At 48.6% G+C, this 123,872-nt stretch overlaps 4 protein-coding genes across 7 annotated transcripts in view; 2 read left to right on the plus strand and 2 right to left on the minus strand.

Moving 5' to 3' along the window:
* The window catches only part of IL6R (interleukin 6 receptor), a 25,503-nt gene extending 5,524 nt beyond the window's left edge, over positions 1-19,979 (plus strand). Inside the window, exons 2-10 of the mRNA XM_083477205.1 lie at positions 5,060-5,311; positions 7,732-7,855; positions 9,558-9,733; positions 12,313-12,473; positions 13,290-13,437; positions 15,444-15,487; positions 16,397-16,469; positions 17,013-17,109; positions 18,206-19,979. Of these exons, the coding sequence (XP_083333331.1) occupies positions 5,060-5,311; positions 7,732-7,855; positions 9,558-9,733; positions 12,313-12,473; positions 13,290-13,437; positions 15,444-15,487; positions 16,397-16,469; positions 17,013-17,109; positions 18,206-18,425 (1,295 nt within the window). The 3' untranslated portion in view covers positions 18,426-19,979. The remainder of the gene's footprint in view (positions 1-5,059; positions 5,312-7,731; positions 7,856-9,557; positions 9,734-12,312; positions 12,474-13,289; positions 13,438-15,443; positions 15,488-16,396; positions 16,470-17,012; positions 17,110-18,205) is intronic.
* Positions 19,980-49,821: 29,842 nt separating this feature from the next.
* On the minus strand, positions 49,822-68,268 carry SHE (Src homology 2 domain containing E; the record flags this gene model as incomplete). Its single annotated transcript, XM_083477223.1, has 6 exons — positions 49,822-50,316; positions 53,544-53,663; positions 56,527-56,707; positions 57,455-57,751; positions 65,944-66,070; positions 67,780-68,268. The coding sequence occupies 6 exons, from the start codon at positions 68,266-68,268 to the stop codon at positions 50,124-50,126; spliced, it is 1,407 nt and encodes a 468-aa protein (XP_083333349.1). The 3' UTR covers positions 49,822-50,123.
* On the plus strand, positions 61,591-95,953 carry TDRD10 (tudor domain containing 10; the record flags this gene model as incomplete). 4 transcript variants are annotated; one of them, XM_083477210.1, is made up of 14 exons in its annotated part: positions 61,591-61,638; positions 62,163-62,258; positions 74,620-74,648; positions 75,430-75,506; positions 80,973-81,034; positions 83,670-83,740; positions 84,611-84,761; positions 86,829-86,871; positions 88,977-89,055; positions 90,511-90,658; positions 91,426-91,571; positions 92,221-92,375; positions 92,797-92,867; positions 95,648-95,953. In XM_083477210.1, 14 exons carry the CDS (start codon positions 61,606-61,608, stop codon positions 95,681-95,683), a joined length of 1,197 nt encoding a protein of 398 aa, XP_083333336.1. In that variant the 3' UTR covers positions 95,684-95,953. The 4 variants fall into 4 exon arrangements, with proteins under 4 accessions (XP_083333336.1, XP_083333335.1, XP_083333337.1 ...); XM_083477209.1 differs by lacking the exons at positions 61,591-61,638; positions 62,163-62,258 and adding an exon at positions 69,167-69,571; XM_083477211.1 differs by lacking the exons at positions 61,591-61,638; positions 62,163-62,258 and adding an exon at positions 73,350-73,529.
* A 957-nt stretch (positions 95,954-96,910) lies between these two features.
* UBE2Q1 (ubiquitin conjugating enzyme E2 Q1) lies at positions 96,911-111,241 on the minus strand. The gene is made up of 13 exons (XM_083477234.1): positions 110,864-111,241; positions 108,973-109,077; positions 108,737-108,841; positions 106,585-106,635; positions 105,337-105,477; positions 104,892-104,976; positions 103,569-103,629; positions 101,269-101,359; positions 101,090-101,148; positions 100,320-100,368; positions 99,958-100,053; positions 98,846-98,912; positions 96,911-97,505 (listed from the first exon to the last, which is right to left on the minus strand). The coding sequence occupies exons 1-13, from the start codon at positions 111,224-111,226 to the stop codon at positions 97,474-97,476; spliced, it is 1,305 nt and encodes a 434-aa protein (XP_083333360.1). The 5' UTR covers positions 111,227-111,241; the 3' UTR covers positions 96,911-97,473.
* Positions 111,242-123,872: the final 12,631 nt, after the last annotated feature.

The raw sequence follows: 123,872 nt of genomic DNA on the forward strand, positions 1-123,872 counted from the left end.
GGGTTATTGTATTTTCAATCTTTGTTGGAAGCTGCCCAGAGTGGCTGGGGAGACCCAGCCAGATGGGCGGGGTACAAATTATTATTATTGTTGTTGTTGTTGTTGTTGTTGTTGTTGTTATTCCAGGCCGCTCTTTCTCTCACACAACTGCCTTTAGTGATTCAGTCACATATGGCAACAACAACAACAACATGAGACAATATTTCAGGTATCCTTGTTCCAAGCTTCATAGGGCTTTATCCGCCAAGACTGGCACCTACTGTAGAACTTACTTTGATAGCTGATTGGCAGCTGCTGCAATTCTTCCAGCGATAGTCTGTTGTTTGTTAATGGGCTGGGAAGTGTAGCTCTTTGCAGAGTAAACTTTGATGTTGTTTAGTCGTTTAGTCGTGTCCGACTCTTCGTGACCCCATGGACCAGAAAACGCCAGGCACTCCTGTCTTCCACTGCCTCCCGCAGTTTGGTCAAACTCATGCTGGTAGCTTCGAGAACACTGTCCCACCATCTCGTCCTCTCTCGTCCCCTTCTCCTTGTGCCCTCCATCTTTCTCAGCATCAGGGTCTTTTCCAGGGAGTCTTCTCTTCTCACGAGGTGGCCAAAGTCTTGGCGCCTCAGCTTCAGGATCTGTCCTTCCAGTGAGCACTCAGGGCTGATTTCCTTCCGACTGGAGAGGTTTGATCTTCTTGCAGTCCATGGGACTCTCAAGAGTCTCCTCCAGCACCAGAATTCAAAAGCATCAATTCTTCGGCAGTCAGCCTTCTTTATGGTCCAGCTCTCACTTCCCTACAGCACTACTGGGAAAACCATAGCTTTAGCTATACGGAGTACATGCAGAGTTAACTACATTTCCCAAAATCCCTTTGGGGAAGCTATGTGCGTGAAATATGCTTGGACTGTATGCTGTGGATGAGGGCCTCTGATGTAACCTGGGTACCACTCATGCTAAGTGGTGGATTTCGCCACTGGAGGGGCTCCATAGAGCAAGGTGTGGGGAGGTGCTTTCCCCCTGCACAGCGTGTCCTTTCCTGTTGCTAGGATACCACTCCTGGAAAGGTGAAGGTAGCTTTTGTCAATATTTACTGGGTGGGCAAAGCAATGCGGAGGTGACTGTGCCCCCCCTCCCCCCCCGACACACAAACAGGTTACCAACCAGCCAGAATGAATTAATCTGCCTGGCTTGTTTATGTAAACTGTGTGGGAAAGTGGGGTTTGCAACAAAATGTTGCAGCATATCCTCCTAGGAGACCTTCTGCTTTAGGACGCCAGCTGGCTGCTAGCCTTGCCCCTTTCTCCAGCTTAGAAATAGGAAGAAGAGCTTGCAGGATCAGGCCAGCAGCCCATCTGAGGCCCCTGTCCTGTTCTCACGGTGGCCAGCCTGATGTCTACAGATGTAAACAGGAAATGAGCGCAACAACACTTTCCCTACTCGTTTTTTTTTTCCTAATATAATTTTTTATTAGTTTTTTAACATACCATTTTCAACAGTAATTAAACATACTTTTACATCTTATTTGATTTTTTGACTTCCATCAGTCCTGTCTGAAAATTTTCCAATCTAATCTCTTAGTATGCATTTCTTATTTTCCCTATTACATTTCAAACTCGTAACCAATTATCTCTATCTTTTTCTACTTTGTAACACTTCGTATATTCCTCCTTACCAAACTTCTTGTAGTCCTACTAGCGTAATTTGTTGATTACAGTTGCTCTTCAAGTAATTCATATACTTCCAATCTTCTGTAAATCTCTGGTCCGGCAGGTTTTGAATCCTTCCTCTCATTTTAGCTAATTCTGCATAGTCCATTAATTTCGTCTGCCATTCTTCTTTTGTCGGAATTTCTTCCTGCTTCCATTTCTGGGCTAACAATATTCTTGCCGCTATTGTTGCATATAAGAACAATTTAACATCTTGCCTATTAACATCTTGCCTATTAATATTAATATCAATATCATATTGCCTATTAATATCCTATTGCCTATTAATATCTTGCCTATTAATATCCTGGCCTATAGCACTTTTAACGCTGTACTGTTTTTAACACTTGATTGGGAGCCACCCAGAGTGGCTGGGGAAACTCAGCCAGATGGGCAGGGTATAAATAATAAATTATTATTATATTATTATTTCCCCACTCATGATTCCAAGGAGCTGAGGTTCAGAGCCCTGATGGGTTGGACTTAATAAAGGCCCAATCAGTCCAGCATCTTTCTCTCACAGCGGCCAACCGGATGCCTCAATAGGAAACCTTCAAACAGGACCTGAGCACACTGGCAACTCTCCATCAGTGGCTCTTGTGGCAGAGAGTTCCATAGTTCATCCGGCTTAGCGGATTAGCTGTTAAGCGGCTTAGCGGCTTGGGAAAAAGGGGGGGAGGGGAAAAAACCCCGCAGGAACTCGCAAGACATTGTCGTCTTGCAAAGCAAGCCCATAGGAAATTCGTTTTGCGAAGCACCTCCAAAACGGAAAACCCTTTTGTCTAGCGGGTTTTCCGTCTTGCGAGGCATTCGTCTTGCGGGGCACCACTGTATCTATCTATCTAATCTATCTATCTATCTTAATGTGTTGAAGTCAGCCTGGATAGCTCAGTTGGTTACAGTGTGGTGCTGATAACACCAAGGTTGCAGGTTCATAGAATCCTAGAGTCTTAGAGTTGGGACCCCAAGGGTCATCCAGTCTAACCCCCTGCAATGCAAGAATCTCAGCTAAAGCGTCCATGACTACTGCTATGCGCTCCCACGTGGGGCTACGTTTGAAGGTGACCTGGAAACTGCAATTAATTCACAATGCGGCACCTAGACTGGTGACTGGGACTGGCCGCCAGGACCACGTAACACCGGTCCTGAGAGATCTGCATTGGCTCCCAGTACATTTCCGAGCACAATTCAAAGTGTTGGTGCTGACCTTGAAAGCCCTAAACGGCCTTGGTCCAGTATACCTGAAGGAGTGTCTCCACCCCCATCATTCAGCCCGGACACTGAGATCCAGCGCTGAGGGCCTTCTGGCTGTTCCCTTGCTGTGAGAAGTGAGGTTACAGGGAACCAGACACAGGGCCTTCTCGGGAGTGGCCCCCCTGTGGAACACCCTCCCTTCAGATGTGAAGGAAATAAGCAGCTATCCTATCTTTAAAAGACATCTGAAGGCAGCCCTGTTCAGGGAAGTTTTTAATATTTAATGCTGTACATTTGATTGGGAGCTGCCCAGAGTGGCTGGGGAAACTCAGCCAGATGGGTGGGACATAAATAATAAATGATTATATTATTATTATTATGACAAGGAAGGAGAGTCCACCACCTCTTGTGGGAACCTGTTCCACTGCCGAAAAGCTCTTGCTGTCAGAAAGTTTTTCCAAATGTTTAGTCGGAATCTCCTTTCTTGAAACTTGAAGCCAAGGGTTTGAGTCCTACCCTCCAGAGCAGGAGAAAACAAGCATGCTCCCTCCTCCATGGGACAGCCCTTGAGATATTTGAAGATGGCTATCATATCTCCTCTCAGCCTCCTCTTTTCCAGGCTAAACATGCCCAGCTCCTTCAAGCGCTCCTCATAAGGCTTAGTTTCCAAACCCTTGATCATCTTGGTTGCCCTCCTTTGTGCACCTTGCAGCTTGTCAACATCCATCTTAAATTGTGGTGCCCAGAATTGGACACAGGACTCCAGGTGTGGTCTGACCAAGGCAGAATAGAGTGGTACTATGAGTCCCATGGACTGCAAGAAGATCAAACCTCTCCATTCTGATGGAAATCAGCCCTGAGTGCTCACTGGAAGGACAGATCCTGAAGCTGAGGCTCCAGTACTTTGGCCACCTCATGAGAAGAGAAGACTCCCTGGAAAAGACCCTGATGTTGGGAAAGATGGAGGGCACAAGGAGAAGGGGACGACAGAGGATGAGATGGTGGGACAGTGTTCTCAAAGCTACCAGCATGAGTCTGACCAAGCTGCGGGAGGCAGTGGAAGACAGGAGTGCCTGGCGTGCTCTGGTCCAGGGGGTCACGAAGAGTCGGACACGACTAAACCACTAAACAACAACAACATGACTTCCCTTGATCTGGACACTTGACTTCTGTTGATGCAGCCTAGAATAGCATTAGCCTTTTTGGGGGCGGCTGTTGACTCATGCTAAGCTTGTGGCCCACCAAGAACCCAAGATCCTGTTCACATTTACGGCTAGTAATCCAGGTGTTCCCCCATCCTATATTTGTGCACATGGTTCTTCCTGCTGAAGTGCAGAATCTGAACATTTGTCCCTATTGAAATTCATTTTGCTAGCTTGCGCCCGGTTCTCCATCCCTGCGTGTGACAGCTGCATATTCATGAACTAGACCATCTTCAGGGTCCCTTCTAGCCCTACGACTCTATGATTTCTGTATACAGTGGATGCTTGGGTTGAGAACGTGATTCGTGTGGGATGCATGTTCGCAACCCGCAGCCTTCGCAACCCACAGCAGTGCGTCTGCGCACGCGCGGCTTGCGATTCGGCACTTCTGCACATGCGCAAAGTGCGATTTCGTGCTTCTGCACATGCGCGGCTGCCGAAACCCGGAGGTAACCTGTTCCAGTACAGTGGTGCCTCGCAAGACGAAAAGAATCCGTTCTGTGATTCTCTTCGTCTAGCGGTTTTTTCGTCTTGCGAAGCAAGCCCATTGACGGATTAGCGGATTAGCGCTATTAACGGCTTTTAGCGGCTTATCAGCTTATCGGATCAGCTGATAAGTGGCTTAGCGGCTTAGAAAAAGGGGGGAGGGGAAAAACCCCGCAGGAACTCGCAAGGCATTTTCGTCTTGCGAAGCAAGCCCATAGGAAATTCGTTTGGCGAAGCACCTCCAAAACAGAAAACCCTTTCGTCTAGCAGGTTTTCCGTCTTGCGAGGCATTCGTCTTGCGGGGCACCACTGTACTTCCAGGTTTCGGCGGCCCGTAACCCGAAAACACGCAACCTGAAGCGTCTGTAACGCGAGGTATTACTCTATTCGGTTCAGCTCAGGGAAGAGAGGATAAACGACTCTGGGGAAATAACCTGACGACCATTTTTTCCCTCTTCTTTCCTCATTATTTCCACCCCCAGCTGTGTCTCCCAATACAATTCTGGTTCAGCCAGGGATGAACGTCACCCTGCCCTGCCTGGAGGGGGAGCTAGAGAACATCACTCAGGTGCACTGGATGTTCAATGGAAGGAACCTGAGCGCATCCACCGGCAGGCAGGTGATCCCCGGACCCAGCCTCTTCCTGCCGTCGGTGTATTTCAGTGACTCCGGCCGCTACGCTTGCTACACCGACAGCCGCCGACTCCTTAGCTCCCTGCGCCTGATGGTAGAAGGTGAGGGAGACACTTTTACCGCCCTCCCTCTTCCTTGGAATGGATTTCCCAGGGCCTGAGCCAGGACAGGGGGGTCTCAGGCCCAATGTGGCCCACCAAACCTCTCCACCTGGCCCTCGGGATTCCTCGTGACCACGCCCCCTCTCTCCAGAGCACGCCCCCTCCTCCGTCCCCCCCATTGCACCCTCCTCGGGCAACGGTATAATCACTTGTTATTCGTGTTCTGTTCGCCTGGGAAGGATGGGAGATGCTTCCTGGTGTGGCTCGGATGTTTTAGGGGATATATGATTTGTTAACTAATAATAATGATAATGATAATAATAAATAGTGCAACATAACAAAGAGAAATAAAATAAGAACCAGACATTTAAACCGTAAAATGCCACAGCCTGGAAAGAGAATTACAGAGATACAGCATAGCTCCAAAGGGATAAGAAAGTGTGTGTGTGTGTGTGTGTGTGTGTGTGTGTGTGTGTGTGTGTAATTTACAGATAAATTGCAAACAGAAAGAAACATTGGCAGGATTATTGTATTAACCTGCAGTTTCATAAGAGTGGATCATTTAATTCAAAGTAGGTAATTAAACGAGCAAATTAAATGAATTTGGATATGCAGAAGATATTTTAAAAATAAATTTAAGGAACTGCAGAAAGAAGGGGAAGGAAGTCAAACACTGTAATGTTAAAATTATTGTAAAATTAATGAAATGTATAAATTTGAAAAGTATAAATAAAAGCTTTTTTTTTTTTAAAAAAAAAAAGCATGGACTCTTCCAAAGATTCCATTTCCATATAATAATTATATATTATATTATATATAAACAAATAAGAAAATATGTATTGTGCTTTTATATTTGTTGGAAGCTGTCCAGAGTGGCTGGGGCAACCCAGTTGGATGGGCAGGGTAATAATAATAATAATAATAATAATAATAATAATAATAATAATAATAATAATAATTTTTAAAGTGTTCTCTACCTGTGAGTTTCATCATTATAGAGAATAAAGCTTCTATATAGACAAATTGGGACCCCAGCTGCAGAAGCTGAGGCTGCTGAACACACTCTTGGGCTGGGGTATTATAGAATCATAACATTGCAGAATCGAAAGGGACCCTGAGGGTCATCTAGACCCACCCCGTGCGGCTAAAGCATCCCTGATGGGTGGCCATCCAACCTCTGCTTAAAAAAATCTCTGATGAAGGAGAATCTGCAGCCGTTTTTGACCGTTCTCCCCCCCCCCCCTTTTATTGATACACTTTATTCCATGTCTTTATCTTGGATCTTACTGTAATTCATGTGCAAATTGTTGGGCTGCACACTTTTTGATGGTTGGTTTGTTCTTAATAATAATAATAATAATAATAATAATAATTTATTATTTATACCCCGCCCATCTGGCTGGGTTTCCCCAGCCACTCTGGGCGGCTTCCAAAAGAATATTAAAATACTGTGATACATCAAACATTAAAAGCTTCCCTAAACAGGGCTGCCTTCAGATGTCTTCTAAAAGTCTGGTAGTTGTTGTTCTCTTTGACATCTGGTGGGAGGGCGTTCCACAGGGAGGGCGCCACTACCGAGAAGGCCCTCTGCCTGGTTCCCTGTAACTTGGCTTCTCGCAGTGAGGGAACCGCCAGAAGGCCCTCGGTGCTGGACCTCAGTGTCCGGGTAGAACGATGGGGTGGAGACGCTCCTTCAGGTATACAGGACCGAGGCCGTTTAGGGCTTTAAAGGTCAGCACCAACACTTTGAATTGTGCTCGGAAACGTACTGGGAGCCAATGTAGGTCTTTCAAGACCGGTGTTATATGTTCTCGGCGGCCGCTCCCAGTCACCAGTCTGGCTGCTGCATTCTGGATTAGTTGTAGTTTCCGGGTCACCTTCAAAGGTAGCCCCACGTAGAGCGCATTGCAGTAGTCCAAGCGGGAGATAACCAGAGCATGCACCACTCTGTCAAGGCAGTCCGCAGGAAGATACACAGCTGCCCTGGACACGGATTTAACCTGTGCCTCCATGGACAGCTGTGAGTCCAAAATGACTCCCAGGCTGCACACCTGGTCCTTCAGGGGCACAGTTACCCCATTCAGGACCAGGGAATCCTCCACACCTGCCCGCTTCCTGTCCCCCAGAAACAGTACTTCTGTCTTGTCAGGATTCAATCTCAATCTTTAGGAATGCTTTTGTAATTTTGTAAAAATAAAAAATAAATCCCATAGAGTAAGCAGCCTTGCGCATGGTTTTAGCTTTGAGAAGGTGGCGCATGCAAGTGAAATGAGGAATGAAACAAGCCAGACCTTTGCATATACAGAGGGAATCCGGTGAACTTTCTTAAACTGAACTAACTAGCCAGCACTGGAGTTCCTGAGCATATGCGGAAGGCTGCCTATCCTGCCCCCATGTAACAGTCTCTTCCCCCTTTTCAGAACCGCCAGAGGCGCCAAACTTCACTTGCTTCCGAAAGAGCTTAGCCAAGGACATTTTCTGCGAGTGGAAGACGGCTCGTGGGATGTCCACCCACACCAAAGCCAGGATGTGGGTGCAGAAAAAGTGAGTGGAGGCTGGGGAAACATTTAAACCTTGGGAGCGGATCTGATATGAGGGATGTCGGGGTTGTTGGGTTAGCAATGGGCAACCCTGTCATTCCCATCCCGATCGTGAGTTCGCTTTTCTATATTTCCACATCGGTTTGCGCTGATAAAGTAAATCCTGATGGGAATTTTTCGGCATTCCAATGCTCATTTACCCTACTAGATATCAGCAGAGAGACTGTGTGATGTTAACATATGAGAGTGCTGGAGGTGAAATAGTTAAACAGGTTACCCAATCAGAACCCAGGGGGGTGGAGTCAGAGGGACTATAAAACCAGCTCAGGGAGGCGTTTGTTGGGAGTTGGGTGGTCGGTTGGAGTGGGAGTGAATTGGGATAGAGTCTGTGGGGAGGTTGAGTTAGTGTAGCGAAATAAGCTGAGTCAGGAACAGTTAGGGGCTAGGAAGACAAGCAAATATCTGAGAGGTGGTTTAGTGAGTGAGAGCAGGTAGCGGAAGTTATAGGTCTGGATAGGCACCCCATGATTGTAATGGACCGATAACCGTTTATGAAACCACACGCTTGTTAAACTGCAATAAATAAACAGAAGTTTATGTTCCATTTTAACCCTGACTGGACTCAGTATTGTCCCAGGTAGGGCCTGGGTGGTGGTAGCGATAAATAAAGTGGTGGCACAGGGATCAATAGACGGTGAAACGTCCGGGGACCCTGTGTGATCGCCACAGACTGCCTCATCTATCACCTAGAACAGTGTTTCCCAAACTTGGGCCTCCAGCTGTTTTTGAACTACAATTCCCATCATCCCTGACCACTGGTCTTGCTAGCTAGGGATGATGGGAGTTGTAGTCCAAAAACAGCTGGAGGCCCAAGGTTGGGAAACACTGACCTAGAAGATAGAATCACAGAATTTGTTAAAAGAAAAAACTGCTCCTTTTTCCTTATGGGGTATCCAAGAGCCCGTATAGAGTCTTTAAGTGGGTTCCCTCTCGGTAGGAGAAAATAACAGAGGCTGACCAGAGTATACTGAGAAGCAAAGCGGCTAGTAAGCCTGATCTTTATTCAACTGTTGCAACAGGGTCCCCACTCACCAAACTCAGGAGGGAGGAGAACCCTGAACAATGGTGCACAAGCTCTTATACAGACTTGTGAAATTGCCCACCCTGTAGCTGAAGACCACCCCCCCCAAAAAATCATACATACCGTATTTTGCGCCCCATAGGATGCTCCGGCCCATAGGACGCACCTAGTTTTTTGGGGGGGAAATAAAGAAAAAAAAATTTATTTCCCCCCCAGGTGCGGGGCTGGAAGAACCAGGTCGGGGAACAGTGGGAAGGTACGCTCTGCCTCCCCGCTGTCCCCCGAGCTTGTGGGGCTGGCGATGGGGAGAAGTGCGCTGATCCCGGGACTGCAGGCAGCTCTGCGCCGCCATCCGGAGCGGGGCGGGACTTCGCGCCCCGCTCCCGGTGGCCGCGCAGAGCTGCGCTGATCCCGGGATCAGCACACTTCTCCCCATCGCCAGCCCCACAAGCTCGGGGGACAGCGGGGAGGCAGAGCGCTGATCCCGGGTACATTTGCTCAGTTTTGGAATCAAAATGGCTTCAGGTCAGTCTTCCTGTGCTGATCTATGTACGTGCGGTTATGAAGATTGCCATATATCTAAGACCTCAAAATTCCTATCACACTTTCCCCCCGTGTCCCCTAGTTTCGTCGGGGTGAACGGCGTCGAGCAGCCCTGCCGCTATTACACCAAGTCCCGGAAGTTCTCTTGCCGCATCGAAGGAATCGCTGACGACGTGCACATCCTGAAGGTGTCCATCTGCATCTTCAACCTGGCGGGAGCCCTGAGCAGCCACAGTTTCATCAGCACCGAAAATCTGTGTGAGTAGCAGCACCTTTACTCTGAATGGGGGCTGGTATGCCATGTGCCAGGGCGCATGTTGTGCTGGAGCTGGAGCGAATCTGCCTGCCCCCGACTCTCCTCCCTGCACATTTTTGATGCTTGCAAATTCTCCCAAATATTCCTAGACGCATGAGACTCTTGATCTCAGTGCTGTGCTTTTGAGCCCCACATGGGGCAAAAATTGGTGCTTTCCACCAATTCCATAATTCTATAAAGTGTAGAATTAGGACTGGGGGAGCATCAGTCTGCGGCCCCCCAGATCTCTCCATTTGGCCCTCGGGATCCTTCCCGAGCCCCTGGTCATTCCCCTCATGTGCCATGAATGGTTTGACACGGCTGGGAAGCGACCGTGAACTCTTATCACCTTCCTTCCCAGGATGGTCGACAGAGAGAGGTTTTTCTCACTCTCTCATAACATCTGAATTGGTGAGCATCTAATGAAGCTGAGGGACGCGGGTGGCGCTGTGGGTTAAACCACAGAGCCTAGGGCTTGCCGATCAGAAGGTCAGCGGTTCGAATCTCTGCGACGGGGTGATCTCCCGTTGCTCGGTCCCTGCTCCTGCCAACCTAGCAGTTCAAAAGCACATCCAAGTGCAAGTAGATAAATAGGTACCGCTCCGGCGGGAAGGTAAACGGCGTTTCCGTGTGCTGCTCTGGTTCTCCAGAAGCGGCTTAGTCATGCTGGCCACATGACCCGGAAGATGTACGCTGGCTCCCTCGGCCAATAAAGCGAGATGAGCGCCACAACCCCAGAGTCGGCCACGACTGGACCTAATGGTCAGGGGTCCCTTTACCTTTTTAATGAAGCTGAAGGTCAGGAGATTTGGGAAAGGTAAAAGAGAGTCCTTCTTCACGCAGTGCATAGTTACACTGCGGAACTCCCAGCTGCAGGGGACGATAGCCACCAACCCAGATGGTTTTAAAAGAGGATGAGACAAAGTCATGCAGGAGGCAGCTGTCTTGCGCATGAGTGTGTGTAGAGTCTAGCCTATGGGACAGAAGTAAAATTTACATATCGCTCCTCCCATTTTGCTTCTAGCCCTGTGCATCACAGGCATGCGGCCCTTGGAAGCTTGCCAGGAGGGACTGTGGCCCTCAGAATTCAAAGAAACCATTGCTTAAAATGCTTGCTGAAAGATCCCTTCGGGTTGTATGTTTTGTTTTTATTTTAAACGAGAAGTTTATTTAAACAACAAGACGCTTTACTTGTAGGGAAAACTATCCAAGATCCAATTTTTGTTTAGAGTAATTTACCCCTACTTAAAGACAGATTGCTCTGCATGTAACAGCTACGTACAAAAAAGTTATAAAATCATCCTTGGTTGTGCAGCGATAAAAGAAAACCATTAAAATGATCGAATCAAATAAGGTATGCAAGGTTTTTGTTTTTCTACAATGAGAGCAAAATAACTTACTGGACTATAAAGATAAAAGTTAGAGGAGCATGCCATGGAGGAATGGGGCATTTTCACAGACCAGTTTGTTTTTACCACCCCATCTCCATATGATGTTGATCAAAATATACCATTGGCCATTTAGTTTAAAAAATATATGCCTGTCTGCGCACATACACCAGCTATGTTATGTACAATAGAAGGAAAATGGTCAAAGGCCTGGAAACGATGCCTTATGAGGAACGGCTAAGGGAGCTGGGCATGTTTAGCCTGGAGAAGAGGAGGTTAAGGGGTGATATGATAGCCATGTTCAAATATATAAAAGGATGTCACATAGAGGAGGGAGAAAGGTTGTTTTCTGCTGCTCCAGAGAAGCGGACACGGAGCAATGGATCCAAACTACAAGAAAGAAGATTCCACCTAAACATTAGGAAGAACTTCCTTCCTGACAGTAAGAGCTGTTTGACAGTGGAATTTGCTGCCAAGTAGTGTGGTGGAGTCTCCTACTTTGGAGGTCTTTAAGCAGAGGCTTGACAGCCATATGTCAGGAGCGCTCTGATGGTGTTTCCTGCTTGGCAGTGGGTTGGACTCGATGGCCCTTGTGGTCTCTTCCAACTCCATGATTCTATGAATAGGAAAAGAAATCAAAGAGAGAAAGCTATACTGCAGTAGTCAAGATGTGAATGAACCAAGTCTCGTTTTTCTAATTATGAATGTGTTGCCTGTGGGAAAGGGAGTTTGGTACTCTGGTCCAGCATGAATCCAGCACAAATGCTCCATTATTGCATCAATGACATGTTGCAGAAAACAGTCGAGAAAGTGAGTGTGTGTGTGAGAGAGAGAGACTTTCCTTTCTCCTTTTTTAAACCTGATTATCATCATCAATCTTTATTAGGGTCCAGAGACCCAACAAATCATTACAAAGCAATATACAATTCATACAGCCTACCTCCAGGTTAAACAAGCATTTTGTTCAGAATATAGGGATTATTTGTTCTTGCAACCACCGATAAAAACTTTGCTACTGCTAATGTTCTAGCATTTGTCCGGTCTTCCAATAGGAACCTGACATAGTGAGCCTCTGATTTTCCTGGGAAAGGTACCAGCAAGGGTAGTATCAGTTTTTTTAAACCTTTCTGGCTGATCTCCCCCCCCCCCCACAGTGAAGCCAGACCCCCCAGTCGACGTGGAGGTGAGAAACGTGGAGCTGCACCCCCGCAAACTGTTTGTGACCTGGCGCAAACCCCCCTCTTGGGGTTCCTCCTTCTTCCGCCTGCAGTTCGAGATCCGCTACCGGGTGGAAGCCTCAACAGCGTACAACAAGGTCTGCCCTTACTTTTGATTTTGGGGTGAGGAGAGGGCAGGCATTCTCTGAATCGGTACAAGTTGCAGTGCTCGATTTCGGAACGCGGAAATAATGGGGGTCCCCACCTTATTTCCTGTGTGCCTCTTGGCTGCTTCTTTCATTAGACCAGAGGCGGGGAAACCTGTGGTCCGCTGGGCGTTGTTGGGACTACATTTCCCATCATCCCCAGCCAGCATGGCCAATGATCAGGATGATTGGATTTGTAGTCCAGCGACATCTGGAGGGTCGCAGGCTCCCCATCCCTGTCCTGGACACATATCCCAACCAATCAGGGACCACGTATTTAATGCACTTTAATGGAGCGGCGCTGGGGAGCCTGTGGTCCTTCAGATGTTGTCAGACTACAACTCCCATCAGCCCCAGCCAACCAGGCCACTGGTTAGAGATGATGGGAGTTGTGGCATCTGGAAGGCCACAGGCTCTCCACTAGGCTATGCTGATTTGCAGTGGCAAACCCCCGGGGTTTGAAGAACCATCCCCAGCTCTCCCTCGAGAGCCTGTTGCATGCAGCACACCTGCTGTACAACTGAGCTCTGGTCCTTCCCCTACATATCAAGTTTCCAGTCCTCATGGTACCATATTGAAGATCTGGCTTTCGCAGACTCTGGGTCCGCCTAGCTCAGCATTGCCTACACGGACTGGCAGCAGCTCTCCGGGGTTTTAGGAAACACGTCTCTCCCAGACTCACCTGGCGGTGCTGCCGCAGATTAAACCTGGCACTTTTTGCATGCCAGGCCACTGAGCTGTGCCCCTTTCCCTTTCTCTCGGCTACAGATTCACCTTCAGGACGAATACACTGCCTACACCATCTCTGACGTGATGCCAGGTGCCCGCCATATCATCCAGGTGCGGGCCCGGGAAGAATTCAACCAAGGGATCTGGAGCGAATGGAGCCGGGAGAGCTTTGGAGTGCCCTGGACAGGTTGGCCCTCCTGTGCCCCTTTCCGTTGCCCCTCCTGTGCCCTTCCTTATATGGAATGTTGTGGCTAGTAGGAGAGGATATACAGTCATACCTCATGTTACGTTTGCTTCAGGTTGCGCATTTTCAGGTTGTGTCCCGCAGCGACCCAGAAGTACCAGAAAGGATTACTTCTGGGATTCACCGCTCGCACATGCGCAGACGCGCAAAACGACGTCACACGCATGTGCAGAAGCGGCAAATCGCCACCCGCACGTGCACAGGCGCAGGTTGCATTCTTTTCAGGTTACGAACGGGCCTCCGGAACAGATCCCATTCGCAACCAGAGATACCACTGTATTGACTAAGTATTGTTCTTCCTCACTCACGCTAGTGAGCTGGTAGCAGAGTATATTCCCCTGTATATTGCAGGAAGCTAGTTGGTAGATTCGTTTGAATCTCTTGACTTAAGCAATCCAGTCTGGCTTGTCCAGAATCCAGACTGGATTTGTTCCTGGTAAATCCCCTTTGTTCCCTCTTAAAAAAAATAAAGACGCGACAGTCTTCTATTAAGAAAACAGGAAGTTTACTTACATTCAGTTCACAGTATGATCGTGAAGGCAGGCTTTAGCTTGTAGTTGCAGAAGAGAGTGTGGGTTCATCCCGATACGATACAATATCTTTATTGTCATCGTCCCATACAGAACAATGAAATTGAAAAATCTACATAAGACATTTAAAAACCCCTAAAAACTCTGAAACCCCATTTTAAAATACAATATACTATAGAGACTCCTTATACTGTGCTTAGAACCAGAATTGCATTTGGGTAGAAACTGTTTCTCAGGCGGTTACTCCTGGTCTTTATAACCCTGTGCCTTCTTCCAGAAGGCAGAAGCTGAAAGAGATATTTCCGGGGTGCGTACTATCCTGCGCTATCTCTGCCGCTTTCTTATGGCACCTGACAGCATAGATTTGATCCAAGGTGGGAAGAGTGCACCCAATTATTCTCTCTGCAGTCTTTACAACCCTGGACAGCATTGTTTTTCCCCTGACCGTGCAGCTCCCAAACCACACACACAGACCATAAGTTAATACACTCTCCACAGTACAATGGTAAAATGCCATCAACCATATGGGACTGAGCCCATGTGCTGCTGGCTAAGAGCTAGCAGACAGCAAAAACATCAAGACGGAACGAGGCGAAAAGGCGAAAGGAGAAGGGAAGATGGCTGCATGACTAGGCCTTTATAGGGTCTCCCAGGATCACGCCCATCTACCTGGTCACACGCAGGGGGAGGATGCTCCAAACAGGTGTGGCAGGAAGTCCTCCTGGCTGCAGTAACATCACCCTGTGTGTCCACTCTGGGCAAACAGGAAATATTGTACTTGACTGCTTTCTGTGATGTTACATCCCACAAGGGTCGCCATTTTGCAACCTGCCAAGGAGCAGAACGAGGGGTTAGCTAGGTCAGGACTGGCTCGGCTGTAGTCTGTAGGGCTCCTAACAGTCCTCTAATTCAGCCGCAGAACATCAGCTTTGCATGCCAAAGCTCCAAAGAGCCACTGCGGGTCAGTGTAGGCAAAACTAGGCTAGAAGAAACAATGGTCTAATGGAAGTTGGAGTCTGTTTGGAGGGCCACGGGCTCCCCTTCCCTGCTTTACGCCTCTGTTAAGTGCATTTAACATGTGATCCCTGATTGTTTGGGACATGCGTCTAATACGTATCAGTTGTGTGGAAGCTGGCTGTAGTTCCTGAGGAGTTGAGGGAAATGTATTTTGGGCCTGCAAGGTGGTACTCTTGTAAAATATATATATATAGGGTGAGCAGAACACATACACAAGCCTGAGTCACTGATGCCTAGGCTCTGAGGAGATAGACTTGTGGGTCTAGCTTCAAGATAGATTTTTGTCCCTGCAGCCGAACAAAGCAGCTCTCTCTCTCTCTCTCTCTCTCTTTCTCTCTCTCCGTGCCTCGCCCCCAGATCTATTTTTTATTCAATCCCTTCTTTTTCTCCTTGGCATTTCAGAAACCAAGGACGGCGACTCAGAAACCACGCTGGTCCCCTCAGAGGTAAATAATTCCCACGAGAAGCAGGGCCTTTTGGGTGGTGGCTCCAGAGCGCTGGAACGCCCTCCCTGCAAGCGGTCCATATATACCCCACTCCAGTCTCTGATGTAGTTTCAAAAACAAGCAAAGAGTTCCTGCGCTTCCACTGTCTGTTGGGGGCGGTTCGTAAGATCCTAACATTGGAGGGAGGGGACTTCTAGATCACTTACCATCAATGTGTTTTCCCTAAAATTCAACCCAAATCTACCCACCTGTCACTGAAGTTCAGGTGTGGCCCTCCAGATGTGGGTGGACCAGGAGCTCTCACCAACCCCAGTCAGTGGGGTCAGGGTTGGGGGGAGAATGGATAATCTGTTCATTTTGGTTTCTCAATTTTCCAAAGTTAGGCCCTGTAGCAGTACCACACCACTTGAAGCAGTTATGGCTTCCACCCAAAGAATTCTGGGAGCTGTAGTTCATTAGGGGTGCAGAGAGTTGTTAGGAAACCCCCACACTATTCCCCTCCTAGGGCTACAATTTATTTTATTTATTCTTTTATTTTAAATGGAGAGATACGGCTATTCAGAGTTGGCTGCACTCAGCCTGTTATGTACTGAGTTGAATAGGATCCAAAAGGCAGCAGTCTGATTGGTCCTAGAACAATAGGATTCAGAATGCAGCAGTCTGATTGGTCCACAGGAGCCACCCAATCCCGCTCCAGGTGGAAGTAAATCCACAACCTGATTGGCCTACAGGTGAATCCCGGAATTAGCCAATCACGTGGGGCCCATTGTGTAAATAATGTATATAAAGCAGACATTCTGGGAGAACTTCCATTCTTCCTCACCTCTATGAGCTGAATAAAGAGCATGAAATCCACTCTCGACTCTGAGTATATTTCACAGCCCTTTTCTTTTTTGCTCTCTCTTGCAGGTTGATCCTTTTGCCACCACCGTTAAGCCCAAGTACACTTCTGAGCATCCTGTTGTCATGAGCAAGCCGACAGGTAAGTGTGCCTCCTCTCGTGGCCTCGCTTGTACAAAGGTGGCTTTTTATACATGCCAAGGGCTGCAAAAAATACGGGGACATCACCCGGGCGAAAGGCTGGGGGTGACGGGAGCAAGGATCTTTGGCAGGTAGTCTTCCCTAGTGGTGATGGCAGGCGATAGCCGTGCTCCCTATTTGTGGGTGACCTTGGGCCAGACACTGTCTCTCAGCTTAGCCTAACTCACAGGGTTGTTGTGAGGATTAAAGGAAGAGGGGGAGAGTTATGTACGCCCCCTTGAACTCCTTGGAGAAAAAGGTGGGGCACAAATGCAAATTCGATTCCATTTTGATTTCCCACAATGCCCCACGGCAGGCTCTTTTGGACTGAGGGCCGAATTCCCTGCTGGGCAACCTGGCCAAGGGCCAGATGGAGAGCCGCATTTGGACCCTGGACTTGAGGGTCCCTGCCTTTGCCCCAGAGAGGTGCAAAGCTGGAGGCATTGTGGGAAATGAAGAGGGTGGCCTGACCTAACTGTGTTCCCTGATTGTTTGTCCCTTCTAGTGGAAAATGCTGCCTCTACGCCTCTGTACTTGTTCCTCATCATGGCTGTAAGTGTGACTGGAATTGTTGGCATCTTGGTCGTTGGAGTCATTCTCCGGTGAGGAAGACCACCTAATTTTCGGGAGTTGGGGGGAGGGATGTTGATTACTGGGAGCGGTGAATCCACGAAACCTTGGTCTTGGAAGATGTTTAGTAGGGCCAGTTCTGGGGTGATTTCTAATACCTGCTTAGTTATTTTACATATTTCTCGTATGGCTGTTTGTCCAGAATAGTTGGATTTTGGGGCATTCCCACCACATGTGGAGGTATGTGCCTGTGGAGGTGCACCCTCTCCAGCATTTTGGTGAGGTTCCTGGGTGTATTAGCGCTAGTTTCCTTGGTGTTAGGTACCACCTGTAGGTGAGTTTCAGAGTGAGTTATTTCCTTTTCATTGATATGGATTTTAAAGGGGGGGGTGTTAGACCACATTTTGGTCCACCGAGTGGGGTTAATCTCATAGTTTATGTGAGCCTGGTCTTGGTCGGGGAGGGCGGGGTATAAATAAATTATTATTATTATTATTATTATTATTATTTTATTTATTACTTCTCCCCCCAAAAAACCACCAATGTCCTTTCTGTTGGGGATAATTGAGACTGAAATTCCCAGGTGTCAAAAACAGTTGTTTATGTCTGCCACTACTGCGGCCCGTGTTTTCTTAGCCCCCAAATGGAAAACGAGCGAGGTCCCAACCAAAGAAGAATGGCAACTTAAACTGAAGGAATATGCGCAGCTTGCGGACTTAACATATAGAATAAGAGAACAAGAAGAACATAGTTTAAAGAAGATTGGAAAACGTTTATTGAATATATGGGGGGGGGGGAATTGTGTAGACTTGAAAACGTTGGCAGCATTAAGATAAATTTAACAGTGTAAATGAGTTTTGATGGATGCCATAATCAATGGAATACTGAATGGTTTAGTTTATGTAAAAGATGCCGGGATTTATGATATGCAGAAATGAACCATGGAAAGAGAAGAAGGGAAGTCATTGAGAGTGTATAGATGCATTTAAATGTATAAGTCTTAAGGGTCTTAAATGTATAAGTCTTAAGGGTGTATGAATGCATTTAAAGCCATCCAGGCCTCCCATGGATGTGATGGTAGAAATGTGATCTCAAAGCAGGCCATTTTTTTTTTTTTGGTTGTTCCAGGTATGGGAAAAAATGGGGGACGTCACCTTGCGGAGAAGAGAAACCCAGGACCGCCCCACCACACTCCCTGACCCTCATGGCTCCCGAGCCTCCTCTGAGTTCCTCTCCTCTCCTCTCCCCTCCCGCCTCGCCCTTCAGCGAAAGCTCTGTCGACACCCCGAGCATCCCGGAGAACAGTCCCTACGATGTTTCAAACGCGGACTATTTCCTGATGCCGTAGTAGCCGACAGACGTTGGATTTAGGGAGGTTATTGGGTGCCGCAGCGTCCCCAGATGTGGGCACCGTACGTACCTGAAGGATGTGGAGCGTCAGGAACACAGCCAAGGAACCTGGGACATCGTTGAGAGTCCCTTGGGTCATACCAACATCAGGTAGCACTGACGTCAACACCCACGCTGCTGAGATCTAGGGAAGGTGTCTGCTCTTCTGTCTGGAGTCAGGCCGCTCCGAAGATGCTCCACGTTCAGGATTTTGTTCGCCGCTCAAGCTCATCAGGAAGAGCTCAAGTGTCCTTGAAGCCAAAGATGGTGGTTGCAGATATGCCAAGTCCCTGCTTGGGTTCTATGATGGGGATGCGCACAGCCGCAAGGTTTCTTCCGGCCCACTGCCGGAGAAAACGGTTGGAGGCACCGACAACAAATTGTCCCTACATTTTGGAAGTTCTTTCCAGGAAGCGTCTTTCCTCCTGGATTCATTAAGTCAGGGAGGTAACTGTCTGTCGTCGTCGGAGCTGTCAGCCCCGAAGCGGCAGATGATGGAGGAAGTGGTTTTGGGTACCACTTTGAGCAATCGTTGGCCCTTTTCTACATGCCAAGGAAGGGCATCCGGGCCAGATTCCAGGGCTGGCCCAGGATGTTTTGTGACCTGGTTCAAAGGCGAGCCAGACTGTTGCTCCATCTGGCTCAGTATTGTCTACACTGACTGGCAGCAGCTCTCCAGGGTTTCAGACAGGGAGTCTCTCCAAGCCTAGGGAAGCAAAGGACTGGGCCAGGGGGCTTTTGTACGCAAAGCTGATCCATGGGACAAGGTGCCGTTTCGTGGCCTTCCCTGATTTCACGCAAAGGAACTGATCTGTCTGGCAACTCTTTCCTGGTTGAAGGGGGCAGAAGACAGGTAGTCCTCTGGGGATTTGGTGCTGCTTCCTGCCCACCAGGAAACTCACCCCCAAGGCAGCCACCTAACCCTACCTAATGGCTGGGCCGGTGCAGTCAGAATCCTATGATGTATTGGAAAGAGCGGGTGCAAAACTGCCTTTTAGCTGAGCCAGACTGTCGGTCCCAGAGTTGTCCTTCTCACCGCCCTACCATGGGAAAGGTTTCGGACTGAACAACAGGAGCTTCCCCAAGGCCGAGTCCAGCATCCTGTTCTGTCAAAGGCCAGCCAACTGTGCCAATGGGAAGCCCGAAAAAGGACCTGGGCACAACAGCAAACTTCCTCCATCACAGAAAGCATGTGTGCGGTCCCTGAGTCGTGGGTGCAGCGCACAAGGCTGTGTCACTGGTCCTGCACAGGAAAAAACATGGCCCCAATCTGGCTGGGGGCAACAGAGATTTGGCCTTTCGAAATCGAGGGGCTTTGTTACCCACAGTCCCTGCCGTGCATCAAAAGAGGGAAGGGAGGACTCTTTCCGCAGTGTAAACAAGTCTCCAACTCATTGCCTCCAACGGGGAACTTTGCTGCTCTGGGATGTTACAAAACCCAGCGTTACTCTGTCTTTTTTTTTCTTTTCCTGCCGCAGAACAACAGAACTGATATTTACTTTTTTCTTCTAAAGTTCACAGCGCCAGACTATTTTTTTGCTATTAGCTGCTTTCTCTGCTTGCTTGGGTGAAAGGTGTCCCTGTGTCTCAGATGCCGCCCACGTAGGAGACGGTGATGAATCTAGGGGTTATGGGGAGGCAAAACGCCGGAGGTGATTCTGGCCAAGGAAGGCTCTGCCAAAGAGCCGTTAAGATTCATTCATGTTCATTTCCCCAACATCCTGCCCCCCAGGCAGATTTTTTCGGCCTGAGGAGAGAGGGAATGGTTTGCAAAACAGCAATCTTACCCCCTTCCCGCCCAGGGGAAAAAGAAAAGCTATCCAGGTAGCCCCACAAGTTTAAATTTGTTGCATTTCTCCTCTGTGAGTGTATGCTGCCTGGACACATTTTCCTTATATATTTCCGCAAACGAAAGGGACTAGCAACTTTGGGTTTTTTGCTTAAATTAAAGCTGCCAATTCGGGAGAGGGCCTAATGGAGCTTAAGTGGTTGTTTTGAGTATGCCTGGCATAACTTCTTCTTTCGCTTCTCTTTTTGGTGTACCCTGGGCAGATGGCATAGTGGCTGCCTAACTCTCCCACCCCACCCTGAAATTATGTTTTGCAATAAGGAGCAACCCCTCCCTTTCTTTTTCTGCCTGCTCCCTGCAAACAGTGCCTTGCTTGTTTTCCGAACCTGAACCTTCCCTGGGCGAACAGCCCGGAAATCACTGCTTTTTATGCAATCGGCGTGACGTTCAGGTACCAGCTCAGCAAAGCGTCTGGTCCGATGCCACCAAGGTAAACAGATTTCTCATAACCCTGTGCCTAGCAAAAAACTTCAAAGGCCAGTGAGTGCCAGCCCTAGGAAACTGCTGCCCTCAGCAAGTTCGATGCTACTCATTTTGGACTCTCTCTGAATCAAGGTTTTCTTTCCACATAAATGCACTACATGCGTTGAATCAGCAGGGGAAAGCTAGGACGATGGCACGGCTGCCAGTTTGTTCCTGTCTTAACCACTCCTGTGCTTAGCTTGTGTACATTTGTGTAGACACATGGCAGTATTGTGCCACTTGAGCTTCAGGGTCTTTGGACCCCACACTTGTTTACAAATTCTCTCTACTGCTGGTGCATGAGGAGCTGTATCCAATATATGAAAATAGCAAGCTCCTTCTCTTAAGTGTGGGTCTGTAAATAGGCACTCAGAAGTGCAAAGCATTAGCAAGCTTGCAGGAGCCCCAGGGTTTGTAGAAATCTGAAAATTATTTGGGGGGACTGACCCCAAGGGGGTGAAATCCCCAAATACAACAAGGGTGTTCTCACGCTACACTGACTGATAAGCGCCCTTTCTGGGCTCCACAAAGGGCTTGGTATATTCAATAGGCATGGCATGCTAACTGTTGAGAGGGTCAGGTGGAGGGGGGGGGGAAACAAGGCGAAGGAACGTAATGGAGTATTTGTAAAAGGGCATGGCCGGCACACACTGAACATGAGCCCACTCCACCTTGCAACATTGCTTTTGCATGGCCCTGCCATTTGCATCATCTGCCAATTTAGGCATCTGCTGATGTTAAGTTTTAATCCGAAAAAGCTTGTGCCACCATAAAACTGTTTATACTTTTAAAGGGCTGCAAAAGTCTCCATTTTGAAGGTTAATTTTATTCCCGTCTGCTGCTTTGGTAGCCCCTCAGGCCGCAAAGACATTTATAAATGTGTTAAATGGATTCCATGAATAAAATTAACAGGCTAGCATAACAGCCTCCAAGGGGAAAATGAAAGGAAAGACATTTTTTTAAGGCTTAGCTTATTGATTTTCAGAATGAGTGACTTTTTGAGACACTCCAGGAATATTTGAGCTGCACCCTTGCCGTTGCATGTTGATTTCTTGATGCCCCGCTCCCTGCACAGAAGTGGTACGGTCACCCTTCTAAATCAGGACTCTGCCAATTCATCCTGCCAACGCAGGAAGAGAGCGAGGCCGCAGTGCAGAAGGAAAGGGGTGTTTGGTGACGATAACGCTTGCAGTCTAGGAGCGTTTCCGGGTAGTCTAAGAAACCAAAAACACTCTGCAGTTTTGAAACCGGCGGTGAAAATCAGGGCCATTTTGAAATTGGTGGCTAAAATCAGGATCCATTTCAATGGCTCAGTCGGCCATCAAACTGGTGTCCAGAATTCTATCCAAACATGGGGGATTGCTTCTTGATTTCGGGAACCGTTGTGCCAAATGCGGTTATGATATCTTGGGTGGTGTCTCATGAAGAAGCCACGTTCCAAAATTATATAGGTAAAGGTAAAGGGACCCCTGACCATTAGGTCCAGTTGTGGCCAACTCTGGGGTTGTGGCGCTCATCTCGCTTTACTGGCCAGCGTACAGCTTTACCCGGCGTACAGCTTCCGGGTCATGTGTCCAGCATGACTAAGCCGCTTCTGGCAAACCAGAGCAGCACACGGAAATGCCGTTTACCTTCCCGCCGGAGTGGTACCTATTTATCTACTTGCACTTTGACATGCTTTCGAACTGCTAGCGGACTAATAATTGCATCCCCTGGTAAAATATGGCCTTTTCAAAATGTGTGCGTTGTTTGGGGCCCAGCTTTCCTTTTGTCTCTCTCTTCCTGGGGTAGCCTGGCTGTGCTGGCCCGTGAGAAAGAAAGAAAGAGGAAGAAAAAAGTTGAGCAATCTTGAGGGAAGAGGGGGGCCTGCAGCAGGTTCGCAGCACAGGAGAAGGAGGGCTGGTGGTGAAACCCCCGGTCCAGGCAGCTGCTTCCCTCCATCTTCCAGTTCTCCTTTTCGGTCCCTCCTCACCGATACACAGCTCCAGAGGAAGTTCGTGCCCCGCTAAGGGACAGAGGAAGTGAAATCCCACGGGGCGTTTGAATGCCCCCTTTTCTGCTCTCGGGGCCAACTGCCTTGTCTCCTCATGTTACACCTGCCCCATGAATTTGCAGACCCTCCAAGTGTCCCTATTTTCCAGGGATGTCCCTGATTTGGAGAAGCCATCCCAGTTTCTGACTTGATCCCAGAATGTCCTGCTTTTCCTTAGGACAGGGGTCTGCAACCTTTAAGACAAAAAGAGCCACTTGGACCCGTTTCCGAAGGAAAAAAAAACCGGGAGCCGCAAAACTCGTCATTATAAAAATAACGTTTTTGTCACTTTTTTATTATTTCTTTGTTTGACCCCTCAGAATTACTCCTCCTCATAGAAATAAACGTTAAATTAACAAGTTACCTTTTTGTGTGTGTGTGTTCTTCATTTCCCTTCAAAACAGTGACCAGCGTACATGCCCCCTTTCAATGCAGTGACCAGCGTACATGCCCCTTACAATGTAGCGGGCGGGCGGGAAGGTGACGTCGGGACAGTGCGTGACTAACGCACGCACCGCCCCCATGCGACGTCACAGCCAGTACAGCGCCCGCCACAGTGGGGAGTGTCAGGGCGCACAATGTGCCTCCTCCCCTCGCTAGTATCCGCCCCGGAGCCACGGCAAAGGTGTAAAAGAGCCACATGCGGCTCCGGAGCCGCGGGTTGCAGACCCCTGCCTTAGGACGTCCATATTTCCTTTGGAGAAATGTTGGAGGATAGGGCGTTATCTGACCCCCGAGCCATCTAAAGGCAATCCTGTATAGGGAAGTTTTTAAAAATGTTTAATGTTTTATTATGTTTTTATAGACAGTGGTAAGGGACGCGGGTGGCGCTGTGGGTTAAACCACAGAGCCTAGGACTTGCCGATCAGAAGGTGGGCGGTTCGAATCCCCACAATGGGGTGAGCTCCTGTTGCTCGGTCCCTGTTCCTGCCCACCTAGCAGTTTGAAAGCACGTCAAAGTGCAAGTAGATAAATAGGTACCGCTCTGGCGGGAAAGTAAACGGCGTTTCCGTGTGCTGCTCTGGTTCGCAAGAAGCGGCTTAGTCATGCTGGCCACATGACCCAGAAGCTGTACGCCGGCTCCCTTGTCCTATAGAGTGAGATGCGCGCAGCAACCCCAGAGTCGGCCATGACTGACCTAATGGTCAGGGGTCCCTTTACCTTTATAGACAGTGGTACCACTGGTTGCAAATGGGATCTGTTCCTGAGCAGAACGCAACCCGTGTCTGTGCATGCGCGGGTCGTGATTCGCCGCTTCTGCGCATGTGCGTGACATCATTTTGAGCGTCTGCGCATGCACGAGTGGCGAAACCCGGAAGTAGCCTGTTCCATTAGTTCCAGGTCACCGTGGGACGCAACCTGAAAAGATTTAACCTGAAGCAAACTTAACAAGAGGTATGAGTTTACAGTGGTGCTTCGGTTTTCGAATGTAATCCATTCCAGAAGACGGTTCAACTTCCGAAACATTTGGAAACCGAGGGGCAAAGGGCGGCCTGCAAATTCAATACATAAAATTGAACTCAGCGGAAGACGTGTGGCTTCTGAGGCGCGTTCGAAAACGGAAGCATTTACTTCCAGGTTTTTGGTGTTCGAGTTCCGAAACGTTCGTCAACAGAGACGTTCGAAAATCAAGGTACTACTGTATGTAGGAAGCCTGTGCAGAGTGGCTGGGGCGACCCAGTAAACAGTAAAATTATCATTATGGAATGGGGCGTCCCTATTTTCATCAGAGAAATGTTGCAGGGCATGCATTTGAAGCACACTTATGCCACTCTCAACAGCCATAGTTGCTTCCCCCGCAATAATCCCCCAAACTGTAGTTTCCGAAGGGTGCTGAGAACTATAGCACCACGAGGGGCTTTAATATATATTTTTCAGAAGTCATGTGCTTTAAATGTCCATCAGATGTGCTTTTAATGTATGGCATTGATAAACAGGGTTAGGGACTGAGCTTTAAAAATCACTTGGCACATGGAGGAGAGGCGTTTATACAAGTTACAATGCAGATTGGTAGGCAGGAAACCCGTTTTATTGTTTGCTTTTCTCTCCTCTTTTTCTGTATTTTTGCCTTATTTTGGAAAAGTAAGTGCTTTGGACACGACACAAAAGCACACAAACCTGTTTTAAGTTATTGGTGATAGTGCAAATCAAAACCTATCTACCTAGTCCAATGTAAGATTGCATCATTATGTATTGCTAAAACATATTACTTGTATCATACCCACCGAAGACCCAGTTTTTTTATATAAAAAAAGAATATGTATTTTGTCTAAAGCTTAAAAGTTTTGCAAATGTTTTATGACTGATTTTGTAATAGAAAACCAATAAAAATTGAATTGACCTGTGTTTTCATCTGTTTCTAGCGTATGGTTGGTTTAATTTTTTTTTATGTTCTAAATCAGTGTTTCCCAACCTTTTTTGGGCAAAGGCACACTTGTTTCATGAAAAAAATCTCGAGGCACACCACCATTACAGCCCCGTGACGTCAGCGCACAGCGTCACGCCGGGAGGGACGCACGAAAGTGTAAGTTTCAATTTTTCCCCCTCCCCCTTGCCTTCCTTCTGTGCCAACCGCCAAAAAGCCAAGAATCGCGGGACCGCCGGCAGAGGGGGGGGAGGGCGAGCGGAGGCAGCGGCGAGCCCCGTTCCTCCCCATCCGCCCCATTCCATGCAAGGAGCGCGAACAGGTGTGAGAAGGGGGTCAAACCTGCGGGTCGGCGCCGGGGAACCTCCAAGCTTTGGGGGGGGGGAGGAGGCAGCAAAGTGAGGCAGGAAGGAGAGCGCGGCTTGGCTGGGTGAGCTTTGGCAGGGGCAGGGAATGAGAGCCGCGAGGCGGGCGCTGCAGACGGAGGCGCTGCCCGCCGAGCTCGCAGGCAGCCAGGCAGGCAGACGGCGAGAGCCCCGCGCTGGGCGGCCTCTCCTCGCCGCCCGACTCGCCCGCCTACCTCCAGGCAACATCTCACGGCACACCAGGCAACATCTCGCGGCACACTAGTGTGCCGCGGAACAGTGGTTGAAAAACACTGTTCTAAATAGCTGCTTGCATTGATAATTGTTCTATTCTTTTTGTAAACCGCTTTGAGGTTTGTTTTCCCCCTGTGAGAACAGGATGATGGACTTGATAAACCTTTGGCCTGATCCAGCAACCTCTTCTTGTATTATTATGATCCATAAGCATGAGCACCGGCTTCATAGCTGTCAAGCGTCCCTTATTTGGAGGGACAGTCCCTTATCCCAGCGCCGTGTCCCGCTACTGTCCCTTATTGATGGATGTTCCTTAAATTTCCTGGGTTTCAAAGGAAGCAGCTCCTCTCCCTCCCTCCCTGCCGGCCAGGGAGGAGGGAGGCTCCAACTGTGTTGCTTGGCTGCCCGGCCCGTCCCCCTCTGGCCTCCTCTCACCAGCCTCAGCCCCTGGGAGCCCCTCCCCGCTGGGACTGGCGGGAGCCTCGGGCCCTTCCGCCGCCGCCATCCTCCTCCTGAGCGTCTCTGCCTGGGGTCTCCCCTCTGCCCGTCACCGCCACTCCCACTAGGCCGTACTGCGGCTGTGCCGCCAAAGGACCCGAACGAGATGGGCAGCCTGGCATGGTCTATGAATTGATGAGGAGCCTTGAGAGGAGAGTGAGGGCAACCACAGAGAAAGCAGTTCGGAGAGAGGAGGAAGAGGAGGAGGCGCGGGCAGGTCTTCCAAGGGCTACAAGGGAAGGACCGCAAGCACTTCTCCCATAGATTTGTGTGTTTTTTTGAAATGATATTTATTGAAATTTTACAGACAATAAAAGGTTTCAAAATTAAAAATAAGAAATAAAAAAGAATAGCAATAATAAAAGAAAAAGAGATACAAAAATACAAAGACAAAATACATAAAAAGTAAAAAAGTTAAAAAGAAATCAATATTTTCATATCTTATATTTCATTTACTTGTTTCCTGACCTCCTCACACCCCCCTTTTTGTATTCCAGTTCACATGGTTAATTCAGCAAATCCTTACCCTCTATCATTTATCTTTACTCAATATCTTAACCTATTATAACTACATATTTTCAACCATTGTCAATCCGTATTTACATATTCTTATTAATCTTTTTACCAATACCGCTTATTTTCAACCCAACATCCCTTTAACATTCATTAATTTTACAGTATTTCTGCAAGTAGTCTTTAACTTTCTTCCAGTCTTCTTCCACTCCCATAGATTTGCAGTGGTAGGCTAGCATAGATGGTCTGATCTGTGGGTTTACTTCAGGCACTAATTCCCCCCCCCCTTCCTCCCGCCCCACCTGATGGAACTGAGAGCTGCAGATGGAGCACGAGAGAAAAGATACAGAACTGCAGCAGCATCTTCGTAGCTTGGACTTCATTTTGCGCGAAAAGCGGTTGCTGCTAGTAGTTATTTAATTGCAGTGTTTCATCAGCTAGTGTCTTGAGCAGCAACCTCTGGAAACGAAGGGCTAAAAACCGGCGCTGCTCTCCAAAATTATCTGGTCCCTTTTAACTGGTTGACTAAAATCCCTTATTTTGGCTGCTGGTCCCTTATTTTCAAATCTGTAAGTTGACAGCTATGACCGGCTTGCGCCCGCGATTAAACAGACTGACGTCACGTGATGTCGCCACCAGATATGGAAGGGCCTCAGACCCCGGCTTTGCGGGGGCCAGAGTGCCTCCTCCCCCATGAGCTGGTACATAAGATTATTTTGGTACATAAGATTGTTTTCTTTTCTTTTTTGTTAAATATTTTTTATTAATTTTCAATCACAAAAATCCAATATGCACCATATTATCTTAACACCAAATAGCAGTACCAATTGAAATACAAATCAATTACATAGCCAATTACAGTGGTGCCTTTGGATTAGAAACCCATTTTTTTATTATTACAAACAATTTTTTTTTTGGAGGCCCCATTGGCAAAAGCACGCCTTGGGTTACAACCTGTTTTGGTTTACAAACGGACCTCCAGAAAGGATTATGGTTGCAAACCAAGGGACCCTGACCATTAGGTCCAGTTGTGGCCGACTCTGGGGTTGCCGCGCTCATCTCACTTTATTGGCCGAGGGAGCCGGCGTACAGCTTCCGGGTCATGTGGCCGGCAGGACTAAGCTGCTTCTGGCGAACCAGAGCAGCGCACGGAAACGCCATTTACCTTCCCGCCAGAGTGGTACCTATTTATCTACTTGCACTTTGACGTGCTTTCGAACTGCTTGGTTGACAGGAGCAGGGACTGAGCAACGGGCGCTCACCCCATCACGGGGATTCGAACCGCCGACCTTCTGATCGGCAAGTGCTAGGCTCTGTGGTTTAACCCACAGCGCCACCTGCATCCCACGGTACCACTGTATAAATTTTGTGTGGCTTCCCACGTGCTGTACTTCAGGGTCCGATTCCCTTTAATTCTGCCTCCAGACCGTTGCTGAAACCAAATACAATCCATTCTTGATAAAATCCCTTATACCACAGCTACAAAAATTAACTTCAGTTCGCATTAACACATATCATAATCTGTAAATTCATGGTACTTTGGCTGTGCCCCCTTCCTTTGAGGTTTTTTTCATACAATCAAGGCGTGTGGGTGCATACTTTTAAGATGTATTAGAAAGAAAGAAAGAAAGAAAGAAAGAAAGAAAGAAAGAAAGAAAGAAAGAAAGAAAGAAAGAAAGAAAGAAAGAAAGAAAGAAAGAAAGAAAGAAAGAAAGAAAATAGTTTGACAAACAACACCCAAGGCAGGTTTGCACCTCTAAAATCTCATATTCTCCCTGGGTTTTCGTCCAGGTGCAACTTCCTGGCAAAAAGACATAGGGGATACCTCGCTGAAATCTGGTACCACCTGGCTGTGGTTTTCCTGTGACAGAATCACCCTCTGAGGCAGGGGAAGTCCCAGAGCCCTGGTTCTCAACCTGACTGACTCAACTTTCGAGTTGAGCGAGATAAGCAGGGACTTTTTTTCTGCCTCTCTGCGAAGCTACACGGCCGGCCATCTATTAATAGGTGGAACTACCCGAAGCGCCATCTCAGGTGCGTAAATTCTTCCTACTGATTTCGACGCTGGCCCACTCTTCTGCAAGCGAGGGAGCGGAAATGTCAAACCGCGGAACCCGCCACCAAAAGCGGAATGGAAAAGCAGCAGTGGAGAATGAAATAGGTGGGAAAAAAACAATCTCTGCAGGAGAGGAAACCAGAGGCGATGTTGATATCGGTACCAAACCTGCCTTGATGACGGTTGGTCCAAAATCTGAAGAGGGCCTCGCTGGCTGATCTGCGTCTGGAGCGGCCTCCCCGGTTTGCTTGCATAATTCAAAACTCACACGGCGGAAGGTTAAGTCATGTCCGCAGCAGACATTCAAAGCTTGTGGCCTCCCGCAAAGAATTGGGGAGCTGCTTTATACTGAGTCAGACCTACTGGTATTTCTGCACACTGACTGGCAGAGGCTCTCCAGAGTTTCAGACAGAGGGTCTCTTGCAGCCCCTACCTGGGGACTTTACATGCATAGGTAAAAGGGTGGCGCTGTGGGTTAAACCACAGAGCCTGGGGCTTGCCGATCAGAAGGTCAGTGGTTCGAATCCCCGCGACGGGGTGAGCTCCCGTTGCTCGGTCCCAGCTCCTGCCAACCTAGCAGTTCGAAAGCATGAACTGCAAGTAGATAAATAGGTACCGCTCCGGCGGGAAGGTAAAAGGTGTTTCCATGCGCTGCTCTGGTTTACCAGAAGCGGCTTAGTCATGCTGGCCACATGACCCGGAAACTGTACACCGGCTCCCTTGGCCAATAAAGTGAGATGAGTGCCGCAACCCCAGAGTCGTCCGCAACTGGACCTAATGGTCAGGGGTCCCTTTACCTTTATGCCCTTGTAATTCCCAGCAGCTGGCATTCAGTAGCATTGCCACCTCTGACTGTAGCCTTTGGTAACCTGATCTTTCACGCATTTGTCTAAACCTACTGTACATAAGAAGAGAGCCCGGCCGATTCAAGCCAATGGCCTGTCTAATCCAACATCCTCTTCTCACAGTGGCTCAGTGGGAAACCCGAAAGGTAGCGCATGAGACTCTTATTGTCAGGGTCATGGGTTCAAATCCCACACTGGGCAGAAAGATTCCTGCCTTGCCAGGGGTTGGACTAGATGACCCTCATGGTCCCTTCCAACTCTGTGATTCTGTGAGCTGAGCACAACAGCAACACTTGTCCAGAGGAGGGCAACCAGAATGGTCAAAGGCCTGGAAACGATGCCTTATGAGGAACGGCTAAGGGAGCTGGGCATGTTTAGCCTGGAGAAGAGGAGGTTCAGGGGTGATATGATAGCCATGTTCAAATATATAAAAGGATGTCACATAGAGGAGGGAGAAAGGTTGTTTTCTGCTGCTCCAGAGAAGCGGACACGGAGCAATGGATCCAAACTACAAGAAAGAAGATTCCACCTAAACATTAGGAAGAACTTCCTGACAGTAAGAGCTGTTTGACAGTGGAATTTGCTGCCAAGGAGTGTGGTGGAGTCTCCTACTTTGGAGGTCTTTAAGCAGAGGCTTGACAACCATATGTCAGGAGTGCTCTGATGGTGTTTCCTGCTTGGCAGGGGGTTGGACTCGATGGCCCTTGTGGTCTCTCCCAACTCTAAAAAAAAACCAACAAAAAAAAAACTTGCAGTTCCCTGTAACTAGTATTCTGCCTCTGATAGGGGAGGGAGAACTAGCCATGATGACCCGTAGCCATTGTGGACAGCCTTTTTTACGATACAATACAATACGATACGATAATCTTTATTATCATTGTCCCATACAGAACAACGAAATTGAAAAAAATCTACTTCAGACATTCAAAAACCAACAAGCCTGCTATCCCAGTTATCCCAGCCTGGTTAGCCCCCTAAAAACTCTGATACCCCATAATTAAATACAATATACTCCCATAGAGACTACCTTAAATGTAAAGGAACCCCTGACCATTAGGGCCAGTCGTGGCCAACTCTGGGGTTGCGGTGCTCATCTCGCTTTATTGGCCGAGGGTCATGTGGCCAGCATGACTAAGCCGCTTCTGGCGAACCAGAGCAGCGCACGGAAACGCCGTTTACCTTCCCGCTGGAGCGGTACCTATTTATCTACTTGCACTTTGGTGTGCTTTCGAACTGCTAGGTGGGCAGGAGCAGGGACCGAGCAACGGGAGCTCACCCCGTCGCAGAGATTCGAACCGCCGACCTTCTGATCGGCAAGTCCTAAGCTCTGTGGTTTAAGCACCTGCGTCCCATCCCAGCCTGGTTAGCCCCCTAAAAACTCTGATACCCCATAATTAAATACAATATACTCCCATAGAGACTACCTTACACTGCGTTTAAAACCAAAATCACATTTGGATAGAAACTGTTTCTCCAGGAAAGAAGGGCGAGAGGCACGAGCGGTATGCTTTGGGGGCATGCCGTGGTCGAATCGTTCCCACCCTCAGACCGTTGCAGCAATTTTTTGATTTACTTTTTTTAAAAGAGGGTTTGTTCCGTTGCCTGTTCCGTTCCGAAACCAGCCTTTGAAAATGTGCACTCATCCTTCCTATCTCGGGCCCCATGCGTCCGCCAACTTCTCCTAAACCAGGCCGTGTGTTGCAATAGGGCTGCTTCCCCAAAAGCACATTGGGAAGAGAGAACTGGATCTCTGTTTTTTTTTTTTATGTTTCTTAAAGACACATGCAAAACCGGGGCAAGGGAGGTGGAGGCGCCGGGCTGGTGGTTCCGTGCACAAATGTTGCTTTGACGAAGAAGAAGAAGAAGAAGAAGAAGAAGAAGAAGAAGAAGAAGAAGACGACACATTCAAGCATTTGTGAACCAACGAAGGGGAAACAAACACATGCAAATTTCGGAGACTTGAGTGGAACCAAAAAAAGACAGAAGCCGATCTGCCCACAGCGTTTGCAGGCGGAAGTCTGTGTTGATGGAGTGAGGCTAGTAAGGTCTCTGGCTCTGGGGGTGCAATAATTTTTGTTTTGTTTTGTTTTTGGAGACCATTCTTGGTGCAAGTTTAGATTTCCATGCTCAGAACTTGAAATATACTCGGAGTCGAGTGTGGATTTCATGCTCTTCATTCAGCTCATAGTAGTGAGGAATGAAGTTTCCCCAAAATATCTGCTTTATATACATTATTTACACAATGGGCTGCACGTGACTGGCTAATTCTGGGATTCTCCTGTAGGCCAATCAGGTTGCGGATTCACTTCCACTTGGAGCTGGATTGGGTGGCTCGTGCGGACCAATGATACTGCTGCATTGTTCTAGGACCAATCAGACTGCTGCATTCTGGACCCTATTGTTCTAGGACCAATCAGACTGCTGCCTTTTGGATCCTATTCAACTAAGGACATAACAGAACTGTAAAAGAAATCAGACTGAATGGACATATATCCTGGAGCTTTGCAGCCCTTTTATATAGATATATTTTAAAGAAATAATCATGCCAAGAATTGAACCTGGGACTTCCAGCAAGTGCCTTACCACTGAGCTCTAGCCCTACACTTTGAAATAAGATCCTAGTCCTCATGGTTCTCTGAATACACACAACAGAACACAAGAAGCTGCCTTGTATCCCAAGTTGAACCATCAGTCCATCTGGTTCAATGTCAGCAGCCTGGGCCCATGTACTCCAACATCCCGTTCTCACAGTGGCCAACCAGCTGCAGGCAGGACCCGAGTGCGGTTTCCGGCGACTGGTATTCGGAAGAATCACTGCCTCTGAATGTGCAGAGCACAGCCATTGTGGCTGGCAGCCATCCCTAGCTGCCTCCTCACAATGAACTTACCTAATTTTCTTTTATAACCACCCAAGTTCATGGCCATCCCTGTCTCCTGTGGGAAGGAGTTCCACAGTTTAACTCTGCACTGTGTGAAGAAGTCATTTCTCTCACCTGTCCTGAAATAATGTTTAGTGCAGCCGGTCCCCAGCTTTCTGGTGTCATGGAGCACATTTGGAAAACAGGAGGCTGTTGTGGACACCGAAATAGAGACATTTCACAGGATAAAACAGGCAAAGTACCTACAATTCTCAGAGTGGTTTAACAAACAGCCCCTCTTCTTCCCAGGGAACTCTGGGAATTGTAGTTCCAGGAGGGGAAATGGAGGTCTCCTAACAACTCCCAGCACCCTTAACACACTACAGCTCCCAGAATTCTCTGGGAGAAGTCATGGCGACTTAAACTGGGATCGTAGCACTTTAAATGCATGGTACAGATGGAGGTCTTGGATAACATTAAAGCTCACTCAGGTCTTGAGTTGAGAAGGCCCTATCTGCACTGCATGTTAAAGAAGCTCACATATTCCCACTTTAAACAGCCACGGCTTCCCTCCAATAATCCTGGGAACTGTAGCTTGTCTCCTAACCATTCTCAGCACCCTCAACTGCAGTTCCCACGATTCTCCAGGGGAAACCAGACAGGTTAAAGTAGCATGATGCTGCTTTAAATGAATAATGCAGAAAATGCAAATGATGTCCCCTAGTGGTAAACATCCAAGTTCTTTTAAAAAGAACTTTTTTCCAAGTTCTTTTAAAAAGAACTTTTACCTTGCCGACAAAGGTCCGTATAGTTCAAGCTATGGTTTTCCCAGTAGTGATGTATGGAAGTGAGAGCTGGACCATAAAGAAGGCTGATCGCCGAAGAATGGATGCTTTCGAATTCTGGTGCTGGAGGAGACTCTGGAGAGTCCCATGGACTGCAAGAAGATCAAACCTCTCCATTCTGAAGGAAATCAGCCCTGAGTGCTCACTGGAAGGACAGATCCTGAAGCTGAAACTCCAATACTTTGGCCACCTCATGAGAAGACTCCCTGGAAAAGACACTGATGTTGGGAAAGATGGAGGGCACAAGGACAAGGGGACGACGGAGGACGAGATGGTGGGACAGTGTTTGAGTTTGACCAAAATGCGGGAGGCAGTGGAAGACAGGAGTGCCTGGCGTGCTCTGGTCCAGGGGGTCACAAAGAGTCGGACACGACTAAACAATAACAACAAAAGGCAGAAGAAAATTGTGACGTGGCTGAAAGCTTGCCTTGAGAGGGCCTAAGGAGGAGGGGAAGGATGGCAGGATGCCCAGAATGTGATTTTGAATTCCTTGGACTATTAATCAAATGAAATGAAATGGGATTTGGTTTTAAAACAAGGGGCCTTGCCCATCATTCCCCAGTGTCCTTTTGCTTTCTTCGGCTGAAAGGAATGAGCAAGTTTATCCCTCAGTGCAGAAGTGGAAAAGCTTTTTGGCATCGAGGGCCACTTTCCCTTCTGGGCAACTTTCCGGGGGCCACATGTGTGTAAATGTTACCCTTGTGTCAGTTTTGCATTTTCTGGCACAGAAAGTATTGATTTAAAGTGTAGGTATCTGTAATGAGTATGGGTTGCTCGTGCGTAAGTTGCCGCCTCTCCTGGCTATGTTGCCTGGTAAAACCTTTCTGTCTGGACAGCCCTTCACTTCGTGGTTGCCTCAGTCGCTAGCAGAATCCATCAGTGGGCGTTTCTTAAACCTTTTCCAACATAAAAGTTGTTTGACGCCAAGTCTCCTCCTACTCTCCCTGCGCGGAAGTCTTCTGCGCAGGGAGGGCGTGGGTAGCGGAGGACCCGTGCTCTCCCCACTGGTGTCCGGTGAAGAGTCCTGGAGCCCTCCCGCCGATTCCCCCATCTGCCCCCCTTTATCCCTGGTGTTGCGCTGATTTGCTTCCCCATCTGCTGAGCTGCCTCTCTCCCTGCTGGGTCCTTCTCCAGCATCATTGGAGAGCCTTCCCTCTGCCTCTAGCTCCGATGTCAGTTCCCTGACAGTATCTTTCCTATTCTAACCAATTCAAGAGGCTTCTCAAAGCTTCTCCGTGTGATATAAGCTGGTGCAAGTTTCTAGCTAACCAGCAAGCTTCTGTTCCGCCTAGAAGCAGGCAGGAGGTTCCTGATGTTTGGGTTATTCCTTCAGAGAAGCTGAGCCACTGGTTTAAAATGGTTCTGTTAACTCTTTTCACTCAAGGTTATTCTGGCTATAATAATGAGGCCAGAAGGAACCTGATTCTAGATTCAGGTAGGTAGCCGTGTTGGTCTGACACAGTCAAAATAAATAAAAAAAATGTCCAGTAGCATCTTAAGGTAAAGGGACCCCTGACCATTAGGTCCAGTCGCGGACGACTCTGGGGTTGCAGCGCTCATCTCACTTTATTGGCCGTGGGAGCCGGCGTACAGCTTCCAGGTCATGTGGCCAGCATGACTAAGCCGCTTCTTGCGAACCAGAGCAGTGCACGGAAATGCCGTTTACCTTCCCGCCGGAGCGGTACCTATTTATCTACTTGCACTGGTGTGCTTTTGAACTGCTAGGTTGGCAGGAGCAGGGACCGAGCAACGGGAGCTCACCCCATCGTGGGGATTCGAACCGCTGACCTTCTGATCAGCAAGCCCTAGGCTCTGTGGTTTAACCCACAGCGCCACCTGTGAAAACTTATACCCAGAACAAACTTAGTTGGTCTCTAAGGTGCTACTGGACAATTTTTTAATTTAGAAGGAGCCTGAGTTTCACTTTCTGTCTCTCTTTCCTTCTGGTGTGGTGTTCTGTATATAGTATGCTTAGTGTTAAGGTTTTAGTCTTATTGTAAGTTAAGTCTGCTGTGATATAGAAAAATAGGAGTGGTTGGCTTTTGCTGCCCAACTCCTCAAGGGACTGAGTTCCCTAAGTCCATGATCGGTCAGAGATGGATGGATGGAGGCAGGAGGCAGTGGAAAGCAAGGCAGATCTTTATTTTTCTGCTGCAACAGAGTTCCCTCTCCTCCTGGCAGAACCAAGAAGAAACATCTCTTTTAAGGGTTTGCTTTTGGGCCTGGAGAAGGAGGACATCCCCTCTACAAAGGATAATTGTGCAATTATCAACATTTATTCTATATTTGAGACTTTAGAATTCCTATAATAGCTGCAACTGGGTTTCTTATATACTGTGCCAATCCTGACGATGTATGGATTTGTGACCGTTAAGCTCATTTGCCTTCAGCAGTAAACTCTGCTGGATGAAGTTAATTGCCTCTGAGTTATTACTGGAAATCCTGTAACGTGTTTTTAAGTTTTTGCTCTGCTAGCAATACATTGGGGTCTGCTCTGGATCAATGGGGAGCAGAATCAATGACAGTAAGCTAGACCTTAGTCATCCTAGAAGTCCACCATACTTTTCTTCTCTCTTTGAGGGGGCCAAGAAAGGTGTTCTGATTTCAAGGTTGCTTCTCCTTTCAATCCTGGTTTGCATAAAAGAGCCTTGCGTTTCAGAGGGGGGAAATGACACTGGGTGCCTCCCCTGCTAGCAAGAGGAGCCACAGGCAAGTGGAGGCTGGTGGGACTTCGTTGACATTGGTGCCAACCTGCCCTTTCTTGCAATGCTGATGGGTCTTGAATCTGTTCTGCCCGGACACTGAGGTCCAGCTCCAAGGGCCTTCTGGAGGTTCCCTCACTGCCAGAAGCAAAGCTACAGGATAAATACTTAGTTCTTGAGCCAGGTAACAGGCTCACCCTCTTCATACACAGACATACCCTTAAGACAGGATTTGTGAAGAAAAAGAAAAGAAAATGGGGAGGCTTTTCCATTTTCCTTTGACTTTGCAGAGAAAACATTTGGTCAGTTTGGGAGCCAAAATGGCTTCACGGCTGTTTTCCTGTGCTGCTTCAGACATGTGGTTTATATATTTATATACATGCTTGCTTGGTACATTTATGAACGTTTATTATATATGTTGTTTAGTCGTTTAGTCGTGTCCGACTCTTCGTGACCCCCTGGACCAGAGCACGCCAGGCACTCCTGTCTTCCACTGCCTCCAGCAGTTTGGTCAAACTCATGCTGGTAGCTTCGAGAACACTGTCCAACCATCTCATCCTCCGTCGTCCCCTTCTCCTTGTGCCCTCCATCTTTCCCAACATCAGGGTCTTTTCCAGGGAGTCTTCTCTTCTCATGAGGTGGCCAAAGTCTTGGAGCCTCAGCTTCAGGATCTGTATAAAACCTTTTTTTTTTTTTTAATTTCAGAAGCAAGAGGCACGGTCAGAATTCAAGGGCACGTTCCAGGCAGGCAAAAAACATGAGGAGGGAGTGAATCAGAGAGGCCATAGAGGGTATGAACTGGGGAGTGGGGGGGTGGCCTGTGGAGAATCCCTTGAGTAAGACAGAGAGACCTCAAACATACTTGGCCCCAGGGTCTGAGGTTCCCCATTTTTGATGTAAACAGGAAGCTGCCTCAGAATGAGTCAGGCCACTGGTCATCCAGAGCAGTATTGTTTGTTTTGACTGACAACCCCGGAGGCTGGTACATTGGGGCAACGGAGGCACTGCCCCAGCTGCCTCAGCCGCCTGCCTCCCTGCCTTCTTGTTTACAACCAGTCCAAGCCCCGCCGGCCAGCTTCTTCTGCATCAATATCAAGAGGATGGGAAGAAAGCTAGTCTAAGCTGACTCCACCCATCATCGGCTGTGCTCCACTTGCCCTTGCCTCTGGCGCCACCTGCTGTTGAGCTCCCTGCCTTCTGCCCTACCAGTCTCTTTCACCCCCCCTTATTAATAGTCTTACAATGTTGTTGTTGTTGTTTAGTCGTGTCCGACTCTTCGTGATCCCATGGACCAGAGCACGCCAGGCACTTCTGTCTTCAGTCTTACAATACATTACATAAATATATGATACATCTCATAAAGTAAATTGAAGTTTCAATCATATACACACAAAAAAGAAAAACATATACTTTATCTTTTCTTACCTATATATTCTTACCTTGGTGCAGATTTGACGTTTTCATCCCCCAAAAAGTTTTTGATTTGAGTTTCTACTGAAATGAGGCTGCATTTTAATGTTGTATTTTAATCTTGTTTTTAAGTTGTATTTTAATCAATTGTTTTTATACCTGGTGTTAGCCACCCTGAGCCCGGTCTTGGCTGGGAAGGGCGGGGTATAAATAAAATTTGTTGTTGTTGTTGTTGTTGTTGTTGTTGTATAAACCTTGAACTTCTGCTGTATTTATGTTACCTTTTATGTGATTATTAGCAAAAATTCTTATCAAAAATTATTAACAAAAAATATCCGAAGGACTTTGGACTTCCTGTCAATTCCCGTTGTATAATTTTATTTTGATAGTGAATGTACTGACCATTAGTACTCTATTCTTTATATATTCTCTAATACATTCTTACAACAATTTGTACCGCTGATCTTATTTCTCATATGTTTCTTTATCCAAGGTCAATCAAGTGTTGCCATAGACGATAAACCAGTGGCATATTTTTGCACATATCTCTTATATTTGTCCCATATTGTCCCCCCAAATTCTTGTCTTGAATTTCCATTGCGCCATTTCCACATATTTTTGTACCTTATTCTGCCACCCCATTCAAGTTGGAACATTTCCCACTTTCCAATTTTTTGCTACTAGTGTTTGGGCCGCCGCCATCATGGTGTATAAAAATATTTCTGTCAGGGGTTCAGGAGCAGAGGCGAGGGCAAGGGAGGAAACAGAGAGCGAGGGGGAGGAGTCTGAAGAAAAGATGAGTGACGACGACGACCCGAGATCTCCGAGCCTGTCCAGTGAATCAGAAGATTCACAGAAAGGAGCGCCAGTGGCCAGAGCAAGGGGGGAGCTTAGGGGGACACCCCAGGAAGAAGGGTCCAGAGAGGGTTCAGAGGGCAGCAGTTGGAAATCGGGGCCAGCGTCACCAACAGAGCGCAGTAGGGAGGAAAGGCGCCAGGTATCGAGCTCTGGCAGCTCGCAGCAGGGGGGAGGGCATGAGTCAGGAGTGGCCACACCTCCATCGGAGAGCGAAGAAACGGTCAAGCGGAAAGTGGAAGGTTGGGCGCGCGCGCCAAGTTCAAATGCACCGGAAGGCGGCGCAGTGAGCAGCCCGGAAAGGGAGCCAGGTCCTAAAGCCTGACGCAAGGAGACAGGAGGGTCCGGGGGGTCAGCGTCAGAAGAGTCCAGGAAGGAAGAGACCACGGGGGGCAGAGGGACCCAGAGGAGAACGGTCAGGCGGAAAAGGTGGAGTAAGGCTAGGGTATTAAGTTGGTGTACAAGGGGCGGAGACTCAGACGGAGCTTCGCCGGTCTAGCTTATAAGACGTAGAGCTGCACGCAGCAGCTTGGAAATGGAAACTGTAACTCAATAAAGACTTTTATAAAGTGAACGCTGGCTAGCGTGATCCTCTGTGAGCTAGGATCTGAGAGCAGCTCTGACAGTAAGCTCCGTCTCCACGTTGTGGGCACCTAAAGCCTCGCGGAGAGGAGAGAAGGTTGGTGCCTACTAGCGAGCTCACGAACGGCAGACAAGATGACGGCTGAACAGCAGATAGCGGATCTCAGAGAAGCAGTGTCACAACTGAATGCCGAGATACTTGCATCCAGGAAGAGAGAGGAGGAAACAGCTGCCGCCTACAGAGATCTCCAGGTCAGGTTGGAAATGCTTACGAAGCAAGGGCAACTGACACCCAGACCAGAGGGGATTGGGTTGGGGAGACGAAGAGGCGGTCTAGTCTCTCACTTCGATGGGAATTTACAACAGTACCCCAACTTTAGAGCAGATATAAAGTGTGCACTGCAACTGCTGGACAAGGACTTTAGAGATGAGCAAGAGAAGGTGGGGTTTATCATGTCCCATTTGCATGAAGATGCTAAAGCATGGCTGCGCAATTTGTGGAGAGATAAGGATCCAGCGCTCCAGAATGTGGATGCCTTTATTAAAGCGATGGATGGGTGCTTTTTATCAAGCATAGACGTGGATCTTGCCCGGAAGGAGGTACATGGACTGAAGCAAGGGAGGGCCAGTGTAAGACAGTATCATGCCCGCTTTTTTGCATTGGTCAGTGCCCTGGAATGGGACAGAGATTCGGCTCCAGTCAGAGACCTGTTTTGGGAAGGCTTGAACGGAGCGGTTAAAGACGAAATTGCGAGGGGGGAGAGACCCCGGAGCACGCAGGAGATCGTTCAGAGGGCGCTGGCGGTTGGGGTGCGTCTGGAAGAACGTCCATGGAGCAGGGACGAAGGGCGTGGAGGGCGCGAACCTGCCAGAGGCTACTCCTTCGTTCCCAGAGAAGCAGCGCGTGCGCAATCCACACCTCCGCCAGGAGGAGGAGCGGAACCTATGGAGATTGGAGGTGCAAGGGCTCAGTCAACAAACAGAGCCCCAGCACCGGGAGCAGCGAAAGTGAAGCCTCCTAGAGGGAACCGGAAGTGTTACATCTGCGAAGATCCCCAGCACATGGCGAAAGAGTGTCCCCAGAGGCTCCACAAGCACACTGCAGCCTCAGCAATGGTAACTGCAGCAACTCAGCAAGGGGAACCACAGCAGGGAAACGACGGAGTCTGGCTGGAGAGGGAGGCACTGGGGCCCAGCCAGACGTGTCAGTGAAGCAGTCCCCAGAGATTTTGCAGCCCACAGACCCCCTCCCACCCAAACCAGTGGTGAGGCTCACCGCATCGCTCCAGCTACCCAATGGACTCACCATGGACGTGCCAATCACCATTGACTCAGGAAGCAATGCGGACTTTATAGGGCATACTTTGTCGACCGGCACGCTATACAGCTGCTGCCTGCCACACTGCCCCTGCAGGTCGTCACGGTGGATGGCAGGGAGCTGCTAGGGGGGCAAGTGGTGAAGCAAACGCCACCAATGGTGATGCGACTTGGGAATCACAGGGAAGTTATTAGCTTCAATGTCACTCAACTTTCAGACACGCCTATTGTATTGGGCATGAGTTGGCTGGACAAGCACAGCCCGACGCTGGCTTGGTACCAGAGGCAGCTGACCTTCGGCTCTTCCTATTGTGCTGAACACTGCATCCTGCCCCGGCAGGAAGGGGAGGAAGAGGAGTCACAGCTGCAGCTAGGGACGCTGCAAGCAGTTCCCCACAAGTACGCAGAATTTTTGGAGGTTTTCTGCGAGAAGGAGGCGGACAAGCTACCCCCCCACAGACCATACGACTGCAAGATTGACCTCCTGCCAGGGGCGGCGTTGCCAAAAGGGAAGCTGTATTCCATGTCTGAGGACGAACTACAGGAACTCAAAGAGTTCATAGATCACAATTTGGAGCGCGGTTTCATCCGAGAGTCCAAGGCAGTGGGGGGCAGTCCTGTATTCTTTGTCAAGAAGAAAGACACGCCCCAAAAAAGGCTCGTAGTGGACTATCGGACCTTGAACGCTGTGACCAAGCCATCGGACTTCCCCATGCCCAGGATCGACGACCTCCTCGCGACGGTGCGCAAAGGACGCGTCTTCACCAAGTTGGACCTGCGAGGGGCATACAACCTCATTCGCATGTGGGAAGGCGATGAGTGGAAGACAGCCATGTTCACGCCCCTGGGCACCTACGAATACAGAGTTATGCCTTTTGGATTGCAAAATGGCTCCCACTGTTTTCAAGCTTTCATGCATCACGTGTTGGCGGGGCTCCTCTACAAGAAGTGTGTCTGTTTCCTGGATGACATACTCATCTTTTCTGAATCGCAGCAGGATCACGACAGAGACGTCAAGGAAGTGCTGAGCAGACTGCAGCAGCATAGGCTCTACGCCAAGCTGGAAAAATGCCAGTTCGACATGTCGGAGGTGGACTTCCTGGGCTACAGGTTGTCCGACAAGGAGCTCACCATGGACAACGCCACGGTTCGCGCGGTTTTGGATTGGAAAAGTCCGCGCAGCCGGAAGGAGGTCCAGCGGTTTGTCGGCTTTGCGAACTTCTATCGCAAGTTTATCAAGGGGTTTGCGATGCAGACGGCGGCCATCACAGACACGCTCAGCTCCAAGAAAAAGAAGTTCATCTGGACGGAGCAGGCGGAGCAGTCCTTTCAGGCGCTCAAGCGTCTCTTCGCGTCGGAGGAGCAGTTACTACACGTCAACCCCAGCAGACCGATGAGGGTGGAGACGGACGCTTCGGACAGAGCCGTGGGAGCAGTTTTGTTGCAGCAAGACCCGCAGGGGGCTTGGAGACCGGGAGCGTTCTACTCCAGGAAGCTCACCAAGTCAGAACAGAACTACACCATCTGGGACAGGGAGTTGTTGGCCATTCATGCAGCCTTCAAGGCGTGGAGGCACTTCCTCATCGGAGCCAAGCACACAGTGCAGGTCCGCACGGACCACAAGAATCTGGAGCACTGGCGCACGGCGCAGTTCCTGAACCAGAGGCAGATACGTTGGGCAGAGTTCTTTGCAGACTTCGACTTCCGTATAGAGTATGTCCCGGGGGACACCAACATCATGGCGGACGCCCTCTCCCGTAAACCGCAATACCTCGAGGAGGCGACGCCAGCGGCGGCCATGCACATCTTCGCACCGACAGCGTGGGCGTGCGCTTCGGCGACTGTTGACTTGGAGGCGGTACGACGTGCGTTGCAGGACGACTCCTTCGCGCGAGCCAAGATGGCAGAGGCGCACAGAGGCACGGCGGCGACCGGCGAGTTCCAGGTTCGCGATGGATTACTCCTCCGTAAAGGGGCCATCTACGTGCCGGGGGACGATCTTCGCGCCAAGGTACTGCAGCAGTTGCACGACGCGCCCACTGCCGGGCACTTTGGCACAGAGAAGACGATAGAATTAGTTGCCAGAGACTTCTGGTGGCCCAGGATGAGAGGGGAAGTCGCGGACTACGTGGCGAGGTGCGACACCTGCCAGAGGGCCAAACCAGTACACAGGCCGCCGGCGGGTCTGCTGGAACCGCTGCAAACCCCGTTCGAACCTTGGGAAAGAGTGGCCCTGGACTTTGTCACGGATCTGCCCAGCTCGAGGGGCAAGACGGCAGTGCTAGTGGTGGTGGACTTGTTCTCCAAGATGGCGCATTTCATTCCGTGTGCGAAGGTGGCCACGGCGGAACAAACCGCCAAACTGTTCATAGACCACGTGTTCAAGGTTCACGGTCTGCCGCGGTCTATACTGTCTGACCGGGGGCGGCAGTTCATCTCAAACTTCTGGCAGAAGCTGATGGGCTTCCTGAACGTCAAGATCAACCTGGCTTCGGCTAGACACCCGCAGACCAACGGGCAAGCGGAGCGGGTCAATGCCATCATGCAGCAGTACCTGAGATGTTATGCGAATCAACAGCCTGCGACGTGGGTGGATTACCTGCCTCTCGCCGAGTTCGCCTACAACAACACGAAGCACGTGTCAACGGGGGTGACGCCGTTCTTCGCCAACAACGGAAGGCACCCCAGAACCTTCCCGGGACTGGAAAGAATGGGGGAGGGGGAGCCGCAGACAGCGGACGCGTTCGCGTCGGAGTTGCAGGAGGTCCACGATCAGCTTCGGCGGCACCTGGAGCTGGCTAAACACGCATACAAGGTGCAAGCGGACAAACACAGGAGGGTTGGCGAAGAGATCCATGTGGGAGACTGGGTCTGGTTGGCAGCCCACGCAGTGCCGGCCAGCTCGTTAGCGAAGAAGAAACTAGGGCATAAACAACTAGGACCCTACCAAGTCGAAGAGCAGGTCAACCCGGTGGCCTTCAGGCTGACGCTTCCAGAGGGTTCCAGGATGCATCCGGTGTTCCACAGATCGGTGCTCACTCCCTACAAGACACCTCACAGATTTCAGGAACCAGGAACAGCACCGAGTCCGCTCCGAGAGGGAACGCAGCAAGGGGGAGTGCCACAGGAGGAGCCCATCAACGAGGTCACAGAGATTTTGGACTCTAGATGGGGAGAGGAGGGAGTTGAATACCTTCTCGCCAAGGAGGGCACCCCGGCCAGCGCCAACAGCTGGGTGCCGGGCTACGCTTTGGAGGAACCTCTGCTCAAAGACGAGTTTCATGCCCTCTTCCCACACAGACCCATGCCAGCGGACTTTTTCGACGATTGGCTTTTCACACCGACGCTTTCAGCCAGCACGTTCCACGGGTTTGACTTGGACGAGGAACCGACACTGGACACACGTTCCCCGGAGGGGTCACCCTCGGGATCTGCCTCAGAACCCTCGTATTGGTGGGATGATCGACCAGAGGAGCAGTGGCGCAGGAAGTGGCTGGAGGTTCCAGGTCGAGCGACGGACCCGGGAACGACTGAGGCGGAGACGGACATGGACATGTACGGGGAGGATTTTGGGTTCGAGCACGGAGGCACAGAGATGGAAGCGGAGGTGACCGTTGTCAACGAGCGCAAGGAGGATGAACCGGAAGTCTTCAGTTGGCGGCCCGCCAAGGGGAGCGAACTGTATCCGGCATTCGTCCCCATGACACTGCAGCACCCAGCTCCCGCACCAGAAGGAGGGGAGGGGGGAACGGGGGGCTTCGAGGGGGGGATGGATGTCAGGGGTTCAGGAGCAGAGGCGAGGGCAAGGGAGGAAACAGAGAGCGAGGGGGAGGAGTCCGAAGAAAAGATGAGTGACGACGACGACCCGAGATCTCCGAGCCTGTCCAGTGAATCAGAAGATTCACAGAAAGGAGCGCCAGTGGCCAGAGCAAGGGGGGAGCTTAGGGGGACACCCCAGGAAGAAGGGTCCAGAGAGGGTTCAGAGGGCAGCAGTTGGAAATCGGGGCCAGCGTCACCAACAGAGCGCAGTAGGGAGGAAAGGCGCCAGGTATCGAGCTCTGGCAGCTCGCAGCAGGGGGGAGGGCATGAGTCAGGAGTGGCCACACCTCCATCGGAGAGCGAAGAAACGGTCAAGCGGAAAGTGGAAGGTTGGGCGCGCGCGCCAAGTTCAAATGCACCGGAAGGCGGCGCAGTGAGCAGCCCGGAAAGGGAGCCAGGTCCTAAAGCCCGACGCAAGGAGACAGGAGGGTCCGGGGGGTCAGCGTCAGAAGAGTCCAGGAAGGAAGAGACCACGGGGGGCAGAGGGACCCAGAGGAGAACGGTCAGGCGGAAAAGGTGGAGTAAGGCTAGGGTATTAAGTTGGTGTACAAGGGGCGGAGACTCAGACGGAGCTTCGCCGGTCTAGCTTATAAGACGTAGAGCTGCACGCAGCAGCTTGGAAATGGAAACTGTAACTCAATAAAGACTTTTATAAAGTGAACGCTGGCTAGCGTGATCCTCTGTGAGCTAGGATCTGAGAGCAGCTCTGACAATTTCTCTTAAGTTTTTCGGGATATCTTTATCAACAATACTTAGCAGAAACGCTTCTGGTTTTTTAAAAAATGTTATTCCAAAGATTTTTTTCCCTACTCTTTGTATTGTTGTTTAGTCGTTTAGTCGTGTCCGACTCTTCATGACTGACACGGAGAGGCACCCCCTGGACCAGAACAGGCCAGGCACTCCTGTCTTCCACTGCCTCCCGCAGTTTGGTCAAACTCATGCTGGTAGCTTCGAGAACACTATCCATCCATCTTCTCCTCCGTCGTCCCCTTCTCTTTGTGCCCTCCATCCTTCCCAACATCAGGGTCTTTTCCAGGGAGACTGCTCATGAGGTGGCCAAAGTATTGGAGTCTCAGCTTCAGGATCTGTCCTTCCAGTGAGCACTCAGGGCTGATTTCCTTAAGGATGGATACGTTCGATCTTCTTGCAGTCCACGGGACTCTCAAGAATCTCCTCCAGCACCATAATTCAAAAGCATCAATTCTTCTGCGATCAGCCTTAATCTACAGGGTGGCAATTTCAAAAGTCTTTATAAGGCCTTGTGCGCCATTGTTCTGGGTCCCTCCTCTCTCCTGCGTGTGAGGGGAGCACCCTGTTGCAGCAGATCAATAAAGATCAAGCTTACTAGCTGCTTTGCTTCTCAATATTCTCTGGTTGGCCTCTGTTATTCTCTCCTACCAATAGGGAACCTACGTAAGGACTCTATATGGGCTCTGGGATACCCCATAAGGGAAAAGGGCAATTTTTGTTTACAACACTCATAAAGCTGTTCTGCAACAGGGCAAAATGCATAGGAGCAGAACCTCCACAGTGAAAAGCATTCTATCTTTTTTTTAAGGGCAACTGAGGACCCAGTCTTTCTCCATCCCTGAAAACACACAAACAATTCCATGGGATGTGTCACAAAGTAGCTCGCTGAGTCCCATCCTTGATTTTCAGAAATCTGTAATTAAGTCAGGGTGGAGAACGACTATCCTGAAAGTCAGACGCAGACCTGGTTCCTCTCTACCTGGCGACACCTCCTTCTTGTCCCTCCTTTCCACTCCTCCTGCAATGAAGCTTGGCTGGGGGAAAACTGGGGGAAGGCTTCTATGGAGGCTTTTCTAAAAGCCAAATTGTGGGGTGGGGGCTCCCATTTCAGCCTCTGAACTGCAATACACAGTTGAGCCATGCGGGGGCGGCGTTGCCCCAGTTTCAAGGCACTAGGAGTGAAGTTTTCTAGTTTGGAAGATTATCAAGCTATTCTCAAAATAAATAAAAAATCCTTCCAGTAGCACCTTAGAGACCAACTAAGTTTGTTATTGGTATGAGCTTTCGTGTGCATGCACACTTCTTCAGATACCAATAACAAACTTAGTTGGTCTCTAAGGTGCTACTGGAAGGATTTTTTTTATTTTGAATTGACTACGGCAGACCAACACGGCTACCTACCTGTAACTAAAGCTATTCTCAATGACAAATACTAGTGTGAATGCAGCGACCCAAATGTGCACCTTATTTTGGTATGTTTAATTTTAATTTAATCTTTTTTGCTATTTCTGATATGTTCTTGAATTATGTGTTTTTGATCAAGATAAACGTGTGTGTGTGTGTGTGTGTGTGTGTGTGTGTGTGTATGAGCAAAATAAGGACAGACTTTACTCATGTGCTCAAGACATCCATTCTATAAAACATATTTTGCTGCACTGTGTGAAATGCAAGCAAGCCAGGGCTGAACTGATATTACCCTTGCTGGTACCTTTCCCATGAAAATCAGAGGCTCACTATGTCAGGTTCCTATTGGAAGACCGGACAAACGCTAGAACATTAACAGTGGTGAAGTTTTTATCGTGGTTGCAAGAACCAACGATCCCTATAGTCAGAACAAAATGCTTGTTTAACCTGGAGGTAGGCTATCTGAATTGTGCATTGCTTTGTAACCATTTGTTGGGTCTCTGGACCGTAATAAAGATTGATGATGAGCAAAATATAAAATAGGTAGGTGTATGAACATCAGAGGAGCCTTGCTGGATCAGACCAGAGGTAGAGTGCTCCTGAAGATGTAGGTTCCATTGCTATCACAGCTATTAATGTAAGGGAAGCTGAGGTGGGCCTAACCAAAGGGCCATCTAGTCCCAGAATCCCATTTCCCACAGCGACTGAAGCCTACAGGGCCAAAGAGGCGCAGCCCTCTCGTGCCTGTTGATTCCCCCAAATGTTACTCAGAGGTCTGATGCCGTTGTCCACGCAGATTCTACTTAACATAAGGTTACCAGATTTTTTTCAATGAATCCGGCGACACTTTTCAACGTCAGTGGATTTTGAATGGGGAGTGATTTGAAAATCCGGGGACTGTCCCTGGGAAACGGGGACGCCTGGTAACCTTAACCTAACCATCATGACAACATAGCTTTGAGTGTGTGTATAGGAGCAGTTTTTGAATTCTGGTTCTGGAGGAGACTCTTGAGAGTCCCATGGACTGCAAGAAGATCAAACCTATCCATTCTGAAGGAAATCAGCCCTGAGTGCTCACTGGAAGGACAGGTCCTGAAGCTGACGCTCCAATACTTTGGCCACCTCGTGAGAAGAGAAGACTCCCCGGAAAAGACCCTGATGTTGGGAAAGATGGAGGGCACAAGGAGAAGGGGACAACAGAGGACGAGATGGTTGGATAGTGTTCTCCAAGCTGTGAACATGAGTTTGACCAAACTGCGGGAGGCAGTGGAAGACAGGAGAGCCTGGCGTGCTCTGGTCCAGGGGGTCACGAAGAGTTGGACACGACTAAACGACTAAACGACAACAACAAATAGGAACAGGTGGTGGCTTCTTGTTTACAACAACCAGGCCGGGGGGGGGGGTTTGACTATCAAGATTCCTCTTCCTTCCTCTTGGTGTTGCCCTTGTAGAACTCAGCAAGGAGTACAGCTAATCGGTCTGCTCTGCCTCTCATGGCCTCTGGCGCCCCCTAGTGCCAGTCTCCCTGCTTTCCACCCTACCAGTGTCCAATGGCTGCCAACCACTGCTGATGTAAAAGGTAAAGGTAAGGGACCCCTGGACAGTTACGTCCAGTCAAAGGTGACTATGGGGTTGCAGCGCTCATCTCGCTTTCAAGTCGAGGGGGCCTTTCCGGGTCATGTGGCCAGCATGACTAAAACACTTCTGGCGCAACGGGACACCGTGACGGAAACCAGAGCACATGGAAATGCCGTTTACCTTTCCACTGCAGCGGTACCTATTTATCTACTTGCTCTGGTGTGCTTTCAAACTGCTAGGTTGGCAGGAGCTGGGACAGAGCAATGGGAGATCACCCCGTCTCGGGAATTCGAACCGCCGACCTTCTGATCGGCAAGCCCAAGAGGCTCAGTGATTTAGACCACAGCGCCACCCCAATGATGTGTTGGTTCCAGGTTTAACTGGGGACCCTGAGAAAAGCACATTCTGGTGGCAGTCCCTGGAAAGCTTAGCTTGGCAGTGCCTCCTCACTTTGTTAAATCCGTACCCTTCCTTTCCAGCAATTGGCGCTCAGGGAGGTCTGCAAAGGAAAGGATCTGAGCTGATGGTTGGGAGGGGATTCCTTTCTCATCCCCTGGGAGATGTCAAGTGTGGCACCTATTTACTGGCATAGGCCCATCTTAGGAAGTGGAACCAGACACTGCGGTCAAGGCGAAAGTGTCCCTAGACGAGATTTCCAGACGGTCGTCACCCTTGTGGAGTGGGGGGTTGCGAGTAGCCAATCTGCCGTCTTGAAAGTCACAAGCACGGCCAACAAACCAGCCAGAGGTTTCACTCGCGAGGGCAAAAAACCAGACCCTGCCCCATGAGCTTCGGTCTGCCCTCAGAACTCACCAGGGAGGAGGAAGATGGGGTGGGGACAAAACTAGAATTAGTTTGTTTGTTTATTAGATTTCTAGCCCATCTTTTCTTTTCCTTCAAGGAGCTCAAGGTGGCCACATACAAGTGTTCCCCCCTCCCTGTTTCCCCCTCACAACAACCCTATGGGCTGTGTTGATATTTGGTAATCAGATCCATAAAACACTGAGGAAGGGGCACATGACCCCAGGCCCTAAGAACTTAAAAGCAGGATCAGGCCAGTTGCCCATCTTAGCCCAGCATCGCCTTCTTAGAGGATGGCACCGGTCTAGATTAAAGGTAAAGGGACCCCTGTGCATTAGGTCCAGTCGTGGCCGACTCTGGGGTTGCAGCGCTCATCTCGCTCTATAGGCCAAGGGAGCCGGCGTTTGTCCGCAGACAGCTTCCGGGTCATGTGGCCAGCATGACTAAGCCACTTCTGGCGAGCCAGAGCAGCACATGGAAACGCCGTTTACCTTTCTGCCAGAGTGGTACCTATTTATCTACTTGCACTGGTGTGCTTTCGAACTGCTAGGTTGGCAGGAGCAGGGACCGAGAAATGCAAGCTCACCCCATCTTGGGGATTTGAATCGCCAACCTTCTGATCGGCAAGCCCTAGGCTCTGTGGTTTAACCCACAGCACCACCCGCGTCCCACCGGTCTAGATTATGATGCGCTAAATTCCTCCCATATGGCTGCAGGTGTGTCTTCCCTCCATGGAAATGAACAGTAGCTATTCATTCATATGGGAGAAAGCAAAAGAGGATCATTGAGGATAATATGGGGTCCTGAGCTCTGTCCTGCCACAGAATCTGAGACGAGAAGATTCTGTCCCCTCTCCACAGAATCTCAGATCCAAACCTTCCTTATAACATCCAATAGTACTTAATGGGGGCCCAAGGGGGTCAGCACTGCCGCCGCCACACCCTTTCATCTGCACAGCAGATCGGTCACACTAGATTAGGGGTGGGAAACCAGTGGGGAACTACTGGACTTCAACTCCCATCCTCCTGGATAGCTCAGCTGGTTAAGAGCATGGGGATGTTATCATCCACGCCAAGGTTGTGGGTTTGATTCCCGTACGGGACAGCTGCATAATCCTGAACCAAGTGATCCACAGGATCCCTTCCATCTCTATGGTTCCTCCAGGCCCTATCAGCCACACTGGCTGGGAGTCCAACCACATCAGGAAGGCCACTGTTTCCCCCAGCCCTGTGGCAGAATGAATTTATTTATACATAAATTACAGTGCAGAAGGAAAGGAGGGGGGGGCGATCCACGAGAAACAGAGGGTCCTGATCCCAGAGATCTTGGGGGGAGGGAAGTGGGGAGGGGAGGAGGGAGTCCATGAGCAGAGAGGGGTAGAATGTGGGGAAGATCCGCTGCTGATCCATGGCTGTTTCACGAGCGTAAAGGTATACCTTCCCCAGTCCAGCATTTCTCCAGTCAGATCCCAGTTCTGATTCCAGGTGTGTGCACAGGGGGATGGGGTGGGGGGGGCGCTAGTGGGTCTTGCTCGGTGTAGCGACCGGGTAGCGTAGCATCATATGCTCAGCCACTTTGAAAGGCAGCTTCTCGCTGGAGTAATAGCACACCACCTCGGGGACGCTGTCAAAGAGGCCGCTGGACTGGTCGAGCGTGTACTTGTGATCCTTGGTCTGGGCCACGATGATGTGGACGCATCCTTGGCTGGTCCTGGGTGTGGACAAAATTGGGTGTGCGTGAACAGGATGCTTGCATTCCCCCCCGCTCCCCTCTCAATCCTTCCTGCTGGGTGCAAAGGCACCTGTGGCTTAGTGCCCCTCCAAGCTGAAACTCCCAGCCCAATTGATATATTCGCATTACAGTCATAAAGTAAAGGTAAAGGGACCCCTGACCATTAGGTCCAGTCGCGGACGACTCTGGGGTTGCGGCGCTCATCTCGCTTTATTGGCCGAGGGAGCCGGCGTACAGCTTCTGGGTCATGTGGCCGGCATGACTAAGCCGCTTCTGGCAAACCAGAGCAGCGCATGGAAACACTGTTTACCTTCCTGCTGGAGCGGTACCTATTTATCTACTTGTACTTTGAGGTGCTTTCGAACTGCTAGGTGGGCAGGAGCAGGGACCGAGCAACGGGAGCTCACCCCGTCACGGGGATTCGAACCGCCGACCTTCTGATCCTAGGCTCTGTGGTATAACCCACAGCACCACCCACGTCCTATTACAGTCATACCTCGGGTTAAAGTCGCTTCAGGTTGAGCGTTTTCAGGTTGCACTCCACGGTGACCCGGAAGTAACGGAACCTGTTACTTCTGGGTTTTGCCGCTCACGCATGCGCATGCGCTCAAAATGACGTCACGTGCATGCGCAGAAGCGGTGAATTGCGACCCGCACATGCACAGATGCAGGTTGCATTCAGCTCTGGATATGAACGGGGCTCCAGAACGGATCCTGTTCGCGTGCAGAGATACCACTGTATTCGCGCTTTAAAAAGGAAATGTGCTGACTGTCAGAGAGACTGAAAATGATACAGCCATACCTTGGTTCTAGAATGTAATCTGTTCCCAAAGTCCGTTCGACTTCTGAAATGTTCGAAAACCAAGGCGCGGCTTCCGATTGGCTGCAGGAGCTTCCTGCACTCAAGCAGACGTCGCATCAGACGTTTGGCTTCCGAAAAACATTTGTAAACCAGAACACTTAGTACTTCCGGATTTTTGGCGTTTGGGAGCCAAAACGTATGAGTACCAAGGCGTTTGAGAACCAAGGTGTGACTGTGTATGTAAGCTGAGTCCCATCAATGGAAAAGGCGGGATATATATACCGTATTTACACAATGCGTCAACGAATCTAATGCGCACCTCAGTTTTTAAAACCTTGAGACCCCAAAAAACTATTTGCTACGTCAGCGGTGCTTTTCAAGCTTGCAATCGAATCTAATGCGCACCTGAATATTCGCAATGTAATTTGGCCAAAAAAAGGTGCACATTACATTCAAATAAATATGGTGTGTGTGTGTGTGTGTGTGTGTGTATTCCTCTCCTATACCTGGGATTTGACATCATCCTGCCTCATGTGGATGGTTGTGTAGGTCGTTTGGGAATATTATTGACTTCTTACAATAAAAGGGTTGAAAAAAAATATAAATAAATAAATTCTGATGTGTGCCAATATGGACCACATTTCTTCTGAAGGAACAAACCAAGCCAATAAAAAAGTGGCTGCAGGTGAGGCCCGGATCCAGAACACAGAATCACTGGGATGAAGGGAGTTGTAGTTCATTAACGTTCTTATAATAATAATAATAATAATTTTTATTTATTTATTTATTTATTTATTTATTTATTTATATCCGGCCCTCCCCAGCCGAAGCCGGGCTCAGAGTGGCTCTTGGACTCCAGCTCCCATCAGCTCCCAGCCAACGTGGCCAAAGGTCAGGGATGATGGGAATTAGGGTCCAGCAGGATGGCAGGGTTCCATCTCAGCATTCAGCAAAGTATATAAAAAAAGGGGGGGAAAGGCCTCTTCTTTTTACGGAACAGAGTCAGGAAATGCAAAGGGGCTCAGGACCCCCAGGAGACCCGGTGCCAGGGGGTCCCCTTTAGGTCCCTGGCCTGCTTCTCAGTGCCTTAGCCCTCCCCTGCTGCCACAACCCAACACTTTCCCCTCGCCCTCTCTTTTCAAATCCCCCTCCCTTCCCAGCTCCGATTGTTTCCAATCCAGGGGCTCAGCATCCTGAGGAAGGAAGTGTGGGCCGCACCCGGCCAGCGATCCTCCGCTGAGGAGCCAGTGCTGGAAAGGGAGGCGGCGGAGCTACACAAGCAAGGTCAGAAAGGCGAAAGGATTCCAGGAATCTGGGTGGGCAGGGTAGAGAACGAGGCAGGGATGGTTGAATGGATCTCCTTTTCCTCCTTGGTCCTGCAGGCCCCGCTCCCATTTCAGGTTCCCCCCTCTCAATTTTCTTGCAAAATGCAAGGCAGAGTGCGGCTGTGGCTATTTGGACAGGTGGTGGTGAGTTAACTAAAGTAGAGGCGGCCATTGATCAGTGGTTTGGGACGCCTGCCTTGCATATACAGTGGTGCCCCGCAAGACGAATGCCTCGCAAGACGGAAAACTCGCTAGACGAAAGAGTTTTCCGGTTTGGAGGTGCTACACAAAACGAATCTCCTATGGGCTTGCTTCGCAAGACGACAATGTCTTGCAAGTTCCTGCTGGTTTTTCCCCCTCCCCCCCTTTTCTAAGTCGCTAAGCCGCTTATCAGCTGATCCGATCAGCAGATAAGCTGCTAAAAGCCGCTAATAGCGCTAATCCGATCAGCATATAAGCCGCTAAAAGCCGCTAATAGCGCTAAGCCGCTTATCAGCTGATCCGATCAGCAGATAAGCCGCTAAAAGCCTCTAAAAGCCGCTAATAGCGCTAATCCGCTAATCCTTCAATGGGCTTGCTTCGCAAGACGAAAAAACCGCTAGACGAAGAGAATCACAGAACGGATTCTTTTCGTCTTGCGAGGCACCACTGTAGAAGATCACAGGTTAGATCCCCGGTGTCTCCAGCTAGGACTGGGAATGCCCCTCCAATCTGAAACCCTGTAGAGCTGCTGCCAGTCAGTGTAGACAACACTGAGCCAGCTAGACCAAAGGGATGAGGCCGGTTCCTAAGTCCCTCTTTAAACTAACCCTTTGTTCAGAAGCATGAAGACTAGAACCTTATTATATTCAAGGGAAGGGCTATAGCTCAGTGGTGGAGCATCTGCCTTGCACGCAGAAGGTCCCAGGTTCGATTCCTGGCACCCCCCCCCCCCAAGGAGGCAGAGAGGAATGCTGCTAGCCTGGGCCGACATCACTGACCCAATGGCTTGGCATGGGAGATCTGGGAGTGAGTCGACTTCAGATCAGAGTCCGCTTTGCCCCCATCCAGCCCTCCTGCCTCGGAGAACGGGCACTCACTTGAGGGCGATGGAGTACTTGCTGGTCGCTGTCTCGCTGGTGCGGACCAGGTAGCCGGCTTCCCGGCACGGCTGCAGCCGGCTCTCCGCCTCGGTTCGAGTGATGGCGCCGTGAAACCAGCTGCAGGGAAAGGAGAAGGGTCAGCTTCAGCGGTGCTTCTGAATACAAGCTGATGGAAACCTCAGGAGGGGAGAGACCGAGAGCTCGTGGGCACCTGGTGGGCGATTGTCAGCTCAGTTGGTAGAGCAGGCGATTCCTAATCGCAGGGCTGTGGGTTCGAGTCTCACACTGGGTGAAAGATTCCTGCATTGCAGGAGCTTGGTTCCCAAACTCAATCCGTTCTGGACGTGCCGACTGTCGGAGAGACTGAAAATGGTACAGTCGTACCTTGGTTCTCAAACGTCATCTGTTCCGGAAGCCCATTCGACTTCCAAAACGTTCGCAAACCAAGGCACAGCTTCTGACTGGCTGATTGCTCCCCCCAAAACAATGCTGACATTGGCTTCCAAAAAGCGTTTGCAAACCAGAACATTTACGTCTGGGTTTGCAACGTTCAGGAGCCGATTTGTTTGGGAGCTAAGCTATTCGGGAACCAAGATATACCAGGTGTTTCTCGTGCTCCCTTCCAATTCTATGAATCTATGATCTGCTCATGACAGATCAGAATGCTGGACTAGACAGGCCTCTGGCCTGATCCAGCAGGGCTTTTCTTACCACAGAGCAGTGGTTCCCAGTTAGCAAAGTACTACAGACCCCGTTTTTCAAAAGCCAAGCCATGGGCCCCCTACTTCTGAAAACTGCAATAACTCACCCCAGCGCCTCTCAGCAGCCTGAGCAAAGCCAAGCTGCACCTCCTACTCACAAGGAGACCCTTCCCAGAGCCCAAAGGGGATCTCCTCTACAGGCTCCATAGAGGATCTCCTCGCCGCTGGCTCAAGCCCTGCCGCTTGCCCAGGTGGACCGCTGGCCTGATGCTGTTTTGCATTCTCATCTCCCATCAGCCCCAGCCAGCATGGCCCAACGGTCAAGGATGATGGGAGTTCTAGTTCAAGAGCACCCAGCGGGCACCGGGCTCCCCATTCAGGCGCTTGAAAACAGTCAGTGCTCACCAGAACAATGCCTGTTGCCGGAACGTCCATAAGTTTATGGAAGTTATTCATCCACACCAGGCACCCCCAAACTTGGCCCTCCAGCTGTTTTGGGACTACAATTCCCATCATCCCTAGCTAACAGGACCAGTGGTCAGGAATGATGGGAATTGTAGTCCCAAAACAGCTGGAGGGCCGAGTTTGGGGATGCCTGATCCACACATATATTTACATTAGTTTTTTGGGTCTTCAAATAAACAAGAAGAAAAGGGGAGGAGGAACCTGCTTCTTATTAAACTTCTCTGTCTAGTCGCCTGGACAAATTTCTTAACTTGCCATAAGTGGTCAGGCAATGTTGGGACTGCGTTCCAGGGTGCCCCAGGTATACTGCTTTTAAACATGGAGGCTTCGCTTTCAGTGGAAAGCCGTCGATAACCCTATCTATCATGGATTTTTCCAAAACTGCCCCCCCAACCTTGCTCTTTTTAAAGCGCTACTTATCCTAAGTCGCCATAGCAACATCCCATGGCAATTAACTTCGCAGGTTCATTATGCTTTCTCATGAAAAGCTTTCCCCTTCTCTGTCCTTGAAAGCTGCCTGCCAATCAGCCTATTTATGAGATGGACCTGCGCCTCCGTGCTTGGAGAAAGAAGCAAGAACAAAACCCTCCCCAATTCATTTTGCTCTCTGGCTGGGGTTCATCGGTTTATAAAACACTAAGGTGGCTTTTATTGCGGGCTGGGTTTTTAAAAAAATAATACCCCCAAAACAGTGGAGTTAAAGCACTGATTGTGTGTCTTCCCTCACCCCATTGAGTTGCATCCTTTTCAAACTGCAGGTAGGAGCTCACATGGATTAACTAGAGATTCTTAAGAGTTGGAAAAGGACCCTAGTTATCTCGTCCAGCTCTCTGGTCAAGACAGGAATCTTGCAACTTGCAGCATTCCAGATGGATTCTGCCTAAATCAGGGGTGGAGAACCTTCAGCCCATGGCCAGGAAATGGAATACTGCTTCCCGTCTGGAATACAAAGGGCCCCATGAGATCAGAGCAAGCTTCTAGTCCACAGTGAGGAACAGCATAGCACTCAGCTGCTTACGAACTGAGCTGTTCAGATCCTATGATAAATGGGCAAGCTTTGCTCCAGATCTTATACATGCTCCATAACCACCAGCGAACTCTGTCAGTGTACCTCCTGGTTCTACCCTGAGGGACAGAAACTTACTTTTGTTTTTGTTTTTTCAAATGAACAAGGGATATTTTCAGGGCTCTGAATTTAGGTGATGCATTCTAGGGAGGGGCTGTGTACATAGGAGACCCCCCCAAATCTCAACGTTTCAAAAGGCTGGTAGAAGCAGGGGAGGGAGGATAAGACCACACCATGTGTATTCTGCCCAATAAAAGCAGGACTTTTTAAATAAAGCATGCCTGTTCAGTGCATAATTCCTGAATGTATTCTGTTTCCTCAGCTGGGAAGAACTTGGAACGCATTTGCTGGGAAGGTGGAAGGGAAGGCAAGGAAAATATCCACAGACAGACAGGCCCGGTGAAATTCGCAAGGAATTTTGTGCCACTTAATGAGGGCTAGCAACTTGCTTTCTTCTTTTTTAAAAAAAACACAAATGAATGCTGGGGGATGTTGAACTACATCCCAGACTATCGGATTCTAAGAGGCCTGCAGAGGTACAGAATCAGTGGCGTAGCGTGGGGGGTGCAGGGGGGGCCGGCCGCACCAGGCGCAACATCTGGGGGTTAGGGTTAGGGGGCGCAAATCCATGGGTTAGGGGGCGCAAATTACTTGCCTTGCCCCGGGTACTGACAACCCACGCTACGCCACTGTACAGAATATACACAGCTATGGTGCTGAGGTTTTCTTTTGGCTGCTGAATACTTACGGCTGTTTCTCCAAGGCAAGAGAAGGATCCACACGGTCCCCATCTGGGTCTGGCTCTGCCACGGCCATGGGCTTCACCATCTTGGAGGGCCAGCTCCGCTGGCGGCGATGCTGCTGTTGCCGCGGCTGTGCTGGAGCCTCATCCTTGGACGCTGGGGGTCTCTCTGGCCCGTCAAACTGCACTGGAAGGAAAGGGGAAGAGTCTTCACGGATGTGCCACACATCCACCAATGGGAGTCCAGCGCTGCCAGCAACTTGCAAGTTATTAATTGCATCTGTAGTCAATCTGTGGATCATCTGGTGTCATAATTATGGCCGGCGACTGATGGGTGGGTGCCAAAGTCAGCCCTCTGGAGTATGTGGAATTTATTCATCTACACATAGATTTACGTGAGTTAGGTAAAGGTAAAGGGACCCCTGACCATGAGGTCCAGTTGTGGCCGACTCTGGGGTTGTGGCGCTCATCTCGCTTTATTGGCCGAGGGAGCCGCCGTACAGCTTCCGGGTCATGTGGCCAGCATGACTAAGCCACTTCTGGCAAACCAGAGCAGCGCACGGAAACGCCGTTTACCTTCCCGCCGGAGTGGTACCTATTTATCTACTTGCACTTTGAGGTGCTTTTGAACTGCTAGGTTGGCAGGAGCAGGAACTGAGCAATGGGAGCTTACCCCGTGGCGGGGATTCGAACCGCCGACCTTCTGATCAGCAAGTCCTAGGCTCTGTGGTTTAACCAAAAGCGCCACCCATGTCCCCTTACGTGTGTTATTTGGGTCTTAAACAGAACGGAAGAAGGACAGCTTCTGGTTAAACTTCTCTGCCTGGTCGGCTGGACGAATTTTTGAGCTCACCATAGGTGACCAGGCAAATAAACCTAAGACAACGCACCCCACTCCCAACCCTACTCTCCGTATACACACACTGTGTCTTACCTGAGAGAGCTTTCACGATTTGATCCTTCTTCCACTCCCAGGGCTGTTCGTACTCAGCTGGCGGCCGCTCGTCATTCTCCGGGAGTCGGGCCTCTGGCTTGGGCCCAGCTTCCGCCGGTTCGTAGGGAGTGTCATAGAGCTGTGGCGGTTTGGCCCCTTGGCGCTTAATAGTTGTAGTTGTAGCAGCAGCAGCAACAGCAACAGCAGCAGCAGGGGGGTCTCCTTTGGCCTCCACCGGCTCATCCAACAGCAAGATGGCTTTGACGAGAGGGTCTTTTGAACCCCGCCTGCGGATTTCTGGGAGGAAAACGGGGTGGAAAGGTCAGGGTTTCTCTGCACCCATCACCGTTTGTGTAAAAGGTACCCATTGATTTTTCTCTGGGTACCACATTTTTGTGTGTGTGTGAACGCGCACTCTATGCTTAGCCTTAGTGAAGGCTGGTGGTTCAAATCCCCGTGACAGGGGTGAGCTCCCGTTGCTCTGCCCCAGCTCCTGCCAGCCTAGCAGTTCGGAAGCACACCAGTGCAAGTAGATAAATAGGCACCGCTGTGGCGGGAAGGTAAACGGCGTTTCCGTGCGCTCTGGCTTCCGTCACGGTGTCCCGTTGCGCCAGAAGCAGTTTAGTCATGCTGGCCACATGACCCAGGAAGCTGTCTGTGGACAAACGCCAGCTTCCTTGGCCTGAAAGCGAGATGAGCGCTACAACCCCATAGTCACCTTTGACTGGACCTACCGTGTTTTTCGCTCTGTAAGACGCACTTTTTTCCTCCTAAAAAGTAAGGGGAAATGTCTGTGCGTCTTATGGAGCAAATGTGTGGTCCCTGGAGCCAAATCGCCGGAGTGCAGCACACTCCTAGGCTGCTCTTTGGGGGTGGGGAGGGGAGCCACACTGCTCTGCCGACAACCTCTGCTTTTCCCTGAAGCCTCGGGAAGGTTTGGGGGCAGCGGGCAGGCTGTGCGCTCCTGGGCTGCTCTTTGGGGGTGGAGAGCAGTAATTTGCCGTCTCTCAGTGCCTCCTAATTCAACTGCAAAGGCTTGATTGCCTAACTAGATTCTGAGCTCCATTTGAAGTTTAAAAATATTAAGTTTGGGGATTTCTTCAAGTGGCAGTTTTGCGGAAATAGTCATAAATACATGCAAAGCATCTCCACAAACCAGTAATGGTGAGCTCAGCTAAAACCGAGCAGGCATCTGGCTCAGTAACAGTTTAAACTGCACAGCTATAACCGGACATCCTGTGTGTTTGTGTGTAGACCATGTTCCTAGCAGCTAATCTTTATTGCTGAAAAGAGGCACTGATATTCCACTCCAAATCTATCATTCATTATACACATTCTTACAAGTACACGCCACCTATACCAAACCAAAAACATTGTGTTCTCTTGGTATTGAATGGAAGCTATTTATCTGCCCTCTTTTCCTCCTCTGTTCTTTGCTCAATCACTCCATTTCCCACTCTTTGAATCTTCCTTTCAAAACAACCATGACTGTTTTGAGAAAACTTCACAGATTTAGGAACTGGAGTGCAATCATTTGATCTCTTTGCTGTTCCTTTATATTCCAAGCACTTCTCATTTGCACAGCCCTGGTTTCTCTCCCTGACTATTACCATTCTTGATTAATAACAGCAAAATGCTCAAATTTTAGTGTATGTGACCGCTGCCAATACCGACTTCCCAGTGATAATGAAAAGAGCTACATTGTAATGGAATGCCTATCCTTTTCCCATTCTCTTCATTATATACCGTGGCTCGCTTAAAAGCAGCAAAGTGGTCGGCCAATTGGTGTTAAAGAAGGACAGAGTTTTTTTTTATGTATGCGACAACAGCAGCAAGAATACTTATTGCAAAGTACTGGAAGACACAAGATTTGCCCACTCTGGAAGAATGGCAGATGCAAGTGATAGACTACATGGAATTGGCAGAAATGACCGGCAGAATTCGAGACCTGGGAGAAGAGTTAGTGGAAGAGGACTGGAAGAAGTTTAAAGACTACTTGCAAAAACATTGTAGAATCTTTGAATGTTAAAATGATGCAGGATATAAAGATAATATGGCATTAGTGACATAGTTAAAAGGAATATGCAAAAAATTGTTTTAAAAGATAAAGGTTAAAAAAGATAAACTATATTGTGTCAAATTTAAATAAAAGGCATAAAGGGGAAAATTAGAGACATAATAGGTTGAAACGTACAAGATTGATTAAGATTTGAAAGAGGGTAAGCTATTGCTGAATATGATTGTGTAAAAAGGAACACAGAAAAGGGAGATGTGAGGAAGTCAGGAAGAAGGGTTATGAAAATAATAAGTAAAAAATTGGATTTTTATGCTTTCCCCCCCCCTATGTTTTTCTACTTCTTATCTTTTTCTTTTTTTGTTTTTTTTATCTAAGTGTGATAATGTTTTGTCTTTTTTGGTGTGATTGGGAAGTTTATTTTATTGTTTAAAACTTCAATAAATATCTTTTTAAAAAAAAAAAATAAAAGCAGCAAAGTGGACAGGAGCCACCCGCTTTGCCGTTTTAAATAGTTTAGTACAACATTTGAGTCAGATTTTTTTTTCTTCTTGTTTCCCTGCTCTAAAAACTAGGTGCGTCTTATGGTGTGAAAAATACGGCAATCATCCAGGGGTCCTTTGCCTTTATTCTGCATATGTGTGAGTGCGAGTGAGTGAAAAAGAGCAACTTCTCTGTGTGTATGTACCCCATTCAATCTAATGGGTCCTTTGCTGCCAGTCAAAGTAGACAAAAGGTGGGTTTTTTTTTGTTTTTAATAAATTTTATAGCAGAGATGCACTTAGTTCCAGGATTGCAGGGTGAACAAGCTAGCAACCCTGTTAGGTTTCTCTTATGCCTAATTCCTCAGCATGAAATGGGTTGTGCCGCAGGGAACAGCTAGAACAATGCCTCGTGGGTTGTCATTCCATGATACTTTCCACCCGATTCTGATTTTTCCTAGAACAAACATTGCTTCCGTTTTGTGACCTGTCCGCTTATGTACTCTAGTACAGTATTCTAGTAAAGATTTTTTAATTCCTTGCTTCCGATTCATCTGGTTTTCTCCTCAGAACTCAAAACATGGGTGAGGCAAAGTTAAGAGTCTGACTCTGTATGAGGCAGATTTACAGAATCTAGGAAGGGACCCTGAGGGTCATCTACTCCAACCCCCTGCAATGCAGGAATCTTTTCCCAGCGTGGGGCTTGAACCCACCACCCTGAGATTAAAAGTCAAGTGAGACAAGCTTCCCATGTTCCTATTTAAATCAACCCTTTATGGGTTTTTTAAATGTACAGTGGTACCTCGGGTTACATACGCTTCAGGTTACATACACTTTAGGTTACAGACTCCGCTAACCCAGAAATAGTGCTTCAGGTTAAGAACTTTGCTTCAGGATGAGAACAGAAATTGTGCTCCGGCTGCACAGCGGTGCAGCGGGAGGCCCCATTAGCTAAAGTGGTGCTTCAGGTTAAGAACAGTTTCAGGTTAAGAACGCACCTCCGGAACGAATTAAGTACTTAACCCGAGGTACCACTGTATTTTTTTATTAAAGATTTCCTGGTTTACAAAAGCATGTGCAATGTCTCTTTTTTTTCAAGTTACATTTTCTAAAGATCAGTTTCGTTCGTTGAGACGTTAGTGCAGGGCTTGGCAAGGTTTATCATGCCTGGGCCGGTTCACTCCTGCGGAGATCGCTTCGTGGGCCGGACAACGTCTGCGCATGCGCAATTTCCGGCGTCTGAGTCTGCGCAGATGCGATTTCCGGCGCCACGGAAGCGAGTCCCTGCTCCGCGCTGCGCCGCTTTAGTGCAGTGCGCGGGGACTCACTGAGCGGACGGCTCAGTTTGGGGGTGACTCGTGGGCTGTTTAAACGACCCCCGAGGGCTGCTTGTGGTCCACGGGCCGCAGGTTGCCGACTCCTGCATTAGTGTTACATTAGGAAGAAAAGGGGGAAAGAGGTGGAGGGGGGAATGGTGAGTGGGTTGGGGTCGGGTGGCAATATTTCTATTTTACTTAATATATGTGTGGGGTTTGGTGTCAGCATTGCTTGTGCTGTTCATTTGTGATCCTTTGGTGGTGAGAGAGGTTGGGGTTGGCCTCAGGTGTGGCTGTTTGTTTGTGACCGGCTGTGGTGAACTTTGTTTTCGTGTGTGAATGGAGCCCGGTTTTCTGAACGCGAAGGGCGGGGTATAAATAAAAATTTATTATTATTATTATTGAATCAGGTTAGCCATATTGGATGCTGTTGGTGGGTTCTTGTCGTTGTCTTGTTGGGCTGCGTATGTGATAAAGGGGAGCCATAGGCATCTTCTTCCATTTGTCCCCATGTCAGTTTAAAGTCTATTGGTTAGTTTTTCTAATGAGACTGTTTCCCTTACTATTTGGTACCATTGATCCATGCTGACAGGTCTCTCCAGTGTCTGGCTATGAAGTTAAAATCAAACCCTTTACAGTATGTGACGGCCATGAGGAGTAGAAACTCCCCTTATTTCCAGGGAAAGAGCCATCGTCCAGTGGGAGAGCACCTGCATTGCACGGTCCCGGGTTCAAATCCCGGGAGCATCCCCAGGGAGGGCTGGGAGAGAGAGCGATAGAGACAGACTCCCTGCCCGAAATCCTGGACAGATGCTGCCAGCCTGTGCATGCAACACTGAGCAAGGTGGACCCAGCTTTCAGACTCGGTGCAAATCAGCTTCCTCTGTTCTTGACAGGAAGGGCTGGACTGTCTCCTACCCAGCGGTGGGTCAAAACCAGGAGAAGCGAATGTAGGATCTGGGAAACCCTCGCACTCGAAACCAGCGTCTGAGGTAAAAGCGCCCACATCCTGCGCACGGAGGCCACCTCCACCAACAATGCCCCACATCGCCTCCGGCTTCCGGCGCTACCATTTCCTGTTATTCTGTGTCAGCTCCGGGTGGGAACGCCATGGGCCTGAGAGCCCGGGGCAGGCATCCGGTGGTTGCTAGGCAACCGGCCACGTTTGAGGCCTGTTTGTTTTTACAAAAAGGCAGGGGTCCGTCAGGGCAGGGCCTGGGGTGGGTCAGAGGTCCAGGGCCCCACGCGGCAGAATGAGGCCCCTCAGGTGCTAACTGACTCGAGCAAGGTAGAAATAAGGCCCCGAATCATACACTTGAAGCTGTAAATTGCACCGCTTTAAATTGTCATGGCTTCCCCCAAAGGATTCTGGGAAAGGTAGCTTGCGATGGGCGCTGAGAGTTGTTAAGAAACCCCTCTCCCCGCTCACTGCACAGAGCTACCATTCTTAGCGTGCTTTTAACATACCCTCCAACATTTCTCTTATGAAAATAGGGATGTCCTATTCTATTATTATTATTATTATTATTATTATTATTATTATTATTATTATTATTATTTTATTTTATTTATACCCCGTCCACTCGGGATGGCTTCCAACGTATATAAAAACATAATAAAACCTTTATAAACTTCAATCGCAGAACTACCATTCTCAGCGTGCTTTTAACATACCCTCCAACATTTCTCTTATGAAAATAGGCATGTCCTATTCTATTATTATTATTATTATTTATTATTATATTTTATTTTATTTATACCCCGTCCACTCAGGATGGCTTCCAACGTATATAAAAACATAATAAAACCTTTATAAACTTCAATCGCAGAACTACCATTCTCAGCGTGCTTTTAACATACCCTCCAACATTTCTCTGATGAAAATGGGGGTGTCCTATTCTATTATTATTATTATTATATTTTATTTATACCCCGTCCACTCAGGATGGCTTCCAACGTATATAAAAACATAATAAAACCTTTATAAACTTCAATCGTAGAACTACCATTCTCAGCGAGCTTTTAACATACCCTCCAACATTCCTCTGATGAAAATATGGATGTCCTATTCTATTATTATTATTTTATTTATATCCCGTCCACTCGGGATGGCTTCCAACGTATATAAAAACATAATAAAACCTTTATAAACTTCCAGTCCCAGAGTTACCATTCTCAGTGTGCTTTTAACATACCCTCCAACATTTCTCTGATGAAAATAGGGATGTCCTATTCTATAATAATAATAATAATTTTATTATTTATACCCCATCCATCTGACTGGGTTGCCCCAGCCACTCGGGGCGGCTTCCAACGTATATAAAAACATAATAAAAGCTTTATAAACTTCCCTATACAGGGCTGCCTTTAGTTTTCTTCTGAAAGGTTATATAGTTACTTATCTCCTTGGCTCGGGGGGGGGGGGTCGCATAATTCCATACCCTCCAGCATTTCTTTGATGAAAACAGGGGTGTCCTAAGGAAAATCAGGACATTCCGGGATCAAATCTGAAACCGGGACGGCTTCTGTAAATCCGGGACTGTCCCTGGAAAATAGGGGCACTCTGAGAGAAGTAAATGACTTTTCTCAGGATTTTCTCCAACATTTCACCAGTGAGAATAGGCACGTCCCCTCCAACATTTGTCTGATGAAAATAGGGACGTCCTAAGGAAAAGAGGAATATTCTGGGATCAAATCAGAAACTGGGGCAGCTTCTATAAACCCGGGCCTGTCCCTGGAAAATAGGGACAATTGGAGGGTCTGCTTTAACAAGCAATCCTTCTTCCTTTGGGAATTGTAGTTCTTGGTTAGGCGACCCCCTCTTCCCCTCAGCAGAGCTACAATTCCCAGAGTTCGTAGGGGCAAAGGTCCCAGTATTCACTGGGGAGGAAGCCATGATCTTTAAACGCACGCTGCAGATGCGCTCAAAAAGCACCATAATATTCCATCACTCTCTCTGCCCTTGCAAAGCGACCTTGCAAAAAAAAAAAAGATGACCTGAGATAAAAGTTAGCTACTGTAAAACAAGCATGCTGCTTTTAATTTGAGAAAGCAAATTTTTGGCACAGCTGGGAGACAGGGCACAAATCTGGTGGCGGCTGAGGGGCAGGGGAGGGGGGTCTAACGGGAAAAAGAAATCTGGGTCAGGAAACCAGCTCTCTCTTTTCCTGCCTCTCTGCTGGAAGAGATAAGGTTGTGGGGGAGTTGTTTTGTTTTGTTTTAATTTTGGTGGGAAGAGAAAAGGAGCAGCTGGGGTGCGAGTGACCCCCAGCAGGGTGGGTCAAGGGGTCCCAACCTCACACTGACAATGTGGGAAATAGGGGATCGGTGGGGATTCAGGCCGCTTGAAATCTGAATTTAATAACATGAAACCATGCCCACACTGGCTGCTTCCAGGTGCTGTAGTCTGGGAGATTTTTCAGACCTAGGGCCACATTCCCTTCTGAGTGACCTCCTGGGGGCCGCATGGCAGTGGTGGGTGGGGCCTGGGGCAAAAGTGGGCAGGGCAAAAGGTTTAAATTTTGTACAGTAGACTAGCTTCTATACACACCCCTGTATCTAAATCATGGCTAAACCACCGCCCCAGCCATTGTAAATGTAACCGCTTCTTCTGCACAGCCAGAGCTTAGCTTGTGGGACTCCCTGCCACAATATCTGGTAACTGACCAGGCACTCAAATGTTGGGAAGTCGGAAAGCAGGAAGTGGTACAGTGGTTAATTCTGACTCAGTGGTCTTATGGGATGTGGGTGAGATCTTTAGATCATTGGTAGGAAAACTGAAAACTGGTAGGAAAATTGAAGCTGAGGCTCCAAGACTTTGGCCACCTCATGAGAAGAGAAGACTCCCTGGAAAAGACCCTGATGTTGGGAAAGATTGAGGGCACCAGGAGAAGGGGACGACAGAGGACGAGATGGTTGGATGCTGTTCTCAAAGCTACCAGCATGAGTCTGACCAAACTGCGGGAGGCAGTGGAAGACAGGAGGGCCTGGCGTGCTCTAGTCCAGGGGGTCATGAAGAGTTGGACACAACTAAACGACTAAACAACAAAACAGGAAAACTGATGGTCAGGGATGATGGGTGCCAGGGTCCCAGCTGCCTCCAGAGGGCCATGGGTGCCCCACCTTTGTTCTAGGGTGAGGTCTCTGTCCTCACAGGGAAACTATGAAGGCCAACTTGGTACTGGCCAAGAACCTGTATGAACCCTAAAGAAAATGTCCCAGAATTCTTGACAACAACCAAGGTTCTCATGACAAACTAGCAAGGATTCCTCAGCAAATGTCGTGGCAAGAATTTTCCTCCAGCAAGACACCTCAAAAAACCTTGCATTTGACTGATCAGTCAGTCGTGAGTGAGGTGACGGCGTTGGCGTTGGCATATAAACAACTAGGCTGGCAAACCAAGGCCTGCCAGGTTTCTTTGCCTCCACCCCTCGGGGTGTCGAGAAAGGAAACGTTAAAAAGATGACCTTTCTTTGGAACAATTAACGGCGGCTCCAGTTTTCCAAGCTGCTAAGCTGTCTCACGGTCCGTTCGATGTCGCCAAGAGAGCACGGACAGACGGACTCCAGAAAGGGACATGGGCAGGTGATGCCAACTCTCCCCTTGTCTCGGGATTTTGAGGCTGGCGTGGCCTCCTAATGCCCCCCACCCACCTGGCAGACGCGCCCGGACACTTACCGGTGATCATCTGCTGGGCATCGTATGGCTCCATATAGCCGTCATTTTCTCCTAGCCTCTCGGCATCTCGCTGACCCTTGGTGCGCTTGGCATCATACGGGTCGGCGTAATCTTCCAGGATAATAACCTTGACAGCAAAGGGAAGTGGTGCAAAGGCAGCGTTAAGCAAGCAGGTGATGCTTATTTCACAGAACTGTCAAGCTGGAAGAGACCCAAAGGGTCATCTAGTCCAACCCCCTGAAATGTGTATTTGCGTGCGGCTCCTCTCATGTGGCCAACATCTTACCCCAGGCCCTGTCTGCACATTACGTTTTAAGCACTACGATAGTACTTTAAACAGCCATGGGCCCCCCCACCAAGAATCCTGGGAACTGTGGTTTGTTCAGGGTGCTGAAAATTGGAGACTCCTGCCCCTCGCATTTCCTTCCCAGAACTACAATTCCCGGAGTGGTTTAGCCATCCATCCCTCTTCCCAGGAAACTCTCCTGAGGCCACACCTTCTCAGCCACACCCCCTCCCCAAGCCACACCCGCTGGTCTGGGAAAAGGTTGCCCTCTTTTAAAGGATGGCACTATTTTATGGGTTTGGTGGTTTCCTCGTTTTATTGTAAAGCACCCTGTTGTTTTATTGTTCCGTGTCTTATTGTATCTGTCGCTTGCACAAATGGCAGTGTATAAATCACCCAAATTACAAATAAATCAATAGATAGCGGGGCCTGCAACAAAATGTTGCGGTATGGGGTGTGCTTGTTCTGGGTTCCTGCCAGTCAGCCAGCCATGTCCCCTTTCAGGTGCTCCATTCCATTCCCCATCATGTTTTCAGGTCTTCTGTGGCCACCGAGCATGCTCAGTCCTCATTCAGCAGTTTCTGCCTCTTCCCCACCCTCTTTTTCTAAAGATTATTGTGTCCTTCTGGCAAAGCACGAGACCCCCCCTCCCCACTGTCCTGCTGTGTGTGGCTGGTGCTGTTTTGGCTACGTAATAATAGGCACGCTCCCCCAAACACTGTAAATAGAAGGACCAATGACAACTGTACCACCCATAAATGACAGGAGCACCTCAGAATTTAAGTAACAACAATGATTTTTACATAAAGTAGAAGTTCTAGGGAGGTTGCTTATCAAATTCTGTATACTGATGGTGCTGTGCAAACAAAGAACAGAACTATTTATATTTCTGTATACGGGATTAAAAACCGCAGGAGTTTCTCCTTTCATATAAAGTGTTGTTCGGACGTCCTTCAAAACGGAAGCCCAGAAAGCAGATTAATTATTTTAGGCTTTTCGTTTTGCTTTTAAGGATCCCTTTTATAATTTCCCACCACGTTCTATCTGCAGCCGACAGCCTGAGCCCATCCCTGAACTAAGGACGCCCTTCTCTTCAGACGCCGGGCAGCTCAAAGAGCCGTCCACTCTCTTCCTCGCCTCTTATTCTCACTCTGCATAACAAGAAACATGGTGGTTTTGAGTCCAGCTAAATTAAGCGCAGCATCAAGGCGCTCACAAATCGAGCAATGGCTTATATCTTCTTCTTCTTTTAATGTGATTAATTAGCTGGTGCAGGGAGTGGAAGAGAGGCAAAGGAATTGGAAGCACATCCACGTCAGATGAAAGAGGCAAGGGCGAGGGGTGCCCGCGAGGTTAATTGGGTAGCAAAATCAAAAGCGGCGTTAAGCGGTGTCAAGTTGGTATAGGCAGAGAGTCCTTAGAAAGTCATCTTCTTTTGGCAACTGAGAAAGGGCACGGAGAATGAATGTGGCCTACCCATTCTAAGCCTGCCCAATGGTCATACGCTGGCACCACCATGGAAAGGGTATCGGAATGAGCAGGATCCTTACCGTCTCCTGTTTAGCCTTCTCTGACTCGGGAGCTGAAACCAGGGTGGGACTCGGGGAGCTCCCAGGGTAGTTCTTTCCGTTTTTCTCGTGAGCATCCACTTTGATGAGCCGGTTTATGTAGGTCCCGCAGCCGGCGTTCCCTTTGGGTGCCCCCCGTGCCGGTTCGTCTGCGGGGGCCCCATCCACCCGCGAATTCTTACGCATCTTCCCCGCGGCGGCTTGCAGCAGGCCCTGGAGGTTGTCCCGCGAAAGCCGGCCACTTCCACCATCTTTCCCTGGCAGAAGCAGGGTCCGTGGGCCGCCTAGCTCAGTAGCAGAGTTTTTCCGGTTCTTCCCGGGCAGAGAAGCCGCTGTGCCCGCTTCGGGAGGACCTAGGCTCTTGCGCGAGGCACTGCACAGCTTCCCAAGGTTGGCAGCACTGCCCGGCTTGGCTCTCTCCGAAACCGTTTTCAAGCTGGACGGAAACTCTTTGAACCACTTGGCGGCCATGGGGGCAGAGGGCACCAGGCAGCAGCAGGGGTCAAGGAAAAGCCGAATTTGGGGTACCGCTGGGGAAAGGACGGAGGCCTACGCCAAGGCTGGCACAGGCTATCTCGGGAGCCTGAGATGGAGGCCTCAAACCGGCCACGCGCCCGCTGACAACCCAGCCACGTAACTCGGAGAAGGGCAGCCAGAGGCGAGGGGAGGCCCAGCGCCCAAAGGATAGGAAAGGCATTCCCTGGGCAAAGGAGGTGAGGAGCTGGCCAAGATTAGGGCCAATACCTTGGTCACCTTGTCCCGCCCAATTCCTCTTTCTCCCAAGGAATTAAAAGCCACCACTTCCAACTGAATAGTAAAGGAGTTTAAAAGGAAGCAGAACTGGCCAGCGGAGAAGGAAGCATCAATTTGGGTGGATCGGTAAAACAGTTACACCTACGGAAATATAAAACTCATCCAACAATATGAGCAACTGGGAGAGCGCTTGGAGGTAGAGGACCCCTGGACCCCACTTTTAATGCCTCATTTGCCCAGCTCTGTAGCCCCCCAAAAGTGGGTAGACAACTTTCTCTCTCTCTGCCAACAAGCTGGGAGTCGGAGTAGTAAGAATTTTAAATTGTAACCAGGAGGGGCTTTGGAAGGAAGGGCAACTATTGCTGCCCCACTTTTTTTGGGGGGGGGGGTGAGATCAAACAAGTTATATCTCCTAAACGCTTTTCAGCAGACAGAAGGGGTCTTAAATTTTCATTTTTGGAAAGGAAGAAAGACATAGACTTTTCCTAATAAGAGGCAGGGGAGAAAAATCATTTGTGGGAGATGCAGCTAGCAGGCAGAACTGGGGTTTCTTGGTCCTGGGGGTGGGAGGGGGCCAGAAAACAAGAGGGGGGTGCCTCTCAAGGCTGTTAGGGGCATGGAAAGGGGTCTTTCCAAGAGGGGGATCCTTTTACACGGCGGGATAGGGGGCGGCAAAGGATCACCCCTCCCTCTCCTTCACCCAGCCCTGGGGTGGGGTCGCCCCATGGCGCCCTCGGGCTCCGCTGTTTGGTTTTGCTTTTACCTGCTTTTGCTCGACGGGACCCTCGGCCGCTGCTTTTCCACGCCGTCCCAAGGCGCCTCTCCCGCTGCTGCTGCCGGACAGGGAAGGCGAGAGGGCGGCTGGCTCTGGCAAGAAGCCTCCCCGCCCAGATCCGGAGGGGGCGGCCTGGCGAGCCGCGAGGGGTCCGGCCTCTGGGCGCGGATGAGAGAGGCGAGGAGCGGAGCCCGGGCGCGCAACTCGCGCGTTTTCACGGGGCTTGTGCGCCAGCTTTTCTTAAAGGTTTAAGGAGCGACAGGATATTATTGTTATCATTTAGTAAACATGCACTTTACAAAAAAAAAGGTTGCGTAGTGAATTATAAACATTACTTCTCCATCCTCCCCTTTCTTCCTCCTTTTCTATAGATTGTCTCCAACTCAAACCCCTTGAAATTAATGGATCGAGTTAGTCATGCCCATCAGTTTCTTTTCTTATTATTTTCATTTATATACATTTCTATTATTTTGCCAGATTTTAACATTTTCGATTTCGACTCCCTTCCCCCTCCTCCTGCGGTTCCTTACATTCCCCCCATCTTTTTCCCTTATTATCTTAACTTATTCTTTTATTCTTCTGTTCTGATATATGTCATATATCTATCTCTCTATCTGTCTGTCTGCAAGTTTTCACAATAATCCTGCCAATGTCTTAATCTGTTTACAACTTGCTTGTAAATACACAATAAACCACTTCCATTCCTTTCTAAAGAGTTTGTTTGTTATCTTTATTTGTTATTCTTCCAGTAAGTTTCGCCATTTCTGCATACTCCATTAATTTCTGTATCCAATCTTTCGTCGAGACCTCTTCATCTTTCCACTTTGGGGCAAATCACATTCTTGCGGCTGTAGTAGCATGCATAAAAAAACAAACAACTATACTGTTTGGATAGTTCTAATCCTATAATTCTCAAGAGAATACCCATCAGTTCCAAGGGGTTTACTCTAAGTAGTTGTAACACGGGAGACAGGTTCTTTCGGTCCATCCACCCATGAATATTCTCATCCATCACTTCATGTACAAATATTCATGTGTTCTTCCATACAGATATATTCCATCCATCCACATACATATTTCATCACGCTCATATATATCTACACTTTCTTCCTTTCGTCTGTCTAAATGCAACATGTCTGCCTCTTCATCAACCACCTGTTTGACTTTCTGTCTATTCACCTGGTCCAGTCATGCTTATACAAGTCTGTCGATCCATCCATGTCCCCCCATGTCCATATCTATCGGTCATCCGTATATGTATCTGTTTGTCTCTCCATCCATCCATGTCTGTGTCCGCGCATCCCATGTCCAGGTCTGCCTCTAGCCGTCCTTGTCGAAATTGGTCTAACTGTCCGTCCATGCCCATTGATCGAGGTACAATACCAATTCATCCATCCATCCATAGACAGACAGATTCGTACTTGCCCATCCACCCACATACAAATCTACCTCTCCAGTCTTCCATTTCCATCCATTCAGATGCATGTGTTTGTTTATCCATATGTTGTTTAGTCGTTTAGTCGTGTCCGACTCTTCGTGACCCCATGGACCAGAGCACGCCAGGCACTCCTGTCTTCTACGTTTATCCATATAATAATAACCATTTTATTATTCGATTCGTACCCCACTCTTCTGACTGGGTTGCCCCAGCTGCTCCAATGTATGCAGGGGGGACGGGACAGATTTGTACATGTATCCACCCATCAACGTACAGATCTGTCTGTCCATCCATCTCCCGGTTCTTAGTCCAACACACTTGAACCACTACACCACAAATGGCTCCCAATATATTGTGTTTGTTTGTTGTTACTTACATATTTGCTTAAACTGGAAATTTTCATTTTTGAAACTGTAGTTTTGCTTGTTTACCTTACGACAGCACGGGCATTTTTGTCTTTTATTGGATCCGTCTTACATGCTATCAAACGTTTTGCATATTGCCATTCCCACCCCCACCCCAAATTTTTTAATACTTTGTTCCCTGCTCTGGGATTGAAAGGATTCAATGAAGAGCAAGCTATAAATATTGTTTTCTTTTTAAGCCCCTGTCTATACCAGCCTGTTAATCTCTGTAAAAACACGTCCATCTCTAGCCATTGATAATCACCATAGTAAAGGGACCAGCATATTAATTTCTTTCCTAAGCGCTTCGTGTTTTAAAATATGCATATTTATTCAAAGCATTGTACATATTCATTCTTCCTGGCCGCCGCCACAGACTGTAATGCAGAAAGATAAGAAGGAGGGAACTTTTGCAAATGAGCCCAGACTGGGGACTCCAAAAATGCAATTTAAAAACAAAATGTTGCCATCCACTCCATACATTTAAAGCACACCTGATGCACATTTAAAGGACATTACACGCCCCCACAGAATCCTGGGAACTGTAATTTGTTAAGGGTGCTGGGAATGGTAGCTGTTAGGATTTTTTGTGGAAACTCATGCAATGCACGTTGAATGCACTTTATACAGAACTTGCTCACGAGTAAACGAGAGGGACAGGGTGGGTCTGCATGGGTGAAATATGACACATGTTTTCTTGTTATACATTCCACCGTGCTGCTGAATTCTGGATCCTGTCTTGGAGATCCACGATCCTATGCATGGGTTTATTTGGGAAGCTCAATTGGGTTTTGGCACAGCGATGATCTCAGGAGCAAATCCCACTGCCATGCATGAGGCTTACTCCCGAGTAAAAGCATGCACCGACCTGGGACATGCAACCATCATCTGAGGCCCTCCTCTGTGAGAGGTCCAGAGGGTGGCAACATGAGAACAGGACCTTTTCTGCAGTGGCTCCCTATATGTGGAAGGTTGTCTCCAATGGGGTTCACTTGGCACCTTCATTACATGTCTTTAGGCACCAGGCAAAAACTTTCCTCTTCTCCCAGGCCTTGGGCTGCATAAACAGTCTATGGCCTTTTAAACTATGTGTGTGAGGATTATTGTTTTCATTTGTTACTATGGGATGTATTTTTGTGTTTTTTATTGTAAAGTGCCCTGTGACCCTTGATTGAGGTATAGAAATTATTATTATTATCCTTTGAGCAGGGCTGGGTTTAGGTTTGATGAGGCCCTAAACTACTGAAGGTAATGAGGCCCTTTATATGTCCAGCTGTCCTTGGTCAACAACAAATTGTCACTGTTTTTTGTGTTGCATACATGATATATGGCAATTTATGGACCTAATAAGTATCTACACAACACAAAACACTATTGCTGTAAGTTTTACTTTGTTTTTTATCTTATATTTTGGAAATGTACATCCAGTTTTCCCCCCTTTAAATTTTTTGGGGGGCTCCCAAGAGAGCGGGGCCCTAAGCCAGGCATGTCCAAAATCCGTTTTGGGGGGCCTAATCTGGATCTGGCCCCTTTGGCAGTTTATTTACTGGGGTAAAATCCGAAAAAAGCCCTCAACAACTTCAATCCTAAAAAAAGGTCAAAAACTTTGGTTGGCCGGCCCCCACGGCCCTTCACTTCATCAAGTCTGGCCCTCTTTGAAAAAAGTTTGGACACCATTGTAAACTATAGCTTGTTTAGCTTATACGTAAATCCGACACTGCCTTTGAGTAAAAAAGGTTTGCTCTGGAATTGTACTCTGCATGTTTTACAAGCCAAGCAATTTGTGCACAGCATTCGCTCGTTTGCTTTGATCGGCTAATTAGAATCGCAGAATTGCAGAGTTGAAAGGTACCCCCAAGGGTCATCCAGTCCAACCCCCTGCGAAACAGGAATCTTTTACCCAACATGGGGCTCCAACCCATGACCCTGAGATTTAAGCGTCTCATGCTTTCCCGGCTTAGCGATCCCAAATCTGCCTCGCGAAATTATTTCACTGGATCCACGGCGCGTTTGCAAAAACCTCCATTTAAGAGTTTTTAAAAGCCACGCGTCCCTCGCGCGAAAGAAATCGAAATCTGCCCTGGCGAACGGGGAGGGGCTTCTTCCTTTTCCTTTTTGCAAGCACGTCTCTCGTTTGCAAAAAAAACCCCCACCGCCTAGTAGCTCTTCCTGCACGAGAAACTCCGGCGCGGAGAAACATTCCCGCCTCTGCAAAATAAAAACCGGCGCATCGCAATCCATTACAGCTGCAAGATCTGTGGCGCCACTATTTAAATTGAATAAAAGGAGCGGCGTGGTGGCGCATTGCATGGCGCGAGTGCTGCAGGTGCGTTTTAGCCAGCAAGGACTGGGGGACCTGCTGGTAAGAGCGCTAACAGAAACGGCACCCTGGTATCCGGGTTTTGCAACTCTCCCTTTCCAATAAAAGTCCCGCGGGACGGAGGAATGCGGATTGATTCCGGATTCGAAGCGCGCGCGGCAGCTGCGTCCGCACGCCGCCCTGCCAGCGTTGCTGCGCGCTCAGGTATGGCCCCAGAGAAAGTGTGGGGAGGTTGCCTTGGCCCTTGACGCTGCGGGTTCCTCTTCTCCTGAAATGGCTAGATATCTCTATTTTTAATTCGCCTTGGAAGGGGGGCGGTCATGGGGAGTCTTCCTTCTTGCTTCCTGCTCTTTCTCCAGTCCCTCCCCCCACCCTATTTCTCCCTCCTTTTCCCCCTCTCTCTATTGCTTAGGGTGGAGAACCTGCGACCCATTAGAGGTGTTACTTTGGCCTCAGAGGGAGTTGCAACACTACAAAGTAAAAATGCAGTTTTGAGCAGCAGATTCCTGTTTTGCAGGGGGTTAGACTAGATGACTCTTGGGGTCCCTTCCAACGACAATTCTGTTATTCTGCTATTCTAATTAGCTGATTATAAACAAGCATTGAGCTAAGGCTGTGCCCAGATGCTGGGCTTGTAAAACATGCGTACCACGATCCCAAACCAGAGCTTGCTATATAAACACACACACACAGGCCATGCTTCCTGGGGCAGATGGGAATTGTAGTTAATCAACATCTGGAGGTCCACACAGTCCTCCCATCTCTTTCACAACCTAATAGGTTGTTGTCAGGCAGTTTTGTGGGTTTTCTTTCTTAATACTTGCGAAGCTAAATATTGGTGTGTTTTTTTCCTTTTAAATTTTTCAAACTTTATTGTGACATAATGATATTGTTATTAACCACCACAAGGTTAAATATTTTTACCTAATGAGCCCTTACCCCATAGTATTTAGAAAATGCTGTCTTGTTTTTTGGGTGGCGGCTCCATTTTGCTCCCAAAATGATTGGCACTGCGCCACTCACATTTGCTCTTGGAGGGGAAAATGATGACAGGCCATTCCAGTAACTTTATTTCTTCCTGGTGGTTGCTGTTGTTTAAATTGATAATAATTACTTCCGGTCTCCTTTTCAGGTTGATGTCTCCATGGACCCTTTGAAGATGTGAGTATTTGGAGTAGAGGATAAGATGTGGTTCAGAGAAGGCCTTAGATATCCAAGCAATGGCTGAATGTGAGCTAGTATGATTACAAATAAATGTGGATTTTGTTCCTCAGCCTGAAATAAGGAGGTTGGCTGTCATGGCCTTTTTAGTGGTGGCTCCCAGATGGTAGAACGATCTTCCCCAGAGAAGCTCGCCTTTTGCCTATGAAGTCCCCCCGCCTTTTGGTGTCAAGTGAAGTTTTTAAAAAGAATCCCAGCCATTTTAACATCATCCTAGGCATAGTTCCATCCTTATTTTCAGACGGTGATATATCAATACATCACAACGTTTAGCCGGTGATATATTGCGATGTGGAAAGCCAGATATCGCCCAGCCCTATTACTGAGATGTTAAATTTCTGCCTTTTATGGTGGTTGAGAGTGCAATTTTATTTCTGCGGAGTTTTCCATCTCTCTGTGTGATTGTATCATGGCTGAGGAACCTTTGACCCTCCAGTGGCAGCTGGGCTCCAATAGGAAGCTGCCTTAGTTGGACCAAAGTTTGTAAGCCAGCAACAAACTATGGTTTCAGGTGATTAAACAAACCACAGTGAAGCTGCTGGGGCAGAGTTGAAACATATAATACCGAGTCGAGATTTAATAAACCATGACTCAGGTTGATGTGCGAGACAGGCCAAATTTTGCTGCGATGAATGTGTGTTACCCTATTTCTTTCCCGTTCGGAAATAATTCATCTATCAACACACATGGCATCTAAGGTTTCTCTGAACTTACTTCTCAGGTCAAACCCTGGCAACGAGAGGAATAATGGCAAAACTCTGAAGAAGCATGTCAAAGCAGCTCCGCCAAGGCATCCTGGTAAGTTTGCGCTGCTCAGTTTTTGAAAATGTTTGGGCTCGGGAGTAATAAACAAATGGCACCTGCAACACAGTGTTGCAGTATGGAGGATTTACTGCCTTTGGGTGGCGCTGTGGGTTAAACCACAGAGCGTAGGACTTGCCAGTCAGAAGGTCGGCAGTTCGAATCCCCGCGACGGGGTGAGCTCCAGTTGCTCGGTCCCTGCTCCTGCCAACCTAGCAGTTCGAAAGCACGTCAAAGTGCAAGTAGATAAATAGGTACCACTCTGGCGGGAAGGTAAATGGCATTTCCGTGCACTGCTCTGGTTTGCCAGAAGCGGCTTAGTCATTCCGGCCACATGACCCGGAAGCTGTACGCCGGCTCCCTCGGCCAGTAAAGCAAGATGAGCGCCGCAACTCCAGAGTCGTCTGCGACTGGACCTAATGGTCAGGGGTCCCTTTACCTTTATAGCCCAGCTCTCCTTCAAGGAGCTCAGGATGGCATACAGAGTTCTCCTCCCCATGTGACCCTCACAACAACCCTGTGTGCGGATTTGAGTCCTGGTCTCTCCAAAGTCCTAATCCGACATTCTAACCACTGTACTGCACTGACCAGAGAATGGTGCAATGTTTAGCGTTCCTTTTAAGGTTGATTCCTGCCAGCCATGCCCTCTGCCAGGATGCTCCATTCCGTCCCCTCTCCCTGACTTCCACTGGCTTCTGAACATAGATAAGTCCTCCCTGAGCTTTTCTGCTTTGCTTTCTTAGCTCCCGGATTCAATCCCCTTAGGTGGGAGGTCAATAAAGAGATTTCTCCCTCCCCTCCACTTTAAACAAATAAATTAAAAGAACAAACCTCCCCGTGTGTGTGTGTGTGTGTGTGTGTGTGTGTGTGTGTATATACAGCCATCTTCTCAGAAAAACTCTTCACAAGCTCAAGAGGTCAAGACACGAAAGCTTTAGCAACTAATCCACACTTAATGACCCACCTAAGTGGTACTCAGAATATCACTCAAGAAATCACTCAAGATATCCCTCAAGTAATTAAGGATATCCCTCAAGTAATTAAGGAACAAAAGAAGAAAAGGCACACTAACCTGGGAACTTCCTCTCTGCCCAGAACGTTGGAGGCTATACACCACACCCCCTCAACAGTATTTATAGGAACTCAAACACTGAGATCCTGCTCTGTTCCAGTAACAAGAAGCCGAAAGCACCAGCCTGAAGATGACGAGTGAGACCTCGTCGAAACGTCGCCTAGACACCCCAACTCTTACACGGGAAGACACCCGAAGACACCAAAACCTGCATATATATATATATATCTATATATACAGGGAAGGAAGGGGAAGAAAACACCTTTTACCTTTTCTGCTTTACAGAAACTTTCCTTAACATTTTTATATATTTACAATTTTTTGGACAAAGTAATAATAATTAATTAATTAATGTACAGCCGTACCTTGCAAGTCGAACGGGATCCATTCCGGAAGGCCGTTCGACTTCCAAAGCATTTGAAAACCAAAGCTCGGCTTCTGATTGGCTGCAGGAAGCTCCTGCAGCCAATCGGAAGCCGCGTTGGATGTTCGGCTTCCGAAAGAACGTTCGAAAACTGGAACACTCACATCCGGGTTTGGATCATTTGGGAGCCAAAACATTCGAGAACTAGGCTGTTTGAAAAGCAACTGTATTTAAAAAGAAGGGGCAAGTGCAAATGGGCCAACGTTTGAAATTAATAGGGAAATAATGGAGAATGGGAACAGGAAAGGGTCTGTATGAGAGGCAGGTCAGAGTGGCTTTTCTCAGGGTGGGAGAAGCTCTCCCAGATGGGAAGTGGGAAGATTCAACTTCTCAGTATGTGTGAAGATTAAGGTAAAATGGTGACTAAGGGCCACATAGATGTATTTATAATTTTGTGTTTTATGAGGATCATTAATGTATTTTACTTTAGGATTTTTCTGTTAGATCTATTTTATTATTATTATGATTCCCTTTTGTCTATTTTGAATTTTATGGCATATTTGGTTGAAAACCTTTAATAAAATTGATTCCAAAGGGAGAGAATGTGGAGCTATTAGCATAATGAAGAGAGATTTGTATGCATTGCCCAATATATTGAACTTCACTGTCTGGCCCTCGGGACTCCCTCCAGGCCGGGCCCCACACTTCCCTGTTTGCACTCTCCTTAAGACTTTCTGCCTGCCTTACCAAATTTTGATAATGCTTCCTGATTTGCCTGGATGGAGGATAGAGGGGGCTTTGTTTGTGTGGAAAGTAGCCTACCATACGGACTGACATGTGGCCCATGAGAGATTACCCAGAACAGAATGTGGCCCTTGTTGTAAACAAAAATTGCCCTTTCCCCTTATGGGGTATCCAAGAGCCCATATAGAGTCCTTACATAGGTTCCCTATTGGTAGGAGAGAATAACAGAGGCCAACCAGAGAATATTGAGAAGCAAAGCAGCTAGTAAGCTTGATCTTTATTAATCTGTTGCAACAGGGTGCTCCCCTCACACACAGGAAAGGAGGAGGGACAACGAAAAATGGCATGCAAGGCCTTATACAGTGGTGCCTCGCAAGACGAAAAGAATCCGTTCTGTGATTCTCTACGTCTAGCGGTTTTTTTCGTCTTGCAAAGCAAGCCCATTGAAGGATTAGCGAAATAGCGCTATTAGAGGCTTTTAGTGGCTTATCTGCTGATCAGATCAGCTGATAAGCGGCTTAGCGCTATTAACGGCTTATCTGCCGATCGGATCAGCTGATAAGTGGCTTAGCGGCTTAGAAAAAGGGGGGGAGGAGGAAAAAAAAAACAGCAGGAACTCGCAAGACATTGTCGTCTTGCGAAGCAAGCCCATAGGAGATTCATTTTGCGAAGCACCTCCAAAACGGAAAACTCTTTCGTCTAGCGAGTTTTCCGTCTTGCGAGGCATTCGTCTTGCGGGGCACCACTGTAAAGACTTTTGAAATTGCCACCCTGTAGGTCAAGACCACCCCCAGAAACATCATACATACATCACAGAAGGGGTGTAACCTAAGACCACCCCTCAGATACCTCACACCTACATCACAGAAAAGGCTGTCTAAACAGAAATTTGAATGGCAGGTTACTTGATTGGATTGCCTGGGGAGCCTGGCCAGTCTTTTGTAGTGATAAATACTTAGTTCCTGGGCCAGGTCACAGGCTCACACCCTATTCAAACACAGACATACCCTTAAGACAGGATTTGTGAAGGAAAAGACAGTGGGGAGGCTTTTCCACTTTGACCTTGCAGAGAAAACATTTGCTCAGTTTAGGAATCAAAATGGCTTCAAGTCGGTCTTCCTGTGCTGATCTATGTACGTGCAGTTATGAACATTACCAGATATCGAAGACCTCAAAATTCCTATCACACCCTCAGGCTGGAGAGAGTTGTGCACCCCTGAAATAAAGGCACATAAGAAAAAAACATTTTGAAAAAATATGGTTCCGGAACTGGAATATTAATAGATAATGTGTAAAACGTCCAGGGGTAACCAAGGAAATAATAAAAGAATAAATGGAATAATGATTAAACTACAACAACACAACAAGATGGAAGGAGTAAAAAAAAAAAGGGCGAGTGGGGGGTATAGGGGAATTTATAAAAATTTCTAATATAATATTTCTAATCACATTGCATTTATATACAGTAAAGGGAAGTTTATAGCAATTAGGTATATTTTAATTTAGTCAACTATGTAATAGGCTTATGTTACAAAATGAATATGGATTTTGAATTAGATGTTTGTAATTCTTTTTCGGTTTTGGAATAAAGTTTAAAAAAGAAAAAGAAAAAACATTTTGGTTTCCCTGCAGAGATTTATGCCCCGTTCCCTGCCCCAAACCAATCTGGCTGCAAAATCTCGGGCTGTTTTTAAGGATTGTGTGTGTGTTGTGCGTTTCTTTGGCACCCATTTCAGGAAAACGGGAACCGCGGTGCTCCTTTCTCCTCCCAGCCCTCTCGGCTGGGTTTTCTTTCCACACAATGTGCCTGCAGGCTTCTGAACAGGGCATAATCCTTGACGGCCAAACATTTCTCCCCTCGTTGGGGTCAGAAGTCAGAAAGCCATTGTCTGGTTATTTATAGCTGCGTCCTGTCTCTGAATTTTCTTTGTTCGTTTGGGGCAGGCAGGTTGGAAAGCAGCCGACAAGTGGCAGGCAAGCCGGCTGGAGGTTTTTCGCTTGTGCCGGAGCCATTTTTACTGGGCGAGGGGGTTAGCGTGCTCAGCTGCACAACATCCAAGTTCTTCCCCCCACATCCTAGGGGAGGATGGTGGGGCGCAAGGCAAGGAGCCCAAGTGTGGGTGGAGCGAAAGCTGGCGATTGGTGGAGCCAGAGCCCATCAGAGGAAGTGCCAGTTTAGGCCACATTCACAGCATAATGCACATTTGGAGCGCATGGCTTTGCCCCAGAGAATCCTGGGAACTGACATTTACCCCTCACAGGGGATTAGGCCAAATCTAGTCCTACATCCTTCTGACAGTGACTGACCAGGGCCACGGGTGGCGCTGTGGGTTAAACCACAGAGCCTAGGGCTTGCCGATCAGAAGGTTGGTGGTTTGAATCCCCGCGACGGGGTGAGCTTCTGTTGCTCGATCCCTGCTCCTGCCAACTTAGCAGTTCGAAAGCACAAAGTGCAAGTAGATAAATAGGTACCACTCCGGTGGGAAGGTAAACGGCGTTTCCATGCGCTGCTCTGGTTCGCCAGAAGCGGCTTAGTCATGCTGTCCACATGACCCGGAAGCTGTACGCCAGCTCCCTCGGCCAACAAAGCAAAATGAACACTGCAACCCCAGTCATCCGCGACTGGACCTAATGGTCAGGGGTCCCTTTACCTTAAATACCACTTAATTGGTCACGGTTTCCCCCAAAGAATTCTGGGAGCTGTAGTTTATTACAGATGCTGAAAGTTGTTAGGAGACCCCCAATTTCCCTGGCTCAGCTACAATTCCCAGAGTGGATTAATGAGTCAATCCCTTTTAACGGGGGACTATGGGAATTGTAGCTCAGGGGAGGGAATAGGGGGGCCCTAACAACTCTCAGCACCCTGAACAAATTGCAGTTTCCCAGGATTCTTTGGGGGAAGCTGCGTTTGTTTAAAGCAGTATGATACTGCTTTAAATGTGTATACTGGGGTATCTCGGGTTAAGAACTTAATTCATTCTGGAGGTCTGTTCTTAACCTGAAACTGTTCTTAACCTGAAGCACCACTTTAGCTAATGGGGCCTCCTCCTGCCGCTGTGCCGCCTCTGCATGATTTCTGTTCTCATCCTGGAGCAAAGTTCGTAATCCGAGGTAATATTTCTGGGTTAGCGGAGTCTGTAGCCTGAAGCATATGTAACCTGAAGCGTATGTAACCCGAGGTACCACTGTACTGCAGATGGGGCCTTAGGGTGTCGAACCAAACCCCTTATTTGTGGGGAGTGGGAGGCATCTCTCAAAAATTCCTCTGGTTTTCTCCTTCCAGGGTCCTTCAAGAAAAAAGAATCTGAACTTTTTGTCGGCAATCTCCCATTGGATATCAAGGAGGTGAGGCTTGGTGCTTTCTGTTTCGGAATATATTTCTTGCGGACACTTCTGCCGACTGCCTTTGTCTCGTGATGTATATTAAGCTGCGAAAAATGCGCCTGTGATATGGTCTAGATACTCCCATGTTTTGGTTTTCACCTAAGTTGTCATCTACAACCCTCCTCTTTAAACCAACACCCCAATCATAAATGTGTCTTTCTTACAAGGATGTATACTGGGCAAGGGAAATGTCAGTTCTCTGTCCAGTGAGAAGGTGGGACCTGGGAATGGGTTGCCTCTGTCTACAACCCAGGACATGCGTGGTCATGTGACACGGTCATGTGGCGCAGCTTTGTGGGCATAATCTGGCTCAGAAGGCTCCGCCTTTACCCCTTCTAGCCCGCCTTCACCCCAGTCCATCTGCAATATGTACCGTATTTTCCGCTCTATAGGACGCACCTTTTCCCCTCCAAAAATTAAGGGGAAATGTGTGTGCGTCCTATGGAGCGAATGCAGGCTCCTTGGCTTCAGCGATAGCAACGTGAAGCCTCCGAAGCCCATAGGATGCGCTCCCTCTGCGCTCCGAAGGCTTCGCGCTGCTTTCACTGAAGCCTGGATAGCGAGAGGGGTCGGTGCGCACCCTGAAACTAGGTGCGTCCTATGGTCGGGTGTGTCCTATAGAGTGAAAAATACAGTACTTAAAGCACTACCGTGCCACATTAAAGGATCACAGCTTCCCCCAAAGAATCCTGGGAAATGTTGTTGGTTAAGGGTGCTGAGAGTGGTTAGGAGACCCCTGTTCCCTTCACTGAACTATACACAACTGAGCTATCACCTGGGATAGCTCAGTTGGTAGAGCAGGAGACACTTAATGTCCGGGTTGTGGGTTCAAGTTCCACGTTGGCCAGAAAGATTCCTTCATTGCATGTTGTATGTATATATAAATTGATGATGGTATGTAAAGTAACACAGTAGCTTACAGCTCGGAAGCTAAATAACTCTTCTAGGTGATTGGTAACTTCTTTGTAAAGACTATACAATGTCCAGACTCTTTATATTCAAAAGAACTCTACTTTCATAAACATATAACTGAGAAGAATACATTTACAATGTGATGCTTATTCACTTTGTTCCTTATCAAGAGCTCCTGTGCAGGTTTCTCCCGATCAGCGGCGTAGCGTGGGTTGTCAGCACCCGGGGCAAGGCAAGTAATTTGCGCCCCTAACCCCTAACCTGCCGCCGCTGCCAGCTTCTTCTTGCTGCTGCCTGGTCTGGTCTGGTGTGGTTCTCTCCCGCGCTCAGCGCTGCGCTGGGCGGCCGCTGCACTGTCCCTCCGCCAGATAGTCCCTCGCTCTCTCTCCGCACCGCACGCCTGGCACCCCACCCCCACAGTGGGCGGTGACCCGGCGGCTCGGATCGGATTTGCACAGCCAGCACTGCAGTGAGAGAGAGTGAGTGAGCCAGGTAGGGGCAGAGAGCTGCGAGTGCGAGCGCCCCCCCCCGATGTTGTGCCCGGTGCAGCCGGCCCCCCCTGCACCCCCCACGCTACGCCACTGCTCCCGATTAACATTTCTGTTTTCTAGCCATATCACTTGGTCCAGTCTGGTGTCCATAGCAATGTATCACAGCCACTTGGTTGGGTGCCCATACTGCATAATGAATGAAAATTGTTTCTACCAACATACGTGTGCAAAACTCGTGAGGCTGAATCCCTGGGAAAGGGGAGGGAAAGAGGACCTGGAAAATAGATATAAACTCTTTGTAAAATGCTTTCAGGTGTGCTTGCTGTGAATCAATCACGCAGGTGCCTTTCTGCTACTCCGGATAGCAGGAATAAAGACTCTTTCTCTGAATTAACCCCTTCCCCGGGAGCAATGCTCTTCCTACCCGTGAGAAAGGCCTTAAAGGCTACAGTTTCACTTCAGACAGATCACACGGACACACACTGTCCTCAGCAGAGCAGCCATTCTCCTCACATACGCACAGAGAGGAGCAGAAAGCAGTTAAAAAACAACAACAGTTACTGTGGAATAACAGTCACAACGGAACGGAATGCCTCTCTCATCTCATGTGACTCAGCCAATCACACGAGAGCTACTGCCAAAGGGGAGAAAAAACCCATGTTAAAAATACACAGTAATTTAACATAAGTAAATATCCCCATTTAAGGAAATTTTTACCATTATCCTTAACGTTGCATTACTGGATAGCTCAGTTGGTTAGAGTGTGGTGCTGATAACGCCAAGGTTGCAGGTTCGACCCCTGTAAGGGGCAGCTGTAAGGGGCTAGATGATTATCAGGGTCCTTTCCAACTCTCCGATTCTGTGAGTAGCTGAGTGATCAGTCCTTCTTCCCAAGGGACTCTGGGAATTGCAGCTTGGGGGGGGGGGTCACCTAGCACTCAGCCCCTTAAACAAAAACTCCACCTCCCAGGATTCCTTGGGAGGAAGCCATGACTGTTTAAAGTGCTCAGTACTGCTTTAAACTCACCCTGCAGGCGAGGCCTTAGATTTAAAACTCAGGGACTTGCCTCTAAATGTACCCCTTTGTGTGCTGTAATTAAACTGCAGGGATCTCTTTTGGTTTAGCCCGGGGGTGATTTTCAGGGCGGGGTGTCTATCCCGTTGTGAATCTTCCCCTCTTGTTTCTACCTTAGACAGAGTTAGCGCTCGCCTTCAGGGAGTTTGGCGTGAAGACCGTCAAGAAGCACAAGGCAACTTTTACCAGGTACACCCTGCGCTAAACGGGAGGTATTGGAAGAAACCTTTGATGACCCTCTGTTCAGGGATAGGGGAACGTCCACCCTCCCGCAAGGGTGATCCTCTTTGGCCTTGCGAGGTCTTCCCATTATGGGCGGATAGCCTGGGGGGCTGAATGCATCCTCTCCACCTGTGGTGATGTTCAGATGAAGGATGAAGGAAGAGAACGGGGAGAGACTATGCCCTGCTTGCTTTGGGGGTCTTTCTCTCCTTTTATCTGGCTCCACCTCCTTTGACTTGGACACATCCTGCTGCCCGCAGTAGCTTGCTGTTGCCACTTTCCCCCAAGAGTGGGAGGACTGTGGCCCCTGAGGCCGACCGATCTGGCCCTCGCTGCTCTCCCTAGACCACGCCTCTCATACCACCTGCTTCATACAATCTATGCTTGCTTTTGTCTGGCCGGGACTTCTAAACCATACAGTCATACCTCGGGTTGAAGTCGCCTCAGGTTAAGCCTTTTCGGGTTGTGCTCTGCGGCGACCCAGAAGTAACGGAGCGCGTTACTTCCGGGTTTTGCACATGCGCAGATGCTCAAAATGACGTCACGCGCATGCGCGGAAGCGGTAAATCGCCAGATGCGCGTTGCGTTCGCTTCAGGATGCGGACGGGGCTCTGGAACGGATCCCATTTACATCCAGAGGTACCACTGTATATACTCGGTGGCCCCTCCCACTTTTGCCTCTGGCCCCGCCCACCACTGGCGTGTGGTTCCGGAAGGGCATGTAGCCCATGTCCTTAGCCCACGCTGAGTGTTTCTCCTTCCCCGGCCCTATTTTTTCTGGAGAAATTGAAATGCCAACATGGCGCAACAGCTGACGTCGCTTCTCCTTCTCCGCAGCTTTGGGTTTCTGGAGCTGGCGTCCGCCGACATGGTCAAGCTTGCCATCAAGCAGATGAACGGGAGCCTGGTTCACGGGCGACGCATAACAGTGGCCGTTGCAGAGGACAGGAGGCCCCGCGAGCCCACAAACAGGGACACAGAGATGCCGGTAAATATTCCTGCCTCTCTTTTAGCATCGTCTAGAATGACAGTTCGAAAGCACGTCAAAGTGCAAGTAAATAAATAGGTACTGCTCAGGTGGGAAGGTAAACGGCGTTTCCATGCGCTGCTCTGGTTCGCCAGAAGTGGCTTAGTCATGCTGGCCACATGCCCTGGAAGCTGTACGCCGGCTCCCTCGGCCAATAAAGCGAGATGAGCGCCGCAACCCCAGAGTCGGTCACGACTGGACCTAATGGTCAGGGGTCCCTTTACTTTATAATGACAAGGTCCCCTGGCCAGAACCCCTCTGACATGGTTTTATATCTCCTCGCAGACGCAGATAAGTATGTGACCTGGCGTGTAGCACTCTTTGCAACTTCCGCTAGGAAAATTAGAGCAAATTATATAGCCAAGGTAGCCACCAACTGTAAAGGAGATGAATTTATTTGACCCTATCTTTGTTGTTTAGTCGTTTAGTCGTGTCCGACTCTTCGTGACCCCATGGACCAGAGCACGCCAGGCACTCCTGTCTTCCACTGCCTCCCGCAGTTTGGTCAAACTCATGCTGGTAGCTTCGAAAACACTCTCCAACCATCTCGTCCTCTGTCGTCCCCTTCTCCTTGTGCCCTCCATCTTTCCCAGCATCAGAGTCTTTCCCAGGGAGTCTTCTCCTCTCATGAGGTGGCCAAAGTATTGGAGCCTCAGCTTCAGGATCTGTCCTTCCAGTGAGCACTCAGGGCTGATTTCCTTCAGAATGGAGAGGTTTGGTCTTCTTGCAGTCCATGGGACTCTCAAGAGTCTCCTCCAGCACCATAATTCAAAAGCATCAATTCTTCGGCGATCAGCCTTCTTTATGGTCCAGCTCTCACTTCCATACATCACTACTGGGAAAACCATGGCTTTAACTATATGGACCTTTGTTGGCAGGGTGATGTCTCTGATTTTTAAGATGCTGTCTAGGTTTGTCATTGCTTTTCTCCCAAGAAGCAGGCGTCTTTTAATTTCGTGACTGCTGTCATCATCTGCAGTGATCATGGAGCCCAAGAAAGTAAAATCTCTCACTGCCTCCATTTCTTCCCCTTCTATTTGCCAGGAGGTGATTGGACCAGTGGCCATGATCTTCGTTTTTTTGATGTTGAGCTTCAGACCATATTTTGCGCGCTCCTCTTTCACCCTCATTAAAAGGTTCTTTAATTCCTCCTCACTTTCTGCCATCAAGGTTGTGTCATCTGCATATCTGAGGTTGTTGATATTTCTTCCGGCGATCTTAATTCCGGCCTGGGATTCATCCAGCCCAGCCTTTCGCATGATGAATTCTGCATATAAGTTAAATAAGCAGGGGGACAATATACAGCCTTGCCGTACTCCTTTCCCAATTTTGAACCAATCAGTTGTTCCATATCCAGTTCTAACTGTAGCTTTTTGTCCCACATCTTGACCCTATCTACATCAAGCTATATTTTATCCTTATCACCAAACTCCGAATATAATTGCTCACTGTATTAATTAACATCATTTGTTAATATATTAGTGGCCATGTGATAATTTTAGCTTATAAATTTTATTGTTTATTGTCTTAATTTGTATATTAAGGTACTTTTATAGCTCTGTTTAGAGTAGGTAATGTCTTTTTTGTATCAATCCAGTATATATATTTTTAATTGTTGAATGATTCTGTGTACATTTCGACAGCCTTTGGCTATGTGCAATAAAACTGACTGACTGACTGACTGGCATTGTCTTCACTGGGCTTCCTCAACCTCAGCCCTCCAGATGTTTTGAGACTACAATTCCCATCATCCCTGACCACTGGTCCTGCTAGCTAGGGATCATGGGAGTTGTACGTCAAAAAAACACCTGGAGTGCCGAGGTTGAGGAAGCCTGGTCTACACTGACTGGCAGAAGCTCTCTCCTGGTTTTCAGCCAGGGTCCTTCTCTCCCAGCCCTATGTAAAAATGTCGGGATTTGAACTCGTGACCTGCTGCTCCACCCACTGAGCTATAAACTCTTCCCGATGGGTGTTAGGTGTTTTTACTTTTCTGGATGAAGGGGCTCCAAACCTCACGTTTCATTGCAGGATTTGGAACCCATCCCCTGGGAAGAGACCGGACCCAAGTGTGGTATGTTGCACCCGTGGGGGTTTTTCCTCTTTATTTCCTCCCTACTATATCCTGGGGGCTCAGGGCAGCTTTCCACACTCCCCCACCTGCCCTGCAGAATGACAGTGATTTTATCGCTGGGCGAAGAAATCAAATTTTCAGGCCTAATGAAATGAGAATGATATTGTAAACGTAACACCTATTTAACTAACACACACTTACCTGGACACACTTTTTTTACCCTGGCTTTTGACACTTGATGTGTGTGTTTTTAGGACCCACCTCATTTGGATGATTGTAGCGGGTGGCTCTGTGGGTTAAACCACAGAGTCTAGGACTTGCCAATCAGAAGGTCGGCGGTTCGAATCCCCGCGACGGGGTGAGCTCCCGTTGCTCGGTCCCTGCTCCTGCCAACGTTGCAGTTCGAAAGCACCTCAAATTGCAAGTAGATAAATAGGTACCACTCTGGCAGGAAGGTAAAGGGCGCTTCCATGCGCTGCTCTGGTTTCTCAGAAGCGGCTTAGTCATGCTGGCCACATGACCCGGAAGCTGTACGCCGGCTCCCTTGGCCAGTAAAGCGGATGAGCGCCGCAACCCCAGAGTCCTCCGCAACTGGACCTAATGGTCAGGAGTCCCTTTACCTTTACCTTTAAGTTGTTTTAAACTGTTTTTAACACTGTGCTTTAATGTTGTGACTCATGCCTGGCACCTTAGGGTGAAGGGGGGGGGAGTAATAATAATAATCAAAGATAATGGTGTCTTATGTAAAAAAAACCAAACCAACAAATTTAAATATTTATTATTTGTTAAACCCACTGATTTTTTTCTTTACAAAAGTAACTAAGACTCCTGTGTCTTTTAAAACTGTTTTTAATTTTAATTGAAGCCGTTTTGCAATAATGTAAGCTGTTTGGAATTGTTGCAGCTCACCCTGGGACCTTAAGATGAAGGACATACTGTTGTTGTTTAATAGCAACAATGATGAATTGGAGCTCACCTTATCAGATGAAGGGCTCTGCTCAGACACCACACCACACACAAAAGTGTGTGCACCTGCATCTTTTGTAATGTTGTGTTGTGAACTGCCTTGAGATCTACAGATGTAGGGCAGTATATAAATTTAATTCATAATAATTACCGTATTTTTCCGTGTATAAGACTCCCCCGTGTATAAGACGCCCCCTATTTTTGGGGACTCAAAATTAAGAAAACGCACTATGCCCTAACCTTGTATAAGGTGACCCCTTACTTTAAACTTCAAAAATTTAGGAAAAAATATAGTCTTATACACGGAAAAATACGGTATTATATTAGGATCAGACTTCGGCTAAATGTGGCGGGTGGGCGGGGTTGCCCACCTTTCAATCACATGACATCATGACTACCGTATTTTTTGCTCTATAAGACGCACCAGACCATAAGACACAACTAGTTTTTGGAGGAGGGAAACAAGACAAAAAATATTCTGAATCCCAGAAGCCAGAACACCAAGAGCGATCTGGCTTCTGGAATAGCCTCTTGCTGTCCTGGCTTATGGGGTAGCCGCGCGAAGCCTCTTGAGGGCAGCGGGAGGAAGGCTTCCCCCAAGAGCTGCGCTCCCTTTAAAGTGCTTGCGGAGCGTGTGTGAGGCTCTTGGGGGCAGCCCTTCTCCCTCCTCAGGGAAAAGCCCCCAAGAGCCGCACACACGCTCCACGTGTCTCTTTAAAGGGAGCGCTGAGCAGAGCCTCCCACCTGCATTCGCTCCATAAGACGCACACACATTTCCCCTTACTTCTTAGGAGGGGGAAAGTGTGTCTTATAGAGCGAAAAATATGGTACATCACCTTATTGGCTGTCTTTCAAGCTCCCTTGCACAGGTTCCCTACAGACGGGGAGAATTTTGCACGAACCCTCAATATTCCACAGCTACTGAGCATGCTCAGTCCTCAGTGGGCCACCCATTTTGGGGGGGTTTTAATGGGGCAGTGTGGTGTTCTTCACCTTGGAATCCCCCTAAGCATATTGAGACCAGGCTTTCTTTCTCTCTCTCTCTCTCTGTTGACTTCGTTCCAGTTCCATTTCTACTGCCACTCTCAAACCTTGCCTCTTCTTTAATTTCCCCTGACTTCCTGTCTTGTTCTCGGCAGATCTTTCCCCAAAAGCCAACACCCAGACCTTGGACCCTCCGAAGCTGAAGGTCCTTTATGCCATTCCCATGGAAATGAGGTGAGGAGGAATATCTTACAACAACACGACGTGGCATGAAATGTCATCCGCATTTGGGTGTAAATTTCTACTCGTATGCATATCTTTTTTGCAAAGTGATTTTCCCAGGCGTGTTATTTTCACGATTATATGCACTTCTACGCACGCTTTGCCTCGGCATATTCATTTTTGCATACATCACTTGGCTGAAGAACTACATTGCGAAATTCAGAGGAAAAATTGGGAAGTGCACATTTGGAAGGCCGGACATAAGAAGAGCCCAATTGGCTCTAATCCAGGGGTTTCCCAAACTTCGGTCTACAGCTGTTTTGGACTACAACTCCCATCATCCCTAGTTAGCAGGACCAGTGGTCAAAGATGCTGGGAACTGTAGTCCAAAAACAGCTAGGGACCCAAGTCTGGGAAACCCTCCTGCATTCCAACATCCTGTTCTTACAGCCAGAAGCCCACAAACCGCTCCTGAGTGCAAGAGCAACTCTAATCGCTTTAGATTCCCAGCAAGTGATAATCAGAAAAATACTGGACAGTAGCAGGAGAACAATAGCCATTGATAATGAATTTGTCCAGTCTTCTTTTAAAGCTATCCAAAGTAGTGGCCAGCACTGCCTCCATTATTTAACTATGCACTGTGTGAATAAATCCTACCTTTTTATCCCTCCTGAATCTTCAAATGCTTCACTTTGTTGGATATATGAAAGCTCCATAGTTATGAGAAGGGAAAGGAAACTCTTCTCTGTCTACTTTCGTCATTTATACACCTTTATAATACACCCCTCCACCCCGACTCTTATTTGCCTCTTCTCTGAACGAACAAGCCCCAAATGTTGTAACCCCATTGGGCACTTTCTTTGACTCCTTGATCATCTCTTCTTCGATTTATGTTCTCCTGCTAGGTACCGTATTTTTCGCTCTATAGGATGCACCGACCATAAGATGCACCTTGTTTTAGAGGGGGAGAACAAGGGAAAAAAAATTCTCCCCCTCTCTGCTCAGTGCCCCTTCGGCGAAGCGGCAGGAGAAACGGAGCCCCTTCCATTTCTCCTCCCGCTTGGCTGAAGGGGCACTGCGCAGCTCTTGCTCTCCCGGCTTCAGCGAAAGGAACCTGAAGCCTCCGGAGCGCAGCAGGAACTCGCACTGTGCTCCGAAGGCTTCAGGCGGCTATCCCTGAAGCCTCCAGAGCGAGAGGGGTCAGTGTGCACCGACCCCTCTCGCTATCCAGGCTTCAGCGAAAGCAACGTGAAGCCTCTGGAGCACGGAGGGAGCGCTCCCTCTGCGCTTCGGAGGCTTCCGTTGCTATTGCTGAAGCCAAGGATCCTGCATTCGCTCCGTAGGACGCACACACATTTCCCCTTCATTTTTGGAGGAGAAAAAGTGCGTCCTATAGAGCGAAAAATACGGTATTTTTAACAGAGTACCAGAAGAGTATTTTGATGGGTGTTGTGACTTTCCTTCCAGAACTTTGTTCTTGCTGCGGATGTTAGCAGATTGCTTTAAGGATGTGGGGTGGCTGTTCTCCATAGCAAAGGTCGTCGGGAAAGCTGCGCTGCTGGTTTTGGATACCGTTCCGCAGACCCCCTTCTTCTGGGCCATCCATCTCACAGAGGTTGGTGCAAACCGCCAATTCATTTTGATTAAACCGCTTGCCTGTTTGCCCACCGCTTCCCAGGATTGTGGCTCCATACAGCCTGGCGAAGCGAAGCAGTTTAGTGCCCCCTGTTAGCGGTGAAAGCAACGTAAGCGCACAATGTGCTTCAATGCAACAGACGGCGGTTCATTGACCTCTAACGCACTTTGAATGGCACTGGCCTCGTTCGGGAAAGAGGGCAAATGGTAGAAAGTTGCTTTTGATGGCCTCTGCACATGCTATGTAGTGAAAGGAAGGAGGCTAGAGGAACTGAAATCTTTCTTCTTTAAATGGAGCGTCTGCAAGTGGAAATGTGAGGGTCGTGTGTCCTTGTTTCTCAGTTTGATCCTTTTGCATGGCTTTGTATGTTTTGTGATATTTTGTGCATTGTGATTTGCTGTTATTTTTCTTGATTGTAGTTTAGCACAATGCAATACAAATCTTTTACGGTCATAAAAAGGAAAAAGGTAAAGGGACCCCTGACCATTAGGGTTGTGGCGCTCATCTCGCTTTATTGGCCGAGTACAGCTTCTGGGTCATGTGGCCAGCATGACTAAGCCACTTCTGGTGAACCAGAGCAGCGCAAGGAACGCCGTTTATCTTCAGAAAGTAATAGTAATTCAGGAAGACGGTATGCCGCTTAAAAGAGAAATGAAATGAAATATTAGAGGACTTTTGCTTGTGTATGTGAACGTTCAACAGGAGCAAAAATACACCGGATACTGTTTTTGCTGTTAAAAATGCAGGAATGCCATCAGGCTATGCGGAAGCTGTTCGGGGCCTTGGCGGAAAGTGAGTCTTGTGCACCCTTTTTGACAAAGCAAGAGGTTAAACAAGGGACACGTTGCTTGGCGGAGTGCATTGTGGGGGATGAAGGCCATGCCTGGAACAGGTGAGGAGATTATGGAAACAAATACACATTGCGCATTTGGGGTTGAGAACAAATCATGTACCGTATTTTTCGCTCTATAACACGCACCCGACCATAACACGCACGTAGTTTTTAGAGGAGGAAAACAAGAAAAAAAATATTCTAAACGAAATAGTGGATATATGATTTTTGTGGTTCATGCTGTGGCCACAGACATGTGATCTGACAGTGAGTTTGGAGTAGCCCAATGCAAAAATCCTGAGGATCCATGTGGATCCATGCTTTGTAACCACGGAGGAGGGAAGGAAGGGGAACCATGGATCCTCTGCTCACGACTGCAGCAGATCTCCCCTGCCATCCGCAGGCATTCGCTCCATAACACGCATAGACATTTCCCCTTACTTTCTAGGAGGAAAAAAGTGAGTGTTATGGTGCAAAAAATATGGTAGTTAAAGACAAATGGAGATATCTGCAGGTGGCTGTTAGTTATGACGGCTCAGTTGAGCCTTCCTGTGCCATAGCAGTATACCTTGGGGTACTGGAGGCTGGGGACTTACAGCAGGAGAGGTTGCGAGCTTCCCAGCGACACCTGGCTGCCCCTCATTGGGAACAGAATACTGGGTGGAAAATTAAAAGCGGAGGTATCTTTTTCTCTCTCCCCCTTTCTCAGGTGCTGGGTTGTGGAGAAGGTGGAGGATCTGGCGGTAGTCTTCTTTGTGGATTTTGGCCGCTCTGCCACCGTCCCGCTTAATTCCCTGCGGAAGCTGGACAGGGATGATTTCTGGGCCATCAAACCTTTGGCACAGCCGTTTGCGCTCCAGGAAGGCAAGTGAAGGCAAAAGTCGGTGGAGCGATGAACGGAAATTTCACCCTTGTGCTGTAGGATAAACTGCTAACGATGACGCACCCCACCCCCAATAAAAAAATCAAAAAATCTGAAGAGGTTGCCACTGGCCAAATCCAGTAACTGAGTGTCTGGGGGTGACAGAGACAAAAAAACCAAAACCCCGGAGAAGTGGAATGGAAGGGCATGACTGCCTTTTCAGAACCTGGACAGAGGTTGGATGGCCATCCGTCATGGATGCTTTTAGCTGAGATTTCTGCATTGCAGGGCGCTGGACTCCCTTCCAACCCTGATTCTAACAGAAGCGCACACACTCCATATTGCGGCATTTTTGTTGCAAGTCCCTCTTGTACTGCTTACTGAATAATTCCTTTTGACTCGTCCTTTTTTTTCCTTTTGCAGAGGTTTTCCCACCTCAGCTCATGATGAGAAAAATCCTGGAAGGGGAGGTGGTTGGCCCATTGCAGACAGAGGTAAGGACAGAAGTGTCTTGCAACTGTTAACGTGCAGAGGAAATGATTTTTTTTTGTCATCTTTTGATAGCCGCAGAACCACTTCTCTGTCCCCTGAATCGACATGGGTGAATCCTCAACAGGTTTATTTTGAAAGTGGCCAGAGGATGAGTGCTCTGATTGCAGAGGAGAGCCACAAATCAATCCACTAGATGTGCCTCCAAAGTGGAAGCTCCAGAACAGCGACTGTACGGAGAATCCCGATTCATATATCACATTAACCAGGGGTGCCCAAACTTTATTCAAAGAGGGCCAGATTTGATGAAGTGAGCATACATGAGGGCCGACCAAAATTGTTCATCTTTTTTTTAGGATTGGAATTTTATGCGCTTTTTTAAGGATTTTACCCAAGGAGATAAACTGCCACAGGGGCTGGATTAAACCCTCCAAAACGGACTTTGCACATGCCTACCTTAAACCATACAGTGGTACCTCTGGTTAAGAACTTAATTCATTCCGGAGGTCCGTTCTTAACCTGAAACTGTTCTCAAACTGAGGTACCACTTTAGCTAATGGGGCCTCCTGCTGGTGCCATGCCGCCACCGCACAATTTCTGTTCTCATCCTGAAGCAAAGTTCTTAACCCGAGGTACTATTTCTGGGTTAGCAGAGTCTGTAACCCGAGGTACCACTGTAGTTGAAAATGAACCTGTGGTTCAAGGTGAACCGAAACGCGTCGTCCCCTAACTCTTTGGTCGCTCTCCAAACCAACAGCAGTCAGGGTTTGTTACTGGTTTGCTGGTTTGTCAAGAGAGAAGCAAACCATATGCCCTGGTTTGGATAAGAAGAGTCCTGCTGTAGGAGGCCAAAAGCCCACCTCGACCAGCTTCCTAGTCTCACAGCAGGGGAAGCCCACACTGTTTAAGGCATTGCCCTATCCTCTCCTCCCCCCCGACTGCATATTCACATCACTACAATTAGCACATATGGCTTCCCCTAGAGCAGGCACCCCCAAACTCGGCCCTCCAGATGTTTTTTGGGACTACAACTCCCATCATCCCTGACCACTGGTCCTGTTAGCTAGGGATGATGGGAGTTGTAGTCCCAAAACATCTGGAGGGCCAAGTTTGGGGGTGCCTGCCCTAGAGAATTGTAGGACCTGCCGTTTACAGTTCCTAACACCCTTGACAAAATAGAGCCTGGTTGCTGGATCAGGCCAGTGACCCATCTAGTCCAGCACAGCAACTTCTCCCAGTGCCCAACCGGATGATGATAATGATAATTTTATTCTCCATATGCCGCCCATCAGACTGGGTTCCCCCAGCCACTCTGGGCGGCTTCTAACATATATAAAAATACAATCAAACACCAAACATTAAAAACTTCCCTAGACAGGGCTGCCTTCAGATGTCTTCTAAAAGTCAAATAGTTCTCGATTTCCTTGACATCTGAGGGGAAGGCATTCCACTGCCAAGAAGGCCCTCTGCCTTGTTCCCTGTGCCTTCAGTGAGGGAAATGCCCGAAGACCCTCGGAGCTGGATGATGGGGGTGGAGACGCTCCTTCAGATGCCTCTGGGAAGCCTGCAAGGACCAGAGCACAACAGCGGCTCTCCTTGCTTGCAGTTCCCAGTAGTGTACTACCTCCAAGATTAGAACACAGCCATCATTGCTACTGGACACTGAGAGTCTTTTCCTTCACATTTTCACCTGCTGGGGGCCATCAGTACATCTTGCGACAGCAAATTTGCCCACAAGCTTTGAGGAAGAGCAATTCCTGCGGAAGCGAGTTCCAAAGTTTAACAATGCGCTGCTGGAAGTACTTCCATTTATATTTCCTGAATCTTCCAACACTCAAACTTCATTGATGAGAACGGGAGAAAAACATCTCCCTGTATGCTTTTCTCCAAACCATGCATTATCCTAGACACCTCTTACAATGTTCCCCTACCCCACCCCAAATTAATACTCCCCAAATGTTGTAACCTCTTCTCATGGGAGATCTACTCATGCCAAACTAATTAGCTGGTTTCCTGGGAGCAGAGTTGGTGTGCACTGATAACTTTTCGGTTTTGGGCTCCTCATTCATGTTAAATAAACTCTAGGTTTTAAAAACTGCTGTTTAATGCGACAAGTGAATCATCCAGAGATGCAACAGGCATCTCTTCCCATGGTGGATAATTCTGCTGAAGCTCTGCAGAATTGGCTGACCCAAAGAAGCAACACTTTGATCCCCTACATCCTAGCAGAGGCAAGGTCTGGGTATCATGCAGAGATGCAACGGGCACCTCTACGCTCGCTGGTGCGGTTTAGCTCCTGTGTAGCACACAGAGTTTAGGGAATTACTCATTGGCCGCTTCCGGCATGTTCTGAGGGTCAATGCAAGTTGGAGATCACTCTGCCCTGAATCTAAATTCTGCGCCAAGAGTTCCAAAGGGTCTCTGGAAACCTAGCAATTCTATGTGCAGCTAATGCATTTGGCGTTTGTTTTAATTCTTCATCTACTAGGCTTGAGAAACTAAAAGCACAGCTTGGGAGTTTCAGTGGGGATTTACCAACATTCTCCAGAGTTTCTCTTTGGATTATGTTAAGTTCTAACAGCTTTTTCTATGGGGGGGAAAATCATTTAACCAGCTGGATTACAACTGAACCCCGTGTTTACATCCAATTCCTAAAAACATCCCCACATGGGCAGCCTGTTACAAGGGCTGGAGCTATGGGTCATGATGGGTCTTTGGGGGCGGGGAGATGTGTTTAAAATACACTAATATTTTTTTCTAAGTCTATCTTGGTAACTTTTTACAGCAACACATTTTGAAGTTTGCCATCAAAGATGAGTAGGAGGAGGAAGTTGTTTAAAGAAATTCTGGAGAGAACATCCAACAAGCAAGCTGATGGGCTCTTGGGAAAAAGGACTGTGCCTTGTTGCAGCAGGAAGGAAAAAAAATGTCTATTAATTAAAAGCATTTTGCATATTAGTGGTGTTCAAAGATGGAGGGTTTGAAGAGGCAAGGAATGTTGAAATTTTGCCTATTGATTGGAGCCTGTTCTTCCCACCTTGTTTCTGTAGTTTAGTTGATTAAAACCAAATATATACATGTACACCTAAAACTTGTTTGCTTTTTAAAAAAGTGATGCTGAGGAAGAACTTGTCTGATTGTCTCTTGCACTCAGGTGAGCTTTTTCCTCTGGAGTCATTTTTGCTGTTGAGTTTCCCCACTTCTTTGATTTTCTACCCCCCCCCCCCAAGGTCTGCTGATTTTAAAATATGCCCTACAGCAAGGGCTCCCAAACTGGTGAACAGACCACCAGTGGCCCATGTGCTCCTTTCAGGTAGTCCATGATGTGCCTGCGTTAAGATTTTTAATTGCATTTTTATTGCTCTCTTTCTTTCTTGTACTTTATTGCATTTCAGTTCTAGGCAATTTCAGTTCTAACGGAGCAAAGTACAAACCAAGAAATTTAAAGGAGCAATTGAAACACGAGTAAAAATCACACAGCATTATGAACGCTATAGCTGGCCGAAAAATCAAATCAAATACCCTTGGCAATTTTCAAGTGGTCCACAGGAGCGTAAAGTCAAAGAATAGCAAAACTGGAAGTGTGGAAACCTCCTTGCTGCCCTGGTCTGACCTAGGTGTCCTAGGAGCACCAGAAAGACACAAAGCCCTCACCTAATTGCTAACCCCAAATTTGTATCCTAGCAAGCTGTTGGGTTCCTACTTCCCAATTCTGAAAAACCAAGTGTGCACAAGGAGTTAACACAACAGGACTGTGAGGATTCAAAAGCAACCATCCTCACGACTACTAAGCAGAGTTGGTCCTGGTTGAAAAACAAAATCACAGTGCAGATATTGTGTCAGGATCATAGGGAACGTCACACAGATGCAATATAAATCTAGCAAGTTATGGCAATTCCATGAGCCTGAGGATCTTTAGGAACTGATTTTAAAGTTTCTAGACCTCATGGATTTGTGGTTGGTTGTTTTTTTCCTAGGAAGGCAACACCCTTTAACCTACCCTGAGTTGCCACCTGCGTTGCAGACAGAGAGGTAAGACTAGTTCCCCTTCAAATTAACAAATGTAATTGTTCTCCAAAGAAGATACATTTCCCCCCCATACACATCCATCATACACTGTAACCAAAAAGGAAAAGAAAAAAAAAGCAGTGTACATGAAAATAAGAAAATAAATTAAATCCGTAGCAGAGGGAAGAGGCAGAGGTGCTCTAAGACTGCAGCGGAGCTGGAAGCTTCCAGCGATAACAAGAGAATCAAAGAGTTTTGCTGTTTTGTTTTGTTTTCGTGTGTGTGTGGTTTTTAATAAGAGTGACTGCCAGCTTGCCTGCTAGCGCGGGTCCAAGCGAGTCGCCTGAGCAGAGCAGAGGGAGGGCCCGGCTGCTCGCAAGTGTTTATAATTCCGTAAGAGTCCCCCGCTGGAGCCGCTCACTAAAATCGCCTTGCAAGTACGGGCGGTGGAGAAAGAGGGAGGGAGGAGAGTGTGAGTGTCCTGTCCTAGGAGGAGGAGGAGAAGGAGGAGGAAGAGCAGGCATCCTTGCGATCCAAATGCAGCAGCGTTCAGCAGGGAAGTCGAGGCCGGTCTGAGGCTGTCCAGGGTGACCGTCTCCATGCTTAGCCATCTTCCTTAGGGGGCGTGTACCAGCCTGAGAGCAAAGTAAAAGGTGGTGAGGAAAGGTGGAAGACGGGGGGTTTAGGTGAACAGACGCCGTTTCTGTAGATCAAGGCTGGGAAACTTTTGCTGGTGGGCGACCTACATATTCTTAACCTCTTCACCATTGTGGGGGCCCCCCCGCCCTCCCGTCAATCACCAGGTGCCATCTTCACATTAGGCAACGCTGCGTCCTGATTGTCAGGAATGCAAAAGCACAACTGTTTGGAAACCTTTTTGTAAAACTGCCTTGTGCTGCTCTTCAAATCCTCTGCTTTTCAGAGGGGCTGTTTGAAAGTCCTTTTGCAAACAGCTGAGCTTTAGCTGGGCCTGCCTGTTTGCAGCATACAGCCAGCACAGAATTAACCCCACCACCCAGTTTTCTTCTGTTTTCTAAACTACATCACAGGCCAGCAATTCCCCACCCCTGCCTCACATGGAGCTGGTCTAGCCAGCAAAATACTCTTCTTACTTGGGTGCTCAGAGGCTCTTTCCCAGGCCCAGATTCTCCTCTAGAACTGGAGGAGCAGGGGGGCCTTTTGCATAGAAATCGTACGCTCTGCCACTGAGCTAAGGGCCATCCTCTCCTGGGGGATGGGAATCCTGTGGGTCTCTCCAGATCTTGCTGGATTCCAACTCCTGATCCAGAGACCTTGCTGGGGGTATGTTGCAGCCACCCTCCCAACAACAGCTGGAGGGCACCGGGCAACCTACCCGTGCCCTACAGGGATTGCCATGGGGTGATGGTTTTCAAACTGGTGGCAGCCTCAGTCGGGAATAGGTGGTCAGTAATGGCAGACAAACTTTCTGGAGTGGGAAAGCTACCCATCTTCCACTGCAATGAGACTCTTCAGTATAGACAGAACGCCCCTAGGACAAGGGGATGAGGGCAGAAGGTAGGGGGTTCTGAGCTCCCCTCCCACAATTGTTTAACAATTGCAACACCACCCCTGTCTCCCTCGATTAGGCTGTTGCCTGTAATAACTCGGGTGTAGTTTTGTACTTGTAAATTGCGACGTCACTGATTCCACCCCGTGACCTCATTTTACATTTGGCTCCTATTTTATCTTGCACCTGACACCAGTTGCCATGGGTGTACAGAATGGAACTTGCTGAATACTGTTGTTATCATTAATGGTTTTACTGTTTCGCAGAATTTCTGGGCTCAACTCAAATTGCTGGTTTAAATCCTTATAAAGCCACTTGTGGGGTCCCACCTGCTCCTCCCTAAGCCTGGAAGTCCCTTAAGGAGAGGATAAGAAACAGTGGCCAACAACGAAGGTTGGCTCCTAAGCTTTCCACCAGAAGCGCTGCAACTAAGGTGCCAGTCCTTACCATTCTTCTCATGAATCTGGACCAGGGACTTGTACGACTGCTGCGCTCTTGTCAAACTGTACTGGTTCTGTGGGAGGAGAATGGCTTTTAATGTTAAGAAGGCTGCCCTCTCTGCACCCTTCTGTCATCGCCCACAATGGGTGCAATGGCAATATATCGTGAATCATGATGTGTGTGTGCTATACAAAAATCAAAACGTGGGAAACACCGTGAAGCTAGCCAGTGCCTCTACACAGTTCCATCCTTATTTCAGACATACTGATATATCAGTATGTCACGATGTTTAGCTGGCAATATATCGCGAAGCTGAAAGACAGCTATCGCCCAGCCATGGGTACCCTAGAGGCTCCTGCCTCTAAATCACAGAAACACGATTACCCTGAAAAGCCACACACCCGTGAAATGTTACACTCCTAGAGGCGACTTTGCCAGATTATATCTCCCACATTGCTCCAACCATGAAGCACTCACTTGTAAGTGGTGGGTTTTTTTTAATGCAATCAAGGCGTTTTAGGACAAGCACGATTTGACCATAGGAAGTTGCCCCCCCCTTTTTTACATCCCATATTTTAAGGCAGTGGACATAGTTCTCCCCTCCCTGTTTTATTCTTGCAACAACCCTGAGGGCTGAAAGAGAGAAAAGGTCTGCAGTTCTTTCAAGGTCACCTAAGTCAGTGTTCTTCAACCTCAGGTCCCCAGATGTTGCAGGACTACAACTCCCATGATCCACTGCTAGCTTAGCCCAACAGCCAGGGATGGTGGGAGTTGTAGTCTTGCAACAGCTGGAGACCCAAGACTGACCTAGGCCACATTGTACACCACACACCATTTAAAGCACCATGACATCACTTTGAACAGTCACGGTTCTCCCCTGCCCCCCCACAAAAAATATATATATTCTGGGAGCTGCTGTTTGTTCGGGGTGCTGAGATTGCCCACAATTCTCTTTCCAGAGTTCTCTGTGAAGAAGGATTGTCAAAGCACTCGGGGAATCGTTAAAGCTTTGCCTGCTCTCTTCTGCCAGAGGTTGGAACCTCTGGCAGCCGACTCCTCTACAGCACCAGCGCAGGGGAATTGGGGCAGGGGACACGTCGACCCAAGCCCCAGGTTACCTTGTTGGCGCCAAACTGGACCCTGGCTTTGCCTTTCACAAGTGTGGCACTGATCTGCATGATCACGGACTCCACCGAGTAAGCACTGCTCCAGCCCTGGGGAAAAGGAGGTGAGGGAAAAGGAAATCTTCATAGAACTGTAGTTGGGAGCGACCACCAGCGTAATCTAGTCCAGCCCTCTGCAATGCAGGGACCTTTCTGCCCCAGGTGCAGCTCGAACCTGCAACCCTGAGATTAAGAGTCTCGCGCTCTACCGACTGAGCTATCCCAGGGAGCAGCAGGCCAGCCGAACACCCCAGCCCAGCTGCTGCAGAAGTGGGACTTGAACCTGGCCCCAAATGGGAGTCCTCCCAGCCGCTCACCTGTTTCGTTAGAAGCTCCATGCAGATAGCTCCTCCGCCCAGGACATACCTTGGGAGAGAAGGACAGAGGAAAATCCATTGTTAGCCAAAAAGCCTGAGATCTTCAGAAGAAGGGAGGGAATATAGATTTAAATAATACTGATTTTTGGGGGGGAAATAACTTGTCTTCTCCAAAACAACCTTTATTCAGATTTACAGTTTTAACATTTATGTCCACAAACCTGTACAGACTTCTCTAAAAAGGTAAATATGATTTTTATATAGTTAATATAGTTGGGTATTGACAGTTATTAAATATTATTAAAGTAAATCAATTTCACTAAAGCCTTATTATTATTATTATTATTATTATTATTATTATTATTATTATTATTATCCTCTGATGTTTTCATGCAACGTGGATAAGGCAAAATAATTACAGTGGGCACAATCTGCCAGGAATTGCTCACCAGTACAAGCCCCATTGAAGTGACTTGGAGTTGCATATGCGCACAGCATGCACAAATGGAGCAGCGGGGTGTTCTCATGCAAGCCCATTTTGTTTCAAATGAGGTTTGGACAACAGAAGTTCCAAGTGGACTGTGCCAGGTACGTAAATAATCATTAAGAGGGATACAGCAAAATAAGCAAGGCAAAACAGAGCAGCAATAATAATAGTGATTTAAAACAGCATGGTTTTACATAGGTTGCTGTCCCCGTCTTTGATAGGAAACTTGAGCTACTAATACCAGCCACCCAAATCCCACCGGTGGGGATCGTCAGGCACTTACCCTCCCGACAGCACAGGAGACACGACCCTTACGAAGGGCGGGTCAAAGGGAAAGTTGTCCTGAAATTAGAAGAAGAAGCTGAGATGGCTGCCGGGCAGCCCTCCCTTTCCCTCCCACCCTGGCCATCAGCAGCTGCTGCCACTGCTGCCACCACCTCCTCCTCCCTCCACCAGCCTGACCTTAAAGGTGAAGTTGAGGAGGATGAAGTCTGCCCCCTCTTTCTCTTTGAGGATCTGCAGGTCGCTGTGCAAGGCGCTGTCCTCGTCCACCCTGGGAGAGAGAGGGATTCAAGCTGAGCCGAGGCCAAAGGAAGGCCACTCGCCCCTCCCCAGGTCAGAGTTCCCGCTTTGGGGGTGACATGCTGGGCTGGACGAGAAGCCAAAGCGGGTGGAGAAACAAATGCAATTTTTTTCTCCCCACTTTTGTACAATGGGGTAGTTTCTCTGCACCATCACGACACACACACCTCTAAACAGGCAAGTGAGATGCACAGCCAGGGTTCAAGGAAACACTTGTGGAAGGTGCATAGAGGTGTTGCCTGGGGAAGAGTCCCAAGGGCCAGATGGCGCACACTGGGTCAGAGATTCCCCACCCTTGGCCTAGATTGGGGGGGGGGGCTTCTATCCAGGGTGTGTGGCTAACTTTCTAACTCTCCTGGCTAGCTCAGTTGCTTAGAGCATGGTGCAGACAACGCCATGGCTGCAGGTTTGATCCAGCTTCATACAGTGGTACCTCGGGTTACAGACACTTCAGGTTGCAGACGCTTCAGGTTACTGACTCTGCTAACCCAGAAATAGTACCTCGGGTTAAGAACTTTGATTCAGGATGAGAACAGAAATTGTGCAGTGGCAGCAGCAGGAGGCCCCATTAGCTAAAGTGCTGCTTCCAGGTTAAGAACAGTTTCAGGTTAAGAACGGACCTCCAGAACGAATTAAGTTCTTAACCCGAGGTACCACTGTATTCCTGCATTCCAGGGGGTTGCACTAGGTGGTCCCTTCCAACTCTACAATTCTGTGATCTGTGGAAACCGTTTTGTTCCGTGGGCAGGATTCACTCCTGGCCTCAACATGTCAGTGTGGTGTAGGACCTGGCAGAGACCCACACGGCCATGAAGCTCATTGGGGGCAACCTGGGGCCAGTCACTGCCTCTCGGCCTACCCTACCTCGCAGGGCTGTTGTGAGGATTAAGCGAGGTGTGGAGAAAACCCATGTATGCCACACCTTTAGTTCTTTGGAGAAAAAGGTGGGATATGGTGCAATAAACACAAACTGGGGGCAGGTTGTCCATGCACCAGCACATATACTGTACCGTATTTTTCGCTCCATAAGATGCACTTTTTTCCCTTCTAAAAAGTAAGGGGAAAGGTGTGTGCGTCTTATGGAGTGAATGCAGGCAGGAGGCTCTGTTCAGCACTCCTTTTAAAGAGCCGCATGGAGCGGGGGCTTTTCCCCAAGGATGGAGAGGGGCAGCCGGTCAGTCCCTTCTTCCACCTCGCAGAAAAGCCCCCAAGGTGGGGGAAGGGACAGAGGGCAGCCCATCAGCCTATATATGTGTGTATGTGTGTATATATATATATACATATACATATACATATACATATATATATATATATATATATATATATATATATATATATATATATATATTTGTTTTCGTAGATTTTCACGGGTACAGGAATGCAGGTTTTGGTGTCCTCGGGTGTCTTCCCGTGTAAAAGTTGGGGTGTCTAGGCGACGTTTCGACGAGGTCTCACTCGTCATCTTCAGGCTGGTGCTTTCGGCTTCTTGTTACTGGAACAGAGCTCTGTTCCAGTAACAAGAAGCCGAAAGCACCAGCCTGAAGATGACGAGTGAGACCTCGTCGAAACGTCGCCTAGACACCCCAACTTTTACACGGGAAGACACCCGAGGACACCAAAACCTGCATATATATATATATATATATATATATATATGTTTCGCACACATAAATCCTCACTCCACTAGTTAAATAGATCTGCTGGCTGGGGAGGAGGGTATGTGGGGTATATTCAGAGGCACTGGGATGGGCAAAGAAGTTTTAACCTCTCCATCTACCAAAGCACTAGCTAACTTCATGAGAAGAACCCGAGGGCAAGGACTATCTGATTCCCCAGCACATGTGAACTGCTCTGGGAGCCTTTGCTGTCGTTGCTGGAAGAGCTGCAATAAAAATGCTGGCTATGAATCAAGAAAGCAGGCTCAGATAGGCCTTTGTTGATTTTTTTTCCAGCTTGGCTGGAAGCAGCCCACTGCAAGGTGCTCTGCCCCAGCCTCTCTCGCTGCTCGCAGTGGAGAAAAGAGGGGGAGGAAAAATCCCTTTGCCAATCTACCGGCCTGGGAGAAAAAGCAGAGCAGGCGTCTTCAAGGGTGTGTGAAGTCCCGATTCATACTGGAATGGAGGGTGCAGCACACACACACACACACACACACACACACACGGGACCAGTCAGACCCTTACCTCAGGAGTTTGACATTCCAGTCGTACAGGCTGTCGTTCACTAGTTCAACTGCATAGTTTCCTGTGGGAAATAGAAAGAAGCAGTCGGTATTGCAGGAGAAAGGAAAGGAAGAATGGCTATATACACAAACACACACACACAAACCTTAAAGTAACCAACAAAACAGAATTAAATTCCTACAGCAAACCACCTCGGCTTCCACAATATATATAGGCAACTCCCTATTCACAAAGGAGTTACGTTCCAGGCCCCATGTGTATAAATGAAACGCACCTAAGTGGGGAGCACCCTAGAGAGTCCTTGTGGCTCTTAGGGAGACCCCAGAACCTGAAGAGGATGTCCTCTTTGGGCCCCGGGGTCTCATTGCAAGCCACAAGGACTCTCTAGGGTGGTCCCCACTTCTGGGTTCCCAGTGTCGCATGTGTATCTGCCGTCGCATGCAAGTAGATCGCGTACAAGTGGGGAGTTGCCTGTACACAAACAAATACAGTGGTACCACGGGTTACATACACTTCAGGTTACAGACGCTTCAGGTTAAAGACCCCGCTAACCCAGAAATAGTACCTCGGGATAAGAACTTTGCTTCAGGATGAGAACAGAAATTGTGCTCCGGCAGCAGCAGGAGGCCCCATTAGCTAAAGTGGTGCTTCAGGTTAAGAACAGTTTCAGGTTAAGTACGGACCTCCAGAACGAATTAAGTACTTCACCCGAGGTACCACTGTATATGTAAAGCTGTTATTGCACAGTCCCCCATTTGCAGTGGCACATGAGAATCCTGGGAAAGGAAGGCTCCAGGTTAATGGGGTAATTATGTTTTTATATACGTTGGAAGCCGCCCAGAATGACAGGGCTACCCCAGCCACATGGGTGGGGTACAAATAATAAAATTATTATTATTATTGTTGTTGTTGTTGTTGTTATTATTATTATTGGTTAGGGTTGGCAAGCAGCGTGAGCAAGGACACAGCCCACAGTATATATATCTACCTAAACAAACCACGAACAAAAACAATTGCTCCATCATCTACACCCCACTGAAAAGACCAATGCAACACAAAAATACGAACAGGGGTGACAAAATAAATTTCAAATTCTACATTATAGGCTTCAGTATACACCAGACACACAACCACAAGAAAATAATGCATCACATTACCTACCAACTCAGTTTACTTATTACAATCCAGGTTTCTCAACAGTCCTGCCCCCCTCTTCCTGACCGATGACAACCACTTCCCCAAAAAGCAGAGACAAGGCCAGGCTCCCAGGCCTCAGCCCCTCCCCATCCCCTGCCTCGGGGCTTTTCCAGGCTAGATACTCACCACCCTTGAAACTTGCCGATCGGTAAATATCCCTGAGCTCCTTCATTAGCCGGTCGGTGGCCTGCACAGACCCAGACACTGCCCCCTGAGAGAGGGCGAGAGGGAGGAGGAATTTCACTGTTACACCCATGTTGCTAGCAAAACGGGCTGCCCAGCCCCAGGTTACTCCATCCCCCCCTGCCCCCAGAATGGAGACAAGCTATTGCCCAGGCTCAGGGCTGGCCTGGTGCTCTCCTGGCAAGGTGAACTCCAACCCCCACCAGCCCCCAGGCAGTGCAGCCAACAGCCAGGGCTCACGGAAGCCGCACTCCGACCATGTGCCACTCCCAGCATCAAAGAGGGAGAGGCAGGCTTTGAAACGTCAGCTGGGTGACCCTCCTCTCCATCTCCACCCCCAACCCCCCCCCCATTTCCCCGCCTTGCCCTCCCGCCTGGTGACACGTACATTTAAGTAATCTTGCCTCTGGTTCTTTTTTATTTTCTCGAGGATGGCCAGGTTCTCTTTGCCAATGCCGTCATCTTCCGCCTTCTTCCCTTCCGCCGGCTCCTCTTCTTTCATCTCGTAGTGATCGAGTTCTTCAGTGTCCTTGGGGGGCGAGAAGAGAACCACAGAATGGTGAAGTTGGAAGGGACCCAAGGGCCTTCAAATCTAGTCCAACCCCCCTGCGACGCAAGAAGACTGAGCTCGTGACATATTCCTGACTCGCGACAGCTTTGAATTCTCTTTTTTTCTCTCCTTAGAAATCAAAAGCTGCAAAGCCATGCAGGTCTGATTCGTGCTGCTTCAGCTTTCACAACTGCAAGCAGCGGGTGGGGGGGGGGGGGACTTCCTTTCACCCAAGAGCCACATTCCCTCATGGCATGCCTAACAAAAACATTTATAGAAGGCGCCGAAAATGGTACAGTGAAGGAGCCTGTCTAATATCAAAAGGCAGGGAGTTCTGAGGTGTAGGTGCTGCTACACTAGAAGGTTGATTTCTTACATAGAAATTTAGCAACGTGGAACTATTCAAGAATTGTTGCATGCTAAATAGGAAGGGTGCTCTACGTCTCCAAAATGTATCTCCACAGACCTTTTAACATAGGCTTCTGCAGCCAATTTTTAAAGCTGTTATGGATCTGGATGTGTCTGTTATTTACCACTGATGGATGTATCCGAATCCTTGCTCGCTATCGCGCTAAAATCTCCAGTCCACATGATGGGCAGGGTATAAGTCAGGGGTCTGCAACCCGCGGCTCCGGAGCTGCATGTGGCTCTTTTACACCTTTGCCGCGGCTCCGGGGCAGATACTAGCGAGGGGAGGAGGCGCATTGTGCACCCCAACACTCCCCACTGTGGCGGGCGCTGTACTGGCTGTGACGTCGCATGGGGGCGGTGCGTGCGTTAGTCACGCACCGTCCCGACGTCACCTTCCCACCCGCTGTCAGATCGGACATTAAGGTAAGAAACAATATATGCAGTGTTATATTTGTTTTAAATGTCGCAATGGTTTTGCGGCTCCCAGGTTTTTTTCCTTCGGAAACGGGTCCAAGTGGCTCTTTTTGTCTTAAAGGTTGCAGACCCCTGGTATAAGTTATAAAATTATTATTATTGCCCCTGTCCTGAACATTTCTGAAGGAACAGGAATGGCTGTGGAATTGAGGTGGCTGAGCAAAGAGGAGTTGGGAAGTTTTAAAGGAATGCGCCCCTTACCTCTGGCATCTCCTCGTCTTCCTCTTCAGAGGACACTTCTTCCTGTGTGCTCTATGGAACAAAACAGCAGGAGGACAGGTGCGGGGAGTTATTCTAGAAAACACTGCCGTAAGGCCATGCTTGCAACCTATGTTTAAACTGCAATGATGTCATGGTGTTCCCAGTTCCTGGAAGTTTGTTAAGAGCGCTGGGAGCTGTTAGGTGTTAAGAGTTCCCTGGGAAAAGGGACAGGCTGCTGAACTGCTCTGGGAGTTCAGTGAGAGAAATAGAGACCTCCCAACAACTCTCAGCTTCCTTAAGTTAGGCTAACTATACTCCAAACACTACACGTTAATGCCTGCCTTAAAGGAAGCTGTTTGGAGGTTTTATAAAAAAACGACTGCATTCAGACAATCATCTCAGTATGTCAAAATATGAACGAGCCTTTCACAGGCAAGCTTTGTGTGACCAAACCAGGACATTTCCATTAACACTACACAGGCTGCAATCCCAACTACATACCCAGGAGTAAGCCCAGTGGAATTCAATAGGATTTAGACTTATGAGTAGAGGTGGTTAGGAAAGGGCTGTGGCTCAGCAACAGAACATCTGCTTTGGGTGCAGAGGGTCCCAGGTTCAAACCCCGGCAACTCCACAGAGAGTCCCTGCCAGTCAGTGTAGACAAAACTGAGCTGGGTGGGCCAATTGTCTGACTCAATATAAGGCAACTTCCTGCATTCCTATGAACTGCACTGCAAGGAATTAAAGCAACTTTGAACTATATTTTAATATTGTGGCTCATTCCAGAGCTGTTAGTCATAGTTTCTTGGCTTGGACAAAAGGTTAAACAGAAGATTCTCATGTTTCTGAGATTCCTTGATTTCTGAAAATCAAGAGGATAAAAACTTTATAAAAGAATGGGGGAAAAATAACTTGTAGTTATTTAGGAGACCACCATAAGCAGATGGAAACCAGAGCAGGATTTTGACACACTTGTAGTGTAAAAAATATCATGGATAATATGGTTTGATATAATAACTGGAGCACAAACAAATATGCAGTTGTAGATGTTTTAAAACAAGGCTTCATGGACGGGATGGGGGGAAGTCGCGAGATTTGGAGAATCCCTACATATAGTGTTACGTTATCAATGTGTGTTTATTTGAATTTTTTTTATTCATAAAATTAATAAAATTTATTTTAAAAGAAGAAGAAGATTCTAATGTTTGTTTGCCAGATTGCACACAGAAGGTCACTGCTTCAATTCTTGGCATCCCCAACTAAGGCTGGGAAAGATTCCCATCTGAACCCCTGGACTGCTGCAGCAGGTCAGTACAGACAATATGAAACTCATCATAAAGCACAGTCCACTGCCCCTTCTGTCATGGAGTGAAGTTTTATGTATTTGCAGAAGCTGCCAATAAAAGCTGGAACATGCTTGTGCGTTCTAGCAGGTCTGTAACTTTCCATTCGGCTCAAAGCAAGCAGCTGTTGTTTTGAACTGTGTGCCTTATCTTAGTACCAAGGCCACGGGGAAGCGTATTATCTGCCGCTCAGTGAGCAGTCTTTCTCCTCCTTCTTTTTCTTCATTCTTCGACTGACTTCTTTTACATTTATATTTTTGCATTTATATTTGTGTAGTGTCTTTTTAGGCTGAAACTGGATTTTTTTTTTTGCTCTAAGAGGAGCTATGCTGTACTTTATTGGGACTCTTGACAAAGAACTTATGCCTTAGTAAACTTCTATGAATGATTTTTTCCTGTGTGTTGTGTTTCCTTGTAATCCCACATCTATCAGAGTTCCACTACTCTGCTACTTTGCTGCGTAGGCAACAGTCAGGAGTGTCCTGGGGAATTGATTCCTAACACCTTCCTATATGGAACCTATTTTAGTACACCTGTGACTGGTGTTCGGGTGGATTTCTTTGTTCCTTTGCTTGCTGATGTAAATAAACGCTGTTAGATAGAAAGAACAGTGTGTGGACTTTTCCTTCTCCTTACACGGAAGCAACTGCTGCAAACTCTGCTACTGCCTGAAGAAGTTTGGCACAGAGGAAATGTGCCGGACAGGAAGAAATAAACACAGAACCAATTGTGCCCATTCAAGCAGCCTCCATGACAGCAGAATGCCACCTGGCCCAGGAGCCTTGCTGGGAGCCACAAGGCTGGCTTACCTGCTCAGCAGGCAGAGGCTGGTCCAGCATTTCAACGTCCGGATGCTGGGGAAGGTTGTAGAGTTTGCAGAGATCGGAAATGATCCGCTTCAGGTGCTGCAGAAGCTAGCCAAGAAGGAAGCCAACGACAACAAAGTTATGGAAAAAGGAGGAATGCTGATCACCCCCCACCCTGCCTCCTCCAGCTCAATCGCTCCCCCTCCTGCCCCAAAGAGGTGGCGCTTCTCCCGCCTCACCAACGTGTTTCCTTTCTTCACGTCTGCTAGCCGCTCCAGGATCGCCGCCAGGTTGGGATCGTCTGATTCCACGGACCATATTGGGGGGACAGCTGGATAAGACTCCTAGAGAAGGCGGGGAAACCGAGGGGGTTAGCATCTCACAGAGATAACCAGATATGACAATGTTGTTCTGCTTCAGTCCTCTGCAACTTCCTGTCACAAGCCCATTATGCTAGGGATGGGGACGCTATTGTCCTCCAGATGTCACCGGACCACAACTCCCATCACGCATGCTGGCTGAGGCTGATGGGAATTGGAGTCCAATGATACCTTGAGGGCACCAGGTTCTCCAGTCTTGATCTAAATACCCTGACTTCAGCTCCCATGGGCTAGCAATGTTATTCTACCTGCCAGGGTTCTTGTGGCCCTCTGAATATGAAAGCCATGCAGCTAGGGACTAACTTGATGCCATAATGAAGTCTGCCAGTCCAATCTCAAGGGGTCTCAAGTCTAAGGTCTTAGCTGAGATAACAACCCTCCCTGCTTTTTGACCCAGGCATCTGTTATTCCAGAGCTGGATGTCCTGCGGGTCCCTACAGTTACTGTTGGCCTCCCAACACACATCAGCTGCAGCCAAGATGCCCAGTGGTCAGGGTTGAGGGGCTACACATTCCCCAGATCTCTGAAGTGGTATTTCCAGTCTAAACCACTAAGAAGGTAAACCGGGCTGAAGATCTGAGTCGTAAAAGCAAAATAGTGACGCCTCTTCGCCTGATCCTTTCCCATCTTTTTCCAGCTAGGCCACTGGAGCACCTGGGCTGGCCTGCATCTCTGCTTCCATGCCACAGCCTGCACCCCTTTTTGGCTACATGCTGCACACTGTGTTACCCTGGCAGCTGCCCCATATAAATCACATCTCCCCCTGCTAATTCAAGGCTGGTCTCCCATAAGAACAACCCTGCTGGATTAGGCTCAAAGGTCAATCTGTCCTGGCATCCTGTCCTCATGGTGGAGAACTCAGGTGCCCCTGGGAAACCCACAAGCAGGACTCAGGCACAACACGCAGCTGGCAATTCAGAGGCGTACTGTCTCACAGGGAAAGGAGAATATAGCCGTGGTGACTAGCCTTGATAGCCTTATTCTCCACAAACCTGTCCAATTCTCTTTTCAAGTCATCCAGTTTGGTGTCCGCATTACATCCCATCGTTTGCACACTGTGTGAAGAACTACTTTATTTTGTCTGTCCAACGTTTGGCTTACCGGGTGGCCTCACTGGGTTCTCATGTTGCGGAAGCGTTCAAGATGGGAAACCCCCTGCCTCCCAGCTGCCTGCATTGTGCTTAAGCCTCAGGGTGGTCATCAGAGGCGAGCAGAAATTCCACGCAGGCGAGTGAGTAGGCTGGCGGAAGGACGATCCCTCCAACCCTCCTTTGCCAACCCACTGGGTTTCTGTCCCAGTTGCAAAGGCAGGGCAAGTCTTTGCTTTTGCTTGGAAGTGGGCTGGCAGAGGGTGAGTGGCTTAGATCATGCAATGTTGACCTGGAAGCTACGTGGCACTGATGGAAGATGGGGCTTCCGCCTCCACTGCAGCCAGCGTGTTAACACAGGATACCATGATATGCCAAGTTTGCAACTTTCGTAGGTTTGCACAGGGGCTTTCCATGATCCCTCTTGTACCTTGCCAACTACCCCCACCCACGGCCCGCCTTAGGCCCCGCCCTCTAAGCTCCGCCCACACATGCCCCGCCCCTCTCAGAAAACGCCCCGCCCAGCCTCTGCATGCCCCGCCCCGGTTCCACACGCCCCTCCCCATCACCCCACTCTCCTCCAAGCCCCGCCCCCGAGGGAGGGCGAGGGTCTCCCGCCCAATTGAAGGCGCCCCCTCCTCCCCCCCCACCCGGGGACTCACCGTGATGTTGCCATGGATACGGACGGGCCCCCCGCCGCCCGGGCCGGGCAGGAACTCGCAGCCCAGCTCGTCCGGGCAGGCGCGGGCGATGCGGAAGCGCTCGTGGCCGCGGTGGAAGATGGACTCGAGGAGCCGCAGCTCCCGCCTCAGCAGCGCGCGCCCCGGCCCCGCCCCCAGCGCGGCGCCAGGCCCCGCCCCCAGCACGGCGCCAGGCCCCGCCCCGCCCGGCCCCGTGCGCTGCATCTTCCCATCGAGCGGCCCGCCGCGGCCCCCGGGCCCCCCGCGTCCCCCCACACCGCAAGATGGCGGCCGGGAAGGGCCCGCAGTCGGAAGTGACGATCCGCATCCTGCTCCTCCCCCCATCGGCGCGCGGGCGGGGGAGGAGGAGGAGGAAGAGGAGGAGCCACGCCGGCAGGAGGTGACGGCAGAGGCCCGCGCGGGCGCACGCACGGCGCCGTCGTCATGGAGACGGGCGCTTCCGGGCCCGAGCGGAAGTGGAATCCCAATGCCCGGTTCTTTCGCTACATTTGGCCACAGAGGTGGTGGTGAGTCCTAGAGCGACGCCGTAGCGCGCGTTCATAAAGGGGCCAGAATGTCGTGTTTCAGATATGTTTCACAAAAGTATCAGCTGCTCCTCCTTTTGGTGACTTGGGGAGCTTTATTTAGAAAATGACCCTTCTACCATAGAGATTGTAAGGTGTAGAGCGGCGCCAATAGCGGCCGTAGAGAGAAGCCTCCGGTTTTGCCTAGAGCGGCTCTACGCTACTCCATACGCAGCTCGAGAATTAAAATGACTTCCAAAGTCCACCGGAAGTCCCGGTGTTGTTGGACTCGAATGTTACCCGCACAGGAACAAACACCCATGGGCGGGTGTTATATGTACGGACAGGAAGCGGAAGTTGTGTCAAGGAAACGGGCGGAAATGAGTGAGAAATAGCTCTTGCCCTTAAGTGGGATGGAAAAAGCGGGTGGGGGGCGCAGTTTGGAATCCTGGAGAACATCCCTCGCAATTGGCTGCTTCCAATGTGACGCAAGAAGATGTACCTCCCAGGAAAGATGGAGGAGGGTGACGGACAGCTTTTTGATGACGTCAGGGCATGGCGAGAATCCCTAGGTGTTAATACCCTCAATCCTCACGGTGACGTCATAGCGGGGGATTACCACAGGATGTGCTATTTATTTTTGGAGCATATGAGGCCCTCCTGTTATCAGGCCTGGTTACCTCCTTCTTTATTGCCGCCTTCCAAAGAAGCTGGTAGACTGCCTCTAGTCAGGAAGGCTCTTCCTATATACAGTTTCTAGAGCAGGGTTTCCTTGCAAATCAATAATACTGTATGCAATGTTCAAAACAAAATAAAGACACTTAGAAGGTGCTATCAACCCTGTGAGAAGGAAGAATTGAGTGTGGGGGAGGAAGGTGCAGGGCCTGGTGGCAGCGGCGTAGCGTGGGTTGTCAGCACCCGGGGCAAGGCAAGTAATTTGCGCCCCCTAACCTGGGGCAAGGCAAGTAATTTGCGCCCCCTAACCCGGGGCAAGGCAAGTAATTTGCGCCCCCTAACCCGGGGGAAGGCAAGTAATTTGCGCCCCCTAACCTGGGGCAAGGCAAGTAATTTGCGCCCCCTAACCCCTAACCTGCCGCCGCTGCCAGCTTCTTCTTGCTGCTGCCTGGTCTGGTCTGGTGTGGTTCTCTCCCGCGCTCAGCGCTGCGCTGGGCGGCCGCTGCACTGTCCCTCCCCCAGATAGTCCCTCACTCTCTCTCCACACCACACGCCTGGCACCCACCCCCTCCACAGTGGGCGGCGACCCAGCGGCTCGGATCGGATTCGCACAGCCAGCACTGCAGTGAGAGAGAGTGAGTGAGCCAGGTAGGGGCAGAGAGCTGCGAGTGAGAGCGCCCCCCCCAATGTTGCGCCCGGTGCGGCCGGCCCACCCCTGCACCCCCCACGCTACGCCACTGCCTGGTGGTCCACTCAGACTGCACTGTCCCAAATTCCTTTTCCTTTTCTCCAGGTCTTCTAGACGATCCCTTGATTTTATAATCTTGCTCCTAATGGCGTTTATCCCTCTACTGTTTAAAATATCATACTTTGTGGTTTTATAATGTTACTGTGCACACCTATCTCTCTGCTTGGCTACTCCAAACGAAGCCCCTCTGAAATCTATAGGATTTGCATTACTTCCTAGGATGTACAGTTAGCATTGCAGCCTACACGTTTACCTAGAAGTAAGTGCCTGGAGCTGTTGTAAATATTTATACAAAGACATCCATTTACAACATACGATGGTATTATTTGTGGGGCAAAAAATTTTAAGAAAAATTCTAGCCCCAAAGGGGGGAATAATGTGATAGGAATTTTACGGTCTTAGATGTATGGTAATGTTCATAACTGCACATACATAGATCAACACAGGAAGACCATCCTGGAACCATTTTGATTCCTAAACTGACCAAATCCTTTCTCTGCAAGGTTAAACTGGAAAAGCCTCCCCATTGTCTCTTTCCTCACAAATCCTGTCTCAAGGATATGTCTGTATGAATAAGGTGTGAGCCTGTGACCTGGCCCAGGAAATAAGTATTTTACCACTACAAAAGAATGGCCAGGCTCCCCAGGAAATCCAATCAAGTAACCTGCTAGACAGGAGATAAACAACAACAGGAGAAAAACAATATTTAAATTTCTGTGATGTAGGTGGGATGTATCTGAGGGATGGTCTTAGGTTACACCCCTTCTGTGATGTATGCATAATGTTTCTGGGGGTGGTCTTGATCTAGAGAATGGGAATTTCAAAAGTCTTTATAAGGCCTTGCACGCCATTGTTCTGGGTCCTCTTCCTCTCCTGCGTGTGAGGGGAGTACCCTTTTGCAACAGATCAATAAAGATCAAGCTTACTAGCTGCTTTGCTTCTCAATATTCTCTGGTTGGCCTCTGTTATTTTCTCCTACCAATAGGGAACCTATGTAAGGACTCTATATGGGCTCTTGGATACCCCATAAGGGAAAAGGGCATATTTTTATTTACAACAGAGCTCAACAGGACCTTCTCTTGAGACAGCAGGCATAAGATTGCACTGTAAGCTGTTTCCCCTCTTTTGTACCTTAGCAAGAGTTTACAAAGAGAATGTGAACGTGGAAAAATTCATATATCAACTTTGGCTTCTGTTAGATTAAAGCTACAGCAGGTTTTATTTCAAGGGGGGTTGACTGGATGACCCATGGGGTCCCTTCCCTGCCCTAGTATTCCATGCTAGTTGCTTAGAAATGCTCAAGGCCTTTGGAGGCCTTCTTATCTCACCAGCTGCGTTCCCGCTGAAGGAGGAGGCCCCCCCACCTTTTTAATGAATCAGCAGAAAAACAAGTAGCCTGCAGAAGAAATCCAGCTCAGACCAGTTTTGCAGTTTGGTTGTGCTGAAGCAGCTACAGATGTTACGTTCGGATTTGTACATGGGATTTGCTTTGCTGAACTGTATAAGAGCGCTTTGGACAATAATGCAAGCAAGCCGCCTTACTTTTCGGCACGAGCCAAGGTTTGGGGTTCTATTTAGCTAAACCAAACCTGTCTTGTGCCTTCTTCTTGTGAGTCTGTTTCCCTTTCTCTAGGACAGGGGTTGTCAATCTGGTCCCTACCGCCCAATAGGGGGTGTTTCCGGGTTCTAGGTGGGTGGTAGGGGGTTCTACAACACCAGCTGAATCTTCCTTCCATCGAGTACTGGTGCGCGGAAAGGAAATTTTACCATCAGGAAAGATGCATTAGTGGGTAGGTATTAAAAAGCTGACTATTCCTGCTCTTAGAGGACATTTGGATTCCTCCCAGGGACAGAACATATTTTTAACACTCCCTTGATGACTGTAAAATAATAATAATACAGTCATACCTCAGGTTAAGCATTTTCGGGTTGCGCTCTGCGGCGACCCGGAAGTAACGGAGCGCATTACTTCCGTGTTTCACCACTTGCGCATGTGCAGACGCTCAAAATGACGTCACGTGCATGTGCGGAAGCGGCAAATCGCAGCCCCGGACGCGGGTTGCATTCGCTTCAGGATGCCAACCAGGCTCCGGAACAGATCCCATTCGCATCCAGATGTGCCACTGTAATAACAATGACCGTAATAATAATACAGACTGTGTAATGAGGAAGTGGGTGGAGTCTAAGCTCAGAGGAAGGGGGTTGTTAAGCCAGAGCAGCTGAATGGCTCACATGTAACGCCTGGCAACTAAGCAGACCTTTGCAAGACCTAGGTAGCTTTGGAAATGGAGAGCAGCAGTGCTGAACCTGATCTGTGAGGGAGCTCCAACCAGCTCTTGGCAAATACATCCGAGGGCATGGAGGAAGATGCAAGCGGCTAGCTCATTCCCAGTGAAGACTTGGTCACCAAAGACGGTGATCAGGATGTGGCAATCCAGCCAGACTCTTGGTCCTTTAGCCTCGGGCCTTGCCGAAAGAGATGCAGCCTCTCTCGCCACCCTGAAGTGCCCTTGGGGAGAGGTGAAGGAGGGTGTCTGCTCCAGCTGTTTTTGCTGCTCACAAGCCAGCTGCCTGCTTGTGTGCATGGAGTCTGTTGAAAAATGCATGTGGTGGTTCAGTGGGGGACTCTCTGGACCAGTTGCCATGGATACCAAGGACGGAGATTCCTCCCTCATCACCGGAGAGAAAGGCCACTTCCTCACTGAGGCGACAAACACTGTAACCACAGCATTTTCTAGTGAGCACTTCAACTGTCCAAATGTTCCTTTGTCTGCGCTGAAGGGGAGCTTTTTACTATAGTTTTTGAACCTTGCAATTTTAAAGTAATATACAAACAAGTGAAAGCAGGACATTGGAACATGGTTTGACACCTGAAGGTCACATTTGCACTATCCATTTAAAGTACGTGGCTTCCCCCAAAGAATCCTGGGACCTGTAGTTTGCTCAGGGTGCTGAAAACAGTAGCCCTGCAAAGGGGCAAACTATAGTTCCCAGGATTTTTTTTAGGGGGAAGCAATGTGCATTAAAGGGAAGGTGTGTATGGGACTAAAGCATTAATGCATATGCGCTGGGTTGCCACCTACGGTGCATCAGTCTCAATAGAAGCTGAACGAACCTCATATTTCTGTTCTTCACACTCAAGCTGCTAGCTTGCCCACTCAGGTAGGGTGTGAAAATGGGTAGTACATTGCTGAAAGGTGTGTGGGGGGGCTTCCTCTTCCAGGGTCAACGCATAATATAACCTGTAGTGCACACCAAGTGCTCCTTTGTAGGAAACAGCAACAACCCCGTGCATAGAAATCTAGTGTGCCCAGGAGGAGAGTTGGCCCTTTCCCTAATGTTCTGGCTTTCTGGGGCAGGGAACTGGTTGGAATGGAGGAGCCTAAAGTCTGAGATGGCAAAGCCCAGGCCCAGATTCCTTACTGCAGGAAAGGCTAGGCTAGAGAAAGAGAGAGAGAAATATATATATATTATTAAATATTCTTATTCATCATTATTGAGTAAAGGTAAAGGGACCCCTGACCATTAGGTCCAGTCGTGGCCGACTCTGGGGTTGCGGCGCTCATCTCGCTTTACTGGCCAAAGGAGCCGGCATACAGCTTCCGGGTCATGTGGCCAGCATGACTAAGCCACTTCTGGAGAACCAGAAACGCGCACGGAAACGCCGTTTACCTTCCCGCTGGAGGGGTACCTATTTATCTACTTGCACTTTGACGCACTTTTGAACTGCTAGGTTGGCAGGAGCAGGGACCAAGCAACGGGATTCGAACCGCCGACCTTCTGATCAGCAAGTCCTAGGCTCTGTGGTTTAACCCACAGCGCCACCTGTGTCCCATTCATTATTGAATAGGACCGTCCCTATTTTCATCAGAGAAATGTTGGAGGGTTTGGGCTAGTGAGGGGTGTGACCTGGGGGTTTGTCACTAAGGAAAAATCTCAAGGGGAAAGGAGAGAGGCTTGAGGCTCCCCGCACTCCTGTCCGAAGCAAATAAGAACAGCACCCCCCCCATCCCGTTCCTCACACTGCTACTCTTCTAGAGATGGCGAAATGACGAGAACCTGTCAACGCATCAATTCTTCCTTCCTTGCCATAATCAAACTAATGACATCTCCCACATCTGCCAGCCTCTGGAACATGTTTCTAGGCCACTGAGGAGGCTTCCCTGGTGAATCAATCCTGGAGACGCGAAATTTGCTGTTGTTGTCCTTTGAAATGCCTTAGCGGAAAGGCACAATCCGAAAGTGCTTCCCTGGGCCCCGTTCTCTCCCCGCCCCCCACGCCAAGGGCCCTGCGCATTTGCCCTCAAACATGGAAACTCCATTACCAAAGTAAGCAGCTGGCACAGAACGGTGTGACCTTTATAGATGCCAACAAGGTTGTGGTACTGTGGCTGATTCACATTATGCTGGAGGGAGGTTAATTGGGGGAGGGGGAGCAGGGGAGAACAGACCCCCCACCCCAGAGACACGACGCAATCATTTGCAGCCAGCTTCTGCCAGGCTGAAGCTCGCAAGCTACATGCACAGTCTTCGTAATACAGCGGTACCTCGAGTTAAGTACTTAATTTGTTCCGGAGGTCCGTTCTTAACCTGAAACTGTTCTTAACCTGAAGCACCACTTTAGCTAATGGGGCCTCCTGCTGCTGCTGCCCTGACGCACAATTTCTGTTCTCATCCTGAAGCAAAGTTCTTAACCCGAGGTACTATTTCTGGGTTAGCGGAGTCTGTAACCTGAAGCGTATGCAACCCGAGGTACCACTGTACTAAAAGAAAGGGTTCCTTTTCCTGTTAGGCAAAGATCATAAGACGACTCGGATGGTCGCCGGATTCTGTGTACAGATCTGGAGGCGCAGACCATCCCCCGACTCAAACTAGTTCGTTAAGAAAACCCCCAAACTCAGTTCCATGGGTGACTCTGGGTCATCTCTCTGCGGTAGCTTATCTTAAAGTTTTAAGTGTCTATACGCTTATCACATTTATAAATGTTAAATTTATTGTTGTACGTTGTTTTAAATGTTTGTTTTCCTTCTGGGATTGTACCCCCAAGTGTGTTTTATAAGCTGGTCTCCAACCGTAATAAATTATCTATCTAATAATTTAGATTGGGGATCTGGCCACCCTGATTGTGTTGAGAGGGCCCCCATCTCTCTCTCTCTCTCTCTCTCTCCCTGTCTCTCTCTCTCTCTCTCTCTCTCTCTCCCCCCCCCCCCGTCTCTCTCTATCTCTATCTCTGGGTGTGTCTGAAACACACCCAGAGGGAAATTTGCAGGAGAAGCACCAGACAAAAATATTGGGGTGCGGGGAATCACATCCCAAGGCCAAACTGTTTATGGGGGAGAGATCTGCCTGCGCAGTCTGGGAGGACTGTGTGGAAGGAGCTGTCCTGCCCTCTCAGCCTCAACATGGACTCCTGCCCTGTTCTTGGGTCTGCTGTTTGGAGAAGAGACTTCAGGGAAGGAACTGCTCTTCATCAAGGGCCAGAAGAAAACACAAACAAAACACAATAAGGGTGGGGTTGGGGGGAGGACACGGTGGAGAGAGGAGGAGGAGGACAGCATTTGTATTCCTTGCAATGTCCCCACCACTTCTTTTATTAGACTTGACTCATCATCCAGCTCCCGCTTCCCCTGCTAAATGCTCGTCTCACTCTCGGGCGATTGTGAATTATTAAAGCCAGGGCTGCTGAATCATCAGAGCACCGTGGTTGGCGGGAAAAGGATACAAATGAGTGTATATCGCACACTCAGAGAGAGTCAGCGGTGACTGGTGGCTGTTGAGACTGGTAGGGCAGAAGGCAGGGAGGCCAACAGTAGGTGGTGCTAGAGCTCCCTGTTGAGTTCTACAGTGGCAACACTTGAGTCTGTGTACACATTGCTCTGGCTCCAGTGCGTTCCTCTGTTGCCGGTATGCGACGCCATGTACACATGACATGAGCCACAATGCGTATCTATGCCATAGTTTCTTGAGAATTGTTGTTAAAATAAAATACCACCCTCCATCCCTAGATCTCAGGGTGGTTCACAACATAAAATTACAATATACAAAACACAAAATACATAATAAAAACAAACCAAGAATTTCCCCCTCCCACAACACATTTAAAAGGGTACCAGCCAAAGGGCTGCTTGAAGAGGAGCGTTCTCTCCTGGTACCTAAAGGTGTATAATGAAGGCGCCAGCTGAACCTCCCTGGGGAGAGCATTCCACAAATAGGGGGCCACTGCAGAAAAGGCCCCGTTCTCGTGTTGCCGCCCTCCAGACCTCAACGTGGAGGAGGTACAGAAAGAAGGTGATCTCAGGGTCTGGGTAGGTTCACGTAGAGAGAGTCGGTCCTTGAGGCACTGTGATCCTCTTGACCTGCTTGAAGCATTTCCCCCTCAAACCAGCTTCCACCTGGTTTGAAAACACACACCGCAGCCGCTTCCCAGGTGCGGATATTTGAGACAGCTCTTGCGCTTGCACAGATGTCAGCAGATGTCGTACCAGAACTCCAGGGAATGAACCGGGGACCTTCTACAGGCAAGGCAGATGTTCTGCGGCTGAACTATGGCCCTTCTCCAAAAAAAAGGGGGACGTGGGATACTGCCTTAAAGGTAAAGGGACCCCTGACCATTAGGTCTAGTCGTGACCGACTCTGGGGTTGCGGTACTCATCTCGCTTTATTAGCCGAGGGAGCCAGCGTACAGCTTCCGGGTCATGTGGCCAGCATGACTAAGCTGCTTCTGGTGAACCAGAGCAGCACACAGAAACACCTTTTACCTTCCCGCTGGAGCGGTACCTATTTATCTACTTGCGCTTTGACGTTCTTTTGAACTGCTAGGTTGGCAGGAGCAGGGGCCGAGCAATGGGAGCTCACCCCGTCACAGGGATTCGAACCGCCGACCTTCTGATTGGGAAGTCCTAGGCTCTGTGGTTTAACCCACAGCGCCACCTGCATCCCATGGGATACTGCCTTAAAAAGCATCAAACCGTTGGCTCATCGAACTCAACACCGCCTACACTGACTGGCAGCAGTTCTCCGGGGTTTCAGGCAGGGGGCATTCCCAGCTCTACCTGGCGACGGCAAGGGTTGAACCTGGAATATTCTGCGTGCAAAGCAGGTGAGTTGGAGGCCGCCTCTCGGTTCCTACAGCTGACTACAGACAAAGCCATTAGTCCAGCTAACTAGGAGAGTGCTGTCTTCTCTTCCAGCTCCCCTCACCCCCTGTGCAGCCTGCCTTTCTGTTCCATAGGCTCTTCACGCATGGTCAGGCATTCTGGCCCAGAGCATCACGCCTGGCTAGAACAGAAGAGCAAATGCCAGACGCCATCTGCATGGCTGCCCTTGCGCCTGCCTTTCCTGACCTCCTGACTTTCCGATGAGGGAGGGGAGCTGTTTGAATGGGGTGGGGAGGGGGGCGAGCAGGGAAGGAACTTGAGAAACACGGCTGTTGACCTTGCTATTGAAACCAAAGGGAACCTTCAAATATCCCGCAAAACATTGCCATTGCGTAATATTTCCATTTGGAAAATAAATACCCTGGTTCTGTTCAACATATGCAGGATTTGAAGTATAGCAAAAGATGAGAATCTGTAGTTTAACCATTTGGAATTAACGTATATAATGGATGCTGATGCTGATTATACCCTGCCCATCTGGCTGGGTTTACCCAGCCACTCTGGGCGGCTTCCAGCACATATAAAAACATCGTAAAATGTCAAATATTTTTTTTAAAAAACCCTTCCCATTACAGGGCTGCCTTCAGATGTCTTCTAAAAGTTGTGTAGTTCTTTTATCTCCTTGACACCTGATGGATAAAATGTAAGCAACATAGCAGCTTTATCAGGGAATAAAACAACACCATGGAAGGTTGGATTGGAAATCAACGGGTAGGAGAGATTTGTTGTGATTGTGTTTTTAAAAGAATTCGTAAATTTGAAAATTTAAAAAGATTATTTTTTTAAAAAAAGAAACCAAAAGAAACGAATGTAATATGTGGGCACTGTATTGCTGATGGAGACAGCTTATATTGGACTGGGTGGGACTGTGCTGTGGATTTATTGATTTATTCGAATTTAAAGCATTTACAAACTGCTTCTTATTGTGACATACCGCCCCAATCTCCAAGCAGTGAGAAACTCCAGCCGTTCCAGCACTTGCCCAGGGTTCAGTTTCCTTGTAACAAGAGGAGACTGTGACGCATTTGGGATAGGTAGGTAGATAGATAGATATACATACAACCTGAGCGTAGGGTGGAGGGGCTCACAGCATTAACACCTCAGCAGACCTTGCTGTTCCATTGGTCACAGTTTTAGATCCAGTACAGAGTGAAGCACAGTCTCTCTGTCTGCAGCTTCTAGCATTCCACTTTTCAGCTCTCACACACAACGCTGGCAAGTTCATGAAGCAGGGTGGGGGGTGGAAGCCCACGGAGTTGTTTTATGGCAACAGAGCGACTTCTTTGGGGATGTTAAATCGTGGCACTTAACTAGCCAGCCGTTAACTTGATAATGGACCTGGTTTGGCAAGCTTGCTCTCGTATATTGGAAGAGGACCCCGGATGATATCCGGACTGAGCCCCAACCTCACCCGCAAAACACATAACAATCATTTTTTATTTTTTAAAAATCTCAAAGCATAAAAACGGGGTCAAAAATATTGTTAAAACTAAAACAGAAATACAGCATGAAACATTGAAAACAGTAGTGTAAAAATATATAAAAGCTTGCAAAATGGGTGTTCATATGAATTTATTATATATATATATATATATGTTTGTGTGTGTGTGTGTGTGTGTGTGTGTATGTATGTATGTATATATACATATATATGTGTGTGTGTGTGTATATATATATATATATATATATTGGGCCCAGGAAAGCTTGGGCAAAGAAGATTGCAAAATCGAAGAAATCACAGCTAGCTAAATGCAGGAATCACATTCATATGCATCAGCTTTTGAAGAACTAGAGATCACTTCATCAGATGCATTCTTATTACATTTTGGTAATGCTTTCATGAAGAAATGGACATTTCTTCTTGTGAGCTGCCCTGGGGTGTATTTGTATGAAGGTGTGTAGATGCTTCCGATAAACTAAATGAAAACAAAGACCAGGCTGTTCATCTGGGCGGCTTCTTGGCTGATGCGTTCTTGTTTCCTGCCTACCCCCCCCCTCCAGCAGCCAGCCCCCTCCCCAGGCATCCATCAGGCCTTGTTTGTGGGTTAAGCCCTGACTGACCTAAATGGAGCCTGCTTTGAATTTGGCTGGTTTCAGTCTAGCCCCCCCCCCCTCCACACATTCCTCTTCCTGGCCAAACCCTAGGTGGTTTGGGGGGCAGAGTGGAGTGCGATGTGTTCCAGTCACCTGCTCAGTCAGGAAGGCTTCGTGTTTGTAAACAAGACAGCACGCAAAATGGTATATGTGCGCCAGGGAAGCGCACCGAGAGATTAAATGCACTGTTCTGCTGTCACGATGTGTGTGTGTTAGGGATGTGCGACCATGTCAATTTTTGTTTTAGTTTCTCCTTTCTCCAATCAGTTCTCCACAAAAAAGCATATGGAGTCAACTAAACACACGGTCCCTGCTCCTGCCAACCAGAAGCGGCTTAGTCCTGCTGGCCACATGACCCGGAAGCTGTACGCCGGCTCCCTCGGCCAATAAAGCGAGATGAGCGCTGCAACCCCAGAGTCGGCCACAACTGGACCTAATGGTCAGGGGTCCCTTTACCTTTAACTTAAAAACACAGACATACCCGTGTGCAGCTAACGCCACACAAAGGCTCGCACAACTCAAACACATACACTCTCTCACACTTAAAGTCATACAGTGGTACCTCGGGTTAAGTACTTCATTCATTCCGGAGGTTCGTTCTTAACCTGAAACTGTTCTTAACCTGAAGCAACACTTTGGCTAATGGGGCCTCCTGCTTCCTGCCCTGCTGCCGGAGCACGATTTCTGTTCTCATCCTGAAGCAAAGTTCTTAACCCGAGGTAATATTTCTGGGTTAGTGGAGTCTGTAACCTGAGGCGTCTGTAACCCGAGGTACCACTCTTGAGTTCCCACACCAGAAGCGCAGCCATACAGTACAGGAAAGGAGTGTTGATACAGATTGTACAACCGTGGCTTATTCACTCATAAGAAGAACCCCACTGAATCAGTCCAATGACCAGTCTACTCCAGCATCCTGTTCTTACAATGGCCAGCTAGATGCTCCATTGGGAATCACACAAGCAGGACCTGAATCACTCTGCCTGTCATCTCCAGCACCTGGCATTCAGAGGCATGAAGCCTCCAACAGAGGAGGGACCACTGGCCAGTGGCGTAGCGTGGGGGGTGCAGGGGGGGCCAGCCGCACCGGGCGCAACATCTGGGGGTTAGGGGGCGCAAATCCACGGGTTATGGGGCGCAAATTACTTGCCTTGCCCCGGGTGCTGACAACCCACGCTACGCCACTGCCACTGGCCAGTAGCTGCTGATAGCCCTCTCCTCCATGAATTTGTCAAATCTTTTAAAGCCATCCGGGTTGGTGCCCATCACTGCCTCCTGCCAGAGGGAATCCCATAGTTTAACTACAAAAAGAAGTTCTTTCTTTTCTTCAGTCCTGAATTTTCCAACATCAATGGATGGAAGGATGACGCACACTGAACTATCATCCTGTTACTCTCTCTCTCTCTCTCTCTCTCTCTCTCTCTCTCTCTCTCACACACACACACACACACACACAGAAAACGATGCATGTAGTCTTCAGGAATTATTGTGCAGGTCCCCAGAATCACACTCATAGGACCTCTTGTACATGATCAAATCAATACACTCGTGCATGCTTACTGTACATACTTGACCACAGCGAATACCTTTTCCTACAATAAACAGGGAGGGAATCTCTCCCCTTCCACCCCCACTTTCTGGTTCTCACACACTACAAGGTGTGAAGTATATAGTTCTCTCCAGTGCCTGCTTCTGCTTATATACCATATATGCACACACACACACACACACACACACACACGCACGCACATATATATATATCTACTCGCTGAATTATCTGACAACTGGGAAACACT

This window comes from Podarcis liolepis (assembly GCF_965112155.1).
Source record: "Podarcis liolepis genome assembly, chromosome: 15".
Taxonomy (NCBI): domain Eukaryota; kingdom Metazoa; phylum Chordata; class Lepidosauria; order Squamata; family Lacertidae; genus Podarcis; species Podarcis liolepis.

Bases quoted from the DNA above. Each gene is read 5' to 3' on its own strand.
- UBE2Q1 (XM_083477234.1), bottom strand. From the start codon at position 111,226: ATGGGGGGAGGAGCAGGATGCGGATCGTCACTTCCGACTGCGGGCCCT. The intron at 106,636-108,736 runs GTAAGCCAGCCT...TTTGTTCCATAG, and splicing joins AGCCTCTGCCTGCTGAGCAG to AGCACACAGGAAGAAGTGTC. The intron at 101,360-103,568 runs GTAAGGGTCTGA...TCTCTCTCCCAG, and splicing joins TGGAATGTCAAACTCCTGAG to GGTGGACGAGGACAGCGCCT.